Source organism: Chlorocebus sabaeus, chromosome X (genome assembly GCF_047675955.1).
Source record: "Chlorocebus sabaeus isolate Y175 chromosome X, mChlSab1.0.hap1, whole genome shotgun sequence".
NCBI classification, from domain to species: domain Eukaryota; kingdom Metazoa; phylum Chordata; class Mammalia; order Primates; family Cercopithecidae; genus Chlorocebus; species Chlorocebus sabaeus.
Genome location: NC_132933.1, coordinates 19,150,068 through 19,271,963, shown reverse-complemented (window position 1 = coordinate 19,271,963; position 121,896 = coordinate 19,150,068). Strand labels below are relative to the sequence as shown.

General features: G+C 42.6%; 1 protein-coding gene, 2 long non-coding RNA genes and 1 pseudogene across 7 annotated transcripts; 2 read left to right on the top strand and 2 right to left on the bottom strand.

Moving 5' to 3' along the window:
- Positions 1-1,272: 1,272 nt before the first annotated feature.
- LOC103232592 (uncharacterized) lies at positions 1,273-4,536 on the bottom strand. Its single transcript, XR_005237509.2, has 3 exons — positions 4,522-4,536; positions 2,648-4,280; positions 1,273-1,870 (listed from the first exon to the last, which is right to left on the bottom strand). It is a non-coding gene; the product is annotated as an uncharacterized lncRNA (long non-coding RNA).
- A 2,784-nt stretch (positions 4,537-7,320) lies between these two features.
- LOC103232593 (uncharacterized) lies at positions 7,321-25,199 on the top strand. 5 transcript variants are annotated; one of them, XR_012091904.1, is made up of 5 exons: positions 7,321-8,160; positions 16,267-16,388; positions 17,278-17,518; positions 19,648-19,765; positions 24,607-25,199. It is a non-coding gene; the product is annotated as an uncharacterized lncRNA (long non-coding RNA). The 5 variants fall into 5 exon arrangements; XR_012091905.1 differs by having other exon boundaries at positions 24,671-25,197; XR_012091903.1 differs by lacking the exon at positions 24,607-25,199 and adding an exon at positions 21,895-22,211.
- Positions 22,670-66,274, bottom strand: PLAC1 (placenta enriched 1). Its single transcript, XM_073013396.1, has 3 exons — positions 66,180-66,274; positions 60,577-60,648; positions 22,670-24,720 (listed from the first exon to the last, which is right to left on the bottom strand). Exon 3 carries the CDS (start codon positions 24,660-24,662, stop codon positions 24,024-24,026), a length of 639 nt encoding a protein of 212 aa, XP_072869497.1. The 5' UTR covers positions 24,663-24,720; positions 60,577-60,648; positions 66,180-66,274; the 3' UTR covers positions 22,670-24,023.
- A 42,209-nt stretch (positions 66,275-108,483) lies between these two features.
- LOC119620959 (small ribosomal subunit protein eS7-like) lies at positions 108,484-109,569 on the top strand (annotated as a pseudogene).
- Positions 109,570-121,896: the final 12,327 nt, after the last annotated feature.

Genomic DNA, 121,896 nt, shown 5'->3' with positions numbered 1-121,896 from the left:
ATAAGACTAGTCAGTTTCACCTGGAATTTTTGTAACCAAACACATTCACTTCCACTTCCTGCTCTGGTCACTACTGCATAGTCGGTTCTGATGAACAGGTAATGACATAAGGAACACAGTATGAGGCTTGGAGGAAGAGCCCCTAGAGATTAGCCTCAGACAAATCCTTAACCTGCAGAGGCCCCAGTTTTCTTGTCTGTGATTATTTTTTGGACTGCCTTAACTCTGTTTGTCTCTCAAGGTTGTCACAAATTAAAAAAAAAAAAAAAAAAAAAAGAAAGTATTTGGAAAAGTATGTAAACACACGATACAAAGGCAGGATGTTGGGATACTGGTGATTCTGTGGCCACGCCTTTAGAAGGTCTGGTCTTAGGGTAATAGTCTCGTCTGGATGGCAGGTGGGGGTGGACATGAGGGAACAGGTGAGGGAACTGACTTGGGAGACTCAGACTTCAAAGCTACCAAGACTCTCACTCTCAGGTTGCTGCAGTGTTCTGAGCTCCCTGACTCCAGCAGTGGAGCCAAGGCCATGTTTCCAAACTCCCACCAATTGCTCAGATTATAGAACTCAGTAGTGGAATGGGGAGTGCTCAAAGGCCCAAACAACCACAGGAAGTGGAAGTCTTTCGGGACTCCTCCCTCTTGGCTCAATTTACTATCCCCACAGGGGTTTTAAGCCTGGCGGAACTTGCCAAAGAGATCAGCTGTGGAGCTGGGGAGGGAGGAAAAGGTGGCAGATAGGTGAAATATTATGAAAGAGCTAGACAATCCTTGTTTATTCACTGAGCAGTAACTAATGGGTGGGCCTGAGTGGGATGTAGGGGGGCAGGGAGATACATGTTTGCTATACTTGATGTATATATACTCTTTTTTGCTTAAGAGTCATGTGATAACTCTAAATACAAATGCATATATAAAATTCTAGGGTTATGAGATTAAGTCATACTGCAGGCCAATGGGAAAAAGGATCTCTAAAAACGTATGCCAACTTGCATATAGCCCCTGACTCAAGTCTTTTAATTTCTATCGATAAACTCATTGATCTTCCCCAAACATATTTTTTGAACCTAGTTTTATTTTCATCTTGCACAGTCTCAGGAAAACTGCCTGTAAGTTAACTCCCATCTCATAGGCTCAGGTTTTCTGCAAATGTTGCCCTGAACTCTATAGCAGTCCAGGATTCAGGGAAGGAACCCAGTCCCCTGCTGCCCCATCTGCCTTGATGAGTTGATAGGTATGGTGTTTTAAAACAATCCGCAAAACAATTTGCACTGCAGAGTACTTAGGAGTTTTTAATTGGACAGTTGCCCGTATTAACAGAAATCAAAAGCATCATACAGTCATTCAATGTCCCAGCACTGGCGTACAGCCCACTGTTTTCCTGTGTGGGGTTCCACTTTAGTCCTTGTCTGTGTGCATGCATACATTTTTACAGAGTTGCAACCACTGCCTTTTTCTGTGGCCCTGGTTATTGACATCTAGTTTTCCAAGTAACATTGACACACATCTGTTCAAATCAGTTGATGTTACCATCATGACTGACTCATTTGGCGGGAAAACCAAATTTACATGCCAATTGGAACAAAGAAGTGTGGGTATGGGGGAACAGTGGGGAGAAAGAAATGGTGGGAGAAGATTCCTTGGACTTACAGATCATAAAACATTTCCCAATAACATTTTTAAAGGATGTATAATATTACACTGAGTGACTGATTATATTTTACCCTTCTATTTGGGACACTTGGGCGGTTTTCAATGCCTAGAGAGTTTTAAAATGCATATAAATTACAGCCTTTGAGAGATGATTGTATTTTCTTGAAACAGGAGTCTTCTTGTCCAGATCCCCGCCAAGAGTGTTGATGCAGTGTTCCTTTGTCGGAAAAAGAAAAAAAAAAAAAAATCAGTACTGCTAACTGGAGATGCCGGATGCCTTCAAGAAAAACATTCCTGTGATTTAAATTTTTAAAAAATTATGTTCAATTCTGGTTTATGAAACAACCTGGGTATCTTGTCTCATAACTTACCGAAATGTCGAATTTTAGATTTAGAGTTATACTAAGCTCTTCCTAGTTTAAGGGCCACGTCTGCCTAATAAACTTTATACAATGCCACGTGCACGCAGCTTCCTCACTAACAAATAACATGTGTTGGGGAAAAAATGAGAAAATAGTGGAAAGGTGCCTCCTTGGAGGTGGTAACATCGGGTCAATTAATCAACCGAGTATAAATTGATTCACTTTAGACAAGTCTCCCACACATTACAATGCACATTTAGCAACGTTGAAAAACAATTTAAAAGAATACCTTAGGGAGTTGTTAAAGAGAATTTATAGTCTGGAACGAATTGCAATCTTCTTAATTGATACGGAAATGTTTGGCTAAAATATTGCTTTATTCACATTTTTGTCCTTGAAGGAAAATCTAGGCACACTGCAACTTGGATCGTGTAAATAAAGGTACAAGGAATGTTTTAAGTCAGAAAAGGGCACCACGCAGTCAGGGGGCTATGTGGACGAGCTCAATTTCGATGCATCTCGGGAGACCCTGGCAAAAGGCCGCTTGGATTCCGGGAGGCAACGCCCCCAAGTCAGGATCCCTTGCTCGCCGCCCTCCGCCCCTCGCGTCCCCAACCAGTCCCGTATCTCACCTGGGTCCTGCAGGCGTCCACTGGAGGAAGCCGGATGGCGCGGGCTTGGTCTTTTCAGGAAGGCTGGCTGGCACCGGGCTTCCTTCTGGCTCCAGGGGGAACCGTACGGAACGGGGAGAAAGGGGGAAGCTGGTGAGAGGCAGAAGGGGCGTCACAAGGTGGCTCCCCCACCCCCAAGTGCAAAGGCAGGCGGATGCGGGGACCTGTTCGCCGTTTGAGCCTGGAGATCGCGGGCCTGAGGGGCCCTGCGCTGGCCGGCCGGGGCGGGGCGGGAGCAGAATGGGGGCTTCCAGGCCTGGGAGTCGCCGCCGGGTCGGGCTGGTGGGCGGCGCCCCGGGAGCCTGAGGGTCCCCGCCGGCCCGGGAGGGACCCGAGCCGCCCCCGCGCACTGCCCCGGCGCAAGGGAGTCTGGGAGAACCAGCGTCTCGGGTCGCTGAACCCGACTCCCAGCTCTGGACTCCGGAACCCCGGCCCCACCCCAAACTGGGAAACTTCTAGGGGCCCACTCCTGGTCCCGGGAAGCCCAGTTCTAGCCAGCCCATTCAGACCAGAGGGATTTGGGTGTGTTGTGGCTTTTGTTGAAAGGTGACAAAAAGTGTGGGAAAGATTCCACGCCTCCCTCCCCACGCCCGCCAATGGTCCTTTACCTGACCATGTTTCAGATCAAATAATTAGCTCAAGTGATTTGCACAGAAAGTTAGCGAATTAGCCCTTTTCCAGTCAGGCTGTCAAGCTCCCAGGCGGGCAACTCGCAACCCCATGTCCTCACCGAAGGCTCAGGAGGCCAGCCCAGTGAGGGATGGAGGTGGCTTTGGAGGGCGACAGTTGTGCAGCACTCATGAGCGACAGCGCCCAGGACTTTTGGAGTCACGAAGGGCCCCTGCAATCGACAGCTCAGGTCCCGCCCCTGGGGCGACAAAGGAGTCTTGGGGGCGCGCCTCCAGGGTGGAATTGTGGTAGCAGATTTTTGGGAGAGGAGGGCGCAAAGAAGCTAGAAACGCACATCCTCATTCGGGAACTATCCCAAGGCCCCCACGCTTCTCAGCAGGCCTCAGGCTCAGATTGGGCAGGTTGGCGCCTTCCACCCCGCCATGGGTTCATCCGCCCGCAAGGCCTCGCGCCTCACCGGATCCTTCTAGGGTGCTGGAGCTCCATGGAGCCTCCCTAACCCAGCAGCGGGGAAGGGAGGGCGAGGGAGTGGGGAAGCAGCCTGTTACTTTTATCTTTCCTGAACTCTTAAGTCCCTTCCATACCCAGGACATGAGCGCGTTTACCAGGAACGGCAGAGAGGTGTGAAAACTTCTTGCAGCTGCTCACCCTTCCTCTCCCCTTACTCCTTTTCCAGTCCTCCCCACCCCCCACCATTTCGTGGTTGGGGACTGAAGATGAGTTTTCTTCATTGTCCTGTGGATGGTATTCTGATTGGGAAGGGATTTTTTTCAATTGTTTAAATTCTACCTGAGCAGGGAAAGGGGGTGCCAAAATGAAGCATCATTCACGTCCAGTCACATATGCAAGGACGGGGCAAACGTTTGATGCAATCTTGGGTCGCGCTGCTCTCAGGGCCCACGCTGCAGGCGATGGCCTAAGACTTACCTGCTGGGTAGGCCCGAACGGCAGTCCCAGACTTACCCTGGCAGCGGAAACAATACTCCAGATTACTGATCACTCACTGCAGAACTGTTCCCGCTGCTAGGGCACGGCTGAGCGCGGGCACCGCGTCCCTCCTCGACTCGCACCGCCTATGTGCGCCCTGGACCGGCCACCCCTAGCCCAGCCAGGAATACTGCCCTCCCCGGACTACAGTCCTGCTGCATGGACAAGGAAGGGCGAGGACCCGCCGGAAAGAGAGACGCGAGCCCCCGCCCACCTACCTGCTCCTGAGCCGGCCTCGCGGGGAGCGGGCACCTGGTGGCAGGAACACGCGTCCGGCAGACCCCACCTTCTACCTTCCCCACGAGGGGGTATAGCAGCGCCTCACGTTTTGAACCATTTAGAACACTTCAAAACATGAATTGCTGCTGTATCCCCTCGGAGTCAATGAAGGGGGATAGATCTGGGATACCTGCGGGTGAAGAAAGACTAGATGACTGGAGGAAGCCCCGCCCTACCCCATGGCAAGGAATAGGGCAAAACTTATGACTAGGCCACCTCACTCCAAGTTAAGGTACTTTTTATAACTTCATCATTTGATTTCCAGGAGCTGCAGGTGGAACCGAAGGTGTGGCTCTCAATTTTTTCCCGAGGATGAATCTTGGAAAAATGTAGTGGTGAGAAGCAGAGCGATGGGAGATAGGAATTAGTGTGGAGGAGAATCTAATTACTTCTCAAAGTAGACGAGTAAGATTAAGTAGAGGCAATTGGACATCTGGATCATTCTTGCCAGCTTCAAAGTCTTGGTGAAACTTCTGCCTGCTGCATATTACAAGTCTCATTCATTGTCCCCATTAAAAACAAAACAAAACAAAAATCCTTTATTGGAAATGGACTCAGATGACTGAAAGAAAATAACCAAAACCTCACCGGTAGCTTCAGCTGATTCTAATATATACTATCGCTGCGACATATATATCCATCTTTAAAAGCATTTGATGTCCTAACTCACTGTTAGTGTTTTTTCTTACAACACCCCTGCTCTGAGTCATTTTTAAGAGCTTCAAACAATGACAGAGAAATTTCTGTAGATGAAATACCAGTTTACATATTAAACTGGTTACTCAAACTTATTTGTAATTTACACCTATCAATGCCGTCTATCAAAACATAAATCAAAAAATTTAAATACTTGATGTCAAGTCGCTCCTTCCTGTTTCAAGCAGCTCCACAGAAACTCTTTCATGTCCTGAAATGGCCGGCACTGCGCATACTCCTTAATGATTAACTCATTAGATACCACTTTTTCCTTTTTAAAATGGACACATATTAGCAACAAGTCACATGCATGACCCCTTTTTGTTTGAATACAATATTCAGTTAAGCATTAAAAAAAACCCACTCTGAAATCCTCAATCACAAACCTAAAAGTTAAAACAAAATCAGCACTAACTGTAATGGTTTTGAAAGTTACAATACATTTCAGCACAAGTAACAGACATTTAAATTATCCAACTGTAAGTATCTTGTTACATTTACAAATTATGTCGGTTTTTCAAAACCAGTACAATGAATGTTAAGTGTCCTATTTATTAATTAATAAAATGTGCAGAGTATTTAGTAAGATTAAGTATCAAATTTATAACATCCAGACTGAGATCCAGTGGTAACAAACACACTATGTCACGGTTTAAAAAAAAAAAAAAAAAGTCATTAGTAACAATAACCCCATTCCCTAAATTGGGACAGACAATCAAGTATCTCTACATTCCATCTTGTTTTGGCAATGATATTTACAAACAATTTTACATTGACTGGGATTAATGGAGAAAAATGTCGTTGACTGCCCTTAAAAAGAAAAAAAAACATGTTTAGCAAATGTACAATTATAATTTAAAACTCCACAACTTTATCCCAATATTTTGTTCCACACACATATATGAGCCATCATGTCAGAAGTTAAAGTCATGCCTAATTTAACATTTCCTTAGTTGACTACTTAGAAAAACAAAAGTTCATTCGAAATAGCATCGGTGTCAAAGGCGAAGGTCCCTTCCAGATTGTTCTTGGAATCAAATTCATTTACACCTTTCACCCTAACCCCTTTCATCTCTCCCAGTGATAGTACAACGAGTTACACCCCTAAAAAGCCACCCTGATCCCCTAGTTTACATATTTCCCCTTAGACTGAAATTCACTTACGAAAAGAGATTACAAAGGGGCATCTTGACACTTCAGGAGAGGGTCATTCGCTGATACAATAGACAAAGAATCGATACTTTCGAGTTGCCATAGCCCCACCCCCTTCTGAACTGCAATGTGTTTGGCTAAATGATTTAAGAGCCAAAGAATACGCCTCTTCCTCTGTTCATACTTTACAACGTTTTGTCTTTTAATTTTGCATATGCCTTCGTCTCCCACACCCCAAACACACGATGTACCTTCCCTTGGCGCATTCTAGCCAAACTTTCCCAATGTCAAGTTCCCTACAGGGAAAACTAAACAACCTTGAAAGTTAAAATTCGGGAGAGACAATGTGAAATTAAACACACATTTCTTTCCAAGACATAACTAACTGCTTGCAAGTAAGAGTCAGGAAAAGTTCATTTACATTCTGTCAAAACCAGTCGCTCCCGACCATAACGAGGCTGACAGTCGGTCACTGCCCCTTACTCAGTTTTCTCTCCCCGCCCCTCCATGTTAGTTTTTTTTTTTTTCCCAGTCCGTTTCCTGAGAATTTCCCGGTCGCACTCATTTGTTAAACACTTTAAAGGTCAGATTTGCCCCCATCCCGCCCCCAAAACGTGCTTTACAACCCCCAAACGCCACAGCACTTTTTTCAGAATTACCACCAGATTTTTTTCGGCCTGCCGTAACAGACGTTACAATTGGGAAAGAGGCCAGCCACCAAGTCCCTTTTTTAAAAATCGCATGTCACCTCTGGCTCCACTCGAAAATGGCGCCGAAATCGAAGAACTTCTTAAATTTCATTGCAAGCTTTTTGCAAAGGTTTCTGGGATTTGCCTGCGAAGCTGTTTCGCCGCGTCCGAGAGCGAGCGAACGTGCAAGCCAGCGAGGGAGAGAGGGAGGAAGGGCTGGGGAGGCGGAGAGACAGACCGAGCGAGCGACACACGGACAGCGACGGACAGCGACAGAAGCGGGGCCCGGGACTTGGGAGACGGCGAGGTTGCGGGGCGCGAGGTGCCGGGCACGGAGCTACAGGGACGCAGAACCGAGAGCCGGGGTCGCAGCGCGGAAGGGGCGCTGGCTGCTGCCGAAGCTCGGAGAGCGGCGTGGCGGAGGCGGAGCGGTGCTAGGGGCCAGCGCGGAGCGCTCCCTGGGAGGCGAGCGGCGCAGCCGGCGGAGAGGCTCCCGGAGCCGCCCTAGAAAAAGCCGGCTCGGGGGGCGTGGCCACGCGCTGCTGGCGCTCCCCGCCCCCCGGTGGCCCCGCTCGGCTCCGGGGCCCGGGGGCGGAAGGGGGGAGGGGAGGAAAGGAGCGGTAGGGAAGGGGGTTGTGCAGGCGCTCGAAGCCGCAGCCTTGGCCCGCTGCGGGGGCGGGCCGAGAAGGGCACTGGGCGCCCAGAGTAACCAACACCAAGACGAATAGCGAGGGCTCGGGGAGAAAAAAACGAAGGATGGCAAACGGCAAAGCCAAGGGCATGAGATAGCACAGCGCGCACCCAGAGGCTCCTGCGATGGACGCCACCCCCGCGCTCACCGGTCCTCTGGTGGTTCCTTTGAGCCGCCGGGAGGGCGCCAGGTGGCTGAGCGAGGCTTCTTGCTCGGTGCTTCCCAAACCTCAGATGGTTTGGGAAGGGAAACAGGGGGTCTCAGACCGCGTGGATGCGGCGCTCTCGCCACGCGTTTGAGTGCAGGTCTGTCGAGACGCCCCAGCCCTCGCCACCCCACCAAGCTCTCAGGTAGAGAGGCCCCGGGACAGGGTGAGCCCCATAGTCCTTTGGTGGGCATAACAGAGGGAGGAGCAATTGTTTACACATGTGTCCAGTACAAGAAGGGAAACTGATATTTAAGACTGAAGTGGGGAAACGGGAGGGAAAGGAGCCCTTATCCTGGATGTTAGACGCTATTAGGGACCATGCTATTTTGTATTTGTGAGAATGGTATTGAAGTAAGGAGGTCCTTATCCTTGAAGATGCATGCTGAAGTATACAGAAGTGAAATGTCACGATGTCTGCAGTTTTCAAATGATGCAGCTAACATACGCACACATTATGAGAGAGAACAGAAAGGAAGCAAGTATTGCAATATGTTAACAGTTGTTGCATCCTGTTGGGGGTGGGGGGTAAACAGACGTTCGTTGTACCGTTCTTTCAGCTTTCCTAAATGAAAATTTTGGAAGAGTTCCCTTATAAAATAGTGCCTGAATGCTAAGAAAATGAACGCGGCTTCTTTTCCTTTCCCTGTCCCGGGTGGGACAAATCTGCGAGCAAGCAGGGCTCAAGGCCAGCGGGGTCTGGACGGGAAGAGCAATGGGTAGAGCTGGCCTGCAGCTGCCATAGCCCTGGGCAGGCCAGGAGGGGCCATCGGAGCCTTGGGGCAGATGGGGCAAAGCTCTGCGGAGGAGCTGCCGAGCGCGTTGGCCCCGGGGGCAGTGCAGCGTGGGGACTTCCTGGCGGCTCTCAGCAACCCCTGGTCCGACTCAGACTCGGTGGGCTCGGCTGCGCCATGGATGAGCAAAGAAACCCGTGGGCCGCGGGGAGCTGAGCCGCGCGCCTGCAGTCGTCGCCACTGCGGCCGGCCACCGCATTCCCCGAGGGAGGCCGTAGTTGTCGCGGCCTGCAGACGGCGCGCGGGGTAGCCCAGAACCGCGTGCGGGCGCTGGGGGAAAAAAAAATCAGGTGCCGAAAGAAAGCAGCAACACGCGCGCGCGCACACACACACACACGAAATGAGTTTACAAAAATAAAACCGGAGAATCTGCCGTGCTCGGCGCTCGAGTTTGAGCTACTTAACTCTCGCATGCATTTTACTGTGATATTTCTGTAGAGCTGATGGAAAATCTGAAATGTCTTTGCAAGGGCGATCTCGCAAACCCAAGGCGTTGCAAGCGTTTCGCAGCCTTTCGCTGGCGTCTGCGGCTCTTTTCCGGGGCGCGGGGAGGGAAAAGAGTAGCGTCTTCCAGGGTCTGCAAAGCTGTTTTGAAAAGTTAACCAAAAAGGTTTTACAGAGCAAGATTTTTTTTTTCAGGAAAGGTTTTTTAAAACGGCTGATACTCGTCCAGTTTCGGTGGGCGCTAAAAATTCTTATTACTAAGCTACAAGTTTTCCCTGTTAAGATTTTCAAAAACCCTCGTGGACAGGGCTGAAAGTTTGCCGGGCTGTGAGACGTGACTGAACACGCTTCTAAATCCTCAGATAGATCATTTATAAAGCTCTGGTGCCCTTGGGATGAAAGGCTTTGCTGGGTTTTTAAGGCTTGCCTTCGTGGGTAAATTTGCTTGGGTTGCTACACGTAAGCATTCATTTCCCCACCTAAATTAGTAAAAGGGCAGAAGATTCCAGCGACATAAGGTAAAAGTTGAGTTTGTGGCATGTTCTCTAAAGACAAATTGTAGCAGCTTTCTTTATTAAACTCCTTTTGCTACCTCAGCAAATTGGAGAGCCAGTTGAATATTGATGAATTCTTTGAGGGTGAGTAATATTGCTACAGGCCGGAGAAAGTAAGGGAGGACAAGCTTAAGCATTTACTCAAGTGAACAACCTTCAAATGTTTTTCAACTGTGATGTCTCACGGATTTTCTTAGGACCTTTGAAGCAAACCCTGATTCTGCAAATGGCTTCTCTTTTGGTAGGCCCTTCCCAACTTGACAAAACTCACAGGATATAAATTGCCCTGAGAAGTGGTGAGAAACTTATCCTAGCATTGAAAACAGGCACAGCTCACCAACTGGGGTGTTAGGGGGGGCCTGCAACTGGTAGTCAGGCAACTTCTCACGGGGCAACTAGGAACCTGAAATGAAAATTGCACACCATCTATTGTTTTTTTGGTCCCTTCTGAAATAGTGTTTCAAGGCAGCTGTTTTCAGGAAAATAGCACATATTTTCCTTTCTCTTTTTGTTCCGTGAAACATTTGGAAATTATATTGATAAGGAATAATCATAGTCAGCCGAGGGAGCAATAGCTTTGAAGGCTCTGAAGGCACAGCTAAGAAAAATAAATTAGCTCTAGACTAGAGCTATTCAGCAAGGAAGTTATGCATAACATGGTATTTGGCATAAATTTTGGAAAATGTTTTCTGGAAAGCAACTGTGAATGAATCTTGGGAAATAGATACTGGAGAATCAAGTTGCATTAAAACTTATTTTTGTAAGTTACAAAGAAGATTTCTAGAACTTCCCATTTTTATTTTAAATAGAAATGCTGTTTATGATTGTGTTTTTAATGAAGGCCTTGAGTTAGGGAAACAAGACTTTCCTTATGTTGTAAATATCCAGAAGTCTTTAGAGAGATAAAATCAGGATAGAGTTACAAATTTAACAGAAAGAAAACAACTGTAATTGTGTTATGAAGCTTCTATTGTGTTATTTGTAAAGGCTTTTTTTCAGGGTTCAAGTAATGGCTAGCAGTGAGTAGTAACTGTATAATATATAATGTAAGAATGCTTGTCCTACTCTCAGATTAAACAAAAAAGACAGTGTCCTTTGGTAATTTTTATTTTATTTTATTTTATGAAATTAATTATAAAATAGAGTTATTTGCAAAACTCAGAACTTTGGGAGAAAAATTCTAATCTTAACTTCTCCTACCCCCATGATCTCACCAGGAAAAAGTAGAATGAATTAGTAAATTTTTCCTTTCTGCCAAAGAGAAGCTTAGTAAGTCATTGGTAGCTGTTGCTTTTGATTTCTAGATCTCTTTTCCCTCCTCAAAGATGCAGAATCGCTGCCTTCAGTGCTGCCTGGATTTCTTCTTTAAACCAGGCTTTTTTTTTTTTTTTCCTTTTTTTTCTTTTCCTGGGTGTGTAGTATCATTGTCTTAATTATTCCTGGATTTTTGCCCATTAAATCAAAGACTGTCTCAGATGACGGCAATGATTGGAACTTTTTGTTAAGGAGGGCGAGAATGAAGGGGTGTAGGACAGTCTCAGTGTCTCTTTACACCATGCTGGCCCTATAGTGCAACCTGTAAGTGGCCAGGACTTGCTGTCCTTTGCACAGAGCATGAACTGACAGAGCAAAATGTAATGACAGGGGCACAGAGACCAAAAACCCATCTCTTGTAGGTGTGGTGGCCATAATGGGGGTTCAAGTATAGTACTAGGCTAGATTTAGTCACTTGCTTTCACCATAAAATTATGGTAATCAGTTTCACCTCACACTTCTAGCACTTTCCTTGAATTTCAGCTAATTATAAAAAGGAGAAAAGAAAAAGAAACCCCAGTATATCAGTGTCAACCTGTTAAATGCAATCTTGTTGAGGGAAGCTGAAGTGCCTTTGGAAGGTTGGTTGCTCCATTGATATCAAAAAAATTGAAATAAACAAACAAACAAAAACACCAACCAAAAGTGACCAGCACCAAGGATGTCCTGTAAAAAGCACAGAGCTCTGCTTTGTGATGTCTGAATGACATTGCTTTCGGGATCTTGTTATATGAAAAGAAAACACTCCTGGGGGCAAATAATATCTTGCTGGGTAGAAAGAATAGGAGGGAACAACAAATTGAAGAGTGCGAAGGGATGCTATCTTTGTTTAAAACCAAGATGCAGCTGCAGTATTTTCCAAAGCATGAAATACGTTATTGAAATAGCAGAGAGAAAGTGAATGTGCATATCTGAAATGTTTACATGAGCGATGGTAACACGACATCATCCGGAACTGAACTCACTCATGGTTGCCATTCTTTCCCCCGAACATCCGTTTGCATTTAAAAAAATTAAAACGTAAGAGATACAGTGTCAATTCGCCAGGCATAGTGGTGGGTGCCTGTAATCCCAGCTACTCGGGAGGCTGAGGCAGGAGAATCACTTGAACCTGGGAGGTGGAGGTTGTAGTGAACCGAGATCGCGCCACTGAACTCCAGCCTGGACGACAGAGCAAGACTCTGTCAAAAAAAACCAAAAACAAAAACCAAAAGGCAAACAAAAAAACAGCGATAGAGTGTCTAGGACTGATGGATAATGCCATTTCTTTTGCCTCCTGTTTCTTAAAATTTTTCTTGGGCTTGAGATTGGGTGGGATTTTGCAGCAGTTCATGACCAGAGTAAGCCCCAGCCCTACGTGTGGAAGAGGAAATGGAAATCCAGATCCCGTTTTTAATTTTAGCATTTGCCCTAAACCCAGGGCTCAACAGCTTCTTTAGTCCAGAGTCCCCAGGAATGCCTACGCCGTAGGCAGGGAAGAGTGAAAACGAGAGTAGGGTGGAGAGCAAGGGCCAGGGCAGAGGAGAGAAAGAAAGAAGATGAAAGAAGAGAAAGAAAACCAAGTCCTTCTCCTCTGTCCCTACTATCTGTCCTCAAGTTCAGAGTCTCCACTTGCCACCATGATGTCATCAAGGTGACCTTTTCAGGCCCCCCATTGATCTCTCAGCTGAGTTCTGCTCCTCTCCCAGTGGTCCATGGAGTTCTGCTGGGAAAACACAGTTTTGATCATGTTAATCCTCGGCACAAAAGGCAGATGACTAAAAAGCCTAACTCCTTAATGTGGCATTCAAGGCCTTCTACAATCTGGCTCCAGTCTTCACCTCTGCTTGCATCTCCTACCCTCCAGTCACACCTTCTTTATGCATTTATGCTGGATATCCCTGTTCCTTCCATTTCCACATCCTTCTTAGGCTCAGCTCAAATGCCACCTCTTCCATGAAGCCTTCTCAGATGGCCTCAGAGTTGGAGTTAACTGCCTCTGTCCTGTCCTGTCACAGCACTTTAATGAACTTAGTTGTTCTGAGACTCTCTTCCTAACAGACAGTAAGCTCCTAGAGGGTAGGGACATGTCTGTCTATAAGTATCTTCTCAGCGCTTTGCACAATACTTTGCATCCGTTGATGTCCAATACATATTTGTTTTTTTGTTTTGTTTTGTTTTTATTTGTTTGTTTTTTGAGATAGAATCTCCCTCTGTCGCCCAGCCTGGAGTACAGTGGTACCATCTCAGCTCACTGCAACCTCCGCCTCCCAGGTTCAAGCAATTATCATGCCTCACCCTCCCAAGTAGCTGTGATTACAGGCATGCGCCACCACACTTGGCTAATTTTTGTATTTTTAGTAGAAACGGGGTTTCACCTTGTTGACCAGGCTGGTCTCAAACTCCTGACCTCAAGTGATTCACCTGCCTTGGCCTCCCAAAGTGCTGGGATTACAGGCTTGAGCCACTGTGCCCAGCCAAGTTAGAAAGAAATCCAATACATATTGTTAAGTGAACATATACCTGAGAAGGGAAAAAAGGAACCAGAAGAAGTGAGAACAAGGTGCTGTGGTGGTGGTAAAGATGATGGCTAACATCCTCAAGAGTTGGCTTAGGCACCATTTGGTGTTCTTGGTGCTGACCAAGGGTTGTTGAACTCATATCTAACACGTTGGCTTCACAGATGTCCATCTGGGACTGACACTTGGAACACATCCTCTGGAATAATATAGAATTAATTTGCTTTTAAATTAGCTGCTCAGTACTATAAACTCTCTCCTGAAAATCTGTCACCATCATTTTATACTTTTAAGCTTCAAGTTGATCCTTGAAGGGAAGGTGGAATTTGGATGGAATGGGCAAAAGAGCATTTTCAGAGGCCAGGAGACAGAGAAGAACTGAAAGGAGATGGACCTAGTTGGACAGAGCCTTTCTACTGGGGAATTAGAGACTGGGCTGGACAAGTAGGGTGATGTCACATTATGGGGGTGTGGGGGGGGTGGGCGCGGTGGCTCACACCTGTAATCCCAGCACTTTGGGAGGCCGAGGCAGGTGGATTGCTTGAGGCCAAGAGTTGGAGACCAGTCTGGCCAACATGGTGAAAACCGGTCTCTACTAAAAAATACAAAATCTAGCCGGGCCTGGTGGCGTGTGCCTGTAATCCCAGCTACTTGGGAGGCTGAGGCAGGAGAATGAAGAGTAGCTTAAACCCAGGAGGCAGAGGTTGCAGTGAGTGGAGATCGTGCCACTGCACTCCAGCCTGAGTGACAGACTATTGTCTCAAAAAAAAAAAAAAAAAAAAAGGCTTGGGCGCAGTGGCTCACGCCTGAAATCCCAGCACTTTGGAAGGCCGAGTTGGACTGATCACGAGGTCAGGAGTTTAAGACCAGCCTGGCCAAGATGATGGAACCTCGTCTCTACTAAAAATACAAAAATTAGCCGGGTGTGGTGGCAGGTGCCTGTAATCCCAGCTACTCAGGAGGCTGAGGCAGGAGAATTGTTTGAACCCGGGCAGCAGAGGTTGCAGTGAGCCGAGATTGCACCTCTGCACTCCAGCCTGGCCGACAGACTGAGACTCTGTCTCAAAAAAAAAAAAAAAAAAAAAAAAAAAAGAGATTATGGGGGCCCTGGAAGTAGGCAGAGGAGTTGTGACTTTAGTTGCAGTGTTTTTTAACAGATTCTCTGGGCTTATATGGTATAACCCTATGGACTACAAACTATGGTAAACCTAGGACTACCTGAATAATTAGAATATCCCATTCTCCATGCCACACTGGAGTGAACTTTCTTATTGGGGAAGATAAAGAGTGGAAGAATACTATTTATCATATGCCTATTCTGTATCAGGAGATGTACTGGATTATTCCCCCACCCCAGGTATTCCCTCCCTGTCTCCCCCGTCCCTTTCTGCCTCCCTCTCTCACACACCTGCACTTGCATACACCAGAAGTCCCAACTAGGACTTGATATTAATTAACCTTTAAAGTTAATCAATTTTTTGTTTAATTACTCATACAAAGTATGCTATGAAATACCAGTAAATATCAGGTTAAAAAATTAATTGAAAGACAGAAACTTACTATTGTGTGCTGATTTGATGGAACAGAGGAGTGAAAATATAGTACGTACCTTCTGGATTGAGACTGTGGTTTTCGTTTTTGTTTTTGTTTTTTGGTAGTGGCAGAGCTTCAAACTGGAGAATGTTCTTTTTCATGGGCAGTTTAAAAAAATTGTCATTAAATATTTTCGCGAAGTTAAAACAACATTGATAGTAACTTGGGCAACTTAGATATTCCCTGTACTTGCTGTAACTCAAATACCAAAACCTATTTAGAGTTTAGGTGCATCTATCATTAGAGGCGTGTGATTTCTTTACCTGGGTAAAGCGAAAGAAAGTTAAATTGATGAAATATGAAATGAAAATGAGAATTAATTTGTAGAATGAACCATAAAAGAACGAGATTTTTGAAGAGATTATTTTATTTTGATTGCAGACTGTAAATTATCACAGGGAGTTGCTGTAGGAATGACATTGAGGCTTACTTTTGGGTCAATTTGTTCCTGTCCTGACCCACCCTTGGCAGTGGAGAGAGCTAGAATTTCTCTAACTCCATAGAAACCAGTCTCACTGTCGCTTTAGGACTCGATTCTCTCCCTACACTGGGCTTCCTTTAGTGCTTTGTTATGTAAATACAGCTTCAAAAATAGAATAAATATTCTGTAGGCATTACTTGGAAAACAAGCTTTTCTTTTAAAGATGTGTGCTTAAGTTGCAGACAGAGCTTTAAAGAGCTCTTGATAGAAAGAAATATATTTGGCGAAGAGTCAAAAATTTTAAAGTAACTTTAAAAGATGAATAATTTACATTCGTATAGTGTTTATATAATAGGGTGTTATGACAAAGCCAAAACAGCATTGAAAATAACCTGAGCAATTTAAATATTCTTCCTAGTAACTGTAAAATAAAAGTGCCTTCGCTGACAGGGAATTTTTTTCATGTTCCCAGGTGGCAGGGATTATTTCATGTTCCCTTATATTTGAAAACTGGTATTAGCATTTACTTCTAGGACTCAGACCAATTCCCCCTTACCTGTCAGAGAACATCTAGCAATGAATGCTGACAAAGCTACATAGCAAAGTTGGGCAAACCTGTCACTTCCCTTTCAGAAACCTGTTTATGCACCCTCCTGCAATCCCACCACCCGCCCAGGCCAAGTGAGTGAGCCCCTCTCCGCTACTGGTGTTTCATCATTCTGGGAGCTACTTCGATTTCATGCATTGCCCTTCAGGTAAGCCACAGGAACCTCACCACTGGCCATGCCAGATGGTTGTGAATTGGATAAGAACAAAGAAAAATGGAAGTAGCAAGTGGTGGGGAGTTTAGTGTACTATATGACTTACTCATATACAAGTCAATAAACAAAGTCCCCTGCCTCTTGTCCTTGGATGCTGGATAATAATAAATATAAGTATACATAATATATGTACATACATATATACGTGCGTGCGCACACACACAGACACACATTACCTGGATCCCCTACCTCCTCACCCCACTCTGAAAAACTTTAGAGTATCCTTGGCCTGATCTGAATTACATTACATTAGAGAATTGTTGAAAGAGTTCATATTACTGCTAATGTGGGGAACATAATTAGAACCAACATTAGCGCCTCTACCCAGTATCATCATTGCTATTATTTGATTTACATCTTATGCTTTTTTCCTTTGGCTTTAACTGTCTGTCAATCTCCTGTTATAAAAATAAATAGAAGCTTCCTATGAAATGATTTTCACCAATCAGTTAAGTCCTGTAACTTGTTTTCCTTGAAGAGGGAAAATATAACTGATGGACACAAGGAAACAGCAGTGGCATAGCATGTCCTTTTCCACCCTGTGTTTTGACATTAACGGTATTTACACAAATAAACTGAAGGACATTGCATTTGTGGAGTTTGCCAGTGTGATAAGATTGAAGGGGTGGTAGGAAGCCTCTACGCTGGTCCCCACTAATCCTGCCTCCTGGTGTTCCCACTCTTCTGTAATCCCTCCTAGCTTGTGAGCTAGACCTAGAGACTCTTTTAACAAGTAGAATATGGCAGAAGCCATGGGATGTCACTTCTGTGACTTCTAACTTGGGCCTTTTGTCATCCCCTTCCCCTTCTCCCTCTTCATCAGCTGCCATGTTATGAGGACGCTCGGACAGCCTATGGAGAAAGCTACAAGAGAGGAACTGAGGTCTCCTGCCATCAGCCACTTGAGTGAGCATGGGAGTGGATTCTCCAAACTCCAGTTAAGACTTGAGATGACCACAGTGGCAGCCACAGCTTGACTGCAACTTACGAGAGACACTGAGCCAGAGGCACTCAGCTAAGTCGTGCACAGATTCCTGACCCATAGAACCTGTGACACAATGAAGGTTTGTTGTTTTGGGGGTAATCCGTTATTCAGCAATAGATAATGAATACGGAAGGCCTTGTAATTGTATAACCAACGTGAGTTTATAAGCGGAAATCTGACCTCATTTGTTTTCTCCTGAAAAAGTTGTAGAACAATCACAAGACTGCAAGTCACTCCCTCTCTTTCTCTCTTTTGTGGGAAATAAACAAGTATAATTACAATTTTTAAACCCATTGTTTTATTCTCAAATAAAATTACAATTTAAACAGGATATTGTACAGCTCCATTGTAGGGATTAACACTAATGAGAATTAAAGGACATTTTTGTGAAAGCCAGCTTTTTTTTTTTTTTTAAATAAACACTCATCCCTTGATAATGTATTTCTTTTTCATAAAATTAAAAACAATTGTGGGTATGTAGTAGGTGTATATATTTATGTGGTACATGAGATGTTTTGATCCAGGCATGATGTGTAATAATCACATCATGGAAGATGGGGTATCCATCCCCTCAAGCATTTATCCTTTGTGTTACAAACAATCCAGTTACACTCTTTTTGTTAATTAAAAATGTACAATTAAATTATTATTGGCTATAGTCACCCTGTTGTGCTATCAAATATTAGGTCTTATTCATTCTTTTAACTATTTTTTTGTACCTATTTATCATCCCCAGTTCCCTCCCACCACCCACCCCACTACCCTTCTCAGCCTCTGGTAACCATCCTTCTACTGTCTAGCTCCATGAGTTCAATTGTTTTGACTTTTAGCTCCCACAAATAAATGAGAACATGTAATGTTTGCCTTTCTGTGCTTGACTTATTTCACTTAACATAATGACCTCCAGTTCCCTCCATGTTGTTGCAAATGACAGGATCTGATAATGTATTTCTTATAAACGTGTGTGTGTGTGTGCGCTTAGTTTAATGCTTGACTAAGCCTTCATTACTTGTGAAGGAGGGACGGGTGTATTTCTATGCATCTCCAAAGTGGGCTATAGGTTCAAAGTAGTGAGAAAAGACTTTTTGCCCTTAACATTTACATATACTTTACACAGTTTTCTAAAAAACCTGGTTGGCTACTTTCAGGCTATGAGAATAAAAATTTAAACGTTACTTTGAGTTTCCTTTTATGGGTGAAAAATCTTGCTATGGCCCTAAGTTTTAAATATTTGACAAGCAATTATCATAACAAACGGTTTCAGACATTTTTGGCTTTCCCAGAGATTGAAAGGTGAAAATGTTCATTTCTTTTGTTGGCAATGAAGCATTTCATCTTATTATCACAAATATGATTAACACTGTTATGGATTTTTATAAATTATGTCATCTTAAAAATTAAAGAACATTACCACAGTAAAGGAGAAAAACACTCTTTTGAAGTGGCATTTTCAAAAGGCAAATGAATTAGTCAATTTGAAATGCAGGTTTTTCACAAGGTGTTTTTATCTTCCCATCTTTAGAATGGTTCCTTTAGCTTATGGGCTCCCACGCCCTTTCTCAGTACCAGTCAGTCAGTCAGTCAGTCAGTCACCTGGATTGACCATCTACTGGGTACCTTCACCAAGTAATGGAAAAGCAAGGCAAAACAAACAGGCTGGGCGTGGTAGCTCACGCCTGTAATCCCAGTACTTTGGGAGGCCAAGGCGGGTGGATCACGAAGTCAGGAGATTGAGACCATCCTGGCTAACACAGTGAAACCCCATCTCTACTAAAAATACAAAAAATTAGCCAGGCGTGGTGGCATGAGCTTGTAGTTCCAGCTACTCAGGAGACTGAGGCAGAAGAATCACTTGAACCCGGGAGGCAAAGGCTGCAGTGAGCCGAGATCGCGACACTGCACTCTAGCCTGGGCGACAGAGTGAGACTCCGTCTCAAAAAAAAAAAAAAGCAAGGCAAAACAAACAGGAGACAGCCCCCACCCTGCCCTGCTCAAGAAATATACAATCGAATTGAGAAGATCAAACATGCACCTGAAATGTTTGAAGAACACTTTTTACTAAGTAATGATATGTCTAAGCCAAGAAGTGTAGATTACTATTGAATTTTGAAAAATTATGCCCAATTATCCTGAGACATTAACCCATGCATGATCCTTGACCACCTCTTTTTTTTGTTTTTGTTTTTTTTTTTTTTTTTTTTGAGACAGGGCCGCTCTCTGTCACCCACGTTGAAGTGCAGTGGCACGATCTTGGCTCATTGCAACCTTCACCTCCTGGGCTCAAGCAATCCTCCCACCTCAGCTTCCCAAGTAGCTGGGACTACAGGTATGCAATGCACCACCACGCTTGGCTGATTTTTTTTCTTTTTTTCGTATTTTTGGTACAAAAATATAAAAATACAGGCTGGTCTTGAACTCGTGAGCTCAAGTGATCCTCCCACCTCGGCCACCCAAAGTGCTGGGATTACAGGCATGAGCCACCATGCCTGGCCTGCATCTTTGTTGTTACTGTTTCCTTTGCCTGGGATGCCCTCCCCCTACATCTTCACCTGATTCAATTCTACCTCTCACTTCAGGTCCAATTCAAAGGCTCCCAATTCTGTGAAGCCTGTGCTTACTCCCTCTTGTCATGTGTTGTACTGGAGACTATAGTCTACCCAACTGTCCTCCCTAAAATTTCATGAGTCATACTTCTTCTGTATCTCTGATCACTTCTCTTCTATCTATTTTGATGACTGTTCTTCTCCTGCCCTTTTCCTAACAATGCCATGAGGATTGAGTATTAGAGAATTCTCTTTCCTGCACTCATGTGATTCCCCCAAGGCTTTATCTCCCAGTAATTACATTTCTTGAGCTGATTCCTGGACATATCTACTTGGATGTCACTGTCATCTGAAACTCAATGTGTCCATCCTAGATTCATCTTCCCCCCATCCTCTACCATCACCCCAATTTCCTTACTTAAATCCAGGACTTACCATGCCTTCTGAGCTTCTAGGGCTCTTGATGGTGACATCTTTGAGTCAACATCTTCTTTTTCACATATATCCAGTCAGACAAATCAGAGCATAGCTTAAGTCTTGTCCTCCATGAAACCTGTCTCTTTGCTCTAAGGCCTGGAGCTTTCCACGCTCCAAATTCAATTTCTCTCTTAATCATGAATGAGGCTTATGTAGACATTTAACTGTTTCCTGTAGGCTAGAATGAATGAAGTCCTGTTGTTCTTCACTTGAAATGGGTCTCATTTTGTTCTCTTCCTACCCTTCAACTCCTTCTCCCATCTGCTGTCCTTATCTCCTCTTACCTAGGTGAGAGCAATAGCCCCCTAAGCGGCCTCCCTCCAACACGGTGCACTTGTCCACCCTGTTCCAGGGGTTATGCCCACAAAGAATACTCTTCATCCTCTTCTCAGCTTAGCCAAGTCCTCCTCATCTTCTAACAGTAGGGTCATTGCCTATCTCTACCAAGAAACCTTCCTGGATCTTCTAGTCCACATGGAAGTCTCTCTTCTCTGGGAGTGAGTTTTGAGCATAGAGGGGAAAGTAGACTTTGGCGCTAGACAAACCTGGGTTTGAGTTCCAGTGATGTCATTTCCTAATGGTACAATCTCCATTTCTCTGAGCCTTAGTTTCCTCATCTATAAAACAGAGAAAATCATTTTCATCTTGTAGAGCTGTTGTGAGGATTAAATGAGATCATGTATAATATGTCTGACACATAGTAACTCCTGTTATTACCATGGAGGTCTTGAGTCTTTTCCAAGGCTGATACATTATGCATATCTCTGAATATCACCCTTGCAGTTGTGAAATGCTCAACTTGCACCTCGTAGCCCAAGTCTAATGTATCTAGTATTGATTGTTTGCAAAGTTGCTTGCCTGTGTTTTAGTATTAAACAATTTGTTAGCTTCTGAAGAGAGGATGGCGGGGGGGATGTGCTAGCTCTCTTGTACACAGTCTCATATACCACTCATGCTCTAGCCCCATCACTCACCATCATCACCACCCTGCTACACTACCTCCATTGTATTGGACGAGACCACTGGCACGTTCTCTGATGACCTCAGCCCAAGGCCTCACGTCTATGCACAGGCACATTCTCTGGACTGCAGTAGCCACTATAGCCTCTATCTCTGTAGGCCTCTCTACTTGTCTCCCTCACCCCAATTAGACTGTGTCAGTCTTGTTCCCCACTGCATCCCCAGCATCTAACATAGTGCTTGGTGCATAAGACGGGCTCAATAAACATTTGTTGCATGAATACACTGTTTTCAGGGATTATTACTTAGTTTTCCTCAAGAAGAGGCAGGGGATTTTTAAATTTAACTGCTCTGTTTCTTCAACTACCATGACCGAATTTCTAAATCTACCCCCTGCTGAAGCACTTTGCCTATATTAAATGTGCAAACATTGTGTCAACGTTGTGTAATTTTAATTAATTTATCTTCGAGACAGGGTTTCTGTCATCCAGGCTGGAGTGCAATGGCATGATCACAGCTCACTGCAGCCTTGACCTCCCAAGCTTAAGTGATCCTCCTGCTTCAGCCTCCCGCGTAGCTGGGACTACAGGCACACATCACCATACCTGGCTAATTTTTAAAATTTTTTTGTAGAGATGAGGTCTCTCTATGTTCCTCAGGCTGGGCTCAAACTCCTTGGCTCAAGCAATCCTCCTGCCTTGGCCTCACAATATGCTGGGATTACAGGTGTGAACCACTGTGTCTGGCCAAATTAATTTATTTTTAATGACAAATAAAAATTATATATATATATATGGTGTACAGTATGATGTTTTGAAATAGTCTGCTTCTTAATAGGTATGTGGCCTCGGGCAAGTATCTTAATCACTCTGTGCTTCCATTTCCTTATTTATAAAATAGATATGAGAAGAGTATTTCTCTCACAGGTTGTAGTGAAGATTAAATGAGATGCTTTTACTATCTGGAATATGTTCTCTCCAGTTCGTCCCAGGACTGGCTCCTTCTTCACATTCAAGACTCAGTTGAAATGACAAGTCCTCAGAGGCCTTCCCTAAATACGCTGGTCCCTTCTCCAGTTTATCTCATATCACTTTATTTTAGGTTCTCTATAGCATTTGTTGCAGTCTGAATATTTATTTATTTATTTTCTGTGTGACCTCAATTTTTCTGAGTCCCTTTCTACTCACTGCCATATCCTCTGTGCCTAGGACAGTGCCTAGCATGTAGTAGCACTCAATAATAAATTTCTTTCTTTCTTTTTTTCTTTGAGATGGAGTCTCACTGTGTCACCCAGGCTGCAGTGCAGTGGCATGATCTTGGCTCACTGCAGCCTCCACCTCCCAGGTACAAGCGATTCTTCTGCCTCAGCAGGCGCTCCAGGCGCCCACCACCACACCTGGCTAATTTTTGTATTTTTAGTAGAGATGGGGTTTCACCATATTGGCCAGGTTGGTCTCGAACTCCTGACCTCAGGTGATCTGCCCACCGTGGCCTCCCAAAGTGTTGGGATTACAGCAGGCGTGAGCCACCGTGCCTGGACTTTTTTTTTTTTTTTTTTTTTTTTGAGATGGAGTTTTGTTCTGTCGCCCAGGCTGGAGTGCAATGGCATGATCTTGTCTCACTGCAGCCTCCGCCTCCTGGGTTCAAGCAATTCTCCTGCCTCAGCCTCCCAAGTAGCTGGGATTACAGGCGCCCGCCACCACTCCCAGCTAATTTTCATATTTTTAGTAGAGATGGGGTTTTACCATGTTAGCCAGGCTTGTCGTGAACTCCTGACCTCAGGTGATCCACCTGCCTCGGCCTCCCAGAATGCTGGGATTACAGGCATGAGCCACCACTCCTGGCCTCAGTAATAAATTTCTGTTGAACAATTCACTTACTCTTACTCCTCCCTTTCTCTCTTCCTCCTCCCCTTTCTCTCTTACCCCTTTGAGAAAGCTAATAGCCAAACTTGAGCAAAAATTTTCTGATCATAGGTGTTGGGGGAGAAAAACTCCTTTCAAAGCACTATCAGTCTGTGGCTAAAGCATAAGCTCTGGCTCTTGGCATCAGGAATTTACCATCCAGCTGGTGGGTAGTGACGTGAGTGCTTCTTAGAACCATTGATAGTTTATAATTCACCAGTGCAACCTATGCTTTTTGTGGATAAAAAGTGACACAGTTGTAGATTGAACTAAGACACGATGTGGCTGAGTACTAAGTTAGTGGTGCAGAGTGTAAGGGAAATGGGGATATAGACAGAGGGTCAATTGTGGAAGGCTTTCTTAGAGGAACTTGACGGAGAGGGAAGTCATCCTAGAGAGAAGGGACCACGCACCAATGTTTGCAAACCACTTAGAACAATGCCTGGCCCATACTGAAAATGAGATATGTGTTTATTAAATAAAAATGCCCAACATATTTTTATGCGATCAGATTTTTATTTTTTTTTGTTTACACATGAATATAAAAATATAGAAAAAGGCTTAATTCATGAAGTTGCTATAGGTTGCTCTTTCTCAAAAGTGCTCACATGAGGGCCACAAGAGCACTTATTTGTCAGATATTTGTACACTATATACTAAGTCTAGAAATAGCATCTTCAGGAGACCCCAAACCTGAGGATCACATGGACCCAATCATATCATCTGCGTGAAGAGACCAATCCTCAGAAATATCGAGAAAGTGAGATGGCTGCAGAGGTTGGGCCTCCTGAGCCCCTGCTTGGTGACAAGGGTCCTGGGTATGCTCTTCTTCATTGAAGACACAAGGTGGACAGTCGCAATTGGGCCTTTGGCTGGACTGTGACAAGCTGAACACCTCGTAGCATTTCTCATCCTTCTGGGCTATGGCCCTGCTCTGGCTGGCTACTGTCATGGAGCAGGGCTTGGTGAGCCATGGGGACTTTAGGGGTGCAGCACATGACACTGGGATCACAAACTTAGATGGCGTGCCCTTAGAAGAGTAGTGTATTTCAGTGCTGTAGATAACCATGTCCTGAGAGACAGCTTTAACCCTGATGCCACATTCAGTAACACGGTAGGTGAACTGATAGGCGTGTGGCTGAACATGGTTTGGGGGACAACCCAGGCCCAAGTGTAGCTCATGAAAGTGTACACACACATCGTTGTTTAGCATGAAGGGGTGCACTGTGACCATGAACCAGTCTATGGAGCACAGCACAGTCATTGGACTTTGTCCTGAACAGGCGGAAAACGCAGAGGTGAGGAGGATCATCACTCCTATGAACTTAAAAACTTTCATCCCTGCAGCCAATCAGATAATGAACCACAGGAAACAGGAAGCCGTCCAGTGAGGATTTCTAGAGCACACAAAAACACAAGAGGCAAGTCATCTTATTTTCTATTGAAAGTTCAAACGTGATATATTTTTTAAGCAAAAGGCTGTTCCTAAAGCATTAAGAAGAGGAAAACACTGATTCGAGAGAGAACTGAACTTTAATTTCATTGTTGGAACTCACGTGTTTATGGACAATTACAATGGCTTTTTAAAGTGACTTTCCCATGCTGTTCTAGTATAAAATACATATCCCTAATATGTAGAACAACAGTTTACACTGATCAGGACTGGCATCCTTTTGTGTTTAACGTCAAGACTAACCCAAAACAGAACAGTTTTTGTGTCAAACACTGAATAAAGAGATAGGAGATAGAGTTTAATTCAAGATGGCAATACTTGCCTCTTTAGGGGCCTCAATGTCCTCTCATAGACCATACTAATGAACCCTTCCCTATTGCTTTTTTATTGTTGTTACAACAAATTTGATCAAATAAAAACCTATGAAGGAATTGTGGTTTATTCTTATCAACCAAATATTGAAATTTTGCCGAGTGGCTTACTTAAAATGATCATACGAATGCTTCATAAACTGGCAGTGGCATCATAAGTCATTATGACCAATAGAGTCCCTGATAAATTCTTTGGGATACCTTGTAAAATACTGAAATTGTGGAAACATAAAAACATGCTGGTTTTGAATTTTACATTTTTCAATGCATATTACACATGAAAACTACTGTAAACATCTTATATTAAAGAAAGGGACCAGGTTGTGGCGACTTATGCCCGTAATCCCTGCACTCTAGGAAGCCGGGGTGGGAGGACTGCTTGAGCTCAGGAGTTCAAGAGCAGCCCAGGCAACATAGTGAGAGCCTGTCTCTATAAAACAATACTAACTGAGCGTGGTAGTACACGCCTATAGTCTGAGCTACTCGGGAGGCTGAGGTGGGAGGATTGCCTGAGCCTGGGAGGTTGAGGCTATAGTGAGCCAAGACTGTGCCACTGCACTCCAGCCTGGGCAACAGAGACAGACTCTGTCTCAAAAAAAAAAAAAAAAAAAAGGAAGAAAGGAAAGAAAGAGAGAGAGAGGGAGGGAGGGAGGAAGGGAGAGAAGGAGGATTGAGTTTGTAGTTTACACATTGATTGACAAGATATCTCCTTAAATCTTTGCTTTACATTCTTTTATTTTCTCTAGCTTTTTATGTTTTCTTTTTCAATAGAAAGCTCTGTGGCCACTTCCTAGTCCTATTGCTTCTAGCTCTCAAAGAGTGGCAGGCAGACCAGTGAGGAGAAAAAGCAGTGCTAGGAATAAGTATCTAAAACATGCTGTCAGAAGGAGGTAACAGATGAAGAAAGAAGAAAGCAAGAGCAACATCATCCAATGTTTTCCAACTCAACTTTCATTTTACAAGTGAAAATGACATAAATCACATAGTAAAGCGCCTAAAGTTTGGAAGGAAATGTACATGCATATAGGGATTCACTTTCGTTCCCTGCTGAGATAAGTAACCCCTGCACAAATTCATTCTTTGACTCATGTTTGTTGAATGCCTACTATGTGCATAGCAGTGGGCCAAAAAATGTCCCAAGACATTTCTCTCCTTTTTCCCCAGTTGCAAAAATGCAGCTCTTTCTCTTCCCTTGATAGTGACGAATTTACTGCATTGTTTAATGGAAACCATGGCATAGGAGCCCACTAGAAAAATGCACTGGCCTGGATGAAATGTTTTGTTTCTGATTGGCACAGATTGGCCTCACTGTCTTTCACTCTGCCATTAATGATTCCTTATTCTCTCGGGGGTGTTGGGGGTGTAAAAGAGAGGCCCCACACGTCTGCCAGGCTCCTTCCTTTCCTCTTTGTTCCCTCTGAAATGTCTCTCCTGGGACAACTTTTTGGGGTTTGTTTTTCACAAAGCAAAAGTAGAAGCAGCAGCAGGAAACAAACAAAAACCTACCCCCTTTCTCTCCCCTGCACCAAAAAACCCCAAAACAAACAAAAAGGAAACAACAATAACAACACAAGTAAGTAAATTCTGATGTGAGCTGGTCCTAGATGACTCAACAGTTAAGTAAAGAAACCACCTGCTCTGGAATACTGCATAACATTTGCTGAGGCGTCTTTTGGAAGCTGAGATAATCACCCCATCACTACTGCACTACTGTCTTGGTCTATAGAAGACCACCTTGTTCTAAATGTGCTTTAGGTGGGTTTTCTTTCCCTTCCTGCCTCTCTCTTTTTCTCTCTCTCTCCTTCTTTCCTTCTTTCTTTAACATCATCCCACAACCTGGGCCTAATTGCCCTGAATGAAAACCTCCTCCTTAAGTAGTTCTGGACTAGGCCAAGGAAACAACTATTTTTGTTCAAACCCCAAAATCAACACCCAAGTTTAAGGCTACTCTTTTCCAGAGAGCTAAGCCATCCATTTCCTCCCCCTCCCTCAAGCATCTTTCCTGTACTCCTTCTCCTCCCTCCCCAAAGATAATCCAAATATAATTATAAAATGTCTAGAATTTCTGAGAAATGAGACTGTTGTCCCTCAAGCAATCATTTTAGACTACCTCACTTCCCACCCCCACACATTCACTTCTTGTATTATGTTGCACTGAGTCAGTCTCAAAGGAAGGGGTTCAATAACGTCATTGAGTTTAGGGGTTCATTTAGTACAAGTCTCCAAATGTGAACACGGCAGAATCCGTTTCCTCTGATTTTCGTAAAGCCAAGAACAGCTCACCATGTGATAGGAGAAATAAATGAAGATGACTAGGCGTGTGACAGCATACCCTTGAGCTCAGATAAAGCTTAAAGAGGAGGTCACTGAGACCCAGGTTTAAGGTTGCTCATCTCTAAGGGGAGAGAAAGGAGATTAGGGGGAAAGCAGAATGTACTTTCTAATGAGCTTGCAAATGAGCTAGAAAAGCTCATTGGCTAGTTAGAAAGCTAGCTCATTGGCACACTTTGGGACTTACTCCTTGCTGAGAACAGATCCTCGAAGCGGGGCAGCCTCCCTTCTCCTGCTACCTGCAATTCCTAGTGAAGGGTAGAGTTGTGTGTGTGTGTGTGTGTGTGTGTGTATGTGTGCGTGTGTGTGTGTGTATGTGTGTGTGTGTGTTGGGGGATGGGTTATTATTATTATTATTTTTTGAGATGGAGTCTCGCTCTGTGGTCCAGGCTGGAGTGCAGCGGCACGACCTCAGCTCACTGCAACCTCTGCCTCCCGGGTTCAAACGATTCTCCTGCTTCAGTCTCTCGAGTAGCTGGGACTACAGGCACCCACCACCATGCCCTGCTAATTTTTGTATTTTTGGTAGAGACAGGGTTTCACCATGTTGGCCAGGCTGGTCTCGAACTCCTGACCTCAGGTGATCCGCCTGCCTTGGCCTCCCAAAGTGCTGGGATTACAGGCGTGAGCCACCACACCCGGCTTGGGGATGGTTACAAGTCATTCACAACACAGTGTGAATTCGTCAGCTGACTTTTCTAACACCTTGCTGAGATGTACTGGAAGAATGGGATCCCAAACAAGGGAGGGAGAAAGTGGGCTCTAGTTATTGTGGGCAGAAGGAAAAGAAGGCTGAGGGGCTAGAGATGGGAAGGAGATACCAGAAGAGAGGGCTGTGTGGGGGTGCCCAACTGAAGGTATTTTTAGCCATCATGCGGGCCATGCACAGTATCCCAGGAGCTGTGGGCAGAATTCTATTTAAAGTCTTTAGAACTCTTTAGAGCTGACGTGGAGTTGGGGACTGGGGAAGAAATAAATGCAAAGAAGGGTCCACTCATTTTGGGACTACTGTCCAGCTTCTTGGGGAGTCCTCTGGGCTGAGAAAAAAAAGCAGTCTCAGGGTCTGTATTACTGTGGCCACATTTTAACTCGATTGCAAATTAGTCCTGCAACATGCCCAAAGCAATGAGCTTAGATGCATTTGTATAGCCAAGTAGGGCTCAGCTGTTGGTACACAGCGTCCTGAACTGAGCTATAGAGAGGTCAGGCAAACCCAGAGCTTCTAATAACACCTGGATGCAAAATGTTTGCTTTCCTTGAAGCCACAGAATACAAGTAGCTTTCTGTTTTTTTGTAAATGGAGTTTATGCATATACATTTCCCACTGGCTCCTTTAACAGAGTTTTCCTCTTTCCCCTTTTTTCAAGAACTCCCTAATAAGCCTTAATAAATTCTCTACATTAAAAAATCATAAAATGTTTCATTTTGGGAATATAAACTGTATTTCCTTTCTTCCCCCATAAACACATATGCTCTTTTAATTAAGTTCAGAAAAATGCCAGTGTTTATGTTTAAGAGCTATCTATATCAGTCACTGACAGTGGTACAATCTGATTAGCAAAGCCAGACTGAGATCTCATAGTACTTGTGAAACCAAGACAGCCCTTTTCTTCTTATAGACAGGAAGAGAATGGATTGGCCCAAACAAAAAAAGGAAAGAGGAAGAAGAGCTACCACTTAACTCCCCATCATTAAATTTTTTATGCTGAAAATGCTGCTTATAAAGTGAAGCAGTTGTGCTGTTTTTAAACTGACAAATAAAAATTGTATATATTTATGGGATATAGTGTTCTTTGTATACATGTAACAATGATCTATGTATACATTGTGGAATGATTATTTTAGATCAAGCTGGTTAACACGTCCATTGACTTACTTTAAGAAGTAGAGAGTGGAGTGGAAGGGGTAAGGGGAGATACTGGTCAAAAAGTAAAAAGTTGCAGTTAGACAGGAGGAATAAGTTCTAGTGATCTATTGCACAGCATGGTGACTTCAGCTAATAATAATGTACTGTATATTTCAAAATGGCTAAGAGGGTAGATTTTAAATGTTCTTACCATGAGCTCTATTTTTAAATGTTTTATAATAAAGAGATTGAATATTGGTCTAAGCACAGAGCATTTTTAATCTCAGGACCCCGAAAAAATCCTTTTAAAAAGAGACAAAAGCTGAAGTCCAAATTAGTTTTGTGATGTTAGAGAGTGAATTGAGAAGTGTAAGAGAAATCGCTTTGAAAGCAGACAGGATTTTTTGTCTCCCCATCTCCTCTGATGTCGTTAGAGACACGTATGAACTCTTTGCATGAAGAATGGGAAAGGGAATTAGCTAAACATTTCCACATCTGGTTTTGGAACGGTTTGGAAAAAGAATTCACTCCATAGGCTCCTGGAAGCTTTTTGGGTCGACAGTTATTTATTTTTAAAATTCAGTATACTCGTGACAGCATAGTTATCATTTGTATATTGTTTTCCCAGAAACTTGTTGTCAAAACAAAAGGAAACAGCAGGGAAAAGGAAACTCCAAAGCAGCATGCAATTATCTCAGGGAAATGTAACTGTCAGGGCTTTGATTTGCAGCAAAGTTTGTTCACTCTCTTGCAGCTGATTTAAAGAAAAATGAATCTGAGTCAGATTAAAGATTCTTTTACAGGACAAGAACGGAAAAAAAGGAATCCTAACACTTTGTGGGCGCTTTAGTTTAAACATTCAAGCAGTCAAATTCTGACTGTGCCCTGCAAACTATCTCAAGGTTTGAGAGCCTTTTAAAATGGAGGTTCTTTTTAAAGCCCAGTTTTAAGGAATTAGTTGGTTCACTGCTCTCAAAGAAAGTGACAATTGTGATTAATACTAATGATGTTGAAAGTACATTAAAGTGAGTTAGAAAATTAAATAACTGCTTTTGTAGAATTTACATTAATTTTAAAGACGCTGAGACTGGTTCAGTTTTCCAACCTCAGGAAGCACAGTGTTAAAGTAACCGCACATTATTCATCATTTTGTGTGGAAGAAGAATTATGAACTGCTAATGCTTAACAATGTCCATTTTCTCGGCAGAGAAAAACACCTTGACCGAACCCTAAAAAGGCTTCATTAAAATTAAACTAAAAAGCAGTCATTAAAAATTGATTTCTGATTCTAAAAGTAACCGCAGAAAAATTGGGTGCTGTCGAAAAGAAAAAAGAAGGAAACACTCTTCTCAACCCCCAAATAACCATTGTTAAAATGTTTTACATATTTCGAATTTGGGGGGAAAGTATATATCCACATATATGATTCGAAGTTATCTCAGGGGAAAAAACGTCAAGGCTTTTTGAAAGCTGTTTTTAATTTTTGACATTGAATTTTAAAGCAATCAAAGCATTATTTTTGTTTGGGCCATCTGGTTTTGTTCTTATAATCTGTTAAGCTATCAAGCATAGTTTAAATGTCATGGTTCATCTCATACACAAATAAAGGTTGCGAAATCAATAAGAATCCAAGCTCCTTGTAAGAGAGAAATTTCCGCTGGGTCGCAAATTTGGTTACTAAAAGGTGAGTAGTCTAATGTGAAATCAAACTATAATAAGGCTACACAACAAGGGTAAACCATGCCCTGACTGAACATAAATATTCCTAAATAAATATAGAAAGCCATACTTTAGAGGAAATTGCAAAGATCAGGTCATGGGAACTCCTCCCCTTTTGTGCAGAGAAGCTGAGTTGGTTGAATTTTAAACTTGAACAAAGAGATGTATTTCATAATTTCCACGAAGTGTGAGGGACATCCCAAATGTATGCTCCTAATTTAGTTTATGTTTTAACAATTTATTTGAGTTTGACTTTTTTCAGCAAACTACACCCTTTGCCACAAAGCCCCAGAGTCCCTTCTCTTTTTAAAAGACAAGGTAGGTTTGTGTCTGTGCAGACCTCTCAACTCCACGGCAGCCACGGCCACATTTTTAACCCATTAGTAGTCTCTGGGAGTCTGCCAAAACCAGATAAAAGCCCATTTGCCTGAGGTGATCTGAAATCATCAGAAGGCAGAGGATTGAATCAGATGTTCCTTCAAGGGCTTCACCACCTCTTTGATACACCTGTGTCAATAAATGAGGGCTCTAGATGGCTTCCAAAAATGGTCAGGCACATTCCCGTCTCCCTTTCAAAACTGGGATTTTTGAGTACAGGTTTTCTTAAAGTGAGGTGCACGCATATGGCCCCTTAGGTGTGGCCTAAGTCCAAAATAAACCACAGTTGACTTTATAGGCTACTTGGCTGATTTTTCACTGACTTGACCAGAATGCATCTTTCCAAAACCCAAAGCTACCTTGTGTATGCCCCACCCAGAATGTGGTCACTTGGTGCATGTGTATAATGCCCTGACTGAGGCCATTCACCATCGTTTGGCTCCTGAGAGGTAGAAAAGGTTTTACAAAACGTTCCTTTGATAGGAAGGCTGTTGGTCATTGTTAGCGAGCCTACAATTTGGGAGGCATGTGTGCATATCAGAGTAGGTAAAGATGCATTGCTCTGTGATGAGGACATTGTAGGAAGAGAAATTTTCTCTCTCTCTCTCTTGCTCTTGTGCGCGCTCTCTCTCTCTCTCTCTCTCTCACACACACACACACACACACACACACACAGTGATGGACAGACAGACAGACACACATATACTGAGGAGAAGAAAATCCCCAAATCTGTTTCTTACTATTGCCCTGATTCCTACTATTTCTCCCCATTCCTTAGTTATTGTACCGTAAATTCCTTTAAAAATGGAATCTTGGTCTACTATAGTATCTGGTACACGGTAAGTACTCAGTAAATATTTTTTAAATGAAAGAAGGAAGAAATTAATGAATGACCACCAGAAATCACCACCTGCCCCTGTGCCTCCTTGTCCAGCCCCTAAGGCCCTGAATCTGGTTATTGGCTAACCCCTTCCCCCACTCCTTCTCCAGTCTCCCAGTTGAAGGCCTGGGGTAGCAGTAGAGTCTTTCTATAATAGTTAGAGAGTACAGAGTCCTAACAAGGGTCCTGGCCTGTCCACTTGCACACCTGCTTACCTTCTAGGCTCACTGATGCCAAGGGCTCTATGTCTGTCCCACCCAACGGTACCCAATGTCCTGTCAATTAGCTCTTAGTCAGTGACCCCAAGTGGAGCCAGCACTCTTTGTACCCCTTTTCCTCCATCCCTGTGATAAGTCATCCTCTGGAAAGAAGCAAAGTGGAACTCTCCCCTAGTCTGGCCTTTACATGGGAGGGAAGAAGAAATTATCAAGCCGTATCTAGACCAAGTCCAGGCAATTGAGAGACAGCATAATCAGAAGCGGAAGCCTCAGGTCCACAAGGTACTGAAGAATGGTGGGGTGCCTCGAAGGGGCTTGGTAGAGCCCCCAGGTTTACCCGGGCAAATGGAATTAGCCCCTGAAGTTGTCCACGGATTCCCTTAGCTAGAAAAAGGAACCTAAACCACAGGCTGGATATCTGTTCCTCCTGAGAGCAGACCTACACATCCACTCCCAATTCCATGCACAGACACAGAAATCAGAAAACGCTAGAGGTTCTGGGAAAATCAGAGGCAAGATGGGTGAATTCTCCCCTACACCAACTTGACCCTTGGCTCCATCTGGGCTGGGCTTTTCACTCTGCCAACTCGACTAAAAGAGAGATCCAGGCCAACTTCAGGTCTGTTTGAGTGTCCCTAAGCCTGAATGTTCCCAAAAGTGCTTTGCAGTTGACCCCATCTCCACATATGATAGAGTATTGTACTTATGTACATATGATAGAGATAGGTAAATATCACTATACACTTCTCTGATGTGGACTTTTTATATAACAAAGATTTGACTTTGGATGTCATGGTTCCTTATCCTAGCAATATTTAAAAAATAATAATATTTTAATTAGCTGAATGTGGTGGTGTGCATCTGTAGTCCCAGCTACTTGGGAGGCTGAGGCAAGAGGATTGCTTGAGCCCAGAGTGAGACCCTGTCTCAAAAAAGAAAAAAAAAAAAAAAAAAAAGAGGCCAGGTGATGGCTTATGCCTGTAATCCCAGCACTTTGGGAGACTGAGGTGGGCAGATCACGAGGTCAGGAGATCAAGACCATCCTGGCTAACACAGTGAAACCCCGTCTCTACTAAAATACAAAAAATTAGTCGGGCATGGTGGTGGGCACCTGTAGTCCCAGCTACTTGGGAGTATGAGGCAGGAGAACAGCATGAACCCAGGAGGCGGAGCTTGCAGTGAGCCGAGATTGTGCCACTGCACTCCAGCCTGGGTGACAGAGCGAGACTCTGTCTCAAAAAAAAAAAAAAAAAGAGCAAGAACAGGGTATTGGGCCAGGCACAGTGGCTCACGCCTGTAATCCCAGCACTTTGGGAGGCCAAGGTGGGTGGATCATGAGGTCAGGAGATTGAGACCATCCTGGCTAACACGGTGAAACCCCGTCTCTACTAAAAATACAAAAAATTAGCCAGGCATGGTGGCACTTGCCTGTAGTCCCAGCTGCTTGGGAGGCCGAGGCAGAAGAATCGCTTGAACCCAGGAGGCGGAGGTTGCAGTGAGCCAAGATGGCACTGAGACAGTGAGCCGAGACAGTGAGCAAGACTCTGTCTCAAAAAAAAAAAAAAAAAAAAAAAAAAGAAGAACAGGGTGTTGGTTTGGTGCCTTTTTCCTGCAATTAATTACTTGGTTAAAAAAAAGCAATTGGTTAAAGTTGTGTTCATCATTTGCATATTATAATATATAATATTTTAAAATACACCATATATAATGTTAAAAATAGATATAAAATCTCATCTATTATATCTAATAATAAATACATATATTAATATAATTATTAACAACAAAAAGGAAGTTTCCCCCCACTGGTAATCTATCTTCCCTTAATAAAGAATGAAGGACTTTCTTTCTGAAATTTTTCTCTAGGACTAAGACTTGAACTTACATCACTGGACTACAAATGTTTAGGAATACCTATCTATGTATTCTATATCTATATATCTAATATTCTTTTTATTTTATTTTATTTTATTTTGAGACAGAGTCTCACTCTGTTGCCCAGTCTGGAGTGCAGTGGCCGGATCTCAGCTCACTGCAAGCTCCGCCTCGCGGGTTCATGCCATTCTCCTGCCTCAGCCTCCCGAGTAGCTGGGACTACAGGCACCCGCCACCATGCCCAGCTAATTTTTTGCATTTTTAGTAGAGACGGAGTTTCACTGTGGTCTTGATCTCCTGACCTCATGATCCGCCCACCTCGCCCCCCCAAAGTGCTGGGATTACAGGCGTGAGCCACTGTGCCTGGCCATCTAATATTCTATATATAGATATACATATTCTCTATATATCTATATCTATTCTATATATATCTATATATTCTATATAGCTAATTATATATACATATATATGTATAAAATTGTGGGCCGGGTGCGGTGACGGGCACCTATAGTCCCAGCTACTCAGGAGGCTGAGGGCAGGAGAACGGCGTAAACCCAGGAGGCGGAGCTTGCAGTGTGCTGAGATCCGGCCACTGCACTCCAGCCTGGGCGACAGAGCGAGATTCTGTCTCAAAAAAAAAAAAAAAAAAAATTGTGTCCTCCCGGCTGGGTGCAGTGGCTCATGCCTGTAATCCCAGCATTTTGGGAAGCCAAGGTGGGTGGATCACAAGGTCAGGAGTTCGAGACCAGCTTGGCCAATATGGTGAAACCCCATCTCTACTAAAAATACAAAAATTAGCCAGACGTGGTGGCACGTGCCTGTAGTCCCAGCTACTCAGAAGGCTGAGGCAGAAGAATTGCTTGTACCCAGGAGGCAGAAGTTGCAGTATGACAAGATCGTGCCACTGCACTCCAGCCTGGCCGACAGAGTGAGACTCTGTCTCAAAAAAAAAAAAAAAATGTGTCCTCCCAAAAAGATATATTGAAGTCTGAACCCCTGGTACCTCAGAATGTGACTTTATTTGGAAATATGCTCTTTTTTTTTTTTTTTTTTTTTTTTTGAGACGGAGTCTTGCTCTGTTGCCCAGGCTGGAGTGCAGTGGCCGGATCTCAGCTCACTGCAAGCTCCACCTCCCAGGTCTACGCCATTCTCCTGCCTTAGCCTCCCGAGTAGCTGGGACTACAGGCGCCCACCACCTCGCCCGGCTAGTTTTTTGTATTTTTTTAGTAGAGACGGGGTTTCACCATGTTAGGCTGGTCTCGATCTCCTGGCCTTGTGATCCGCCCGTCTCGGCCTCCCAAAGTGCTGGGATTACAGGCTTGAGCCACCGCGCCCGGCCGGAAATATGCTCTTTACAGAGGTAATCAAGATAAAATGAAATCATTATGGTGGGCTCCAATCCAATATGACTCATGTCTTTACAAAAGGGGAAAATGTGGACACAGAGACAGACACACACAGAGGTAAGACAATGTGAGACATGTAGGAAGAAGGCGGCCATGTGCATCACTCCAGTGATGCGCCTACAACCCCAGGAACCTCAAGGATTGTCGGCAAATACCAGAACTAGAAGAGGCTTCTCTAGAGCCGTCACACAATATGGCCCCGCCGACACCTTGATTTTGAACTTCCGACCCCCAGAGCTGTGAGACAATACATTTTTTGTTGTTTTAAGTCACCCAGTTTATGTACAGCAGCCCTAGCAAACTAACAATTATATCTTCCCAACAAATGGAACAGACACACGTGCCTTCTTTCTGAGATAGGAGCCTGCAATTATTAATGTTCTGACTCCGTGTTTTGTTACAATCTTAAATTCCGTTTAGAATTAGAAATATGATGAGGCAACAAGGAATAGAGACAAAAACTTAGAAAGGGGCCAGTTAAAAGTGGTGTTGGTGCTGATATTTGATGCCTACAGGAGAAACTGAATTAGAATTGCACTGTAGTATCAGGGAGATGTTCCCAGTATAAAAGTTGTCCAAAAATGGATGGGGAAACCTGGAGTGAAACTAAGATCTCTTTGTTCCCTGTAGGCATTCAGTTAGAGGCTGGCTGGCCACTTGTTGGGGTGACTGGAGAGGGAAATCCTGTCCTATATCAGAGGCTAGAGTAGATGGTCTTTGGCCGGGTGTGGTGGCTCACGCCTGTAATCTCAGCACTTTGAGAGGCCAAGGCGGGCAGATCACCTGAGGTCAGGAGCTCAAGACCAGCCTGGCCAACATGGTGAAGCTCCGTCTCCACTAAAAATACAAAAATTAACTGGGTATGGTGGCGCATGTCTGTAGTCCCAGCTACTCGGAAGGCTGAGGCAGGAGAATTGTTTGAACTGGAGAGGGGCAGAGGTTGCAGTGAGCTGAGATCGCGCCACTGCACTCCAGCCTGGGCAACACAGAGAGAGAGGGACTCCACCAAAAAAAAAAAAAAAAAAAAGATAGTCTTTAAGGTTCTATCACAGAATGCCTTGTGTGTGCATGCGTGTGTGTGTGTGTGTGTGTATGTGTGTAGTGGAGCAATAATTAGCACATGTATTATGAACACATGCATGCATGGGAACCCACACACATACATACATCATGTACACATGCAGAGGTTATTTATGTAGGTCTTCTCTTGAAAGTCTTACAATGTCATCGATACCCACAGCCTCCAATCCTGACATACAGAAGATTATATAACACTTTCTAACAGGGACTTGACCTCTCAGCCAGGTTTTTGTTGTGACTGGATGTGACTGTGCATTGGTGGAAATAACAAGGAGAAGGTGGAAGGGGAGAAGGGAGGGCAGGTCATGATATAGAGGAAAATACTCAGAATGATTCTAAGTATTAGCCATTAAGAAAAAAAACCCTTAGAATGGAGCTTACTGCCCAGCCCTGAAGCCTGGGGGTGGGGCAGTGGAAATGGTCTTTCTTCTGTCTTTTTGTTTGTTTGTTTGTTTTGTGTGTGTGTGTGTGTGTGTGTGTGTGTGTGTGTGTGTGTGTGTTTTGAGATAGGGGCTTGCTCTTTGCCCAGGTTGGAGTGTAGTCGTGTAATCATAGTTTACTGCAGCCTCATCTCCTGGGCGCAAGCGATCCTCACGCCTCAGCCTCCTGAGTAGCTGGGATCACAGGCACGTGTAACCACGCCTGGCTACTTTTTTTTGAGGAAATGGTCTTTCTAAGCAGCATGGACTGTGAAAGCCTGAACTGGGGGTTCATGTGATGCCTGTCTTTGGGGGACTTACAGGAGAGCTGATCAAGAGAGATAACAGGAGGGAGTTATCTACTGGGGTGGTGCTGGGGAAATCTCTAGACAAAAGATATCCAAATTAAAGCAAATTTCTTGCACCAAATTAAAAAGTTGGGGCTCTGATCCTTGGAACTGCAGTCTATGGAGGCCCTATCACAGTTATAGGGAAAATGTTCAAAAGTAGAAATACTTTCTATTTCACCTAGAAAGCAGTAGTAGTGATGACTTTAAAAATATTTATTTATGCTTCCTTGCAATGTCTTAAGTGATTACAGAAACCAGGGGTTCTAAAATGCTTGTTTAAACATGTATGGGTTACATATGGCAACAAATCTCAAAATACGGCACTTTTGCTTTAATCTGGATATCTTTTGTCTAGTGATTCCCCAGTCCCACCCCAATAGATAACTCCCTCCTGTTATCTCTCTTGAGATAAAATGAAATCATTTTATCCCTCCTTTTATCCCTCTTGATCCTTGCAGCTCTTCTGTAAGGGCCCCAAAGACAGGCATCGCATGTTGAAACTGTGGTAACGGGGGTTCCAGAAGGGCAGAGAGCCTTGGCCAAGATCAAGGTCAAGGTTGGATAAGTCAATCGGGGCCTCAGGCCTTTCCACCAGCCTGCCTGGCTTCTCTGCCTTACAACTCAGAGAAAAATGGCCAGACATTATAATGAATTTAATCACCGTGAAAGAAAAGGAAAGTCCTGAGGTGGCTTGGCTTCTGGACTATGGCTCTAAAACACTTGGGTGATTCTGCTTCAGTGTCTGATGGCTGAGTTTTTAGGAGAGGGGACAGAATCAACTTTCAAACCAAGCAAACCAAAGCATAGAGGGGCTCTGGGAGCAATTTCCCATGCATGACTCGGGGAAGCTGAGAGAAGCTCTAAGATGGTGGTGGGTGGCAGTGAGAGACAGGGACAAAACTTTCTTGAAAATAACAAGAGGGAGAATGGAGTGTTCTCAGGCTTTCACACAAGACTTGTGTCATAGGCTGGAGAGGGCAGACCCAGAGAGACCCCAGCTGAGCAGGTGGTTTGGGCTTTCCCGGAAAGCTGAGGCCTCTAGAACTTAGGACAGTGAGGGCAGATGCTCGTCCCTAGGAGGACACCCACATCCAAGAAGAGCAGATAATTCCTGTATTCCAAGAGCTCTGTGCACTTCTTTATGAACCTGCCCTGCTTCTACTTCCACCAAACATAGCTATTTCTCAGGCCAAGCCACCAGTTCTAAAATTGATCGCACTGCATTTATGCTCGGTATAAATAGACATAGATGGGCTGTTTAATTTCCTACGTGGCTACCTTCTGCCAATTGGAGCACCCTTGGGAGTAGAAGAACAGAAAGAGGTTTAAGGTAGGCAGGCCACTAGGATTTTTGAAACTTGGATATTTTGTCTTATACAAAGAGCAACAACTTTTCTATACACTCTCAAAAATAATCCTACTTTTTAAAGCTTTCTTTTTACACCTAAGTGATGAGAACAAAGACAGAAACTGAGTCCACACACTAGACAAAACCTTTCATCATAGGCAGCTGTTGACTGTAACAACTGAGATTCCCACAGAAGGAAGAAAGGAAGGAAAACAGGAAGGAGGGAAATGGGTATTTGTTGAGACACTGTGTTACTGTGTTAAGGGCTGTACGTGCAGTATCTCACTTAACCCGCATAGCAACTCTGTGTGGTATTATTATTAGCTTCCTTTTATGGAAGAAGAATTGATGATAAGAAAGGTTAGGAAATTCACTAAAGACACAAAGGTCATAAGAGGCAAAGCCAGGATGAGAAGCTTCTATAGTTCTCTGTCTAGTCTATGCCAGTGCCAAGACAGTAAACACAGTGAAGGTGTTCACAACAGAGGACCTAAGAGTGGCAATGGTTGTTTATGGGTATCAGAGTCTAGGGTTGTGGGGAGATGGGGAAGTTAATAGCTTTTCAAGCAGGGGAAATTGAGAAAAATAGAGGCAATAAATGGGAGACAGAAATTAAAGGGCATTTAGAGTAGATAATTCTGGACCACTGTTTCTATTTTATCACTCTCTATATTTTAGACTTCTTGACAGCACACAGCCATTCCTTATTTCAATGTAACACATTTATTCCATGGGCTGCGTGCATACCCAGAACACAATGAACCTCGAGACACACTGTATATTCAGGCCTTCTCAATCTGTTTTGACACGGGAAATGTGTATGGCTTCTGTACAAAGCCACCAGATATGGCAACCCCAAACTAAGAAGAATGGCCTGTAGACTCACCCAATAAATCTTCCTGAATGGAAAAAGGGTACCACACATTCTCAAACTCTTGCATTTGTTATGGAAGTGGAGAATCACATATTCCTGATTCCACTCTGAGGACAGGGATTGTATGTCTTTCTGATTTCATCATGTCTTTAAAAAGAATGGGCTTCTCTTGCCAAGCCTGAATGTTTGTGACACTCCAGACTTGGATGTCAGGGCTTGGATGGGAGGGAGGCAAAGAGTACAGACAGTCGAATGACTGAGTCAGTGGGCAATGTCTCATTAGTGCCATGTTGGAAACTACCAGAGCTAGGCAGCCCTAGTTCCCTGACATAAGTTGGGTTTTTACAAACATTTTACTTTGTAAAAACTGAAAAAGGGTGAGGGGCACTTACTGAGTTTGAAGAAAGCAGCAGGGTGAAAGCACCCTTCATTTCTGATTAAATCCAGTAGCTTGGGTTGCCGAAGAAAGGAATTGAGTTTATTTCCCCCCAATAATACCATCTGGCAGTTTCTCAGACTTTTTTTTTTCTTTTTTGAGACAGAATCTCACTCTGTCGCCCATGCTGGAGTACAGTGGTGGGATCTTGGCTCACTGCAAGCTCCACTTCCTGGGTTCAAGTGATTCTCCTGCCTCGGCCCCCCGAGTAGCTGGGATTACAGGCGCCTGCCACCACGCCTGGCTAATTTTTGTATTTTTAATAAAGATGGGGTTTCACCATGTTGGCCAGACTGGTCTCAAACTCCTGACCTCAAGTGATGCACCCGCCTCAGCCTCCCAAAGTGCTGGGATTACAGGGGTGAGCCACCGAGCCTGGCCCAGTTTCTCAGACTCTTTATGAAGAATCCTATATTGTTCGAGCTATGAACTGGCTCATAATAAGAGCTGAACAACTGTGGCACCCACCTGTTAGAAATCAAGACTGGGGTATTAAAACCAGAAGTGCTGGCCTATTAGAAGGGCCTGACCATTCTGTGTGGAAGGCAAACCTCGCCTAAACCCAGGGATTAGCATGTTCACATTGGGACAATAACTGAAGCAGGTGCTCATTCTATGGGTTGTTCGGAATCATTTTTCTGACTGCATAGAGGTAGAAGCTGAAATAGAATAAGTTCTCAGAGGGCATGACTCCAAACAGGGAATGGGGAGGGAAGGGAGGCATTCCTTATTCTTTGCTTCCTTGGAAAATGGAAAAAGAAACTGTCACAAAATGGCAGCTGCCCTGGCTCATTGGCAGTTCTGCTAAGAAACTAGGGGACAAAGAGCTGATTAAAGAAGGTCATGTTTATCTAGGGCTATGGTAATTGGAACACACCCTCACTAGTGATCTAAGTTTAAATCCCCAGCCTCTAAATAAGCAATACTTTCAAAAGGGCCACCTTATCATTATTTATAAAATAGTCTGATTTTCAGGGAGGAGTACTTCTCTTTTAAGCCTCTCCTTTAGAGATTTTGTATGTGGGAGATTATAGACTTCGAGGAGTATTATTTTTTTAAACTAAGTTTTAAAGTCACCATAGTGTTTGTAAATAAAATAAGATAAAATACAATAAATACCAAGTTTTAAGCAGCATCAATTATTTTTAAGTACAAGGGCTTATGGTTTCGCTGTCTTCTTAAGATTCTATGAACCTAGAAGGGTGACTGAAAACTTGGTGTTAGTAGTATTCTTGTTCTGATTTCCCTATATGGACACATCCTTGGAACTTCCAGATATGCCTAATTGGATATTGGGGATAAGAAGTGATTTGGGTGAGGAGAAAAGGCAAAGTTATGGAGGAGACAATGACTTAGTTCACTCATGGGACAGAAATGAGCACAATGTATTGGGACAGACTTATAAGGACAGAAGAAAAGGTGAGAAGAAAGTCTAGGGAAAGAAGTTTGGAAACAATGAGGTCCTGGAGGGTTTCAGGCAGGATAGTCTAGTAGTTGAGTGCCTTTGATGTACCAAGAGAGATTTGGAATAAGACAGTGCTAACTTTGGGAATTACTTTTTAAGCATTGCTTTCATCATTTGTAAATGAGGATAATAATAACGATAATACTGCATAGGGTCGTTATGATTATTAAATGATACCATGAGTGTAAAACTGTTTAGTATAGCTCTTGTCATGCAAGTGCTCAATAAGTGTTATTATTAAAATTATTATTGTTGAATATAGAAATTAGACTAAACCACACATGGAAACAGAGTTCATGAGAGCTCCTAAGCTCTCTCTTTTCAAAATGTCTGGACTTTTGATGTCATGATAAGGAGGGTTTTCTTGTTTTTTTTTTTTTTTAATTTTTTGTAGAGACAGGGTCTTAGTATGTTGTCCAGGCTGGACTCAAACTCCTGGCCGCAAGCGATGTTTCTCCCTCAGCCTCCCAAAGCATAGGATCACAGGCGTAAGCCACTACGCCTGGCTTTTTTTTTTTTTTTTATGCCCAAGGAATTGGAGATATACAGACCTAAGTTTGAATTGAGACTCTGTCACTTCCTAGCTGTGCGACCTTGGGTAAGTCCCTTCCCTGCCCTGGCCTCAGTTTCCTCATAAAATATGGACAGTTATAATAGCAACCTCCACGGGATTGGAGGAGTGAATGAGATCTGAAAAACTGCACATACACGGCCTGGCACAGAGCAAGTGTCCAATCAATGGGAGCTATAGAATAGGCTCAGGCAGACAGCCTGGCTGCAGGTCTCTTTCCGCTCCCACCTCCCTCCACCTCCTGGTTAGTCCCAACTAGAGTCCCATCAATCTGCCACTCTCCTCAGGGGTTGCTGGAAATTCCTGGCGCAGATGTCTCCTACAGAGACGAGTTTTGGATATTCCTCCATCCACCCCTGTTACCACTGAATTATGGGGAGAGAGAGAAGGAAAGAAGACCCATTGAGAGGGAGAGGAGAAAACAAACGACTTCTGTATACTGCTGCCCTGGCTAACCCAGGCCCATGCCTGAAATAGGTGTTCGGTAAATACTTGAGGAATGTATGTACAAGTGAATGAAAAAAAAAAAAAAAAAAAAAAAAAAAAAAAAAAAAAAGGCTGCAGGCAGGCATCCAGGCAGGGAGAGAAAGAAATCCAAGTCATGGCAAACTTTTCCTGACTATGCCTCCATGACATCTGTCTGTACAGGGGCCTCCCCTGGCTATGGGTTCACTCAATAACTCCAATTCGCTCCTTCCTTTTGCACAGATCACATACAACACCCTACACGCTCCCTTCAAGAGATCCAGATAGAAGCTTGGGGGCTCGCCACTTTGGGTTCAGAGCACTTGAATTGCTTAGCTGTGGGTAGAAATGCTGATCTCAGGCAGCCCAGCAAGGGATATCCAGATATAACCCCACCCATCATTCTGAGATTCCCTTCTTGTCCTGAGACCAAGCAGTAGGGTGCTAGACAACAGGACCCACCAGTCTACTTCCATTTTCCATTTAACACATGTAAGCAATATGACTACCAGGTTTTAATGTGAAGGATTTGCAAGTGAGCGAAGACACCTGTGCACACAGGTGGATAAACATGAGCATTGAACGTGCACGCTGACCATCCAAGGGACTGACACTGAGGATTACGCTTTTTCTGGGCAACATTTTAAAACCTTATGTGTGAGGGTTTCTCAGTGCCCTTCACAAGCTCAACTTCTGTTCCAACATTTGTTTCAAATTAGATTTCCTTCCATAAAAATACCGCTTAACGACACACATGCAGAATATGCATTTGGCTTTTCCTGGGTGTGAAATATTTTATTTGATGTGCTGATTTTGTTACTACATCACTGGAAAATTGATCCACAATGAATTGCCTGTGTGACAAGCTCTCACCACAGAAGCAACAGCGATTTGAATCTTGAATCCTGGATTCTTTATCTCTTGCTCCCTCTGAGCTCCTAGCCTCAATTTCACACCCGATCTCCTGTTACCCACAAATTCTGCAACTGACACATATAAACAGGCAGAATGTCTTTCTCCCTAAATAAAAACAACAAGGAATCAGAAAAACAGGGCAAAGATTCCACCTTTCGTGATGCCACTTAAAATTTAAAAAGTATTTTAGGCCGGGCGCGGTGGCTCACGACTTTAATCCCAGCACTTTGGGAGGCCAAGGTGGGTGGATCACGAGGTCAGGAGATCGAGACCATTCTGGCTAACACGGTGAAACCCTGTCTTCACTAAAAATACAAAAGAAAAAAAAAAAAAAGCCGGGCGTGGTGGCAGGCACCTGTAGTCCCAGTTACTTGGGAGGCTGAGGCAAGAGAATCGCTTGAACCCAGGAGGTGGAGGTTGCAGTGAGCTGAGACTGTGCCACTGCACTCCAGCCTGGGCGACAGAGTGAGACTCTGTCTCAAATATATATCTATTTTTTAAAGAGAACCATTAAGTCAGATCTTGCTAACACATGTAACTTCTTGATTAGTTCCACATTCACATCATCTCTGCCTTGAGTTGGTTCTGGGGTCTGACTTAGCAAGCTTTTTAAAATCTCATTTCACATGTGCTGAGAGTGAGGGATATCTGTGAGTTGCTTATTATTGTTTAAGTTAAAAAAAAGTAGTGAAGACCACAGCTGACTTCCAAAGTAGGCAACTCCAGCTCATGGGTTAATGAATGAGCCCCAGGGAGTATGTTTATGATGTTCTGAGATGGGGACTCTGAGGTGGGGGTAATTTTGGCCCAAAGGCAGCTGGTTAGGCAGCTGGTAGAGAGCAGCTGCAGGAACGGGACTATTTCTAGGGGGGGTTAGAATTTAAAGTTGGACTTGTGGACAGAACTGTTCAAGTTGAGCTGCCCCTGGGTTGAATTCTCCCCCTCAGTATAGGTTACCAGCTTATGCTTTGACATCAGATGTACAAGGAGTTGGGGGAGGGAACTAGGGGTGAAAAGAAGGACCCCTGCCTACTTCCTGAGTCACAGCATTACCGGGGAGAAGTCAGGACCCAAAGGTGCCCATTGCCATGTGCCCTCCTTCCCCTCTCCATGATGTTTTGATGGAACTTAGCATTTGAGAATGTACCGCCAACAGGGCTCTCATTTGAAATGTAAAATGTCCTTTCATAACTGTTGGAAAGGAGGTCTGTATACATAGAGAGCATCTAGGATTTGCCCATTTCTGTGAAAAAAAAAATTCTTCCTGACTGTAAATCCTGTGCTCTGTAAATAATTTTTGGGTCCAAGAAGACCAACAACTTGCGTTTTCCTACCCCACCGCCTGCCCTGCTTTTGAAGCCCACAGCGAGGGGAGGGGGAGAGGGCATCTGGAGGGAGGAGACGGCAAATGGATCCAAACACACATATTTATTTAGTAAACAAGCTCATCATCGCCTCAATTTTAAAATGCACTGTGAGCAAATACAAGCACAGACTTCATTTGAAAAAAAAAAATGTACAGCATTCCCCTTAAAGCGATTTGGTAATTGCAGGAAGGAGAGAGCAACATTCCATCCAGGTGCTCACTACAGCACACCTGTGGGTTTGGAAACAAAGTCTCAGCTGTTAAACCTGAGGGGCTGTGAAGCCACCTTTGGATTAGGCTGTGAAAGGAAGAGTGGTAGGGGAAGGACGCAGAGGGCAGCTAGGCCCCTTCTTTCCAGGGGACTCCAAGGTCATCTTGCCGCCTTCTCCCTCTCCTCCTCTTCCTTCTCCTCGCTAACATTTCTTTTTCTTTTTCTTTCTTTCTTTCTTTCTTTTTTTTTTTTTTTTTCTTTTTTTGAGATGGAGCCTCGCTCTGTCACCCAGGCTGGAGTGCAATGGCATGATCTTGGCTCACTGCAGCCTTTGCTTCCCAGGTTCAGGCGATTCTCCTGCCTCAGCCTCCCAAGTAGCTGGGACTACAGTGTGCACTACCACGCCCAGCTAAGTTTTGTGGTTTTTTGTTTGTTTTGGTAGAGATGGGGTTTTGTCCTGTTAGCCAGGTTGGTCTCGAACTCCTGACCTTGAGTGATCTGCCCGCCTTAGCCTCCCAAAGTGCTGGGATTACAGGCATGAGCCACCGCGCCCAGCCCTCATTCACATTTAGGGAGTACTAACAACATGCCAGGCACTGCACATAGGGCTTGTGAGCCTTGCTTCATGTAGGCTTCACAGTGTTCTGAGGTACGGGCTGTTATTATTCCCATGTGAGAGAGGAGGAAACTGAGGCCTAGAGACTTTGGGTGACTTGCTCACGCAGGTCACATCCTAGTAAGTGACCAGGAGTCAAGGCCAAGCTGAGCTCACTCCACAGCTGGTTCTCTCCCCACAGAAGTCAGACATTTCTTTAAGGCTCCCTTTGTGGGCTGGGTGCGGTGGCTGGGGCCTGTAATGCCAGCACTTTGTGAAGCCGAGGAGGAAGGTTGGATCACTAGAGGCCACGAGTTTGAGACCAGCTTGGGCAACAAAATGAGACCCCTGTCTTTACAGGAAAAAAAAAAAAAAAACAACTAAAAAAATAGCCGGTTACGGTTGTTGGCACGTATAATCCCAGCTACTTGGGAGGCCGAGCTGGGAGGATCACTTGAGCCTGGGAGTTCGAGGCTGCAGTCAGCTATGATTGTGCCACTGCACTCCAGCCTGGGTGACAGAGTGAGACTCTGCTTCAAAAAAAAAAAAAAAAAAAAAAAAAAAAGCCTCCACTTGTGGATCCTGTTAAGATGTTGATTGCTCTAGGGAGGCGTAGCCCTTTAAATCCCTCAGTTCTCCAGAATAACTTCATGAAGAGAGGGCCCAGGTACATCACAGAAAATGGTAAGTGGGGGAGATGGCACCAGTAAGATGCTTCCCAATTTTCCTTTTTCTCTCACTTCATTCAAGTGCTATTCATGGTGGCCTCTGCCGTGGCTCGCAGGCATCTTCAGGTTCTTCATTAAGACCCACTAGCTTTTAATGAGGCAGGCAGCGAGGGGAGGGGACAGGGATTAAAATCGATGTTGTTCTGTTGCCTCCCTTCGTAACCTCCAAACTACAAAAAAAGGGCACGTTTCATGCAGAATAAAACAGCTGTCAGGATATTTCTTATTTTTAGGAGCTGGTACAGTTTTACCCCCACTTAAAAAATGTGATTGACCCTAGAAAAGCCCAATTTATAAGGTTCTGGTACTTGTATTCTTTCTCAGAGCATTTTGAAGAAGGTTTATATACAAAGAGGATGCATATAGAAAAGTGATATAAAAACACCCTTGAATAGATTTTCTTTAACTATGATTTGATTAGCTTACCCCCTCTTTAGGGGGAAAGCTATCGATTTTCTAGCTGTTTTGCTGAAAAATACTCTCATCTTCAAACTCGGTAATATCTGAATCTTGCACCCCTTTTTTTCTAGAACCCTTTATTTTATTTATTTATTTATTTATTTATTGTGAGACAGAGTCTTGCTCTGTCGCCCAGGCTGGAGTGTAGTGGTGCGATCTTGGCTCACTGAAACCTCTGCCTCCCGTAGAACCCTCTTTTCTGTTCTGTGTATGCTGGAGTTAGTCCCTCCTTGTGTGGGGAACCCACAGGAACCTGTGGTTGTTGAGTTATTGCAAAATGCTGGTGAATAAATGACCGCATCTACAGCTGGGGAGCAGGCCCAGGATGGATGTGGGGTGAGGGTGCTGTGAAGAAAATGATCTCACCAGAGCACCATTGGCCAGGCGAGAGAGGAGCCTGGAGAATACTTAAGGATGGAGAAAACACAAGCTGGAGGAAGTGAGAAGGAGACATTTGAGAGAAGGGATGAATTCAATCAAGAGTAGCAGAGAGTAGAAGAGCAGCTGGGGAAAAATGTGACTGACTTAGGGGCCCAGGGAGAAAAATGAATTCAAGCAACACAGGGCATCTGATCTAGGGAGGGGTTGAGCAACAGCTCCGGTGTCAGGTGGCTATGAGGAGAGCACTGGATACTGAACGTGGAACTCAGCCAGAAAGGACCCTGTTTCCCTGAAGGGACTGGGTGGAGGAGGTGCGGGGAACCTAGGTGGCCTGGCACTAAATCATGGTATATTGAGAAGAAAAGGCAAGCTTATGTGTGAGAGGCTAAACAGGTTGGACTTGTCCCTGAAATGTTCCGACTTTGAGCATGTTCCTCCCACCCCTCCAGTTTCTCCCACTGGTGGAATCTCTGTTTCCTAACTGGCTGGCAGGGAGGGCTCCAATCTGAGTGACAGGAAATGGGAAACCTGGAGAAGCCTGAGGAAGAATATTGGGGTCCTAAAGTCAAAGTCTAAAGTGCAACCTCCTCTCAAATCCTTTGTGCTTGCCTAATTCGCTTGTTCTCTTGGGGAAAATAAGTATAGGGGATGGAAATCATAATTTTTAGCTTGGGTAGCAAATGGTTCCATCAACCCCTGGGCTCTACTGGATGATTTCAAGGGATATTTGGTGGGTGGAAAGAAACCCCTCCAATGATGGATACATGAGTACTGATGTCTACATTTTCATGTGCAGAAGATTCAGGGCTTGGGATTCTGTACCTCAAAGAACGTACAATGGGGCCGGGCACAGTGGCTCATGCCTGTAATCCCAGCACTTTGGGAGGTCAAGGTGGATGGATCACTTGAGGTCAGGAGTTCGAGACCAGCTTGGCCAACATGGCAAAACCCCATCTTTACTAAAAATACAAAAATTAGCCAGGCGTGGTGGGGCATGCCTGTACTCCCAGCTACTTGGGAGGCTGAGGCAGGAGAATCGCTTGAACCTGGGAGGCAGAGGTTTTAGTGAGCCGAGATCGCGCCACTGCACTCCAGCCTGGGTGACAGAGGAAGACTCTGTCTCAAAAAAAAAAAAAAAGAAAAAAAAAAAGGTACAGTGGACCTCCAGACTCAAAGGTTAGGAAACCATTGCTTTCATAAATACAAATGAGCCGGGCGTGGTGGCTCACGCCTGTAATCCCAGCACTTTGGGAGGCCGAGATGGGTGGATCATGAGGTCAGGAGATCGAGACCATCCTGGCTAACATGGTGAAACCCCATCTGTACCAAAAAATACAAAAAATTAGCCAGGCGTGGTGGCAGGTGCCTGTAGTCCCAGCTACTCGGGAGCCTGAGGCAGGAGAATTGCTTCAACCCAGGAGGTGGAAGTTGCAGTGAGCCAAGATTGCGCCACTGCACTCCAGCCTGGGCGACCGAGCGAGACTCCATATTAAAAATAAATAAAAAATAAATAAATAAAATTTATTTTTCCTTAACATGATTTTGAGTAACTATGTTTAAGTCAATCAGAGTCTTGTTACCTGGCTTCATTCATCCAACATATATGTACTGAGCACCTTCTTTGGACCAGTACTGTGTTAGGTGCTGGGAATATCAAAAAGGGAACTAACACAGGGTTTCTACATTAATGGAGTTTACAGTCCCAAATGGGAGACAGGAAGTAAATAGATAAACTCACACATCATTACTTAGTATTAGATAATTGATCTCAAAAATGTGTAATTACATTTGCGATAAATGATACAAGGGTTATATGCAAGTGTTATAATAAAGAGTGCATAACGGAAGGATCTAACCTATTCTTGGGATCTAGCAAGGCCTCCCTGAAGAAGAGACTTTTTTGTTTTTTTGAGACAGAGTCCCACTCTGTCGCCCAGGCTGGAGTGCAGTGGTGTCATCTTGGCTCACAGCAACCTCTGCCTCCCAGGTTCAAGCGATTTTCCCACCTCAGCCTCCCGGGTAACTGGGACTACAGGTGCAAGCCAGGACGCTCAGCTAATTTTTTGTATTTTTAGTAGATACCAGGTTTCACCATGTTGGCCAGGCTGGTCTCGAGCTCCTGACCTCAAGTGATCCCCCGCCGCCCTCAGCCTTTCACAGTGCTGGGATTACAGGCATGAGCCACCACACCTGGCCAGAAGAGACATTTTAACATCAGTTGTCAGACATAGAGTTGGGGGTGCAGATGGGGAAGATAGCACATGTCGAGAGAATGGCCAAGACCAGCACTACAGAGCTGGAGCCCAGGTCAGCAGAATCCTCTTCATACAACTCGGTGTTATCTTCCTCTCTTCCCTGCCATTTTCCCTATGTCACTACCAACCATCACCCTTTCCCCTCATTCGAGCACAGCTCAGGTAGGTCTCTATCTTTCATCTTCGAAAATGAATCAATAGAGGCCAAAATCTCATTGCATGAAAATCTGTCATCTTGGAAATGTGTGTGTGTGCATTCACATGTGTGAATGCGTGTGTCTTGCAGATATGGGATAATAATATTTAAGAAACATTGCCTTAGAGATTGCCACTTCTCATACACTGCTACAAAATTGAAATCACCTGGGTGTTTCTTTTTGCCAGTTTGTCTTTTGAATCCCAGTTAATCAAAGCTAAAATGTTTGCAATGGCAGAGGAGTGAGGAGTGGAGATCTTTGTGCAAACAATTTTGGCACTCAAGGTAATACCCTTAAGGTCCATCCAAGTTATTGTCCATTCTTTTTTATTGTAGCACGGTTTGTTTAATTATTCACCTATCGAAGGACATTTTGGTTGTTTCTAGTTTTTTGCTATTACGAATAACACTGTTATAAACATTCACGTATGAGAATTTGTGTGGACATAAGTTTTCATTTCTCTGGGATAAATGTCCAGGAGTGTGATTGCTGGGTCCTATGGTACTTGCATGTTTAGTTTTATATGAAACTGCCAAAGAGTTTTCCAGAGAACCTGTAGCATTTCACATTCCCACCAGCATTGTCTGAGAGATCCAGTTTCTCTACATTCTCACCAACATTTGGTATTGTCACTGTTTTTTTATTTCAGCTGTTCTAATAGGTATATAGTGACATCTCATTGAAGTATTAATTTGCATTTCCCTAATGATTAATGATGGTGAACATCTTTTCTTGTCTTTACAATCCATGTTTCTTCTTTGGTGAAACGTATCTTTATGTCCTTTGCCCATTTTCTAGTTGGATTTTGTTTTACTGTTGAGTTTTTTAAGGTTCTTAATGTATTCTAGATATGTGTCATTTGTCAGATGTATGGTTTGCAAATATTTTCTCCTATTATGTTATACAACTTGTCTTTTCATCTTCTTTCACAGAGTAAATGTTTTATATTTTGGTCAGGTCCAATTTATTGATTTTTCCTTTCATGGATTGTGCTTTTGGTATCAAGTCTAAGAACTTTTTGCCTAAGCTCTAGATCCCAAACATTTTCTACTGTTTATTTAAACATTTTAAAATAGTTTTTATGTTTAACTCTATCATCCATTTTCAGATACTTTTTGTATAAAGTATGAGTCTTAGATTGAGCTTTGTGATGGTTAATTTTATGTGTCAACTTGGCTAGGCCACAGTACCCAGATATTTGGTGAAACACCTCTGAATGTTGCTGTGAGGGTATTTTGTTTTTTAGAGATTAACATGTAAATCAGTAGACTTTGAGTAAAGTAGATTACCTTCCATAATGGGGGTGGGCCTTATCCAATCAGGTGAAGGCCCCTCAAGAAGAGGGAATTCTGTCAGCGGACTGCCTTTGAACTCAAGTTGCAACATTAACTCTTCCCTGAGTCTCCAGCCTGCTGCCCTACCCTGCAAATTTTGGGCTTACCAGCTTCCACAATTCCATGAACCAATTTCTTAATCAATCAATCGATCAATCTCTCTCTCTGTCTCTTTTTCTCTCTCTAAACACACCCCCCATCACACACACACACACACATCCTATTGGTTCTGTTTCTCTGGAGAACCGTGACTACTACAAGGTTTTTTTTTTTTCCCCTACCATGGATGTGTAATTTCTCCATCATCATTTGTTTAAAAGGCCATCTTTCCTCCATTGAATTGTGTGTGTATCTTTTAAAAAGTCAGTCGGTCATATTTATATGGGACTATTTGTGGGTTCTGTTCTGTTCTATTGATTTATGTGTCTGTCCTTCTACCAATACCACACAGTCTTGATTACTGTAGATATATGATGGGGTCAAGTGATTCCTCCCACTTTATTCTTCTTTTTCAAACTCGCTTTAGCTATTTGTGTTCCTTTGACTTTCTGTATAAATTTGACATAAAATTATACAAAAATCTTGTTGCTGTTTTGATAGGAATTATGGTAAACATGTATATCAATTTGGAAATAATTGACACCTTTATGCTTAATCTTTAAAATGGATTTAAAGCATTTAAAGTACATGGTATGCTTCTCCATTGAGTTAGATATTTGATTTCTTTCCTCAGCATTTTGTAGTTTTCAACATACAAGTCTTATTCATGTTTTGTTAGATATACACCTAAGTCTTTTTTGAGCAATTATAAATGGTGTCGTATTTTTAACTTTGGTGTTTATGTATTCATTATTAATATATAGAAATATAATTGATTTGTGTATGCTTATCTTGTATCTCCTGACCTTGCCAAACTCGTTTATTAGTTCTAAGAGTTAAAAAAAAAAAGTTTTCTTGGTATTCTCTATACAGACCATCATGTCATCTGAAAATAAGAAAATGTTCTTTCTTCCTTTCTAATCTGTATGCCTTTTATTTCCTTTTCTGGACTTTCTGTACTAGCTAGAATGTCCAGCACTATGATGAATAAGAGTAGTGAAAGTGCACATCCTTGCCTTTTTCCTGATCTAAGGGTGAAAACAATCAGTTTTTCACCATTAAGTAAAATGTTAGTTGTAGGGGTTTTCTTTTGCAGATGCTCTTTATCAAGTTGAGGAAATTCCTCTCTATTCCTTGTTTGCTGAAAGATTTTATCATGAATGGATGCTGAATTTTGTGAAATATTTTTTCGGCATCAAATGATATAATCATGTGATTTTTCTTCTCTAGCTGTTAATATGGTGGTTCACATTGATTGATTTTTAAATATTGAACCAGACTTGCGTACACGGAATAAACCTCACTTGGTCATGGTGTGTAATTCCTTCATATTGCTGAAGTCTGTTTGCTAATATTTTGTTATTAATTTTTGCATTTACTTTCATGAGTGATATTGGCCTGCAGTTTTACTGTTTTTGTCTGATTTTAGTATCAGGGTAATATTAGCTTAATAAAATGAATTGGGAAATATTTCCTCTACTTCTATTTTCTGGAAGACATTATGTACAATTGGCATTACTTTTTCTTTAAATGTTTATTTCCCAGTTGAAACCATCTGAGCCTAGAGATCTCTGTTTGGGGAGTTTTTAAATTATGAATTTAATTTCCTTAATTGTTATGGAGCTACTACCTGTATTTATATTGGGTGAATTGTGGTAGTTTCTGTTTTTCAAGGAATTGGTTCATCGTTATATTTGTGTGTGTAAAGTTGTTAACCTTTTGATGTCTGCAGGGTTTGTAGTGGTATCCCCTGTTTTGTTTCTGATACTGGTAATTTGTTTCTTCTCTCTGTCTCTTTTTTTGATCAGTCTTGCTAGAGGTCGGTCAATTTTATTAAATTCTTTAGTTTTTACAAAGGAACAGGTTTTTCTTTCATTAATTTTCTCTATTGTTTTCCTTTTATTCAATTTCAACTCTTATCTTTATTATTTCCTTCCTTCTGCTTGCCTTGTGTTTATTTGTTCTTTTTCTAGGTTCTTGAGGTGGAAGCTTAGATTACTGACTTGAGACCTTTCCTCTTTTCTCATGTATAATTTAGTGATATAAATTTCCCTCTCAGCATGGCTTTTGCCATGTCCCACAAATTTTGAAATATTATAGTTTTATTTTCAATTCAGTTCAATGTATTTTAAACATTTCTCCTGAGACTTCCTCTTTGACCCATAGATTATTTAGAAGGATGTTGTTTATTTTTCAAGTGTTTGGATGTTTTCCTGTTATCTTTCTGTTATTAATTTCTAATTTGATTCCATTATTGTCAGAGAACACACTATGTACAATTGCAATTCTTCTAAATTTGTTGTGGTTTCTTTTATGGCTCAGAATATGGTCTATCTTGTTCTATGTTCTCCAGAATGTGTATTCTGCTTGTGTTGGATGGAGTATTCTATACATGTTGATTAGATCCTGTTATTGATGGTATTGTTGAGTTCTCTATCTTTGCTAATTTTCTGTCTAGTTGTCCTATCAATTGTTAAGAGAGGAGTGTTGAAATTTCCAACTATTGTGGCTTTGTGGATTTTCTTCTTTCAGTTCTATCAGTTTTTGCTTCACATATTTTGCTTCACAAACAACTCTGTTGTTTGTTCCATGCACATTTAGGATTGATACATCTTTTTGGTGGGTTGAGTCACTTATCATTATATAATGTCCCTCTCTGTCTCTGATAATTTTCTTTCTCTGAAGTCTATCTGATATTAATATAGACACTCATGCTTTGTTTTGACTAATGCTTGCATGATAAATATGTTTCCTTCCTTTTGCTTTCAGTTGTCTTGTATCATTATATTTAAGGTGAGTTTCTTGTATAGCACATACTGTTGGGTCATTTTTCCTTATCCACTCTGCCAGTCTCTGTCTTCTAATTGGTGTATTTAGACCTTATATGCATTTAATATAATTATTGATATGTTAGGATCTAAGTCTGCCATTTTATTTTTAATTTTATTTTCTTTTTCCTGCCTTCCTATGAGTACTTGAATATTTTCGGGAATATTGTAACATTTTGACTTATCTGTAGTGGTTCTGAGTGTATATCTTTGTATAGATTTTGAGTGGTGGCTCTAGGTATTATATTGTGTATACATAACTTATCACAGTCTACTGGTAATGTTATTTTGCCAGTATGAGTGAAGTATAAAAGCTTACTTGTGTTAATGTCTCTTTATCTCCCTAGTTTATGATATGATCAACTTAAATATTTCCTCTACATGCAATAAGAACTATATCAGACAGTATTATTATTTTTGCTTCAACCATCAAACAAAATTTTGAAGACTCAAAGAGGAAGGAAAGTCTATTGTGTTCACCATATTTTTGCTTATTGTATTATTTCTTGCTTCTTGATGTTCCAAGATTTATTTTATCATTTCTGTTCTGTTTAGATAACTTCCTTTAGCTATTATTTTAGAGTAGCTCTGATGGAGACAGGTTCTCTTAATTTTCCTTCATCTAAGAATGTCTTGATTCCCACTTCATTCCTGAAAGATATTTTTGTGGGATATAGGATTTAGTTCTTTTCTTTCAGCATTTGAAAAATGTGTCAATTCCTTCTGGCCACATGGTTTCTGACAAGAAATCAACTGCCATTTAAATAATTGTTTCTTAAGTATTGTTTTTCTTTTCTTTTTTGAGACAGAGCCTTACTCTGTTACTCAGGTTAGAGTTCAGTGTAGCATGATCATGGCTCACTGCAGCCTCTACCTCCCTGGGCTCAGTGATCCTCCTACTTAAGCCTCCCAAGTAGCTGGGACTACAGGTGTGCACCACCACACTTGGCTAATTTTTGTACTTTTTGCAGAGATGGGGTTTCACCATGTTGTCCAGGCTAGTCTCAAGCTCCTGGGCTCAAGCAATCCACCCACCTTGGCCTCCAAAAGTGCTGGGATTATAGGCATGAGCCACTATGCTTGGCCAAATCATTGTTTTTCCTCTGTCTGCTTTCAAGATTGTTTTCTTTGTCTTTAGTTTTCAGAAGTTTGACTATGATATGTCTTAGTGTGGATTTCTTTGGATTTAGCATGTTTGAGATTCTCTAAGCTTTTTGAATCTGTAGGTTTATGTCTCTTGCCAAATTCGGAAAATTTTCTTATTCCTTGAAATACTTTTCAGTCATAGTCTCCTCCTCTCATCCTGGGACTCTAATGACATGAATGTTATATCTTTTGTAATAGTTATACAGGTCCCTGAGACTCTGTTATTTTTTTCCAGTCTATTTGCTCCCTGCATAATTTCTGTTGTTATACACTCAAGTACTCTGATTTTTTTCCTTTGTCCCCTCCATTGTGTTGTTCACCCTATTCACTGAGATTTTCACTTTGGTTGTTGTGTTTTTCAGTTCTAAAGTCTACATTTGGTTCTTTATATATTCTTATTTGCTTACTGAGAGTTTCTGTTCTTTTTATTTGTTCTGAGCATGTTTGTAATTGCTCATTGAAGCATTTTTATGATAGCTGTTTCAAAATCTTTGTCAGATAATTCTATCTCAGTCATCTTAGTGCTGGCATGAATTGACTGTCTTTTTCATTCAGTTTGAAATCTTCTTGGTTCTTGGTATGATGAATGATTTTCAATTGAATACTGTTCATTTTGGATATTATGTCACGAGACTCTGGATCTTATTTAAACCTTATGTTTTAGTGGTTTTATTCTGACATTGCTCTAGTAGAAAAAACTGGAAGGGTTGCCTTGTTACTGCCAGATTGGGGTAGAAGTTCAGGCTCGCCACTCAGCCTTTGCTTGGACAGTTGGAGGTGAGGGTTATAGTTTCTCCTGCGGTGTTTGGCTACAGTAGAGCAATAATGGTCTAAAAGTTTTCTGTCTTTCTAGGATGCCCCTTTTCTGGTCCTTTGGCTAGAGAGAGTAGGCTTTTGTTGGGGCTTTAGAAAAATCTGTTCCCACTGGTGTTTTCTGAATTGCTAGCTTCTCTAGCAGCCAGTCTGGGATATTCGAGGCAAAAAGAAAGCTCAGGGAACTCACGAACATGTCACTCTTTGAGTCTCAAGGTCCTTAGTCAGTCTATCTTCTCTCCACCTTTCTTGGTTGTCTTATGTTTGTTGTATATATAATAACTAGGGTTTATGCTTGTACTTAGTGAAAGGAATAGAGAAAAGTACATCTACTCCATCTTTCTAAAAGCAGAAGCTGACTTTTAGGATCCCATATCTCTGATTAGTTATTAAATCTCATTACTTATCTCTGAAGTTATGGTGTTAAAAACTCACATTTTAATACACCGTCTTTGTTGAATGAGTGGATCATACTCGTGTAGCTTGTGAGATGTTGCAGCAGAATTATTGACTACAGTGTCCCCTGAGCTCGTCAGCTGCTGAACTGGTGACAGATTCCTTGAGTCTGTACTGTTTTTTAACTAATAAGTCTTTAGTATGTGCCCAGAACTGCACTGGGTGTTTAAGAAACTATGAAGAAAGATGTGGCCTCGACTCTCGGGGTATTTGATGTCTATTTGGGAAAACAAGAAAAGTGAATTCTCCATTTCAGGGTGTAGAATATAGTAGACACTCAATACATGCTTGTTGCATGAGTGAATGCTGCTGAGCACATGCTAATTGCCCCTGAATGACAAGTGCTAAACTAAACTGTGTGATGCAGATTAAAAGTGCTGTATGAAGCCAGAAGAGAGGCAAGAGTATGGCTGAAGTGGTCAAGAAGGGTTGTTTTTTTTAAGGAGGTAGAGGTTGAGTTGCCTTGAGAGTATGTTAGGACCTGGAGGTCGTTTTTGAAGGAAAAAATCGACAGGACTTGTTAACAGACTGTTTGTGGGGGATGAAATACAGTAAAAAGCAAAACAGACTTTGGTTCAGATCCTGGGTGACAGGAAGATGAGGGAAACACCATGAGTTTGACTTTGTACCTGATTAGCTTGAGCTGTTAGCAAAACATCCAAGCACAAGTACATAGTAAGTATTTGGAATATTTGGAGCTGAAGGAAAGATTCTACTAGAAAAACCCATCTTTTCACTTGAGAGTGTCCAGAAGATATGGGAACTATTACAACTTAGCAGCCAACAAATGATGTGAGCTAAGGTAGTTAATAACCTCTCTCTGGGTAAATAACCTCTCTCCTCATGTATAAAATGAGGTGTGCTGGTAGGTGGTTTTTTTATGAGATAACATTTGGATTAGCATAGTATCTGGTATTTGGAAGGAGACCTATACTTGCTGGAATATTTTCCTTCCAGCTCTAAAGGTCCAGGATTGTGTGATTTCTTTGAAATATGAACTGTCCTTAATATATCTGCTGATATGGTTTGGCTGTGTCACTGCCCAAATCTCATCTTGAATTGTAGTTCTCATAATCTCCAAGTGTCATGGGAGGGACCTGGTGGGAGGTAATCGAATCATGGGGGTGCCTACCCTCATGCTGTTCTCATGATAGTGAGTGAGTTCTTACAGGATCTGATGGTTTTATAAGAGGCTTTTCTCTTTTACTTGGCACTTCTCTCTCCTGCCACCATGTGAAGAAAGACATGTTTGCTTCCCCTTCTGCCATGAGTATAAGTTTCCTGAGGCCTCCCCAGTCATGTGGAACTGTGAGTCAATTAAATCTTTTTCCTTTATAAATTACCCAGGCTTGGGTATTTCTTCAGAGCAGCATGAGAACAGACTAATACATCTGTCTTCTATGATTGGGTTTTTCCCCCATCAGAGCCCATACTTTATATCACATGAAGCTAAGAATCTAGGGGAGGGAGAGTTGCACATGTTGTGTCTCAATCTTTTCAGACTTCCTAAGTTTTTCTATCTTTTGAGCATTTGCATTTTGCACGCTTGAATCAGAAAAGCCTCCATTTTGGCTGACTCTAGCCCTTCACTCTGGGGAGTAGAATGGGCAGGTAGCCATTAGTACACAGGAAGGGAGGGATTTGTGGTATCTTAAAGCCATTGGATTTTATTTATTTCCAGTTTGCTCAACATTTGTTCCACAGATCTGGAAAGTTTAAAAAGGGGTGGGGATGGAGAGAGAAGGATGAAAATTAACTAGGCCTAGAGAAAAGGATAAACATATTTTCCTTTCGATATCAAACTAAGGCTCAGAGCATTATTATTATTATTATTATTGTTCTTGTTGTTGTTATCATTATTATTACTATTATTATTGAGATAGGGTCTCACTCTGTCACCTAGGCTGGAGTGCAGTGGCATGATCACAGCTCACTGCAGCCTTAAACTCCTGGGGTCAAGTGATCCTCCTGCCTCAGCCTCCTGAGTAGCTTGGACTACAGGCATATACCACCACGTCTGGCTTATTTTTCACATTTTTTTCTTTGTTGAAATGGGGTTTTCCTTTGTTGCCTAGGCTGGTCTGGAACTTCTGGCCTCAAGCAATCCTCTCACCTCAGCCTCCCGAGTAGCTGGGACTACATGTGCATGTCACCAGACCTGGATAATTTTTAAATTTTTTGTATAGATGAGGTTTTTCCATGTTGCCCAGGATGGTCTTGAACACCTAGGCTTAAGTGAGCCACCTACCTTGGCCTCCCAAAGTAGTAGGATTACAAGCATGAGCCACTATACCCCACCCCTCAGAGTATTTAAATCTGAAATGACTTCTGGGCTTTATTTAGTTTTTCTAAAAACTGACCACTGCCATAACCATCCATATGGCATCTGAAGAGTTGACACTGAGTTCAAGAGTTTAAGACTGCAGTGAGCTATGATCAGCCCACTTCACTCTAGCCTAGGCAACAGAGTGAGACCCTATCTCATTTTTTTTTTTTAAGGATGAAGATTTGACACTAGTTGGAGAAATGGTTCTACATCTCATTACTAGGATTTTATGAATGTCAGCCCTCTAGCATAAGTAGTAGTTAGTTCTTTCAAATTAAAAAAATTTGGATTTTAAAGTAAGATAAGCTCATTACAAAAATAAGAAAATGAAAATGACTCATAATCCCACAACATAGGGATAATTATAGTTCTGTGGTTTGTTGCTTAGGGACACGGTCACCCAGGCTGGAGCACGGTGGTGCGATCACAGCTCACTGCAACCTCAAACTTCTGGGTCCAAGGGATCCTCACATCTCAGCCTGCTGAGTAGCTAGGACCACAGGCATGTGCCACCATGGCTGGCTAATCATTGTTAATATTTCTATTATTTCTTTCTAGTCTTTTTTTTTTTCCTGCACACACACACACACACACACACACACACACACACACACACACGGCTGGCTAATCATTGTTAATATTTCTATTATTTCTTTCTAGTCTTTTTTTTTTTCCTGCACACACACACACATACACACACACACACACACACTTGGGATTTCACTGTATGTTTGTGTATCCTCCTTTCCTCTGCTTAATTTAGACCATGAGCATTTACTCAAGTCATTAAATATTCTTCTAAACATGATTTTAAATAATTACCTTGCATTTCATAGTATAAATGTTACTGCATAGGATTTCATAGTATGGACAACTTAAGTTGTTTCCACTTTTTCTCTATTTTAAATACTGCCACAATGAATTTCCATGTATTTGTATTTTTTGTGCATTTCTATTTCCTTTTACCATAAATCCTTAGAAAGAGAATTACTGGGTAAAAGGATAAGAACATGGTTAAGGCTTTCGAGCATTTTGCCAAGTTGCCCTGTGGGAGAGTTGTACCAGTTTGCATTCCTATTAGCGTTTGAGAATGCCTGACTCATTGCATTAACACAAAATATTTTACCATCATAGATACATGACACTCTTTTGGATCATTTCAATTCAAATGGCATTTAGTGAGCACCTACTATGTGTAGTGTACTGTGCTAGGCATTAGACTCTCTCCTGTTATACAGCATAAGTGCTAGATGCATAACACATGTACAAAGATGGTTAAAAATGCAAATGAAATATAACAATACATAAATCTCTATGGCCAGGGCTGACATCATTCAGCCTTTAAATGGTTACTCATTGAGTAAAGACACTGTGCTAGCTAATTTAAAAATTAATTTAGATCTTGTAAGCACTTAAAAAACCAGAATGCATTAATATGAATCTTGCAAACAATAGAGGTTCCATTGTGATCACTTACACTCTATTTCCTGGTATAAATTAGAGTAGGAACGGAGAGGAATATTACAAATCCACATCTTTTAAAAAATCAACAATCACAACTCATTTGGGTAAAAGGACAATTTCTGCTTTTGTCAGTTCCCTTTAGAAAGTTAACCTGTTGGTTATCAGAGAAGGGGGACACTGAACACACAGAAAACTAACCTCCTTCTGGCAGCTGGGGATAATTTGTCAGTTTCCTTTGAAATGTGGCTTTGTGCTCACTGGTGAAGGCAGCTGGAACAGAAAAAACATGACAGACAAAAGCTGAAATCCACATGAAGAAAGGTCTTTTTCCCAAAAACTACTGCCTGAGTTAGCAACGGTCAGAACAGAAAGTACATGCATATCTTCCCAGCAACAAGCATGTCTAGTACTAGAGAAGGCCCGCTATGTGACAGGAGGCATTTAGAATGGCTGTAGCCTTGAATAGGGCTGCTGGACAGCATTTGAACAAATCTTCCCACCCCCATGAAAAATCACACCCTCAAATTAAATCCGCCTAAAACTGTGACTAAAGAAATGAAAGTATTATGTTTTTCAATCAGTCCAAAGCATTTACTATTCTGAAAAGGAAGATCTACTTACTATATAGTGGATGATGGTGCAAGAAGTAGAGGTTTCAGTATATGATTTCCAGTTAAAAAGTAACCAATAGAATAACTAAAAATAATGCTATCAAACTAGAAACAACTGAAAGGGTCTGCAACTGGTGAATGGATAAGCTGTGGTACACCCATGAGTGGAGTACTATTCAGCAATACAAAAGAATGAACAACAGACACATGAATCTCAAAATAGTTATACTGAGTGAAAGAAGTCAGCCTCAAAGGGTTATATGGTATATAATTAAATTTCTGGGCATTCTGGAAAAGACAAAATTGTAGCAACAAAACAGATCCGTGTAGGGGGTAAAGGAAGGAGTTGATTACAAAGGGCAGCATGAGGGGATTTGGGGGGTATGGAACTGTTCTATATCATGATTGTCGTGGCAGTTACATGACTTTATGTATTTGCCTAAACTCATAGAGCTGTACACCAAAAAAGTAAATTTCAAAATAGCATGCTATTTTAAAAAGTGAATTTTTAAAAATCTCATAAAATAATGCTATCAACCATGGGGAGGCAGAAGAAAGAGAGGCAGTTGGGAGTACAGTTAAGTGAGCTAAATCTTCCACTTTTATAACAGGGAGTCAATAGATAATGTCCAAAATGCATAAATTAGGAATAGAAACAGAGTAATATTTAGAGATTCAGAAGTAACTATCAGATGAATTGCCAACAGAATCTGTTAAAAAATGGTTGCCTCTGAGGAGTGGGACTGGGGATGGCGAGGAGTGGGGCAGAGAACTGTTGTTTTTAATTGTCAGCTCTCTGTATTTTATATATGTGTGTGTATATATTTTCTTTCTTTCTTTTTCCTTCCTTCCTTCCTTCCTTCCTTCCTTCCTTCCTTCCTTCCTTCCCTCCCTCCCTCCCTCCCTCCTTTCCTTCTCTTTCTTTCTTTCTTTCTTTCTTTCTTTCTTTCTTTCTTTCTTTCTTTCTTTCTTTCTTTCTTTCTTTCTTTCTTTCTTTCTTTCTTTCTTTCTTTCTTTCGAGATGGAGTCTCACTCTGTCACCCAGGCTGGAGTGCAGTGGCGTGATCTCTACTCACTGCAAACTCCACCTCCCGGGTTCAGGCCATTCTCCTGCCTCAGCCTCCTGAGTAGCTGGGACTATAGGCACCCGCCACCACGCCTGGCTAATTTTTTTGTATTTTTAGTAGAGATGGGGTTTCACTGCGTTAGCCAGGATGGTCTCGATCCCCTGACCTCATGATCCGCCTGCCTCGGCCTCCCAGAGTGCTGGGATTACAGGTGTGAGCCACTGCGCCCAGCTGCCTATTTCATATTTTTAAACCATGCTCATGTATTACTTGATTTAAAAATAAGTGTAGTGGAAAATGCATTGGACTGGGAATCCAGAAATGTGATCTCTAACCCTAATTCTGCACTAGTTGAGCAAATCCCTTCCCCTTTCTGGACCTTGGTTTCCACATCTGTATGATAAAGGGGTTGGACTATATGATGTTTAAGATTCCTTTCATACCTAAAGAAAATTATAAAATTAGATTACTTGCATATCCACAACAATTCTTTGTTGAATGCCAAGCTATGAAACATGCATTTTTATTTTTAAAGCTGTAAGAGACTAACTCATCAAATTCAACTGTCTCCTTTTAACTGCTGAAGAAACCAAGATACAGATTCATTAAAAGATTCCCTTGGAATGACAGTTAATTGGCAACAGAGCTAGGACTAGAGCCCAGGGCTCCTCGTGGCTCTTTCTGTTGCACCACACAGCTTCTCCTAGGCCTAATGGAATCAGTCCTGGGCACCAGGGCTGACAAAAATTCTCTTGGATGACACCAGGGGTGTAATTCACATGCTGGAATGGTTTCATTGGCCTGGGAGATGAGTCAGAATTTTGGAAGTGGTCCCTGACACAAGCATGTATGATGCAATACCATAGGCATTCCAAAGTTGATCAAGGCTATGTTAAAATTCCAATTTTAGGATTCCGTTCCCTAATAATTGTCCAATAAGCTGCCCTTGGCAGCTACTGCTAGCCTACTGACTTCCCCTTTTGTGTGACAGGAATCCCACTACTCAGAAATATCACCATTCTCATTCTGATGTAAAACAATGGGCTCATCCATTTTTTCTCATCAGCCTTTCATCTCTAGAGCCTCTCAGCTTGTGGCATGATTCACTGAAATACATCAAATATGACAGAAGATGTGAGCATTTGGAAACTTACATCAGCCATCATCAAATTAAAAAGGTATCTTGATATGATTTAGCAATCATCCTTGGAAGAGAGTTGAAACAGACCCCTGACTTTGACCACACCATCTTCCTAGGGGAGACCTTCCATGTTGACCAGCAAGCAAGCTAAGAGTATGTGTTTTGCCAACCATTTCCTCCCTTTTTGCTGGGGCCTGCAGGCTCACTTGCCCCTCATCGCACAAGGTCTGGGGTTTACAGAATAAGGACACCATTATGCAGGGCTATCATTCTTCCTTAGTGGAAACAACACTGCCCTTTGTAAGCTCTCAGCTAACTTCAAAGGGTGTGGCTATCTTTTTGTGCTCCAAGGGAAGCCTCCTCGGGAAACATTGCTCACAGTGCCTTTCCAGTTCTAGAATCTTCTTGAGCTGATAGTGAGTTAGAGCAGGCATTTTTAGGCAGCACTCCCACCCCTGCACCCCTCATTGGTGCTTTGTCTACTTTAGAGGCCAGATTGTATTTTTTAAAACCTACTTGGAAAGCACTTGTTTGCCAACTTTTGTGCTCCCCTCCTATCAGTGCTCCCCCTCCAGCCTGGCCTTCTGCCCAGTTCTGAATCTTGCCTTACCTACTGCCTGGTGTTTACTTCACAACAGCTGGCCCAGGGATCTCAAGTACTTAGCCTCAGCTGCCAGCTTAGGGAAGGAGAGGCCCCTGTAGTTGAGCCTGTGACAAAGACAGCATTTGTTTCCACACCGGTATTTTCAATGTCAACAGCAGTGACAGGCTCCAAAGGGGATCATACCCAGTCACTGCCCATTTGATGAGAACTCCACAAGCTCAGGGATGTCCATTCATCCAGCTTCAGCTCTCCCTGCAATGCTATGAGATGACTAGAGACCACTAATAGGACTCGCATTGTTATTTGCCCATGGGGAAAGGAGACAAATGGCTGGAGACTAGGGGACTCGTCCAAAGGAATTAATGATCATTTTGTTCACAACAAGAATCAGGATAGCTGGGTCTGACAAATGTTGGTTTCTGTGATTTATCCATTTGTGTAGCTGAAAAGTGCTATCAGCTGGCTTGCTCACCCTTGAGTGGCCTGAAGTGATGGATGATGGAGAGGAGGTTGCTGTGAAGGTAGAGGTGGTTCAGTACCCTGCAGGAGCAATGCAAAGAGAGACTGTGCCCACGACTATCTCCCCCAGGGGGATGGGTGGCATTCCTGCCTTCCTTCCACCAACAAATGTTGACTGTGCCAGGCACTGGGATGACAGAGATGACTCAGATGTGCCCTTGTCCTCAATGTGCTCATGGTTGGATGAGGAGATCACCAGTCTCACTAGTGACTGAAGGCCATGACAAAGACTCCAGCCTCAAACTTGAGGAAGGAAGTTCATGTTTCTTCCTGGGTTGGCCAATAGAAAGCAGTATTTGTGGCCCGGCGTGGTGGCTCACACTTGTAATCCCAGCACTTTGGGAGGCCAAGGTGGGTGGATCACGAGGTCGAGATCAAGACCATCCTGGCCAACGTGGTGAAACCCTGTCTCTATTAGAGATACAAAAAAAAAAAATAGCGGGTCGTGGTTGCACACACCTGTAGGCCCAGCTACTCAGGAGGCTGAGGCAGGAGAATCACTTGAACCTGGGAGCAGAGGCTGCAGTAAGCCAAGATTGTGCCACTGCACTCCAGTCTGGGCGACAGAGTAAGACTCTGTCTCAAAAAAAAAAAAGTGGTATTTGTGTAGTTTTTCTAACCGCAGTGATGTGCGTGCGCTGAATTACTCACTTGGATTCTCCTCCTTGAGAGTAGGGTTCATTTTGTTACTAATCTGGCTAGATTGCTTATCATAATGCTTAAAAATATAGCTTTAAACATACAAGTGGCCAATAAACATGTGAAAAAATACTCAACATCACTAATCAGAGAAACACAAATTAAAACCACAATGAGATACCATCTTACACCAGTCAGAATGGCTATAATTAAAAAGAAAAATAGATGTTGGTAAGGATGTGGAGAAAAGGGAATGCTTATGTACTGTTGGTTAGAATGTAAGTTAGCACAACTTATGGAAAACAGTAGGGATATTTTTGAAAGAACAAAAAGTAGAAATATCATTTGAACCATTCTCAAAGAACTAAAAATAGAAATATCATTTGATCCAGGAGTCCCACTACTGGGTATCTACCCACAGGGAAAGAAATCATTTTATCACAAAGATACCTGCACTAATGTTTATCACTGCACTATTCACAATAGCAAAGATAATGGAACCAACCTAAGTGTCCATCAGTGGTAGATTGGATAAAGAAAATGTAGTATCTATACATCATGGAATACTACTCAGCCATAAAAAAGAATGAAATCATGTCTTTTGCAGAAAATTGCCTATTGGTTACAATGTTCACTATTCGAGTGATGAGTACAGCAAAATCCCAAACTCCACCATGGTACGATATATGAATGTAGGAAGTCTGCACTTGTACCCTCTACATCTATACAAAATATTTTAAAATATAGCTTCAAGATGTAATTAAAGTCACATATCAGCTGATTTTGAGTTAATAAAAAAGACAGATGATCACTTTTGGCCAGAACCACCATCTTCTAGTATTTTGCCAAAATAACAAACACAAAGGGAAAGAGAAGAGGCACCCAGTATGTGTTCTCTAGGCCTTTTAGAGAACATGGGCTTGTTCCTTTGACCATATACCTGTGAATCTACAAGAAAGGTGATATTTTAGACATCAAGGGAATGGGCACTGTTCAGAAAGGAATACCTCACAAATGTTTTCATGGCAAAACTGGAAGAGCCTACATTGTTACCCAACGTGCTGTTGGCATTGTTTTAAAAACACAAGGGCAAGATTCTTACCAAGAGAATTAATGTGCATATTGTGCATATTAAGCACTTTATTAAGAGCCAAAAAATAGCATCCTGAATTGCATGAAGGAAAGTGTTCAGAAAAAAAGGAAGCCAAAGAGAAAGGTACCTGGGTTCAACGAAGCACCAGCTTGCTCCACTCAGAGAAGCACACTGTGTGAGAACCAATGGGAAGGAGCCGGAGCTGCTGGAACCTACTCCGCATGAATTCATGGCATAATAGGTATATATGTAAAAAAAAAAAAAAAAAATTCCTCTGGACTGTAAAAAAACGAAACAAAACAAAACAAAAAACATTGTCTTGGGTGGGGCTGATGTAATCAAGTGAAAGCTATTAGCCCTCCCTGAAGAGAGACAGCATTTCCTGCTGAACATGAAGAAGCAAACAAGGCTGTGGAGAGAGGGCCAGCCTCCGGGAAGTGAGAGCCTCGGCACTAGAGCAGCAGGGAACTCAATTCTGTCAACAACCTGAACAAGCTTGGATGCGGACCCCAAGCTCCAGATCTCCAGAGGAGAATGCATCCTAGACAACACCTGGACTGCAGGCTCATGACACACTGAGCAGAGGACCCAGCTAAGCTGTGCCCAGACTGAACCATAAAAATGGAGACAACAAATGTGTATTCCTTCAAGCTGCAAAAGAAAAATACAAAAATATGTATCTCCATATGATTATGTTTTGGCTGTTGAGTTTTTCTTTACAACAATAAAAGTAGTGCTATTTTCTTGTTCCTTAGTAAGTTAAACACAGAATTACCGTATGACCCAGCAAGTCTATTCCTAGATACATATCCAATAGAATTGGAAATAGGTGTTCAGACAAAAACTTGTACACCAAATGTTTAGCAGCACTATTGATAATAGCCAAGAACTTGAAACAATCCAAATGTTCATCAGCTGATGAATGGACAAGCAAAATGTGGTCTATCAGTACAATTGAATATTATTCAGTCATAAAAAGGAATGAAGTGCTGATACATGCTACAATTTGGATGAACCTTGAGAACATTATGCTAAGTGAAAGCAGCCAGACACAAAAAGACTGCTATATGATCCCAGTTACATGAAATATCCAGAATGTTCACATCCACAGATACAGAAAATAGATCAGTGGTTACGTAGGGCAAGGGGGAGGGAAGAACAGGGAGTGAGTACTTAAAGGGGCATAGAATTTCCTTTTTGGGATGATGAAAATGTTCTGGAAATAGATAGTGGTGGTGGTTGGACAACACTGTAAATGTGCTTTATTCCATCAAATTGTATCACTCTTCTTCTTCTTCTTCTTCTTTTTTTTTTTTTTTTTTTTTTTTTGAGACAGAGTCTCACTCTGTCGCCCAGGCTGGAGTGCAATGGCGCAGTATCAGCTCACTGCAACCTCTGCCTCCTGGGTTCAAGTGATCCTCATGCCTCAGCCTCCTGAGTAGCTGGGATTACAGGTGTGTGCCACCACACCTGGATAATTTTTATATTTTTAGTAGAGATGGGGTTTCACCATGTTGGCCAGGCTGGTCTTGAACTCCTGACCTCGTGATCCACCTGCCTTGGCCTCCCAAAGTGCTGGGATTACAGGCATGAGCCACCACACCTGGCTGGAAGGGATCTTATTTTTAGGCAAGATATTAGTGTTGATGCTTTCACTATACCTGGTCCCCCTCAACCCACCAATGGTATCTGTTCACCTTTGGCTCCTGGTACCTCCTAAAATCTCTTCTCTGCCATGGTTTTCCCAGGGTTCCAGTATCATCACAAAGCTTCTAGGAAATTAGATGAGAACAGTTTTCCTTGGTCCCTAATTTAGACTAGTAACATTAAATCCTCTCAAGAATCCTTGTCAACATGGAGGGTCACTCTGGCTGCCCTTGCCTGTGCTACCCTGTGCTCAGTCCAGATACTTGCTGCTTGCTTCTTACCCATATGATTAAGACAAGGGCATTTTGCATTGGATGGCATAACAATCCATGCAGATCCCACAGCTCCAAAGTTGGTCGAGGGTGACAGGCTGGGGTGCCAGCAAGTAAGAGAGTGACAAGCTGGAGTTTCTGAACTGATATGACAACAACAACCAGTAATCCTGCCTCATGTAAACAACTTTATTTGAAATAGTCCACGTTAAGATGTCTCACCCGTCTTAAGCACTCAATAAATATTAATTATTTTACTTTTGTTGAGACAGGGTCTCACTCTGTTGCCCAGGCTAGAGTGCAGTGGTATGATCAAGGCTCATGCAAACCTCCACCTCCAAGGCTCAAGTGATCCTCCTACCCCAGCCTTCTGAGTAGCTTATACGATTGTAGGTGTGCATCCTCCTACCTTAGCCTTCTGAGTAGCTTATAGGATTTAGGTGTGCACAACCATGCCTGGCTAATTTTTGTGTTTTTTTGTAGAGATGGGGTTTTGCCATGTTGCCCAGGGTGGTCTCGAATTCCTGGGCTCAAGTGATCTGCCCACCTTGACCTCCCAAAGTGCTGGGATTACAGGCATAGCCACCACGCTTGGCCTATACTTTTATGATAAAGGTATTTTATACATCCTTAAAATTATGTTATTAAATATATCTAGGCATATGGGAAAATTATTAAGTGAAAGTACGTTACAAATAATGTGTACAGTATCTCATTTTTATAAAAATATAATTTACATATGCGAGATATTATATAGCAATTTACAACTCAGGATCTGAAGGTAGACCTATTTTTAAATCTGTGCACTATCACTTATTAGCTGTGTGACCTAGAGTAATTTCTAAACCTGAGTGCCTTAGTTTCTTTATCTGTAAATGGATACTATACACACACACACACACACACACACACGCATATATATTTGCAATGATATGCTTACATATATAGAAACACAAGAGGTGTAACTGAATTATAATTTCACAAAAGAATGAATAAGAGTTCAATGCGGTAGTTGAATGCACAGTGGACATCGCAAAAATGAAAACTTTCCAGTGTGCCAGAAATAACAAGTTAAAAACTACCATGATAAAAAAAAAAAAACGAGACACAAGGCAGGTGCAATGAGTTGGTTGTCTGCTCTGCCCAACTCTAGGTCACACTTGGACCCCTGGGCTTAGAAGCAGCTCCATGGGTGCTATGGTTTCTCACGCCTGTCAGCCTCTGGCCCTTGGCCTTCTTGCACTCAAGGACTCAAAATCAAACTCTACTCCATCGTCTCATCGTACTTGTTCTCTCTTCAGGCGAGATGTAATTGCTCCAATAGCAAACTGGTTTGCAGAAATGCTACACTGCCTCCCTGGTAGACAACTTTAAATATCTTCCTCCTTGCAAAGCCATTTTTGCTTCTTGAACCACATCTGATTTCATTAGAAAGTATTTGCTCTAAATTTGCAGGGAGAAGAAACTTAAGTAGTTCTCACCAGGACGTTTTGCACAGTCATTAAGACTATGGTTCAAACCCCAGTTTTCCACCTATTAGCCACTTTGCCTTAATCAAGTCCTTAAACCTCTCTTTCCATCACTTTCCTTCTCTATAAAATGGAGGGCAACAATAGTACCTCACTTTTAAGGACACTGTGAAGATTAAATGAGATTATGTATGTAAAGGGTTGAGCACAGTGCCGGACACATAGGAAGCTCTCAATATATAGGAGATGCTATCATCAAAACAGGAAGAGTTTGTCCTAAATGAATATCAAAGGTTTCATCTCTTATAAGCTAAAAACGACTTGCAGCAATTAAACAGGATTTCTCCACCCCTAGTTTCTATCCAACAAAGTTTCAAAAATGTCAGGGTCTTAGTTTTAGCCTGGGGCTCCCAAACACAATTGTGCAGACGTTTGTATATAAGGAAATATATCGATATAGAAACATACATAAGGAAATACACAGTCTCCATACAATCCCCTCTACACCCTGGAGCCACAGGGCACTTCATCCAGCAAGGCAATTCAATCACAACAAAGTCATTTTTATATTCCTTTAAAGTTCGTAAAAGCAAAATCCTCCTTTTCCAGCCAGATGAATGTATTGGTACCTTTGCTTTGCCCTGCCCCTTAGCTGGAGTAGCTGAATCTGTGCTGAATCCAGTCTCTAAGAGCAACCTGGGTCAAGTGCATGGACCCCCGGGGGATCCTATTATCCCATTTGTACTTGAGGGTATATGGGGATTGGGCCAGGCATGGGTTTCTCAGGCACACATAGCAGGTAGAAATGATGCTTCAGAGCCTCACAGGGGTCTCCACATGAAACCACCTCACTCATATTTCTGAAAGAAATGTTCAAATCTGAGATGGGTTGGGTGGCTAACACCGGTAACCCCAGCAACTCAGGAGGCTGAGTTGGGAGGATCGCTTGAGCCTGGGAGTTCCAGATCAGCCTGAACAACACAGTGAGGCCCCATCTCCAAAATAAAAGGAAAAAGCTCAAATCTGAGAAACAAATGCTCAGGACGATCCAGGGAACTGAATCCTGAGACCCCTTTGCAGATCTCACTTTTGTACCTTTCATGCTAAAATGTCATCAGAATTGTGTCCATGTGGGACCGGGTTCATGACTGACCTGTGAAGGCTGAGAGAGCATTTTTCCACCTGAGAAGCCTCACAAGACCTGTTACATCAAGTAGAACTCTGGGCAGAGGCGGAGGAAGGGGACTGTGGAGGTGCTTTGTCATCCCACGCCCCAAAACCTCCCTAGGATGCAGGACGCCCCAAAACCTCCCCAGGATGCAGGGCACTAACTTGCACATAAATTGGGGCAGTTTCTATGTCAAAAGACCTTTTGTGACTCCTTTGGTGAAGAACCATTGTGCAACATGAAAAGTCACCTCTCAGGCTCTCTCCTTTGCAAGCTGTCTTGCCTGGTTTTCTTTAAGCAGGGCACGTGCTCCTGGATGAAAGAGGCATTTCTCATGCTGTAGAAATATAAAGACCAAAAATGGACTTGCTCCTTACAGAGAGAAAAGTCTTTGTGTTACTCCAAGCAAAGGCTCTAGAGACCAGCGAGCGCTTTCATCCTTCGCCTTTCTCTGTTTCCATGGCTTCATCCTCGCCCAGACTCTGATCATTGATGGCTAGATTCTTACTCCTGGCTCCCAGCTGGACTCTCCGACTCGACTCCCTTTTCTTGCCACTCTGTTGCCACACCTCACTGCCCCTCACCACCTACCAAATCAAGTCCAGTCCCCTTCCCTTGTTTGAGCAATTGATGCCTTCCATAACCTCTTTAATCAAAATTCCCACTATTTCCCATAGCAACCCCCCTGGCTGACCACTGTGTGAGCCCCTCCATTTCCCCAGCCTGCTCATCCCAGCCTCTATGCTCCTGCTTATCTGCCTGCCACACTGCTTCCCTCCGCCTCCCTAGCAGCCCAGGGCCCACCTCCTCCAGGTAGCCTTCCCTGGATCCTGCAACCAACCTACATCTTCCCTTCGCTACAGTCTCACAGCTCTCAGCTGTACCAGACCACCCAGTGTCTAGTTATACTTTCTAATGATTTTACTTTCATGTACTCTTTTAAAATGTTTTTTTGCATATATATTTGAGGTGTATAACATGATGTGTGTGTGTATATATGTATACACAAAATATAATCAAGCAAATTAGTATATCTATCACTTCACATAGGTACCTTTTCTGTGTGGTAAGAGCACCTAAACTCCACTCTCTTAGGAAATTACATACATTGTCATTAACTATAGTCCTCAGGCTGTACATCATCAGCTCTTTTTAAAAATTCTATGTTCTACATATAAGTGAGATCATTCAGCATTTTCTTTCTGTGCCTGGTTTATTTCACTTAGCCTAATGTCTTCCAGGTTCAGCCATGTTGTCACAAATGGCAGGATCACTCTCTCTTTTAGGCTGAATAATATTCCGTATATATTATACACACACACAAAATATACATACATACCACAATTTCATTTTTTATATAGAGATAGAGTCTCACTGTGTTGCTCAGGCTGGAGTGCAGTGGTGCGATCATAGCTCATTGTAGCCTCAAACTCTTGGGCTCAAGCTATCCTCCCACCTCCACCTCCTGAGTAGCTGGCACTATAGATGTGCACTATCATGCCCAGTTAATTTTTTTCTAATTTTTTTTACTTTTGTAAAGATACAGTGTCACTATATTAAACAGGCTGGTCTCGAACTCCTGGCTTCAAGCTATCCTCCTGCCTCGGCCTCCCAAAGCATTGGGATTACTGGCCTGAACCACTGTGCCCGGCCACCACAATTTCTTTATCCATGCATCTATCCATGGACACAAATTGTTTCTGAATCTTGGCTATTGTGAATAATGCTGCAGTGAACATGGGAGGACAGATATCTCTACAAGGTGCTGATTTCATTTCCTTTGGGTATCTATCCAGAAGGGGAATTGATAGGCTATATGGTAGTTCCATTTTTATTTTTTTCAGGAACCTCTATCCTGTTTTCCATAATGGCTTTACTCATTTACATTCCCATCAGCAGTGTACAGGTGGGTCCCTTTTTCTCCACATCTTTGCCAACACTTGTTATCTTTTGACTTGTTGACAGTAGCCAGCCTAACAGATGTAGGGGATATCTCACTGTGATTTTGATTTGCATCTCCCTAATGATTAGTGATATTGTGTGCCTTTTCATATACTTGTTGGCCATTTGTATGTTTTCTCTAGAGAAATGTCTATTCAGATCCTTTGCCCATTTTTAAATCAGGTTATTTATTGATTTATTTTGCCATTGAGTTGTGTGTGTTCTTTACATATTTTTGATATTAGCCCCTTATTAGATATATTATTTGCAAATATTTTCCCCCAAACTATAGGCTACCTTTTCATTTTGTTGATTATTTTCCTTGCTTTTTTATTTTTCCTTGCTTTTAGCTTGCTTTTAGCTTGCAGAAGCTTTTAGCTTGATGTAGTCTCGCTTCTTTATTTTGCTTTTGTAATCTGAGCTTTTGGTGTGATATCTGAAATATCACTGCCAAAGCTAATGTCAAGGTGCTTTTCTGCTAGGTTTTCTTCTAGTTTTATGGTTTCAGGTCTTACGCGTAGGCCTTTAATAAATTTTGAGTTGATTTTTATGTACAGTATAAAAGTCTAATCTCATTCTTTTGCATATGGATATCCAGTTTTCCCAACACCATTTGTTGAAGAGACTGCCCTTTCCCCATGGTGTCTTCTTGGCACTCTTGTTAAAAATTAGCTGATTGTGTATGCTTGAGTTTATTTATGGGCTCTCTATTCTATTCTATTGGTCTATGTGTCTTTTTTAATGCCAAAGCTATACTGTTTTGATTACTATAGATTTTTAATATAATTTTTTTAAGAGACAGGGTCTTGCTCATCGCTCAGGCTAGAGAGCAGTAGCTCACCGTAACCTCGAACTCCTGGGCTCAAGCAATCCTCCTACCTCAGCTTCCCGAGTAGCTAGGACTACAGGCACGCACCATCATGCCCAGCTAATTAAAAAGAATTATTTTGTAGAGACACGATCTTGCTATGCTTCTGAGGCTGGTTTCAAACTCCTGGACTCAAGCTATCCTCCCACCTTGGCTTCCCAAAGTGCTGGGGTTACAGGCATGAGCCACTGGACCACCTGCCTGTAATATAATTTGAAATCAGGAAGTGCGATGCCCCCAACTTTCTCTTTTTTTCCCTCTCAAGATTGCTTCAGCTTGGCTGGGCGCAGTGGCTCACGCCTCTAATCCCAGCACTTTGGGAGGCCAAGGCAGGTGGATCATGAGGTCAGGAGATCAAGGCCATCCTGGCTAATATGGTGAAACCCTGTCTCTACTAAAAATGCAAAAAATTAGCCGGGTGTGGTGGCGGGCGCCTGTAGTCCCAGCTACTCAGAAGGCTGAGGCAGGAGAATGGCGTGAACCTGGGAGGCGGAGCTTGCAGTGAGCCGAGATGGTGCCACTGCACTCCAGCGTGGGTGACAGAGCAAGACTCCGTCTCAAAAAAAAAAAAAAAAAAAAAAAAAAAAAAACAATTGCTTCAGCTGTCTGGGGGTTTTTGTGGTTCCACACAAATTTTAGAATTGTTTTTTCTCTTTCTGTGAAAAATGCTGCTGGAATTTTGATGGGGATTACATCAAATCTGAATATCACTTTTTTTAGACAAAGTCTCACTGTCACCCAGGCTGGAGTGCAGTAGTGCGATCTCGACTCACTGCAGCCTTTGCCTCCTGAGTTCAAGCTATTCTCCTGCCTCAGCCTCCCAAGTAGCTGGGATTATAGGCAGCCACCACCACACCTGGAATTTTTGTATTTTTTTTTTTAATAGAGTTTCACCATGTTAGCCAAGCTGGTCTCAAACTCCTGGCCTCCAGTGATCCACCTGCCTCAGCCTCCCAAAGTGCTGGGATTACAGGCATAAGCTACCATGCCCAGCCTGAATATCACTTCAGGTAGTAGGGGCATTTTAACAATATTAATTCTTCCAGTCCATAAACACAGGATATCTTTCCATTTATTTGTATCTTCTTTAATTTCTTTCATCAATGTTTTTAGTTTTCAGTGTAACAGATCTTTCTCCTCCTTAGTTAAATTTATTCCTAAATATTTTGTTCTTTTTGATGCTACTGTAAATTGGATTGTTTTCTTGATTCCTTCTTGGTATAGTTTGTAGTTAGTGTATGGAAACACCACTTACTTTGTGTGTTGGTTTTGTATTGTCAACTTTACTGAATTCATTTATTAGGTCTAACAGGTTTTTTTAGTGGCATCTATTTTCTACATATAGGATAATGTCATCCACAAAGGGAAAATTTTACTTCTTCCTTTCTTTCTTTTTTTCTTTTCTTTTTATTTATTATTATTATTATTATTATTATTTTGGAGACTGGGTCTGGCTCTGTTGCCCAGGCTGGAGTGCACTGGCACGATCTTGGCTCACTGCAACCTCCACCTCCCAGATTCAGGTGATTCTCGTGCCTCAGCCTCCCAAGCAGCTGGGATGACAGGTGCAAGCCACCACACCTAGCTTATTTTTGTATTTTTACTAGAGGCAGGGTTTCGTCATGTTGGCCAGGCTGGTCTCGAACTCCTGAACTCAAGTGATCTGCCTGCCTCAGCCTCCCAAAGTGCTGGGATTACAGGCATGAGCCACCATGCCCCGCCTACTTCTTCCTTTCTTATTTGGATGCCTTTCAAAAAAGTGTGTGGTTGCTCTGGCTAGTACTTCCAATACTATATTGAACAGAAGTGGCGAGAGTGGGATCCTTGCCTAGTACTGGAGGAGGAAAAGCTTCCAGTTTTTCCCCATTGATTATGATGTTAGCTGCAAGCTTTTCACAAATGGTAGTTACTGTGTTGAGGTGAGTTCCTTCTGTACTTAATTTGTTGAGAGTTTGTATCAACAAAGGATGTTGAACCTTATCAAATACTTTTTCTGCATCTATTAAGATGATCAGGTGGTTTTTAGCCTCATTTTGTTAATGTGGTATATGACATTGACTGATATGTGTATGTTAAACTAACCTTGCATCCCAGGGATAAATCCCACTTGATCATGATATATAATCTTTTTGATGCGTTGTCATGAAATTCTTGCCACTCCAATCTGATTATCCATGTGCCTTTCCATGTGCCCAGCTCTGTGCTATATTCAGTTATACACAATAAACTCAATATTCAAAAACAAATACCCAATAAACATTTCTTGCTAACACACTAATTTTACTTATTTATAAACCACTGCATTTTCACAAAGTCCTTAAAACTTCTGGACTTGCTTGTATCATTGCAGCAATAAGTGGCTTCTCCAGCACCTGCTCTGCTTACCTCATATGGCTGTTTTGAGGATCAAATGAGAACAGGGATGGGAAGGCCCTTTGGACACTATTATTGCTGCTGGGTCAAAGCATCAACTGGAGCTTTTGAGCTGATTTGACTGCACCAATTGTTCCTCCCTTTTCCCTACATAGAACTTCTGGGTTTAATAGTCAAACATGGTTTCAGGGCTCCTCAACAGTTTCTAGCAGAGGACAAGTGTTGAACAGGCCAAACCCTATGTTTTGAATAAAGTGACAAAGGTCCAACTGGTTTTGTTTCCATACCATGGCCCCAGGCAGCAAGGTAGCTCCCAGACAGAGCTATCCATATCCTCAGGAAAGACCTTTGGATCTTCTTAGGAACTTGCTTATCAGCACAGGTACCATTGGCATTCCTGTTTATTAAGCACTTACTATGTTTCCAGCACATTATATACATCATCTCACTTTTTTTTTTTGAAACAGGTTCTCACTCTGTTGCCCAGGCTGGAGTGCAGTGGTGCGATCATGGCTCACTGTAGCCTCAAGCTCCCAGGCTCAAGCAATCCTCCCACCTTAGCTTCCTTAGTTGCTGGGACTACAGGTGTGCACCACCATGCCTAGCTAATCTTTTTTTTTTTTTTTTTTTAATTTTATTTTTTAGTAGAGACGTGTTTTCGTTATGTTGCCTAGGCTAGTCTTGAATTCCTGGGCTCCAGCGATCTGCCCACCTCAGCCTCCCAAAGTGCTGTGATTAGAGGAGTGAGCCACCATGCCCAGCCTCATCATCTCACTTATAATCCTCACAGCAACCCTGTTATTATTCCCATGTGTCAGATGAAAACTGAGGCTCAGAGAGATTAGGTGACTTTCCCAAGGTCACAGAGCTCTCTGATTCTAAAGCTGAAGTCATGCAACAAAAATGTCTGCCTTATAGGCTGTACTCTGGGGTTGACAACTGAGGACAAGGACTTGGAAATGTTGTCAAATAATACCTTATTTCAGTCTACAACAGTTGCCACTCAACTCCTATTAGCATGGTTAATACCCTGCAAATACGACAGAGAAAAAGTCAAAGCTTGGCACTATGTCCCATGGGTACCTATCCTTCGGGGGCAGCAGAAGGAAGAGAACCAGACCCCTTTTGACCATGCAATTGACAGAGACAAAGCCACTTTCTTAATAAATTACAGTTGAAGCTGCATATTTTAGGACTCACAAACACAATTATAGTTCCACCATTTTTTTCACCCAGTTTTTCTTCACCTTTTTGGGTGTTAACCCTTTTGAGAATTTGACGAAAGCTGTTGATCATCTCAGAAAAGTGTGTAAAAGCAAAAACACAATTGTGCACATAGTTTCAGAAAAATTCACCCAGTTTCCTGTAGCTAATCCAAGAGCAACAGACCCCATGTTTAAAACTCCTGCATTAAGAAAACCTAATTCTGGCTGGACGCGGTGGCTCACACCTGTAATCCCAGCACTTTGGGAGGGCGAGGCGAGCAATCATGAGGTCAGGAGTTCAAGACTAGTCTGGCCAACATGGTGAAACCCCGTCTCCACTAAAAATACAAAAATTAGCCAGGCGTGGTGGCATGCGCCTGTAATCTCAGCTACTCAGGAGGCTGAGGCAGGAGAATCATTTGAACCTGGGAGGCGGAGGTTGCAGTGAGCTGAGATTGCGCCTCTGCACTCCAGCCTGGGTGACAAAGCAAGACTCCATCTCAAAGATAAAAAAAAGAAAAGAAAAAGAAAACCTAATTCTATGTTTTAGAACATGATAAACTAGAGATCAATGATTCCTTTAAATAACAAGCCGATCTAGGGCACAAAAATAAGGATTTGCTTTATGAAAATTTTGTTTTCAATGTCTAATTGCCTGCATGAGGTACACTTACAATGAACACATCTCTATTTCCCTAGTGCCCCATGCAGTTAGAAATGATGATGACACAGATGACCATCATCAGAACTGTCCAGAACACAAAGCTGGAAACTACAGGTACAGTAGGCAGTAAGTTTTTTGTTTGTTTGTTTGTTTTGACACTGGAGGGTGGACAGTGACTCATCAGATAGGAATAACTTTACTGGATGGGGACTAGACTACATGACTGTATTAAACAGCACCATTCAGTATCATGAGTCAAAGGTTCTAAGACCCATGTAAACCTGGAGAAGACTCAGACCACAAGTCTGTTCCTGCTAAACAGCTGATGGCTTCATGAAAGGCCAGGCACCTGATGGCACAAACTAAGTAGATATTGGCTGACTCACTTGAGTCTACAGTCAACCTTCTTATACTGGCCCATGTTATTCCAAATAGCAACTGTTAGTTCCTTGCAACTGGAGGTCCCATTGCTCTTTTACAAAAATATTAGATAATCTAAACCCAAGTCATTCCAACACCATTTTCCCCTGGCCTCTTGTATTTTGAGTTGACAAGGTCTTACCATAATCTTCAATAGCATTGTTAGTCCTAGCATGATATTTCTTCTTCTAAGCCCACTTCCAGTGTTTAAGCCCTCATATAAAAGGTGCTTAGCTGTAAGTCATAGATCCTATGTGGTGGTCCTATAGAACTTTCTTCTTTAAAAACCTTTTTCATCTGAAAGTAAGAGGTTGTGTGATACGTTAGAAGGAGCACTGGATCGGGAGCCCCTAGTTCCATCATCTATTGCTTCTCCACCTCTCCAATACCCAATTCCCTCTATCAGACAGGTGACAGTCCTTACCCTGCTTATCTCACAGGTGCCTCGAAAGATTCAAATAAGATAGTGAGTATACAGATAATGTATTAAGTGTAGTGTTAGAAAATGAGAACTCATAACCATTATTTCATTTAAGCTTCAAACTAACTCCATGAACTATGCAAATCCTTACCATTCTGTCATATATTCATTCACTTTCTTGACATTTTCATTCATATATCCATTGCTTTCTTTTTCTCTCTCACTCACTTATTCAGAAAACATTATTACTAGGCACTGTGTGTAGCTAAAGTATTTACTGAATCAGAAACAGGCTTAGAAAAGTAAAATAACACTTCAAAGCTTACACTTCGTGGGTCACCCTTCACACACAAGGGAATTAGGACACTCCCTCCTTCCTTCTCCCCTCTCCCCCTGTCAGACCAGTTTGTTTTCCATTACTCCACATTGCCCGTTACAGAACATTTCCCCCATTAGACTAAGACATTTTTACTCGCTTATGAAAAATAGATCCTTGGCCAGGCGCAGTGGCTCACACCTGTAATCCCAGCACTTTGGGAGGCCGAGTCTGGCGGATCACTTGAGGTCTGGAGTTCAAGACCAGCCTAGCCAACATGGTGAAATCCCATCTCTACTAAAAATACAAAAATTAGCCAGGTGTGGTAGTGCACACCTGTGATCCCAGCTATTTGAGAGGCTGAGGCAGAACAATCGCTTGAAGCCGGGAGGCGGAAGTTGCTGCGAGCCGAGATTGTGCCACTGCATTCCAGCCTGGGCAACAGAGCAGGCTCTGTCTCAAAATAATAATAATAATAATAATAATACATAAATAAATAAAAAATCCTTGGCCTGTTTGAGAACTCGGAGGCAGTTAGTCCTGTTTTCTCCTTGTGAACATGAGGGTGAGGCAGGCCCCTTGGACTTGAATCCTCAATGACTGAACTGTTTGAGTTGTATATGGCTTTCAGAAGATGGCTGAGTATGTTCACTCTCTCTTTTTCCCTGCTGCCCTTTTCTATTTTGCAAGTTGTAAATAAAATGTGTCACCCCCAAGTGCACCAGGTGTCTTCAACTTTCTAATTGAGCAAGGCAGACTCTTTCCTAGCCAAGAGTCTTAAACTATTTACCCAAATTTTGGGTTCACTGGATTACTGCTTTAAGCTGGCGAGCAACCCAACTGAAGGTCAATGTTTGTTTCCTAAAGTTGTCCAATGTCTGTGTGGTACTCAGACCTGAAAATGATAACTTTACTCCAGATTACAAACTCCCCAGGGTGCATCCTGGAGATGGAAGTCAGCCCACAATATTTTCTGATTGGTCAGCATAAATGATCCTCTCTTTTGAGTTCAAGGTGGGCTCAGAATTGAAACTGTCTTGAGATAAAGCAGATCAGCCCCAATTCACCCCTGGGGGAAGGGCTCTGAGCAGAGGAATGTGAAAGGCCCCTCCAGTCAGGGAAGGCATCTGCTCTGCTTGGCTTTGGGCTGTATCAGTTGGCAGATGAAGCTCTGTGCAAATGCTGGCCAGACCAAAATGGTGCCGAGACAGCCACAATGCTGTTTAGAAAAAAGAAGGGAAACATCTGCAAATCCTGCCTTGGTGCTGAGCGGGGACAGCCTGCTGCTTTCCCTCGTGGGCCCACGGTGGGCTACCTCCCGACTGATCAGAAGGGTTCCCTGAAACAAATGCATTTGAAAGATATTTTCCATCCCCCGCCTCCCCCCTCCACAGGAAATTCTTGTGTTTAGTCATCCTTACTACATGGGCTGAGTCAGCAAGCTCTGCTTTAACCACAGCTGCTTTCAAATGGTAAGTTAAGACCAGTTAGTTGAATGAGGAGGCTTGGCTGAAACACTTTGACAGCTGGAGCTCCAAAATCGGATGGGTAAACTAGAGGAATTGCAATTTGGATGCTGCTCAATACCTTCGAGTCCTTCTGGGTGGGCCTCAGTTACTTTTTTAGTACATTGATACCATGGAGCATTCCAGAACTAGAAGGGACAGCACTTTGAGTGCCTTAAGAGATAACTAAGGTGCAGCGGCATGCTGTGTTGGCCTAAGATTTAAATCCTGGTCCTGCTAATAATTTGCTATATGACTATAGGGCAGTTATCTCCTCCCTCTGTGTATTAGCATTCTCAATCCTTAAAATAGAGGTTTGGATATGATGACCTCTAAGGGTTCTTCCTGCTCTGGTGGTCTATGAAACAATCTAGGACAGATGGCCGCCCACTCTTTTCCCAATTTACCGGGGGAAGACACTACATAACCTGTTTTGGGAATGTGGCCCAGCATTTTATCTGTGTGTGGTAAAAATGTCTTCCCTGGGTCTAACCACAATCTGTTTTCTCTTGTTTGGGCCTCTGTAGACATGGAGCACCCTCAGGGAACATTCTTTTCTAAAGATCCTTTGTCAACTACAAGAGCCTTCACGTCTGAGCTCTGTTAAATCCTCTGCAATGGCAGACATTTGCTTATTGCTGGAGTCTCAATTAGCACACTTTCCCTCTCGTCAGATAGTTTTTCGTATTTTTGGTCATTATCACTGACTTGTGAACCCAAGGACACTAAGGCTGGGCTAGTTGGACAGTATCTCTATAGAAAAGGGAAAGTCACCTATTCCAGAGCAGATACAAGTTGTTCTTACAAAAGTTGTCCTAGACCACAAAGAGTCTTGGACACAAGAGGGAGGATGGCCCTGTGGAATCTAACCTTTCAACTCCTGGATCCATACTTGGACATTTGAGCCCAATGGACAAATAGTTAACATTTGCCGAGCACTTAATATGTATGTGCTACACATTGTTCTAAGCACTTTGTGCCCACGTGATCTTATCTAATCCTTGCAACTGTACTCTGCAGTAGTGTGATTATTATTCATATTTTACAGATTAGGAACCTGAGGCACATAAAGTTTAATTAACTCACTGGAGGTAAACGGCTAGTAAGCATTATAATCCAGGAATGCTGGCTCAGGGATCTCTGCTCCGCACCGTTATGCTTCTGAGTGGAGCCAGCTGCATGGGAGGACTGAGGCTAGTACCGATGATTCTGGCTCCTGTGAGGGACAGCCCGCCCCACATGCCGCATGTGCCTGCATCTCTTGTCAGGTGTCGGTTCCTGCCCTGGTTCCCATGGAATTCTGTGCCCCTTCTACATAGAAAGAAGTTTCCTCGTGCAGAGCTGCAAAGTGTTGACTTTACGACACTGGAAATGGGTCATGTTTTCCTTTTAAAACGGAAACACAGGGAAAGAACATTATATAAAATTAGTTTCCCTAAACTAAAGAAAGTGCTGGAAAATAGCCACATTCCTCTCTGCTGATAAGTGCATTAGATTTGTCAAGTGTCAGAGTTTGGCGAGAACTTGTAGCTTGTCTAGTGCAAGTCCTTTGTGTTACATACAAGGAAACTGAGGCTGAGAAAGTGGTATTAGATACATGTAGATCGAGGGCCAGGAGGGCTCGTAAAAGGTTGGGAAATGGACAGAAATGACACAGACTAATTTATAATTGCCCTTTAAGCCAACCCTACAAAGGAATCTGAAGGACGGATTCATCCACACTGGAGCCACTTTTTCCAGTGGGCTGCTCCAACCCCTTGCATAACAGGGATTCCATAAGTATGGGCTTCAAATGCACTGAGATACCACCCAGCTACCACATTCAGATGATCAAGGTCCATGGCTAAACTGTAATGTTCCTATAACCTTCCTTAACAGCAAACCTTCTTACAAAATAGATCCCACACCAACAGTCACAAAGGACTTTGGAAAAAGCCACTTCTGTTGAAAAAGAAGCTGATCAACCACTAGACTAATGACTGTGATACAAAGAAAAGATACCTCTCAAAGCCTACTACAATGAGAGCAAAATGGAGCCATCTTACTTTTCAGTATTGAATGTGCAGATGTTATTGAAATATTTTTAAGCTAAAGGCTTGTAAAGTATTACTTTAAAATAAATCTTATGATAGTATAAATTTTCACTGATCCTAACACAGGAGTCAATACGGAAAAGCTAGAAGAAGAAACTGGGGCTTTGTATGTGGTTAAAACTGCCCAGGAATTGGCCCGAGGGAACAGTATCTTAACGGTTGTTTTCAAAGAAAGATTTTCTTGCATTCCCCAGTGTCAACCCACAATGTATTTTCCAGTCTCTTCCTCCTAAACTCAGAAAAATAGTGTCAGCGTTTAAAAATACAAAGTACACAGTGGGAGATCTTGCCCGATTTGCCTGCTAACGAAGCAGACAGACAGATAGATAGATAGATAGATAGATAGATAGATAGATAGAGAGAGAGAGAGAGATAGAGGAGAAACCTTAATAAGTATCATGTCTCCTAGGTGCAACTACAGCTGAACTTGAATAGATCTTTAAAAGACCCACATCGTATTTTGGGGCATGATCTATTACAGCCTACCAACTTTCCCACATGGAAAGTCGGCCACATACCATTTTACAAATAACCAAATGAACTCCCCTTCATTTTATATGATCGCTGAAGCCTGATTACCTTTCATAATCAGCCAATATCTTAATTCATCCCAGGTTGCAGCTGGGCTCCAGGAATGTGGAAGAAGCTTGGTTTAGGAGGGAAGGCAGAGGGTGAGAGAGAAATGGGGTATATGTGTGCATGTGCATGGCACACAGAATCACTTTTGAAGATTTTTATAGGTAGTCAGCACTTCTAAGCTAGAAAAAAACCTGCCTTTGTAGTGTTAGGGGATGACATTTCATTGCAAAAATAAATGATTTGGTCATTACCATTTCATGGTTGCTGGCAACCACCCTCCTCTGCTTTCTAACAATTTCCATTTTAGGCACTGACAAGCCCTTCAAAGTGATTCAGCCAAATATCCACCCAAAGTTGCGTATTTGGCAGTTTCAAACTGAGAAATCTGGGGCCTCTGGGCAAAAATGTCAGAAAGGGCTCCCTCCTTCTTTGTCAATTGTGAAACAAACAGATCACCATGAACAGTCACTGGGGGCTCCTTGGGCAGCCATGCCGAAGGAAAGGGAAAGAACGGAAGTTGTTGGCAGGGGCTGCTTCCTTGGCTTCAGTTTTTGCTCTCTCTCCATTGCTGCTTGCACTTTTCCTGAAGGCCAGCACTGCCTCAATCTTTAACCCTAACCAAGGCGACGTACTGCTTTTCCGCAGGCAAGCGTCCCCTGCAGAAAGAGATGACCAGGAATGGAAATCACTGGGAAATGGGTCTCGGAGGCTGTAGGGTTTAAGAATATTTTGGAAGCTCACCTCATTCAACTGGCTGAAACTTCCAGGCTATCACCACGCATCTCATTGGGGAACTTTCAGGCTGGTCTCTGGAACCCACCTGGTCCTCTGTGCCCCGAGCAACCACAAAGCCTAGAGCACTTTGGTTTGCACAGTGAGGAGCAAAAAGTGGAGCAACTTTCAGGGAGCCTCCTGCCTGACCAGCGACTTCAAGAGCCTGAATCCCAAAAGTGCTTTCACACACGTTCTCTTCAGCCTGAAAGGCTCTTCTCTTGGCTCTGTAAGTGACTGGCCCCCTTCTCTTTATTCAGAATTCATTCTAAATGCCAGGTCACCATGGTGACGCCATCCTGACCCTTAGTCCATGCCCCACCTGTATTTTTTCTTTTGCCATTTGTAATTCTATATTTGTGTGTTTACTTGCTCTTCACTCACCTCGCCTATGAAACAGTAAGCTCCCTGAGGGCAGGGGACACTTCTGTTTTGTTCAACACTTTACTCCCCATGTTTATCAAAGTATCTGGCACATAGTAGATGCTCAGTAAATATTTGTCAAGTGAATGAATAAAATAGTGGTATTCTGTACCTAGTTGATTTTGTGGAAATTTAAAAAGCAGGCCTATTGTCTCCACACATAGGTCTTTCCATAAAAGCTTGCATTGGATTCTGTCGTAACCCATCTCTCTGGGAGAGACAGCTTGCCTCAGCTATCTTCTCTCCCCATCTACTCCCTTCTTCTTACTTGGCTCATGACACCCAGGATCTGGCACCAGAGCCTGGTAGCTTTTTGGCCAGAGGCAGTTAGTACTGGGGAGGTGCCAAGCAGAACTGGCTCTACTAGCAGTGCATCAAACTTACCACTTGGAGGGACAGACCATTATACTTCATAATAACGCTTGAGTTTACCTTCCCTTCCCTTTGGGAGCTGTTTTAAAGAAGTTATTTAAATTCCCTCACTAAAAACAATAGCCAACCTTCTCAACTACAAACAAAATCAAGTTGTTATTATTATATCTGAAAATTGCCCTGTATTCAGTTTGCCAATCTTCCTCCTAGAAGCCTCTCAGTAGGCTGTCTATTAAATGACAGCCACACAGGAAGATCGCTTGAGCACAAGAGTTGGAGGCTGCAGTGAGATATGATCACACCACTGCACTCCAGCCTGGGTGACAGAGTGAGACCCTGTCCCTTAAAAAAAATGACAGCCACAGCTATCTAGCTGCTCAACACTTCAGCATAGTTCCCCTTCCCTCAAAATTAAGTAATGAAGAGAGACGAGTTCCCAGTTCTCCATTTGAAAATGGTTCCCAAAAGACTTACTGTGTCTTCTGTTCCCTTTCTTCCTGTAATTAGCTTCGACAACATTGATGTTGTTTGGTAGGAATGGTATGAAAGGCCTTGTGCTTTTTGATTACACTCTTGAATGATGACCAACTCATTTATTTCTGCTATAGTATATCTACCAAGGAAGGTTCACTCCCACATCCCTAATTTAAAATAATAATCACTCAACTATGAAAATCTTCCCCAAAAAGTCTATCAAAATTTCAAATATGTTTCTTTCAGGCCAGAAATTCCACTGATTGGAATTGATCCTATACACATACCAGTATACAAAGATATACGTACATCCAGCGTGCTCACTAGAACAGTGTTTGTAGTAGTAGTACTCCCACAGAATGGATGCCTAAGCAGTCACAAAAGGTACAAGGCAGATTTATATGTCTTATCATAGGAAGATCTCCACGATATCCTAAATGGCAAAAGCAGATCCCGGCACAGTAAGATCCTATTCGTCTTTGGAGTCTGTCAGTTTCTCCTTCCAGTTCTATTTCACAGAATTCTTTATTTTCATTCCCTTTCATTGGTTCTGCCTCCTAACTGGTTCCTCGGTCCCGGGGCCTATCTTTCCAGTTCACTTTTTCCACCAGCCAGAATGAACATTCTAAAATACCACTTTTGTCAGATCTCTCTTCTGTCAGGGGGAGAGTCTCAAGCAACCAAGCTGTTCCAATTACAGAGGCAGGATGGGGGAGTATTTCTGTGCTCTGGAATTAAGCGAGACCTGGATTTGAGGGGAGGTTCCACCACTGACTAGCTGTCTGACTTAGGAAAGATGAGTAAATCTCTCTGAGCCTCGGTTTCCTCATCTGAAAAATGGAGGTAGTGCCTACATCACAACTGTAGGATGAAATAAAAAAGGATGAAAGAAAGGTGAAAGGAGGAAATAAGAAAACCATGTAAAGAGCTCAGCATGGTGCCTTGCACATAGTAAGTTCTCAATAAATGGTAGCTATTATTAATATTGTTATTATTAAACCAATAATTGGTTTAATGGAAGCATTAAAATGCTTTTTAACTTCACAACACCTTCAGAATAAGAAGGTTTGCACCCTTCCTTCACATTTACTGGGCACCTCATATCCACTGTGTATAGTAAAGCTGCTTTTTTCAGTCTGTTTTTCCTGATAATCACTGCAAAGGCTGTGCATCTCTCTTGCACTCCAGAATCTGGTGAATATGTCTAACTCCCCTGGATCCGCGACCTTCAGGAGTTTCTCTGTATACTTTGATTATATGACATCCCTTCTATGCCTTCATCTTCCCTAACTATTTTGCTTTTATCTTTCCTGTCTGGCCTTGTAAGGCAGCTTCCCAACGTCCTTGACCCTTTCCTGGTTTCGTCAAGACCTCTTTGTGGCTGCCTGTTTGGTGTTTCTTTTTTTGGATTGGATGACTCTTTTACTCCACTAATTCTTTAAAATGAACAGGGCTGTTAGCTGGTACTGTGGAATGAAAGGGCATGCCAGTTTGGTGTTTCTTGTAGAATCCTAATGTTATGCATGTGTTGTGAAAAGGCAACAATGTTTTCTATATTCCATTTTGATTCTGCCTCTTTCATTTAGTGAGTTCCCTGAATTCTGCCTGGAGATGAATTTCCTCTGTGACCCTGGGCATGTGTAAGAGACTCCTGTGCCTGTTTCCTTATCAGTGAAGTGAGAATGTTGGATCATAGTTCCTAGTATGTCTTCCAGCTCTGATGTTAGGTGTGGATGGAGTACTGATGGCAGACATTATGGCTAAAGTCCTCTCATTATATCCACCCCCATACTGGGGCTGGGCTGGTTCAAGTTGAAATTAGCTATTCTGTGGGATAGTTTCATTTATTTCTAAGAGCCCATCTTTTGAAAATTCCTCTAATGTCCACTAAATATCAAAATAATTGATTTTTCCATTTTTCCAGGGGTTACCACAGCTTCAAGTTCCAAGTCCCACTTATATTGAGAAAACTCCTGCATGCTGAGCTCCAGTCAGATGTGATGGCAAAGAGTTTTCTATCACCACCTCTATCCTCAGTAATTCTCATCCTCACACATGTACATCCCTTGGTCTCTTACAGGCAAATGCTGACTGGTTGATTATTTGCACTGATGATTGCAGCATGCCCTCACTTGGATTTTGCCTCCAAAGTATTTTTATTGAGAGTTTTTCTATTAAACATACACTGAGTCCCAAGCTTGATTTTTAACTGATCCCACATGAAGGAATGGTTTTCAACTCAGAACACATGAGGAACATCTGTTCCATTTATTTGAATTCAGGAGGTCCCATTATTATTATTATTATTGGTATTATTATTATTGAAGCTGACTGTTGAGTATCAATATTTGTCTCTTTCAGTTCCATTGAACTTTCCTGAGGGCCGTTCCCATTTGTGAATTTTTAAAACATATATCCTGAAGTCTTTAAAACAGTGAAACAACTCACATTTTCCTTTTCCTTTTTCTCAAGTTTTGTTGCAGAACTTGGGTCAAGCCCTTGTGATTTATTGTACATGTGGTTGGGACATGAGAGTCCCTATCAGATGCAGCCAGAGTCACTGCTCAAAAGTCCAGACACAAGGTACATAGCCTTTGAGACTCCTTCATGAAGGCCACCCCAGACCTTTGTTTGACACAATCCAATCTTCAGTCTTCAGGGAAAACTTCACTGATCTGGGAATTCACCTGCAAACTGGAGCTAAGTGAACTGAGTTGTAGCTCTCTGTAGCCTCTAGATGTGTTTGGACCAAAGGTTCTCACCTTTGATGTCAGGACACATTGGTGTTTGACAATCAGTTTTTCTTTCTCTCTTCCTTTCTTTCTTTTCTTCCTTCCTTCCTGGTTTTTTTTGTTTGTTTGTTTTTTGGTTTTTTGGTTTTTTGTTTTTTTTAGACGGAGTTTCACTTGTATTGCCCAGGCTGGAGTGCAATGGCACGATCTCAGCTCAAGCTCACTGCAATCTCTGCCTCCCAGGTTCAAGCCATTCTCCTGCCTCAGACTCCCAAGTAGCTGGGATTACGGGCATGCACCACCACACCCGGCTAATTTTGTATTTTTAGTAGAAATGCGGTTTCTCCATGTTGGTCAGGCTGGTCTCAAACTCCCGACCTCGGGTGATCTGCCCCCCTCGCCCTCCCAAAGTGCTGAGATTACAGGCGTGGGCCACCACACCTGGCCTCAGTTATTATTTATTTCTAATAATCAAATACCAAGGCTTGTGTATGATTTACTTAAAAATAAATTTGAGCAGATTCAAGGATTTCACTATAAATAACTCCCGCTAACATTCCCATATGCTTTCATGAGTGGGAGAGAAGAGGGTGGGGTCATATTTAGCTCTCTGGGAACTAAAGAAAACTCTGGGTGTGCCCAAGGGCATATGAATACTATGGGCACTCGTGCCAGGCTACTAGCCCTGCCAACACATGGGTATTTTCACAAGGGGGTCATGAGATTATTCCCTTGCCTATGGGGTCTGTCACAGTGGAGATTTAAGGGCGGGCAAGATGGGGCAGGCAGCACATACCACGAAGAGAGTATGTTGCCTCTGAGTAAGCAGACTGGCTCTAAGTAGGGCTGAATACATGATAAATAATGGAAAGACTTGAGTTGGAATCTTAACTACTAGTGTGACCTTGGCCAAGCTACCCAATTTATTTTAGTCTTGGACTACTCATCTTTGAAACGGGAACATTATTATTATTATCTGCTTCAGAGAGTTGTTGTGAAGATTAAACAGAATGGTGCAAATCAATCACCCAGCATGTGCCTTGATTAAGCTAAGTATTCTAAAAAACAGTAGCTGCTGCACCTGAGGAGGAATCCTCGTCTATTACAGTGGGTACTCAAAGAATGCTGGCTTGACAACAAAGACCACATACTGTATGATTCCGTTTGTATGAAATGTCCAGAATAGGCAAATCCACAGAGACAGATAGCAGATTAGTGGTTTCCAGGAGCCGGTGCAGGGAGGTGATGGGAAATGAGTGCTTAACAGGTATGGGATCTTCTTTGGTGATGATAAAAATGTTCCGGAACTAAACAGAGGTCACGATGGTATAACATTGTGAACGTACGAAATGCCACTGAATTGTGCACGTAAAGGCCTGGGCCCTAGCCCCTGTCTCAATGCAGCTGGTGGTATGTTGGCCCTCTTGGCCTTGCCCCTGACCTGAGTTCATGTAGGAGGAGAAAGAATAGTAGGAGTGGAAAGGTTCCAGCAAAACCCAGAGCTTTAAGCTGAGGCCCAGCAGAAACAGTGCTGTCCAACTCAAAACCACCATTCCTTAGGCTGCTCCAAGCTGACCAGCCCTGGTGGAAGCCACCGACGGCCCTACTCTTGAGAAAGGTAACGCTCCACACTTCTGCAGGGAGCACAAGGAGGCTGATGTTATTATTAAGCCCTTACCGAATCCTCCTTGAGCAATCACCCAACACTCCAAACACCAGGATTCTTGAGTTGCAATCAGGAATGTCCCTGGAGTGAATTAGTTTTGGCCGGGGGGTGGGGGTTGGATTGAGCAACGAGCTCCAATCTAGGGTCTAGGGGTGACTGGAGCATTTGAAATTTGTTACCCAATAAAAATCTCTGCTAAGGCTCAAGACTGAAATAACTCAGCTGGGCTCTGGACTCAGCAGGGACCATTCATTAACTAACACTTCTCATCTGTGATAGTTACAGACAGGTTTTTTCATGCCCCCCAAAACGGGCTTTAACGTTGCAGCTGGCAGACAGCTGTGGCCTCACAGTGTTTACATTACCCAGACTAATGCAGTCTGCGCAGGAGACACAGAATGAATCTGATTTAGCTTTTGGAAAATGGGATTTTGAAAAGTTCCGTGGTTTTCTCTCACCCCTCCCTTCCTGAGCTGCAGCAAGACTGAAGGTGGAACGAAACAGGCATGACTAGGAAAAGGAGACTCTTGTTTCTTGGGCTGACACTCTTCTTTATTTTGGACTTCTTTGTGTGACACCTCCAGGTGGTGGGAGCTGAGTTGAGACCTTAGGATTAAGACAGCCAAATGGTGGTTCATCACTCTTGAGCTTCGCCTTATTGGTCAGCATGAGCTCCCTGGGGACTTAGCACAGCCGGCACAGAGACAGCTGGGCAAAGTCCCCTCAGAAATGGTCTAGTCCCTTTCACCGCTAGACATGAAAAGTACAGCTGGGCTCATAACCAGTTGTCCACAAAGTGCAAGTGGAGGCTGGTTAATCCTACTGGGGTCTGTAGGACCTACCACACTGCCTCATGGGGAACCTACTTTGGTTCCACAGTCCTTTTGCATTGTTTCCTGGTCAGTGTTAACTAAGGTTCCCAAGTCCTGTCTATTCTTCTTTCAAAATACATCAGACATCCTCCCGTCTTCTCTGTCACCATCGCTACTGCTTTGGGTCAGGGCCATATTTTCTCATATCTCCCAAGGCAACATCCTTCTAACTGATCTCCTCTTCCTGCCTTCTCTTCCAGATGGCTCCTCCACAGATCTAACCTTCTATCAAGTCCCATCCCGTCCTGTCCCATCCCATCAACACACATTTCCTGAGTGCTGACCACGTGTTAAACCCTTTGTTAGGCATTAGGGATATATGCATCAACCAGATGTAAGCTGTTCCCACAAGGAAATCAGTTTGGGAAGAAGTACAAGGAAGCAGTGAATTACAGGAAAATGTGTAAAGTGCTAGGATAAGGCCCAGGGGGTTGTGGGAGCCCAGAGAACACCAAAACCAGTGTTGAGGGGAGGGTGAAGAGAAAGCTTCCCTGATGTGGTTTTCATCTGGTCGGCTCACCTCTTCAAAATGCTCCATTTTGCCTCCACAATCTGTCTCCAACCTTCTTTTTCAATCAAACATCCCATTAACTCCCTCAAAAGAAATCTCTATTCCAGAAAGACTAGTCCCCTCACTGTTATTCAATATACATCAACTCTCCTACCCCTTCAGTTTTGCCCTTGCCCCATGCCCTTGCCCTACACCATGCCTGGTTCACCCTATTTTGGGGGTGTATGGCTTCTGTTGGTAGGCATCATTTCTTCCCCCTGTTTTGTCTCCCCCTAGCACTGGCATTGTACCTGGCACACAGCGCCTGTTGACTGGCCTACTAAGCACATTTTCTTTTCACTGTGGTACTAATAGGATTCCAACAAGCATGATCAATGGTTTTGCTGCTCTTAGGGTTATCATGAAAATCTGTGAATGCAGATGAAGGAGTTTGGAAAATTGCTGATACATTTCGGTCAGACTGTCCCCAGCTTTGTCCTGACCTCCTGCAAAGGTCAGGTTGTGAATAATCAAGTAGAGATTAGCAGTTTCAAGGGCTCTAGTAGGCGTACAGTTGGATATATTTTCCATTCTGATTTAAATATTAAGCTTAATTTGTTTTTGGCTTTATTATTTTTTGTTTTGGTTCTGAGCCTGTTGGTCAGAGCTAATTTGTACAGCTGCTTTTTCGTTTGATTTCTTCCAAGAAAGCAAGAGGAAATAAGGTTGCCAGCAAATTTGCAGTTACCAAGGTTTTCCTAAGATGAATATTATTTTTCTCTTCTAATACTGCCAAATACAGTATAAAAAGAAGCATGTGATTATTCCACAAATTTAGTTGTACCAGGGTCAAATTCTGTACTCCGTCCACATCCTGATGTTGGGAGAACTATAATACAGATCTTCTGATCTACTACTTAGGAAAATTGTACCATATTTCCAAAATTGTAAATTCACCCTGATTTTGTGCTTGGATTCTCAGACTTCACTCCTAGATTTTAGCAAGAACGGCCAAAGGGGCTGATCTGGGCAAGGCAGGGAAAAGGGAAGTAGTAGAGAAGCCAGGGCAGGAGAAAGAGCACTGGAGTGGGAGTTAGGAGCATCAGGTTCTGGTCCATGTTCTGCCACTGACTAGCTGTGTGACTTGAGCAAGTCACTTCCTCTTTCTAAGCATCTACACAGAGGGATTGGAGTAGGCAAGCTCTAAGGTTCTTGTCTGTCAATTATTATTGGACTGTGTGGCTTTGGGTTGAATGTTTCTATAAAGGCGAAAAAAAAAAAACAAAACCCAAAGGCTTATGGGTATTAACAAGGCTTCTTCCCACTGGTTTGCCCTTATGAGGCATTTGCCCAAGTTCATGCTTGCCCATTCTGAAGCCTGAGAAGATCTGTCTGGAAGAGCGTGCCCATGTCCTTGCTAAAGGAGTGCAAGCCTAAACTGGGTAGCTGGTACTGAGTCTGAGTTATGCCTGGAGGCCACACGTTTAATGGCTTTATTGAGATCTAAATTATACTCCATACAATTCACCCATTTAAATGGCACAATTCAGTGGTTTTTAGTATGTTCACGGAGTTCTGCAACCATCACCACAATCAATTTTAGAACATTTTCATCACCCCCAAAAGAAACTCTATACCATTCAGCTGTCACTCTTCCATCCCCGAATCCCCACCCTGCTCAGTCCTAGGGAACCAGTAATCTAATTTCTATTTGTATGGATTTTCCTGTTTTGACATTTCCTAGAAATGGAATAATACGATGCAGTCTTTTGTGATGGCATCTTTCACTTAGCATCATGTTTACAAAGTTCATCCATGTTGTGGCGTATATCAGTTCTCTACTCCTTTTCATGGTTAAATAATATTCCCTTATATGGATATACTACATTTTGTTTATCCATTCATCAGTTGATAGATGTTTGAGTTGTTTCCTCTTCTTGGCTATTATGAATAATACCGCCATGAACATGCATGTACAAGCTATTGTGTAGACATATGTTTTCACTTCTCTTGGGTATATGTGTAGGAGTGGAACTGCTGAGTCATATGGTAACTCTATGTTGAATTGTTTGAGAAGTTTCAAACAGTTTTGCAAAGTGTCTGCAACATTTTAGGTCCTGCCAGCAGTGTCTGAGAGCTCCAATTCCTGGAGGCTATGTTTTGATCCTGTCTGATTGATAGAGGATACTTTCTAGGGTTGGTGGCTTGGAGAAGCCATTTCCCTGGGATAGTCTGACCATGCAATCTCAAGTTGTCAAGGAAACAACTTTTACAAGCAAGTATTTTTTATACTTGCTTATAAAATATATAATTATAAAATATATTGCTGCCAAACAAGCTGGGAGGTCATGTGAATTGTCTGCCCAAGCAAAAGGGAGTGTGGTGTTTTTTAATTAGAATAGGGATGAAGGATATTCAGAACCTTGGTCTGTCAGAGAACTTGGAACACCCAAATGCTATATTTCATTCACATTTCTCTCTCTCTCTCTCTCTCTCTCTCTCTCTCTCTCTCTCTCTCTCTCTCTCTTTCTGTCTCTGGAGACAGGGTCTCACTCTGTTGCCCAGACTGGAGTGTACTGGTATGATCATGGTTCACTGCAGCCTCGGTTTTCTGAGCTCAAGCAAACCTCCCACCTCAGCCTCCCCAGTAGTTGGGACCACAGGCGTGAGCCACCACACCTGGCTAGCTAATTTTTTTAAAAAATCATAGAGACAGGGTCTCACTATGTTGCCCAGGCTGGTCTTGAACTCCTGGACCCAAGCAATTCCCCTGCCTCGGCCTCCCAAAGTGTTGGGATAACAGGAAAGAGCCACCTCACCCAGCCAAGTTTCCCTTTAAACTTCACCTTATCCATGGAAGCTTTTCTGCATAAACCTCCATCCCCTCACTGCACCTCACTCCTCCTCCGAAATGCACTTCCCTGCACTTTGAATCTTATCAGGATTTGGTTTCCACTGTGTGCAATCCTGGCTCCCACAGCCATTTTGAAACTGTCCTTCAGTAGATTTGAAAGGTCGTTCTTTATCCCAGTGAGATAGAAGCTCATCAACATGCAAAACTCTGTAGTCTTTCTAGCTCTGAGTGTGATTCTGTACATTACATATTTGCTGCCTAAAGCTAAGGTGCTGCCTAAAGCTAAGTTTATTGTACAAACTGGAACACTTTTGTGGGTGAAGGGCAATGCTTCAATAATGACACTAGGGCAGCAGGTGTAAAATAGAACTATCCTGAGCAAACCAGTACCTATGCTCCCCCTACCTAAAGCACAAGGTTCCTTTTTAACTTCTGTTGTTCCTACCCCAAATCCCAGGAAGTACTGGCTGACACTAAGGCTGAGTAGGCAGATATACCAAAAAACCCTCAACTCCCTCTACCCCAGAAATGATGCAATGCTTTCAAGTAGCCTTGAAAAGGGTTAAAACTTACATGGGCCCACAACAAACCCTTGACATCTTAACATAAGTCATTTGACAAAGCATCCTGAAAGTGTTTCTACTGAATTCATATAGGTCTCAAAGGCCAATGATGGCTTCCTCCAGTCACCTTTTCCCAAGATCCAATTGCCATATAACAAAATGAGCTATAAAGGCTACACAGTTTCACATCTTGATGAGGTTCTATCTCACAGGATAAAGAATGGGTCTCAAATCTGCTGAAGGACAGCTTCAAAATGGCTGTGGGAGCCAGGATTGTACATAGTTGAAACCAAATGCTGATGAGATTCAAAGTGCAGGGAAGTGCATTTTGGAGGAGGGATGGGGTGCAGTGTGGGGATGGAAGTTTATGCAGAAAAGCTTTCATGGATAAGGTGAAACTTAAAGAGAAACTTGAATGAAGTATAGCATTTGGGTGTTCCAAGTTCTCTGACAGACCAAGGTCCCAAATATCCTTCATCCTTACTCTAATTAAAAGATATCGCGCTCCCTTGTGCTCGGGCAGACAATTCGCATGACCTCCCAGCTCATTTGGCAACACTTGGGAGAAATCTGGCCTTGCAATCAGACTAAATGATGTGTTACCCTACACTTAATCTCCACCATCCATCAAAATCCAGGGGCCTTGGCCACAGCCCCTCGACAAGAGGCCCACAGTACCTGGGTAGGATTTCATTCAGGGAATGAATGCAAAGCCCCTAATTCTCCATCCATCTCAGTCCTCTGTAAACAGTTAAAGACTGCAGCCAACAGCAAGAACTGCCAACCCAAATGAAAGCAGTGAGTCAGCAAAATAAAGACAGATGGCAATGGATTAACTGTAGCATAGGCAACGAGAAGCAGGCCCTACTTAGCTCTGACCAGATTGCTTTCCCTCAATTTCAGGCAACCCAGTGCTCACATGGAGTCCCTCATGAGCTGTGCTGGAGATAGGGGAAAGCAGCTGCTGCACCCAGGGGTGTGTGCAGCCATAGCGGTGCAAGAGAATACTGCTTTAATCTATAGTTTCCAGGTGGTCCAGGCATGGGGAAGGGACAGGACAGAAGAAAGAAGACTGATCAGGCTTTTCCCCAACTGTTCCACCTCCCTTGTCAAAGGGCCATTTCCTTCAATAGCCCTATTTCCAAGTATTCTTCTCTGTTGTCCCTTAACCATAGTTATTGGATCACATATTCCAGTTTGTGGACACACCACCATCAACACCATAACTTGCCCTGTTCTTGCCCATCAGCTTACTCAAGCTCAAAGTTTAGAGATAGTAAAGGGTTGAAATTACGTTTACAAAGAATTTGGGGGATTGTAGGCCGGGTGCAGTGGCTCATACCTGTAATCCCAGCACTTTGGGAAACCAAGGCAGGTGGATCACTTGAGGTCATGAGTTCAAGACCAGCTTGGCTAACATAGTGAAACTTCGTCTCTACTAAAAATACAAAAATTAGCTGGGCATGGTGACACATGCCTGTAATCCCAGCTACTCAGGAGGCTGAGGCAGGAGAATCGCTTGAACCCTGGAGGCAGAGGTTGCAGTGAGCTGAGATCACACCACTGTACTCCAGCCTGAGCAACAGAGTGACACTCCATCTCAAAAGAAAAAAAAATTGGGGAGATTGTATGTGAATTTCCTTTATCCATGCCTATGATGGTGCATCCCTATTACTGTATTTCCTGGAACACAGCAGGTGCTCAATAAATTTTTCTGGAATAAAAGAAAAAATGGATGACTGAAAGCTCTTACACAAAATGTGGTCTGAAGCCCATAAACGAGATTCTACTGGAGTGGAATCCTTTGTTTAAATGTCCTTTTTTGGTTGTTTTTAAAGTAATGCATTTTTATTTCTCAGAAAGAGGATGATGAACATTTAACTTGCACAAAATATTCATTGGCACGTATCGTTTACTCTGGGAGCAGTAGCAGTGTCATTGACCACACAAATAGCGGAAGACACAAAGCATCAGCTTCTACTTCAAAATTCATTGTTACTTTTACAAAGCCTGCTCAAAAATGACCATTTTTCACATGCAGCTGTGTTGAGATATTATTTTGTAAAATAAGACTTGCCATTTAGACTAAAGAGTTGTTCTCCTTAATAAGTTTTCTAAGATAATTTTTTGTGAATGTGCAAAAAGTGAGATGATAGTTGTTCACGTGTTGACTATTAGCAGAAAAATCTTATAAATAGTTCCATGATGCAAGTATTCTATCAATGTCATATGATGATTCAAATAGAAAATCAGTTAATTATATTTCAGCACTAATTCTATTTTTTTTTTCAGATTTTGTTGTCTTGGTATTTGTATTTTTCATTTCATCACTACTTTTGCAAAGGATCTCAGTAGCAGAGTTATGTAAAGAAAGATTCCCATCCTCTATTTCTCCTGAAGCTCTTTGCTGTGTCAACATATGCAGCATAATTCCAGGGGTATATTTCTTTTGGTCCTGCTCTTACGCTTGCCATTCCCTCTGCTGGGTGTGCCTTCCTGGCTATTGCCATTGCTGGCCTTTTTTTTTTTTAAACAACTTTTATTTTAGGTTCAGGAGTACATGTGTAGGTTTGTTATATAAGTAAATTTTGTGTCACGGGAGTTTGGTGTACAGATTATTTCACCACCCAGGTAATAAACATAGTACCCAATATGTAGTTTTTTGATCCTCACCCTCCTCCCGCCCTCCACCCTCAGTTAGGCCCCAGTGTCTGCTGTTCCCTTCTTTGTGTCCATGTGTACTCAAAGTTTAGCTCCTACTTATCAGTGAGAACATGCAGTATTTGGTTTCCTGTGCCTGTGTTAGTTAACTTAGGATAATGCAAATGTCTTTATTTACTCAGTCAAGGAATTAGTCAATCAACAAGCATTTCCTAACATCCCCCAGGTACCCAGCATTTTGCATGCATCCATCACCTTGGCTACATCAACAATTTCTGACGACTCTTCTCAAAAGGCCATCTTCTTAAGCTGACATATGTCTACATGTTGGCTTCCATATTCCTAAAATCTTTGATATTTGGGGTTTCTTAGAAGGGCTGCCAATAAATTACAACTGGCTTTTTCTGATGAACAGTCCTTATAGAAGTAGAATATCCTTAAGACTAATTCCAGATGATTCTTGGATATGAACAGGAATGGAGATAGGAATAAACACTTGACTTAGCTGAAGAAAGGAACAAGCATTGGGGCATGGTGGGGCGGTGGGTAGGGAAGGAAATAGTTCCCACTCTACACCTAGCTAGTCTACCACTTCCCACAACTACCCAGTTTGCCCACAGAATTGAGGCTGTTCTACTCTGACTTTTTCCAAGGTAAAATAATTGACTGAGGTGAAATTCACATAAAATTAACCATTTTAAACTGGATAATTCAGTGGCATTTAGTATATTCACATGTTGTATAACCATCACTTCTATCTAGTTCCAAAACATTTCCATCATTCCAAAGTAAAACCCCTTACCCATTAAGCAGATTCTTCTCATTTCTCCCAGGCCCAGGAAATCATCAGTGCCCCATCCCTACACATTTACCTATCCTGGATATTTCATGTAAATAAAATCATACAATATGAGGCCTCAGTGTCTGACTTCTGTCCTTTAGTATACTGTTTTCAAGGTTCATCCACATTGTAACCCATATCAGTAAGTTCATTCCTTTTTAGAGCTGAATAATATTCCACTGTATAGATATACCATATTTTTTGTTTATTCATCATGTGATGGATGTTTGGGTTGTTTTCACCTTTTGGCTATTGTGAGTAGTGCTGTTGTGAACACACGTGTACTTGTACTTGTTTGAGTCCCTGTTTTCGATTTTTGGGGAGTATATACCTAGAAGTGGAATTGTGGAGTCATATGGTAATTCCATGTTTAACTTTTTGAGGAACCATCAAACTATTTTTCTACCCTATTAGTTTAATACCTTCAAGGATGAATAAACACTACAATAAAAGTGACCGATTCAAAGTCACTAGCATCTGTGAAGCTGACCTAGGTATGCCTGAGTTTTTGTCCCATGACTTTGGGAACTGCTTCAGGATTTCAGCTGCTTCAGAGACACCTTGACAAGGGTTGTTTCTGGGGGGTCCAATCAATGATCATCAGGGACTCAAGCATTTCCCTGAGATTGGCTCCTATGAAAGTTACTCAACATCATCTCCAGTCAATATGAAACATTTCTGGAACACCTCATCTAGCCTTCTTTCCTTCCATTCTTCCCTTCTCCTTTCTTTCCTTCTGTCCTTCCCTTCTTCTTTCTTTCTTTCCTTTATTCGTCTAACAAATGTTTGTTGGGTACCTATCATATTTTAAGTAGTGTGCTAGCTGTTAGGGGTACAGAGATAAATGAGATGCAGTTTCTGTCTCTGGGGCCACTGAAAATGCTGAAGAGATGGTACATACTCAAGCCAAGGTGCCAGATAGCATAGTAGCCAGGAGAGTTCCAAATGTGGACACTGTGTCCCACACAGACACCAGACTATAAGCTCCTCAAGGCAGTAACTGTGTCCTGTTCTTTGCTATATCCCTAGAGCCCAGCGCAGTGCCTGGAGCACATTTGCTGTCAGCAAAGCAACCTTAGAAAGGTCTGAGGTAGGGGGCCAGGTGCAGTGGCTCACACTTGTAGTTCCAAAGGTTTGGGAGGCTGAGGTGGGAGGATCACTTGAGCCCAGGAGTTTGAGACCAGCCTGGGCAACACAGTGAGACCCTGTCTCTACAAATAAATACAAAATTAGCTGGCTATGGTTGCATGTGCCTGTAGTCCTAGCTACTCTGGAAACTGAGGCAAGAGGATTGATTGAGGCCACGAGTTTGCCTAGCCTGGGTGACATAGTGAGACCCCCACCTCTCCAAAATAAAAAAATAAAAACCTAATTAACTGGGCATGGTGGCACCTGCCTGTAATCCCAGATACTCAGGAGGTTGAGGCAGGAAGATCACTGAACTCAGGAGTTTGAGGCTCCAGTGAGCTATGATCATACCACTGTACTCCAGCCTGGGCAACATAGTGAGATCCCATCTCGAAGAAGAAGAAGAAGAAGAAGAAAGAAGAAAGAAGAAAGAGAAGAAAGAAGAAAGAGAAGAAAGAAGAAAGAAGAAAGAAGAAGAAGAAGAAGAAGAAGAAGAAGAAGAAGAAGAAGAAGAAGAAGAAGAAGAAGAAGAAGAAGAAGAAGAAGAAGAAGAAAAGGAAGAAAGAAAAGACTGAGATAAGCTGCCTGGCAGCATCAGTCCATCACCTTTCCCTAGCACCCCTGGGGCCTGCATGGTTCCCTGTAGCCATCTCTCTTTCCTTAGTTCTGTCTTAGGCAGGTAGTGCAGAGTGGGTATCCTTTGGGTCAAGTATTCTCTGACCTCCCTACAATTTCAGAATGAGTTTCCTTTCAGAAGTGTTTTTATATTTTCAGTTTCATGATGCCTTCCTCAAAGAGGAACCCAGATGATGTGAGGAAGTGAGACCATCTTTCCCAGGAAGTAAATTCACAGTGAGCAGGAAAACCCTCAGTCACCAGCTTGATGTTTGTCTCTAGAAATAGTCTTCTATCAGCCTGTAGCTTAGGGTGGAGGTGGGAGCTGAGACGTGGGCAGGAGCCAGCCCTGATACTGATGGTGTTCCATGATTTGGGTATGCCTCTCTTTCAGTTCGTTCTGTGTTCTGCTTTCCTTGGACCTGAGTGCTAACCACAGAAGTTTCCAGAAGAAAACTGAGGGCAGCAGAGCATAGGTGTTGCCAATTTCATAAACTACTACTTCAGTTCACATTCTCGAAACACCTCCTGGACACAAGTAATAAAAAACTACAGGGTCAATGGGAAATAAGGGGAGAGAATTGAGAGGAAAGATGAATATAGAGGGAAAGGTGTTTCAGATGAGACTGGAAACAAGAGGAGTGGAAGTGGGGGAGAGGTAACCCAACCTTCACTGCAGAGAAGGAAAAGGCTCTCATGCAGGAAGCTGCTTTGAAATAAAAAAGCCCTGGGGCAGCCTGCAGACTCTAACTCTGGTCAGTCTCAGCTCCTTTAGGGCCAACTCTTGGCCTTGTCCCCTTTCGGGTTGAACCCTCTAGATCCATGCTGGAGTGTACAGGTAGAATGCGCAGGACACGTCCCCAAAGGGTAGACAGACCATGGAATGACACATTTGAAGGGATTTGATTATGTTAAAAATCAAGAAACTAAAGCTACCAAGGATATTTTTTCCTTTTTTAAAAAAGACCCAAAACTTCAGGCAACAGACTGTACTAGGAGCTCCTTTGTGAGATCTACCTACCAGCTTATGGGTGGGTTGCTACCTCCAATAAAATTTCCATTTGAACTCCTATTGGGGATGGCAAGTATTAATACTATGTTAGGTGCTTGGGAGTACAATTATGAACCAGACACAGTCCCTGCCCTCAAGGAATTTGCAGTCTAATAGGGAAGAGAGATAAAGCAGACAGCTAATTATAACATGGAATGATGAGGTCTGGAAGTTGTTGGGGGAGGACAGAGGATGAGCATTTAAATCACTCTGAAGTGTCAGGGAAGGCTTCCTGAAAGACATGATGCATAAACTGAAGAATGAGTAGGAGTCAGCCAAGTTAAAGGGAAGGGAGAAAGGATATTCCAGACAGATGAGCTTTGCAGGAGTAAGGTATGCTAAGAAAGATTAAAGCAAAAATTTATAAAATACACAAACATCAAAAATGAAATGTTGATCAATACAAGCAAAAGCCAGCTCTTTGGAAAGACCATGAAAATAGGCAAAGATTAGTAAGTTTGCTAAAGTAAAACAAACAAAAACAAACAAACAAACAAACAAAACAACCACCACTCAAGAGTAAAAAGAGGCAGAGAAACGGAGAGGGAGAAAGATAGGGAGAGGGAGAAGAAGAAAAGGAGAGAGAGAGGACAGAACTGCATTTAGAATATATTAAAAATCAGATATGAAGGGTGGGACTAAACAAAAAATAAAAATAAAAAAGAATATATTGAAAAGTATAAGAGAATATTATTCTTAGTAATTGTGTAAGTCCTGGTATGGGTATAAAATTATGAATAATTGGCATTTTGTATTAATATTTATACCGATAAATTTGGAATGTAGATGAAATAGACAATTTTCTGGGAGACTTTACCAAAATTGGCTTGAGAGCAAGATGAAAATCTGGCTATATCAACAAAACTAGAGAAGAAATGGAAATAGAATCAAAGATGTGTACACCTTAGCCCCCTTAACACACACAAGTAGGCTTTAAAGGTAAAGTGTACAACAGCTTTAAGGAACAGATAATCCCTTTACCAAACAAACAATTTCAGAGCATTAAAAAAGATGAGAAGCTTCCAACTTATTTTCCAAAGATCATAACACCAATACCAAATTGTATGAGGACAGAAAACTAACTCTATACAAAACCCCTAAATAAATTATTACCAAATCAAATCTCGCACTTTGGAAAAAGAAGATTATACCATTACCAAGTAGGGTTTATCCCAGAAATTCAAGGCTGGTTCACCATTAGAAAATATACCAATGTAATTCATTATATTTGCATAATAAAGGAAAAGATAATATGATCATTTCAATAGATGCAGCAAAGATGTTTGATATAACTGAGTTGAGTACTCATTTGCTCTTAGAAAGCGCTAAGAAAATTAGAAATACAAGGAAACTTTAACTTAATAAAAAGTACTTTCCAGAAAGGTACAGAAAACTTCATACTTAAAGAGGCAGCAAGTGTAGCAGAGTACTTAAGAACACAGTCTCCAAAGCTAAGCAGTGGAGCTTTGAACACTTGTTGGTTGTGTGACCTTGGGCAAGTTACTTAGCTTTTCTATGCCTCAGTTTTCTTATCTGTAAAAGAGGAATAACAATAACAACAATAATAGTATCTATTTCATAACATTGTAGAAGGATTAAATAGCCTAATATTTGTAAAGTGTTCATAATAATGTTTCACACATAGAAGAATACACAAGTGTTTGTTAACAAATTTTGAAATATTAGATGTTTTCACCCTTAAAGTCAAGAACAAGACAAGAATGTTTATTTCTACTGCTACTCTGCTATTCAACATTTTACTAGAGCTCCAAGCCAATGCCATAGAATAAAAAATAGAATTAATAGCATCAGAAAGGAAGAAACAAAATCGTCAATATTTGCAGATAATATAATCATCTAACAAAAAATGAAGTCTGCGTCTGTCGGAAAGGAAGTAAAAGAAGGAAATTCTACTCTCTAGGGTATTCCAGTATCAACTTTTTTTTCTAAACATTTCTATAAATTGAACATTGAGTCCATCATCTTCCCTCCATGTCTACTGCTCTTCTTGACTCCCATTTTGCTGTCAACAGCACCACCACTTCCTTTTTTAAAATTTAATTTAATTTTAAGTTCTGGGATACATGTGCAGGATGTGCAGGTTTGTTACATAGGTAAACGTGTGCCATGGTGGTTTGCTGCACCTATTAATCTATCACCTAGGTATTAAGCCCTGCATGCATTAGCTATTTATCCTGATGCTCTTCTCCCCCCGCCCGCCAGACAGGCCCCAGTGTACGTTGTTCCCCTGCCTGTGTCCATGTGTTTTCATTGTTCAGCTCCAACTTAGAAGCAAAAACAATGGCACCACCACTTTTGAAGTCACCTAGACTAAAAACTTTGGAAGACTCTTGGACTCTTCCTTCTTGTTCATCTCCCATATCCAATTACCTACTCTATCTGGTTAGTTTTTCCTACAAAATATTTTTCAAATGTTTTCTATTCTCACTCTCATGTCTCTAGTCCAGGTGTATATCAACTCATGCCTGAAATAATGGATATCCTCCAGTCCCTCTCCAAGTCACCAAGTGCTCCATAGGCCAATCCTATTCGAAGACTACTATTGTCAAGTCACTCTCTTGCTTAAAAATCTCTGGTGGCTTCTCCCTTCCCATCATATCCAGTCTAAACTCCTCCACTTGGTAGCCTTTTACCATTTTGCTGCACCCAATCTGCACAGTTTATTTTCTCCTACTCACTTTATATGTATGTACCCTCTGATTTAGCAAGACCAGTATTCTCAATATCCTCATCCACCTCCTTTCCTTTTTAATTCAGTACCTTTGTTTAATTCAGTGCCTTGTATTGTCCTGTCTCTCCCCCTGAGTGTCTCCAAATCTTCCCCATTTTTAATGGTTAGCTTGAATAGCACCAAATTTTACTTTCTCAAGTGAGATAATGGATACCATACTGTGCTCATTTAATCTTCTCAGCAACTTTTAAAGTACTTATTCATTTTCACCCCATTTTATGGATCACGTATAGTGATTTGCTCAAAGTTCGCATTGCTGATAATGGTGGATCTGGAATTCAAAGCCATGTTTACTGCCCAACCTCAGAGGTCATGCTCCTAACCACCCCCCTGTTCTGACTTTCTGGGATGCCTCCCCTGGCTGCCTCAACCCTCTCTGACCTTCTCTTCCTTTTCTTTGGCTGCTACGCATTATTGTGTAGTATGTACAAGTTTAGCTCCCAGCAAAACTGTAAGCTTTTGGAGGTCAGGATCCATTGACCCTGATCTCCTACTTCTCTGTCTCTTCCTCCCTACAAGAGCTGCACCACGATGCTTAGTTGGTTAACTGGTAAGGTTGATCAAATATAGCTAAATATATAGGAATTTGGCCTTGGTATCCAGTCTTCAAGAAACCTTTTGAGTAGCTTGAGGATAATGCAAGCCTTTCCCATTCAAGCCTGGGTTTTTAGGCCCAGAAAGGGAAAGGAGGAGTAGAATTATTTCATTTCCCAAGAAATTATTAAATTTCCCCTAGTCCCCTTCCCCGATGATCACGCTTCTCTCTGCATAGCTTAGGTCAATGTTGCATGACAAATCTTCCCTTTACATAATGGTTGGATCAGGCCAGATTTTGTTAGCATGTGCAAATAGAGCCAAACCTGTCAACTTACAATTGTGCAAAATCTGACTCCTGGGAATCTTCCAGAAGTGAGCCAGGGAAAACTAATATCTGTCCTACCTACCTCACAGGGTCATGGTGAGAATCAAATGAGATAATGGATATGAGCACACTTTGAAAAGTAGCAGTGAAAAGCAGCTTGCTTCTTGAGCCTGGAGTGGAGCAGTAGGAGCTCTTTGGTGATTTCAAGGCCAGGTGAAGGGTGGAGGCTCTTCTGAAATTCTTGGACTCATCATTTCCCAATGTTGTAAGACTTGCTTTCCGGCAATTCTTGGGAAATTTTACTTTATTGTGAGACTTCTTCAACTACATGGGAATTTGTCCTTGACTTCCCTTTTCCTTTTTCTAATTACCCTTACTCAACCAGTCCACAGTACTTTGAAAGATTCTACAAGATAAGCTAACTTTCCCTCCTTTTGGTGCGTTGAAGAGACAGTATTTTGCTGGTGGCTTACATTTAGATTTCGAATCTCTCTCCAACATCAGGAGCAAGTGATACAGGGAAAGCACACTCTGAGATTGATGACTTCCATGATGGTCTATAAATGACAATTAGCCATTCAATATTATTGGATAAATAAGGAGTGCCTCTCTGCTTCCCCTGGAGAGACCAAATTCCCTCAGAATTCAAGTGTTAGAAGACACAAGAGAACCTAGAAGTCTAGAATGGAAGGCTATGGTGAGAGAGAAGATATTTTTGTAAGAAAGAAAGTTTTGGTTCAAAAGATTCCAATTCTGAAAGTGAAGGACTTTGGGGAAAGCCAGGGGAGAGTGAGCTCAGCTTGGACAGAGAAGAGGAAAGAGTGCCGACTGTGCAGGGACCTTGGCCAAAGGGCCCTGGATCAAGACTAGACTGGGCTTGCAGAGGTAGCCAGAGGTATTCCGACCAGGGAATTGAGCAAGATTTATTGCCTAAGTTGGCCTCAACTGGACAGAGTTTGGCTTCGGGTCTGTTTTGTGTGTTGGGCATGCATACGTACCTCCTTACAGTTGAAGCCTTCAGATAGTGAGCCATGTCCTCAGCAAAATGGGGCCAAAGGGAGGTTGCTGCTGGTGGAGGAAGTGGGGACAGAACCTGAGAAGCAAAGCTAGGGAAAGTACCCCTAGGCCTCCGAAGGTAGCCATGTAGGCAGGAAATAGCAGCCCTCTTGTCCCCCACAGCTCCTGGGCCACTGGCTGTCCTATCTACATTTGAACAATATGCACCCAGCAGACTGGGCAGCTGGCCAAGAAGCTCATTATTGTGCCCCATCCCGTGGCCTCCTGGGCAACCAGGTTCCATGCATCTTATTCCACTGCTCTGCTCTACTTTTGCTTCCATTATACTGACTCTCATGAGCTGCCGTGTTGAACTGAGGGAATGTTGTGGGCTTCTATGTGTGTGCATGCATGCATCCGTGTGTGTGTGTGTGTGTGTGTGTGTGTGTGTGTTTGTGTGTGTGTATTGGAGGGGTCCCGAGTGGCCCCCAGCCTCAGCCTCTCTGACTCCAGGCTTCGGAGGGTGCCTGTGCCTATGAACTTTGCTTGGCTAGCCTGCTGGATGGAGAGAGATGAGAGTAAACCCCTGCTGGTTCCGTCCCACACTCCCCGTTATGATAGGCAGTGAAGCAAATCACTTGGGCAATTGCCTGACCTTAATGGGATAGAAAGGGCTCCTCTCTTGCTTGAAAGGAACATCCAAGCATGTGCTTAGTGTTTAGTTTTCCTGGAAAAATAATTTTTCTGGCATGCTAAAGAGGGTGAATTTGCCTTCAGAAAGGATTGTGTCATATCCATAACCTTTGCAGCCTCTCTATCATTTCCAGGGATGAAAACTGCATTCAGGGGAAGACAAACCAAACATCTGCTAGGATAAGGTTTTAGTTTTCACTGCAAGAAAACTGTGTTGTGTAAAGAAAAATAGAGATACACTCTTGGGCTGTTCTTTGGGGGTAACTTAGCAACCCATCGAAATCAAGAGATTTTTGAAGGATACTGCAAAGTAGAATCAGGTCTGACTGTTCAGTGTTATGATTTTAAGGGCACTGAGTACAGACAGCACCCCACCCCTCACCTCCAGCACCCTGCCTGGAATTCCAGCTTTTAGAAATTCATTTCTTTGTATTTGAAAGACCTTATGTGTCTTCTGGAGTCACATGTTGAAAAGTAAAATATGCCTGGGAGGAATATCACCTAAAACCATATCAGCTGATAACAGCTATCTCTTCAGTGAAGATGGAGAGCCTGGGATGGGACAGAAAGATCTCTGGGAATAGCAGGAATAGGATGCCTGAGTGACAAGAGGGGACAAGGGAACGAAAGGGAAAATGGAAGGTTAGCAAGACATGGCTAACTTAAGACACCATAAATGGAAGGAACCTCATAGACCATCTATACCAATGCTTTTCAAAAAAAGAAAAAAAAAAAAAACATTTAAAAAACATGGAGGCTGGGTGCTCATGCCTGTAATCTCAGCACTTGGGGAGGCCGACGCGGATGGATCACTTGAGGTCAGGAGTTCAAGACCAGCCTGGCCAACATGGCGAAACCCCGTCTCTACTAAAAATACAAAAATCAGCCCAGCATGGTGGCACATGTCTGTAGTCCCAGCTACTCGGGAGGCTGAGGCATGAGAATCTCTTGAACCCAGGAGGCAGAGGTTGCAGTGAGCCGAGATTGTACCACGGCACTCCAGCCTGGGTGACAGAAAAAAAAGATTAAAAAATAAAAAACATTGGAACCCTCTGCTCAAACACAGAACCCCATTATGTATGAAATGAATACAAGCACGGCTGCTCTGGTTAAAGTGGGGGCAAGAGCCTTGGGACCCAGTTTACTCAGACTCTCTACTGCTTAAGCTAAGAGAAAAGTGAGGCAGCACCACACTCATCCAGATAGTGAGAATCAATGGTTCAACATGAATTTTGTGGGCCAGTTTGTTAAATATAGCCATTGTTAAAAATGAAATGATCTAAACTTACAATTAGGTTATGCTAAAGACAAAGCTCGCCGGGCGTAGTGGCTCACACCTGTAATTCCAACACTTTGGGAGGCCAAGGCGGGTGGATCACGAGATCAGGAGTTTGAGACCAGCCTGGCCAACATAGTGAAGCCCCATCTCTACTAAAAATACAAAATATTAGCCAGGTGTGGTGGCGGGCGCCTGTAATCCCAGCTACTCGGGAGATGGAGGCAGGAGAATCACTTGAACCTGGGAAGCAGAGGTTGCAGTGAGCCAAGATAGCGCCACTGCACTCCAGTCCAGGCGACAGTGGGAGACTATGTCTCAAAACAAAAACAAAAACAAAAAAAAACAGACAAAGCTAATGAATACTCAAAACTCATCACTTCCTAATTATTTCACTACACTTATGTTACCTATGCTTTTGAAGTTATTTACATCTATTGTATCTGTGTGGCGGAAATACTCTACGATGCCATGCTGTTGCACATGTATTCCTGACTCCTTGTTCAGTGATGTCATGTCGGGAGCTTGAAATTGGCCATGGTGGGAGCATTTACACCATGGAAATCAGCAAACACTATAAACCAGCATTCCCCTCCCTGCTCAATTGAGGGAGGCAATTGTTGGACATCTGCCAGCATGCCACTGACTATACTATACTGTAAGTCCTCACTTCTTTGGAAGCTGTACTTCCAGCAACCTCAACCATGTGGAATGCAGCTTAGCACTAAGGAGGAAGAGAAAATACATCCAACTGGCCAACCATTATCACAAAACACATCCACTTTATACTCCGTGGGAGAGAAAAGCCACCGTAAGGCCCTGGCCTAGGCAAACATGTGTTAAATAACATGGCAGATAAGAAGTGCTGGCCCTCAGAAAATGATACCCCAAATGGTGGTGCTTTGGCATGCTGAGTACTTTGAACTAAAGGAGACTGGAAGGTCTCAGTTGCCACCTCAGAAGCAAAGTCTCTCGCTGACCTTCTCCTACCCTCCTGTCTCCCGCCCCGGGTGAATCATAGAAACTGGAACCTCTCTCCCCCAAGGCAACTCATACGATCTAGAAAGGTCACTTCTCCCTTGCAGACCCTCATGCCAGAGAGTTCTTGCCCTATACCCTGGAGGAAGGAATGCTACACAGAAAAGCCAAGAAGAATCTAAACAGACAAGACTTACTGGGTACCCTCTGCCTTCAGTCTGTTGCCATTAGATCATACCCTTTGTCCAATCACATTTCTATACGTTCTTTATAGAACCTAAGCATAAAAATACACCATTTTCCCTGGGTCTTTGGGTCGTCATTTCTGAAAGCTCCCATGTCATGTAAAATTTGATTAAATAAGTTTGTTAAATGCTTTTCTCTTGTTAACTGTCTTGTTACAGGGTTAGGAAAGAGATCACATCTTTCTGCTCCTAAAGAAACAACATGGTGACAGCAGCACAGAGCGACAGCTGACACTGGGAAGTCTCGGCACCACAATCTGGAGCCTTTTATTATAAGGGCAAACAACCCAACTTATTCCCGAGACCCTCAGAGACCTCACTGCATCACAGCCCAGCACAGTTTAGGAAGTGGAAGTGTTCATTCTCTGACCCCCTCAAAATGGGCCAAATTATAGGCAGAACAAGCTCCATAAGAAGGCTCCAGGTCTGTCATGTCCACAGCACCCAACACAGTGCTTAGTGCATAGGAGGCCCTGAATAAACAAATATCTATTTAAAGAATTAAACCAATTTTCACAAGCAAACTCCTTGCCTCTTTTACCACTCTTTCCAGAAAAAGGACTCAGGACATTTAGTTTCAGAAAGCAGTGGAGTCTGAATACATTTCAAAAAGCTATCTATCCCAAACTGTGAGACTTGGGTTTCTTCCTAAGCCAGTACTCAGCAAGGAGAAGCCCATGTTCAGTTTGAACACCAGGATCAAGAAGCCCAAAGGCAAGAAGCCAGACAAGTTCAAGTTCGGCATCTCCCAGGCTCTTCTGGAGCCAAAGATGAACGTGGACCTCAAGACTCAGCTCAGGGAGCTGAATATCATAGCAGCCAAGGAAACTGAAGTTGGTGGTAGTCAGAAAGCTATCATAATCTTTGTTCCTGTTTCTCAACTGAAATCTTCCCAGAAAATCCAAGTCTGGCTAGTACGTGAATTGGAGAAAGAGTTCAGTGAGAAGCATGTTGTCTTTATTACTCAGAGGAGAATTCTGCCTAAGCCAACTTGAAAAAGCCATACAAAAAATAAGCAAAAGCATCACAGGAGCCATACTCTGATAGCTGTGTACCATGCGATCTTGAGGACTTGATCTTTCCAAGTTAAATTGTAGGCAAGAGAATCCACTTGAAACTGGATGGCAGCTGCCTCGCAAAGGTTCATTTGGACAAAGCACAGCAGATCAATGTGGCACACAAGGTTGAAGTTTTTTCTGGTGTCTATAAGAAGCTCATAGGTAATGATGTTAATTTTGAATTCCCAGAGTTTCACTTGTAAACAAAAATGACTAAATAAGGTATATTCACGGTAAAAACAAACAAACAAATAAAAACAACAAAAAACAAAACTGAGTTCCAAAAGGATTGATACCCAAAGGGGCCAAATGTCTACTCTTAGATAAATCTTTGGTATGAGAACTCTAATGCCCTAATCATGTCTGATAAACAGGAAATGGCTTTATCATGATGCGGAGCTGACTGTCAGCACCATGGGTTCTCCCAGCTGCCCCTACTCCAAACATCTCTGGCGTCCCTCTTCTCTCCTTTCTGTGCCTGTTCCCTTCACTTTCTAGTCTCTCACCCCTCTCACCTTCTGCACCCTTTCTTCCTCTATCCTCCTCATGCCCTCAGCCTGCCAGTCATCCCCCACTTGGCCCTAAGCACCCACCAGGCCAAGTCCTGCCTGAGACCCTCAGGCTAGAGAGATTGCTTCCCCCATACCCAGACAAAATGTGTTCAGTAGACAAATGCTGTTGTCTCCAGCCTTTACAAAGGAAGCTCACCTAGAGCCAAATACTTTCCTTTTCTCATTTCTTAATTTCTATGGGGGGAGGAGGGTATCGTGTGGGTGTGTATATGAGTATCCCAGACGACTGTGCTGTATCCAAAGTACCTTTTATCCCTGTGTGTCCTTGCAGCCTACTTGGATCTATCTAAAGTTTATAGTATTGCAGCAGAGGAACTTGAGCCTATTTCCTGATTTTAATTAAGCCTTTTTGGGTTACAGTGACCCAGAGGCAACTATCTAGCTAGTTCAGGCAGACTCTGAAAAGAGCTTAGGCTGGGATTGCTGGGTGAACTGAAGGTTTTCCTCAGAAAACACCCACGTTGGCAAGTCATGTGGCTCAAATTGGATGGGTAGTTGGTAGGCTGCACTTTCTTTCTCTGGCGGCACAGTCAGTAATCCGACTATTGGTCTTCACGGACATTTTGGGGTCCTTCTAGAGGATCTTGTGGTTTGTGGCCAACCCTAGCGAAGTTTCTTATTTCTGTTCTCTGGTTCTACAGGCAACTCCCCCCAGGTGAGTGGTGAAGCTGGCCCTTGGTCAGGTTGACTCCACAGCAGGGCTATCCCAGGAAACCTCATTTGAAGATAAACCCCTCACCACAGGGGTTGAATCAATAGGGAGAGACAATTCAGAAGTGGGCTTGGGTTAGGAAAAGTAATCTGAAAGAGTCTAGCTGGCCAGCTGACTTCCAGAAGCTCTGCTGGAGCAGAGCAGTGCTGGCCAAGTTACTTAATCTCTCTGTGCCTCAGTTTCCACATCTGTAAAATTGGTTAACAATAACATCTACCTCACAGTGCTGTGGTAAGGATTAAATAAATGATATATCCAATATGCTTACTCTAGCATCTGGCACATAATATGTGCTTTTAAAAGCATGGGGTGGGGGTTGGGGGTGGTTACAGAAAATCAAAATTGTGGATTTCTTAAGAGACATGGGAGAGCTGGAATAAACTGTCACGCAAAATCCTTGAGGCCTGATCCCCCAGATGTGAGGCCCCCAACTGCTCTCTGCTATTGTGGTCCATCAGTCTGTGTCACGCATAACGGGGCAGGTAGAAGTGTCCCTGGGCTAGCAGGCTCACTGAAAATTCAAAGCACATGCACTCAGCACAGTCATGGTAATAATAGTGGTAAGGAATTGGAAACTGTGGTGATGGCTTCCCGATTCCACAATCATTACAGTAAGGGTGTGCCTGTGGGGCCACATATGAAAAGAGTCCTGGCCCAGGCCTCTCATACACACTCCCCAGGCCCTCTCCTCAGGCCTGATGGCTCATCTCTCTTATTCCTGAAGGTTCTACCAGTGACTCAGGGAAGGCCTGGGCCTTCTTGACACCCTTCCCTCTCCTAACCACCTGCTCACCCTCCAGGCTTACAACAAAACCCAGACACATCACTACCCACCCTTCTCCATTTGGTTTTTAACCTTAAGTGAAAAGCTGCTTGTCTTAAAAAATTAGAGATCCTGTCTTTACCTCTGAGACACTTTGATTTAGAGAAGACAGGGGACTTCAGTGCTTCACACTGAAATGCAAACATTTCAGGCAGTGTGACAAGCCAATGCAGTCTTCTGCCATTGTGGGTCCCTAAAATGACATCAGGCCTTGCTCTACCTTGTCCCAATGCAGAGGGTGAGTTAGGTGCAGAGCTGGGTTTTCTAGGACACCTGAAGAGATCAATTTGAGGTCAGCACATGGCTTCATGGGTCTGTGGGCACTCAAGTCCCCTCAGAGCTCTTGCTCTTGTCTCAGGATTGTCCTTAAAACATTGTGACTGGGAGTCCTAGGACTGCTTCTAGTAGGAGTTCAATTCCACAGACCATTAAAAAAGTCATTTCTTAGAAATTCAAGTCCATATCAGGAATGATAAAAGGATGGCTGTCTCCCAAGGTCTGCAAGCTGTGTAGGATTTAGCTGCAAATAAATAAAATAAATAAAGGAATCCAGTCCCTTTTTGTTAATCGTGCCAATACTTTCATTTTTCAGGCAATTTCAGTTCAGTCCAGATCTGGTTTCTGGAGTCACATTTTTCCAATCATCCTTCCCATTTGCAAGGAGGAGTCCAAGTATGTGATTTGAATTTGCCCAGGTGCTGGCAGTTAGGGAGGGTTTTCATATTCAAAGCTGCACATGCTTTGGAAATGTGACCCCAATGATTGCAAAAGGAGGCAATCATCTCTGGAGGGGAGGGGTTGGGGAAAGAAGCTCGTATGGGAGTTAGTGGGCTCCGTCCTTGGACATCAGCATTTCTCAGGCATCTTGCCTTCTCTGTCTATTCTCATGCCTTTAACTAGTACCATTAGTGGAGCTTCCATCCTTCAGTGCAGTCTTGTCACTGGAGCCCCACTCCTGGTTCTCCAACTGCGTATGGTAGCACTGCCCTAGCTGGAAAGCTTGTTAGACAAATACCCAAATGATTCTTACGATCAGGCAAGTTCAGTAAGCCTAGGCAATGTTTTTTCTACCCAGATGTTCCACCATCACCTGAAGCACAATATGATTAAAACCATACTCATCCTAAAAGCAATTCATCCTAAAAACTATACTGAAAGAATGAGACAGATCTACACATGGTTATATGGAACAGTCAGGGTGTGCCTGGGGGGTTCATATGAGAAGAGTCCTGGCCTAGGCCCCTCATGCACTTGCCAATAGCTCATCTTTCTCATTCCTGAAAGTTCTACCAGTGGCTCAGGGGCCATGGTGGCAGACCTAGGCCTTCCTGACACCTCCAGGAAGGCTCCTGAAGTGAGAAAAAAAAGCAGGCTGCCGCCATTACAGTGGAATCTCGCTTAGCTGACGTCTGTGGGGCCAACTCTCACAATTAAAGGATGCTCTCCATTTCCTGTGTAAAATGCACTGATTGATACCCACAGTATTCTGGATGCACTTGGTCACGGCTCCCTAGTGGGTCCAAGCACTTCCACTTTTACTGATTTTTAATTAACTAACTACTCTCCCAGTTGAATAGATAAGAGAGTCTATTTGTAGCTAACAAAAAGATGTATAGCATGAACCTGTCTATTTATTAACAGAATTTACAAACACATACATAGGCTTGTAAAATGTAGATAAAATTTCAAGAAACGTGACCAGTGGTTGCTCCTGGGAAGGCGTATTGGGTGTCTGGGGTAGAAGGGTTCCCCCCATATCCTTTTTTACTGTTTTTTTTTTTCACAATGTTCATGCATTATTTTTTCCAGAATTTTTATTTTGAAAACATTCAAACTTACAAATAGATCAAAGAAGTAGAACAATGAACATACATATAACCGCCAAGATTCCACAATTAACATTTCAACATAGTTGCCGTGTAGTTCTGTTTCTATCAATCTATTTACACACACACACACACACACACACACACACACACACACACACACATATTTGAAGGTCACAGGCATCATAACACATTCCCACTAAATTCTTCAGAATGACTCTTTAAAGAATAAGAAGATTCTCCCTCCTAACCACAAGATATTATCACAGCTAAGAAAATAAACAATAATCTCCTAATATAATTTAATTTCTAATCCATATTCAAATTGCCCCAATATTCCCCAAATGTCTTTCGTAGCTTTGTAAAATCCAGAATCCAAAACCAAGGTTTGTGTATTGCATTTACTTATGTCCCTTTAGTGTCGTTTAATCTAGAACAGTGCATGCTCCTAATTTTTGTGGGTGACACTGAATTTTTGAAGAGTTCAGGCTAGTCTTCTAGAGTATCTCATATTCTGAATTTGTCTGTTTTCTCATGGTATGTGGGTTTTTTTAAAAAATTAAAAGATTTAATAGCAATAGTAATAAAAGAAACCAGGCTCTGTTTTATATAAACAGCAACCTTAAAATGAGTATGCTATCCCAATATGCCTAGTAGCAGCATTGCCCAGTCTTCTGGTTCCCATATCAGATTCTTTAATCATCCTGCTGTCCTTCTTTCTTCATATTCAGCCAGTTCCCAAGTCTGTGAATTTGCCCTTTGACATGCCTAACGGCTTAATGCCTTCTCTAGTCCCACCATGCCCCTACCCTGGATCAGGCCTTCAGTACCTCAGCCCTAAAGTATTGCAACTGCCTCCTAATTGACCCCTCTAGTGCCAGAATCTTCCCCTGAACACCTGCTGCACTGTGAATATAGAAAACACACTGCCTTTTCTATGTCACTCCTATCTGGAAAATCATCGATGGCTATTGCCTATTTCCCATCTTTCTTCAGTCAGAGCCAGCTTTGAACATAGCCTTCAACACCAGACAGAGACAGATCTCTACCTAAATCCTAGCACTGCCAATTACTTGCTGAGTGGCCTTAGAGAAGTCACTAGGCTTATCTGGCCTTCCATTTTCTTATCTGTAAATTGGAAATAACAGTTGTCCCTACCTCTCAAGTTTGACCAGCATTTGCCCACAGAGCTCCCACCTTTTCTAGGGGTCACTCCAAGCCTCATCCTTTCTTTAAGTTTCAGCTGAAGCCTTGCCTCCTCCAGGAGGACTTCTTATTCACAGCAGCATCCCCTCTCTGAATGTTCAAAGCACTTGTGGTCTACAGGGAATAATTTAGCAGATACTAGTCTTAATGCCCACTCATATTTACATTTTCATCTTTTTTTTTTCTTTTCTTTTTTGAGATGGGGTTATGCTCTGTCCCCCAGGCTGGAGTATAGTGGAGTGATGATGGCTCACTGTAGCTTCGATCTCCTGGGCTCAAGTGATCCTCCCATCTCAGCCTCCTGAGTAGCTAGGACCACAGGTGTGCACCACCAAGCCTGACTATTTTATTTTTAGTTTTTGTAGAGACAGTGTCTCCCTACATTGCTCAGGCTGGTCTTGAACTCCTGGGTTCAACAATCCTGCCTCGGCTTCCCAAAGTGTTGGGATTACAGAAATGAACCACCATGCCCAGCCTTTTTTTTTTTTTTTTTCCTTTTTTAACATTTGTGGACATTTTCATCTTATCTGCTCATTTGGATGGCCAGGGCCCTTTGAGAGCAGGAGTAGGTCTACCCATTGTTTCTCCTAGAGCCTCTTAGAGAGCCAGTGCTATGCTGAGCATTCAGCAGCTCAGAGCTGGCACTTGACCGTGAGAAGATGCTTTATTCATCTTTAGAGTCCTCCTTTCAACTCTGATTGTCTCTAACTCCAGTGAGACAGGAAGGACTAAGGGTTGCAACCATCATCCAAATAATCATGGTAATTCTACCTATTTATAGAGCACCGATTATGTATCCAGCACTTTGAATATATGGATGCTCCTTGACTTACAATGGGGCTATGTCCTGATAAACCCCTCACAAATCAAAAATATCATAAATCAAACATGCATTCAATACCCTAATATACCTGTCATAATGTCAAAACATTGCAAGCCAAACAATTGCAAGTTGGGGACTGTCTGTATATTCTACTTGATGCCAATTTAGCAGATGAAGAAACAAGCTCAGAGAGGATAAGCAACTTGCCCAGGGTCACTCAGCTATTAACTGCTGAAGCTGGAACTTGAACCCAAGTCTGTTTAAATACAGAGCCCATATTTGTTCCCTGCTGCCTCTGTAGTAACAGTGATCAGAATATTGACAGAATGAAGGACAAGTTATTAGAGCTGCTGGGATTAGAATGCAATTTATTCTAGTACTCTTTTTATAAATGAAAATGTCCACCCGGAGAGTAACATTGTGCTACCAGTGGTGGTGTAGCTTCTGTGACTCTGTTTCCTCTGAGAATCAAGGTACAGAGACATGCTTCTCTGTGGTCATGGGAGAGAATGAGACAAAGCAGCTCACAATGGATTTAGGGTCCCTGTCTCTTTCTCAAAGAGTCTGAAACTGATCATCTGGGTTAATGGGAACACACAGTTAAAAGCAATGATAAAGATAAGTAGGAGAGTAAAGGAAGAGAGAATGATGAGATGGCATGTAAACAGGGGAAAGAATAGGCAATTAGACTGGGAAATATGTGTTCAGGGGAATCCACATGAATCCCTAAAAAATACCCTGTGCAGTTGGGGAGTGGTGCATGTGTGTGTGTGTGTGTGTGTGTGTGTGTGTATGTATGTATGTATGATATTGATTTTAGATCTATGTGTGTGTGTTCAATCTTTAGATTTAAATAAAGAACAGACCAAATTCAGAGTCTAACTGCCTCCTTCTCAGCAGCCACTTCATCACCCCCATGTCACATTTCCCAGCTCGAGGGCAATAATTGCCTGGCCAGATCTGGCCCCATCTGGGAAACACCAGAGTCTTCCTGAATCGTCATATACCATACTGGCTGCCAAGACATAAGGTGACCTAAGTGAAGCTTTCATACAGGCCATGTGCACAGTCATAAAATCTTGAGAGAATGTGGCAACAGAGACAGACTTGACTTACCTGCCAAATTTCCAAAGGGAAGAAGGAACTTGCTGTGTCTGTATTTGCCCCCGGGATTGGAAAAATGTATCTCAGTCACTGGAACTGAAAGGGGGTGGCCTTTACCTTCATAGGAGAGTCACTCTCTCTACAAATCCTTCTGATGGCCTGATATATGTGTGTGTCTTTATATAAATAGAGCTAGATACTGACTTTGCCAGATTGCATCAGCTACCTGCTTAACATTTTACTCTGGTGCTTTCGAAACAATACTCTGAAAGTCAGAATAATATGTGGCCTCTGCAGCATTTCCCAGTTTGGCATTTTGTTTACAGAGTAAAAGAAACCTACTCACCCTTGAGATCATCAGTGATTGAATGATACCTACTGTCATGTGTTAGAAACCATGTCACCTTGACAGAGCTCATTCACAGGAAGAAGGGTGGGGTAGAGGGTTACAACATGGTGGTGGTAATTCTTAGAGAAATCAAGCAGTGAGCTGGCCACTTGTAGTGCTTGCTGTTACCAAGGTAGTCTTTCATGTCTTTATTCAGTAAACATATATCAAGTATATCAGGCACACGAAATACAAAAACAAATAATATATATTCCTTCCCGCCAGGAATCCAGCCTTTGTCCTGAGTTCTCTCAAGGAGCCCACTGCCAAATGAGAGGTAAGCCTCTTCAGGAAGAATGTTCAGGGAGAATGAGAACACATGGACACAGGGAGGGGAACAACACACACTGTGACCTCTCAGGGGGCTGTGGGGGGTGGAGAGCATCAGGAAAAATACCTAAGGCATGCTGGGCTTAATACGTAGGTGATGGTTTGATCGATGCAGCAAACCACCATGGCACATGTTTACTTACATAACAAATCTGCACATGTACTCTGAAACTTAAAATTAAAAAAAAAAAAAAAAGATTTTTTAGGGATTGCTCGTCAGTATGGTTGCCTGAGCTGTTGCAGGAAGCTCCTCTCCTGCTCCACCAAACACATTGTTTTTCGAAAAATTTAAATCTGTTGTAGAGAGCAGAAGCAAAAATAAACATATTCTAGTGCCAGAAATGAAAAGAGCGCTCAAAGCCATAGCAGTAACTATACAGCCTACAGAAGAACCAAAGGTGGTCACACATCCTGGGCAAAGGGTTTGAATAGCAGGGTGGGAACAGGAGTGGAATCTGAGCTCCTATGGAAAGTTAGCAGTGGGAAGTGCTGGCCCATAAGTGGGGATGGGGGAAAAACACAGTTCAGAAGTGTACTGGCCACTTTGAGCTGAGAGTAGGCAGTCACATAACCCAAAGTACACAAGACTCCAAGGTAAAACAATTCCTGCCAAATAACAGTAATAACACTAGCCAAGTGCTTAATTATGTGCCAGACACTGTCCTAAGTGCTTGGCTTATATTATGTAGGTTGATGCAAAAGTAATTGCGGTTTTTGTCGTTGAAATAAATGGCAAAAACTGCAGTCATTTTCCACCAACCTAATAACTCATTTGTAGAACAGCCCTGTTTTCCAGATACTGAAACTGAAGAACAGAGAGATTAAATAACCTACCTAAGAACACACAGGTACTAAGTGGCAGAGCCAGAATTCAAACCCAGGTGGTATATAGCACATGAATCTGTGTTTGTATCTATGACTCAGGATGAATGCATAGCTAGAACTTACTAAGTCTGTGAGGAAATAAACCACCATAAGACTAGTGCAACCAATGGAAGAATTCATACCTTAAGAACCACAGCTAATAGGGAAATCTAAAAGGGATTTTAAAATAAGTATGCTGAAAATGTTCAAAGATTTTTTTTTTTTTTTTTTTTTTTTTTGAGACAGAGTCTTGCTCTATCACCGAGGCTGGAGTACAGTGGCACGATCTCGGCTCACTGCAACCTCCGCCTCCCGGGTTCAAGCAATTCTCCTGCTTCAGCCTCTTGAGTAGCTGGGATTACAGGTGCCTGCCATCATGCCCGGCTAATTTTTGTATTTCTTAGTAGAGATGGGATTTCATCATGTTGGCCAGACTGGTCTTGAACTCCTGACCTCAGGTGATCCAACCGCCTCATCCTCCCAAAGTGCTGGGATTACAGGCATGAGCCACCGTGCCTGACTGAAAGAGGTTTTAAAAAGGAATAGAAACTAGAAGGCAAGAATAGAATAGTTTGAAAAATACAGGTGAATGCAAAAAAGAACCGAAATATAGGCATTGCAATGGAAAAAAGAACACTCAACAGAGGGATTAAATAACAAACTAAACACAGTTGATGAGAGGATGAGTGAACCAGAAGATAGAGCTGAGGAAATTATCCAGAATGCAGAGCAGAGGAATAAAGAGATGAAAAATAAGAAAGGAGCCGGGCACGGTGGCTCACGCCTGTAATCTCAGCACTTTGGGAGGCCAAGGTGGATGGATCATGAGGTCAGGAGATCGACACCAGGGTGAAACAGCGTCTCTACTAAAAATACAAAAAATTAGCTGGGCATGGTGGCGGGGAGGCGGAGCTTGCAGTGAGCTGAGATCGCGTCACTGCACTCCAGCCTGGGAGAAAGAGTGAGACTCCGTCTCAAAAAAAGAAAAAAAGAAAAAGAAACATAAAAAAGGAAAGCTAAGCTACATGGAGGACAGAATGAGAAGTTCCAGTAAGTGTCCAGTTGGAGTTCCAGAAGGAGGGAAGAGAGAGAATGAGGAAGAGGCAGTATTTGAAAGATAACAGAGGATATTTTCTGGAGTTGTGGGAAACCATGAGTCCTCTAACTTCCTGTCTTAGTATCAGCCTCTGGAGCCTGCAGGTCTGTAGCTAGTCCTCATGGGAGGAGTCAGCCTCTTAGCTCTGCCACTGCTGTGATAATAGCTCAAGAGCACCAAGTTGTTTATATAAACCAATGTTTCTCAATGTTGTTTTTGAAAAATTATCACCCCCTTCATCCCAGGAGCCTTTTTAGACGTCGTGTTTTTTTTTTTTTCTAATTTCTCCCCCCATTGAATTTTAATACCAAAGATATGCTGTGTATCTGTGTATGTATTGCATGTGTACCTGTGCTTTGGGCAAGCATCCTATAGGATGTCCCCATCACCTGGAAAGAAGGGTGTTCTACTTCTTTTTGCCTCTTCCTTGGCATGGCTTTCTACTCATTCTTCAGGTGTCAGGTTAAATGCCACATCCTGAGCCTCCCAGAATAGATCAGGCCGCTATGTTATATGCTCTCCTTTAAGGTACTAATGTAAAGTATAAGTAAATAATGATCTGCGTAATTACTTATTCAGCAGGGGCCATGTCTCTCTTGCATTCTGCTGTGTCCCCGGAGCTCAGTACACTGGCAGGCAGTTGATAGATGCTCAAATAGCTGAATAAATGAATGAGCACCATGAGTGGCATTACCTGAGCAGATGAGAGGAAAATCACAGCCCTGGGAGGAACCTTGGAAAGCTATTTTAACTCTTCCCCAGTTTATGGGCAGAAGTATTGTGTAACTACTTCTGAAAGAGCAAAGTATGTGCTTTTCTTAAAACCACACTACAGTAGTTCCTTTTTCCTTTAAATAGTTCTCATTATTTGGAAGCAAAAGGTGGTCAGGAAGCAGTTTAGAATAGAGACAGACCTCTTTTTGAAAATACATAAAAATAACATCTAAAATCATTTCCTATTTTAGAAGAGCCAGGGAAACTCCCAGCTTCAAAGAAACCCTGTAGTAAATTCTTTTGTTACAAGGAATAATGGACCAAATTGAGTGAAGATTCTCTTTTTACCTACCTCCCAACAAAACAGACAGGTTGAAATTTGTTATGGTCACAGTGGTGTGCTCATACCAACTCACAAGAGACAAATTAATTTTGAGAGCTGAGTTGTTAAATTCAGCCATTATTAGAAATTAAATTATATAACCTTGCAATTAAATAAATTATATGAAAAACTAAGCTTGACTGGGCGTGGTGGCTCATGCCTGTAATCCCAACACTTTAGGAGGCTGGGGCGGGAGGATCACTCAAGCCGAGGAGTTCCAGACCAGTCTGGGCAACATAGGGAGACCCTATCTCTACAAAACATAATTTTAAAAAAATTAGCTGGGTGTGATGCCACACACCTGTGGTCCCAGCTGAGGCAGGAGGATCGTTTGAGCCCAGGAGGTCAAGGCTGCAGTGAGCTACGATCATGCCACTGCCCTCCAGCCTGGGTGACAGAATGAGACCCTGTCTCAAAAAACAAAACCAAAAAAACCCACAAAGCTAATACATATGTGAAACTCATCCCTTTCTAATTATTTTACTACATTTTGCTATTATCCATGCTCTTGACGTTACTTATATCTTTTGTATCAGTATAGTGGAAATACTATATAATGTTCTGCCACTGGGCATCTCTTCCCAACTCCACATTTTGTGACATCAAGTTGTGTAGCCTGAAGTTGGCCATGGTAGGACTATTTATGTCACGGAAACTGGCAAATGCTACAAAGCAGTGCTTAATCTATTGTTGTGTTGATTGTCTTGACCAAGAGTTGAGAACTTTCCCCACAGTCTGTTTTTGTGTAGCCCACAAGCAAAGGATGATTTTTACATTTTTAAAATGTTGTAAAAAAAAAAAAAAAATGACTATGTGGCCACAAAGCTTGAAATGCTTAGCCAGGCGCAGTGGCTCATGCCTGTAATCCTAGCACTTTGGGAAGCTGAAGCAGGTGGATTGCTTGAGCCCAGTAGTTCGAGACTAGCCTGCTCGACATGATAAAACCTCATCTCTACAAAAAAACATAAAAAGCGTCCAGGCATAGTGATGCACGACTATAGTCCCAACTACTTGGGGCTGAGGCAGGAGAATTGCTTGAACTTGGGAGGCAGAGTTTGCAATGAGCTGAGATCATGCCACTACACTCCAGCCTCAGTGACAGAGCGAAACCCTGTCTCAAACAAACAAACAAACAAACAAAAAAGCCTAAAATATTTACTATCTGGCTCTTTAACAAAATATGTTTGACCACCCCTGAACTAGGCTTAAGAAAGATGGAAGAAATGTTAATAGTACAGCTGAAACTTAAAAATTGTGTTGTCTCTGTAGCTGTTATATTGTAAACAACACAAAAAATTTGAGGAAATATCCTTCCAGTATTTAAAGACGATTATCTGATTTAGTAAAGAAGTCATTTATGTCACTATGTGAATCAGAGAAATTTTGACATGCATTTTGTTGTTTTGCTTTTGTCTTAATCATAAATGTAAACCAATGTATCAACCAATACTTATGTCAGAATCATGCTTGTTAATTGCCACCTTAGGTTGGATATGGATACAAGAGTTAGGTAAAAATGAACTAAAGCATGAGTATGAATGTTAATTAGCTGTATGAAATTTACAAGAATGAATATTGTATATTTTATTATTTTTGGATCACGTGCCACACATTTAAAATAAAGGTGTGTGTGTGCACGCGCGCATGCACACGTGCATGCGCAGATTGTTAAGCATTTACCAGAACACAC

Excerpts from the sequence above, each read along its gene's own strand:
- PLAC1 (XM_073013396.1), bottom strand. The coding sequence starts at position 24,662 with ATGAAAGTTTTTAAGTTCATAGGAGTGATGATCCTCCTCACCTCTGCG.